Source organism: Magnolia sinica, chromosome 10, assembly GCF_029962835.1.
Source record: "Magnolia sinica isolate HGM2019 chromosome 10, MsV1, whole genome shotgun sequence".
Classification (NCBI taxonomy): Eukaryota; Viridiplantae; Streptophyta; class Magnoliopsida; order Magnoliales; family Magnoliaceae; genus Magnolia; species Magnolia sinica.
The window spans coordinates 4,392,721-4,536,899 of record NC_080582.1 but is presented as its reverse complement, the minus strand read 5'-3'; the positions used below and the strand labels follow the sequence as shown (position 1 = coordinate 4,536,899).

Genomic DNA, 144,179 nt, shown 5'->3' with positions numbered 1-144,179 from the left:
CAACACCGAGGAACTCTTTAATTCACGAAGAGCTACTCGATAAGAAAACAACTTGGCTAACGACGGGAAGTAAAAGGAAGAATGTGAGCCCTCTACCACTAACGCCAAAAGAAAGAAGGAAGACTAATGAAATCGAGACCAGAAAGTCACTTCCATTGGTACACCCTCTTAAACACTAACCGGAGCAGGTACTTAGGGAAGTTTGGCTGAGAAAGGAAACCTGATGACCGAGCTAAACCGGTTAACCAAGCTCAGTACTAAGGCTCATCGACCAACTCCAACCGCGACCTCAGGTACTGAGGGACTGTAAGTGCTATAGTTTATAGCCCTTTTTGTTGTCAAATTTGTGGTGCCAAAGACACTGTTATGAAGCTTGCATCTATGAAGAACAATGCTCTACTCAATATCAGTTTTGTCTGACAAGCACTGTTCACAAGTCAAGAATCTCAAGAAGCTTTCAAGTTTGAGCTCCATCAAGACTTCAAGCCTTGCTACTTTCAAAGGTCTCTTGTCTCCTATGTTTAATGTCTTTACTTCACTATTGAGGTATGACTGGCCTTAGGTTGACCTTTAGAGTAGGTCATTCTGGATACATAATTCATATATTTTATGTAAGTGAGTTTAGGCTATTCTAAGACAAGTCCTGGACTTTGTTCGACTAGTCCTAGCACTACTTCGACCTGTCTAAGAATTTCCTAGATCAGTCATAAGTTTGTTGCAAAATTCAAATATTTTCTGTTTGGCATCGACTAGTTTTAGGGTTTGTTCAACTAGTCGTATGAACAGCATCGACTGTTTCTTCGACCTGTCGTAGAGCTACGACTCAATGTACAGCGTTGAAAATTGGCTAGCTTCGACTAGTCGTGTAAAACCTACGACCAATCAAAGGGGACCTATGACTAGTCGTAAATCACCTACGACCAATCGTAAAACTGTCAGATCTTATCGCGCCCGAATTTTCAAATATTTGTTGGTTCTACAACCAGTCGAAGACGTGATTTGTTCACTTATAAATAGAGCACGAATCTCAGAATTAAATATTGAATTTCAAGCTAATTTAATTCGGCCTTCTGAGAGATAAGTCTGTGCTCCATTTTAAGCTAAGTGTGCATATTTAATATTCTCTTTCTTTAGCTTTCCTTATTTGATTTTGTTCATGCATTCCAATCTTATTTGAAAAGTGAAATTGTTGTATTCCGTCTTCTTGGAATCAAAATCAAATAGAGTTACGCCCAATTTGGTTTAATTTAAAATCTATTATAACCTAGAACCATTATAAAGTGAGTATTGGACATTGAACTTTGACATTCAAATCTCTACTCCGACTTAGTTCTTCTGGGCTGGTGCAACGAAGGAGAAATTTCAGGTATTTTACATTTGTGTAATTTACTTTCATTTGATTTTCTTTTGGGATTTGCCAGAAAAATCTCATTGTATTGGTTATCTGAGGAGAGCCAGGAAAACTCAGAAGAAGAGTTTTTTTTAATTGTGTAAGCCCACAGAGAAAAACACAATTGTGAAGGTTTTTGGTGAACCTGGAAAACCTATCTTTGATAGTGAACGCTGATATCCCCTGTGTGAGGATATTAGGAGTGGAGTACCGTTATGTGGCTGTTGTTGAACAGTTGGTGTACACACAGGTGAACCACTATAACTCTTTGTCTTGTGGTTTGAATGCTTGATTAAGTTTTATATCTCTTTTCATTCAGATTTGTGGAATATATGTGTGAATGTGAATGTTGTAAAATTTACATTTCAAGCACAGTGGGAATGTTGCAATAATTTTGTTTTAAATTCCTGCAATTTATTTTAATTCCTTACTATTTATATATTCCTCTCCGGTTAGAGTTTTTTATACAAAGGACGTTCTAGAAATAAGGTTATCCTGCCATAAACCCTTGGTTTTTATGGTGTAAGGTTATCCTTAGAACTGAATTCGTATCAACCTCTCAATTCTTGTTTAGAGAGGTTGCTTTTATTTCAACATTGTGATTTAATTTAGTTTATTTGGCTATCTATCTTTCTTTATTCCGTTGTTAAAGTTTTATTTTGGCATCGTCCTATTCACCCCCCTCTAGGACGTATAGCTAGGCCATTTTAAGTGGTATCAAAGCTTAATAGCTCGCTCTTATTACTTTTTATTTGGATTTATTTCCTGAGCTAACGATCTAAGCTATTTAAAAATATGTCAAATTTTGATAGCCTAGCAGTCACTAGGCCTCCACCCTTTGATGGCTCCAATTACGCCTATTGGAAAGCCAGGATGAGGATCTTCCTCAAATCAATGGATGAGAGTGTGTGGCAAGCCACAGTGACTGAATGGAACCCACCTACTACTGAAGTGACTGGTATCGATGGTTCAAAATCAATGAGAGTAACACCATATTTCTCATGGACCACCCTTCAGAAAAATGAAAGTAGTGCCAATGCAAAAGCACTAAATGCAATCACTTGCGCACTATCACTGGATGAGTTCAAAAGAATCATATCCTGTGATACTGCAAAGCAAGCCTGAGATATATTAGAAATGACATACGAGAGTACTACGATTGTCAAAAAATTTAAAGTCCAACTCCTCACAACCAAATTTGAAAAAATTCATATGGAAGAAAATGAAATGTTTATGGACTTTTACACTAAATTAAATGACATTGAAAACTCAATGTGGGGTCTTGGCGATAAAATCCCAAAAAGTAAAGTGTGTGCAAAGATACTACACTCACTTCCTAAATGGTTCAACTCTAAGGTAACCGCGATCCAGGAACTTCGTGATACGGATAATATGAGGGTAGAAGAACTAGTTGGTTCTTTACAAACCTATGAGTTAAACTTTAAAGCTCCTAAAAGTAAATCTATCGCTCTTAAATCTTCTAAAGAAAATTCTGGTTCTGAAGATGATATAGTTCTTTTAGCGAAAAAGTTTTATAAGATTTTCAAGAGTAAAAAGAGGGTTGATTTTCAAAAATCAAATGATAAGAAAATATCAAAACTCAAATCTAAAACTTAGAAGTCTTTGAAAGATAGTCAATGTTACAACTGCCAAGAATATAGGCATTTAGCAAATAAGTGTCCTAAAAAGGACAAACCTAAAAAGAAGGGTATGTTGGCTACTTGGGATAAATCATCTGATTCTGAAGCTTCTTCTGAATTAGAAGATTCTAAAACCGAGTCGGGCAGTGAAGTTAAAGCCTTTATGAATCTAGCCAAATTCACTTTTTCAGATTATGATGATTCAACTAGCAAAGAAAATCTGAATAGTGATTATGAAAATGAAGATGATCTTCAAGATACTTACAATGCCCTATACAAGGAAAGTTGTAAAGTTGCTGTCAAACTTAAACTTCAAAAAGAAAAGTTTTTTAAACTCAAAGAATGTTTTGAATCTCTTGTTTTAGAAAAATTCCAAATTTCAGATTGTTTTAAAAAATCAAAATGTGATTTAGAATTCAAAACCTCCCTGATTGAAAATCTGAAATCTGAAAATGAGAGACTTAAAAATGAAGTAGTTTCTCTTTTGAGTTTAAAGGATACATGTAGGTATGCCCAAGGAGATCTAAAGTTAGAAAAACTTTTATCTGGATCTAGAAAATGTGGCGACAGATCTGGGTTGGGCTATGATAAAAATGTTCCTCCTAAACAAAAGTATACTTCTCCTAAGTTTGTGAAAGGAGAGTCCTCTAACTCAAAAGGGAAAAATACTAGTCAAGGTTTTTCTAAAAATACAAAAGCTTTTCAAAAACCTAGGGCAGCTATGTCAACTTCAAAAATCAGAACAGAAACCCACTAGCTGAAAAGATAGTGAATTTACTAAAGGAGATCTTAAAATCTAACTCAGTAGGTCATTCTTATAACAACAGTCAGAAGAAGACCAACTATACTCCTAAACCCAAAACAGTTCTGAAATGGGTTCCTAAAGTTGCCTGCTTGGTTGCCTACACTGCTTTCAAAGAAATAAGTCATTCAAAGTGATACCAAGATAGTGGATGCTCCAGGCATATGACAGGCGACAAGGCCTTATTCACCGATCTTAAAGATATGACTGATGGGTAAGTTACTTTCGGTGATGGAAGCAATTGCAAGATTATGGCCAAGGTACAGTTCAACTCTATAACCTTCCTTTGTTTACAAATGTTCTGTATGCTAAAGGACTGAAACATAATCTTCTAAGAATATCACAAATTTTTGATGATAATCATAGTGTTCGGTTTTCTAATCAAAGCTGTGAGATTCTAAACAACAAGGGTTCAGTAATACTAACTGGACATAGAACGTCTGAAAACTACTATATTATTAGTGAATCCAGCTCATCTAATCAATCATGTTACATGGTCCATACAGACGAGACTTATCTGTGGAACAAACGTCTTGGACATTTACACTACCGAAATCTATATAGATTGAGCAAACAAGAACTTATAAGAGGTCTATCCAAACTATAAAAGTTAGATAAAATATGTGGTGAATGCCAGATTGGCAAACAAATGAGGAACTCACACAAAAAGGTGAATTTCAATATCATATCAAGACCACTCGAGCTTCTCCATATGGATCTTATAGGATCTACCAGGACGGAAAGTCGAGGTGGCAAAAGATATATCTTGGTAATAGTAGATGACTTTACCAGATATTCATGGGTTGTCTTCTTAAGGGACAAATCAGAAACCTTTGAAGAAGTGAAAAAGGTTCTTAAAAGGATTCAAACTGAAAAAGGTTCTCAAGTCAGTAAGATTCGTAGTGATCATGGATCTGAATTTGAGAATAGCGGTTTTGAGAAGTTCTGTAGCAACCAGGGAATATTACATGAATTCTCCACACCCAAAACTCCACAACAAAATAGAATAGTTGAAAGAAAAAATAGAGTACTTTAAGAAATGGCTAATGTCATGTTGAACAGTATGAAGCTCTCTAAGAATCTTTGGGTTGAAGCAGTCCTTACAGCTTGCTATATCATTAACCGGGTTTACACTAGTAAAGGTAATAATAAAACAGCTTACGAATTATGGTTCGATAAAAAGCTTACTGTCAAATACTTTCGAGTTTTTGACAGCAAGTGATATATTTTACGAGATCGTGAATATCTGGGAAAGCTTGATACGAAGAGTGATGAAGGGATCTTTTTAGGATACTCTTTAAACAATCGAGCTTATAAGGTTCTGAACAAAAGGACCGGTGTGATTCAAGAGTCTATCAATGTAGTCATTGATGATCACTTAAACACACCAGTCTCAAGTTCAAATAATGATGAAATACTAGTAATTGAAAAATCTAATACTTCACCTAATCAGACTGATTCTGAACTAAGGACTGTTAAAGATCATCCAACCACAGATTCTTGGAAACCCTCTCACTAGTGTTCGTACTTGTAGATAACTTGAGGATATATGTAATTACGTATGTTTTACATCTCATATAGAACCATCTAACATAAAAGAAGCTCTTGCTGATGAAAACTGGATTGTTGCGATGCAAGAAGAGCATAACCAATTTGTGAGAAATGATTTTGGTATCTCGTACCTAGACCTAAAGATAAACACATCATTGGAACCAAATGGATTTTTAAAAATAAGTCTGACGAGCTTGGCAATATTATTAGAAATAAGGCTAGGCTAGTGGTACAAGGTTACACTCAAATTGAAGGCATTGATTTTGATGAAACCTTCGCACCAGTAGCACGTCTTGAATCAATTAGACTCTTTATATCCATTGCATGTGTTAGAAAGTTTAAAATTTACCAAATAGATGTGAAAAGTGCTTTTTTTTTAATGGTGATCTGCATAAGGAAGTCTATGTTGAACAACCGATGGGTTTTGAAGATCCCAAAAATACTGATCATGTGTATCGCCTTAAAAAGGTACTTTACGGTTTAAAACAAGCTCCTAGGGCATGGTATGAGAAACTAACAAAGTTTCTATTAAGCCATATTTTTCAAATGGGATGTGTTGATAAGACTCTCACTACCAAAAAATCGAGCAAAGGCTACGGAGTATGGAAACTTTTAGCTACGGATATAAACCGTAGCTAGTTTACTACGGATTTAATCCATAGCTAAAACCTCCTTAATCTGTAGCTAAAACCTGCCTTCCACCCTGATCTTATTAGAGGTTGGTGGTATTTGAGGGGCTCCATAAGGCCCATTGGAATATATATATATGTTTTATCTAAGCCGTCCATAAATTGTGATATATAATTTCACTGGATGAGCCCAAAAATTAGGTAGATTTAAGGTCCAAGTGGACCACACCATAAGAAATAATAAAAAATAAATTTGTATCATTAATATTTTATGTGGTCCGCTTATAGCTTCGATCTAACTCATTTTTTGGATCAACCCTTAAAATGATCTTTTAAAATAAATGGATGGAGTAGATACATAACATACATCACGGTGGGCCCCACAAGACCTAAAGTTATGCATATACAAGTGTCGTTCGTCACTCGCCTCCCCCCAAAAGAGTCCCGTGCGCGCCCATCTCCCAACCCAAATCCCTCACATCTCCCTCACGCGCCTGCCCCTCTCCCAAAACCCAAACCGAGCATTCTCGCACCCGCGCCCCTCCTCTCTCTCTCCTCTCTCTCTCACGGCTGATTTCGGATCTCTCCAGCTGCAGCAACCTGATAACCCATCAGGTATCTAGATCTACTTTTGGATCTATTTCCTGCACTTTGCAAGGTTTTTTTACTCGTTATGGTAGGGATTTACTAGATCTAGAACTAGGGTTTGGATTTCAGAAGATGCAAGTGAGAAGATGCTTTTTCTTTTTCCATTTTTCATCTGTGGATTTCTTGTGTATTTTTCATGACTTTCCCCTCTTGTGAGCTGAGAGAGTAAAAAGACAGATCCGGATCTCATTCCACGCTCTTGTTAAAGCAGATGCTTCCTCCTCTCCTTGAAGTTCTCAACTCACTGTCCTTCTCCTCCCCTTGATTCCACAAGTAATTCTCGTTTCCCTTCTTTTATCTTCTTGTTATTTTTAAAAAAATTAAATTAGTCATTTGATTGAGATTTCCCTAAATTCTGTTAATTGAATTCTTGTGATTGTTTCTTACATTTGTTGGGACCAAACGATCAATCTCTCCACTTGATTTTCTCTCCTATGTTGCCGATGACAATTGACTGACTCTGATTTTAATTTTGCGTGTTCCGCCCATTCATGCTAACAGAGTCGAGGGTTTACTAATAGATTCTTTAGGTGGCTTTTTATGATGACATGATTTTACAATTTTTCCTGTTTGTAGGAAATTGCAAACGTGGACACCTGTTGCTTTTGTCATGTGTTGGTCGTGTGTTACTGTCAGTTTTGCTTCATAGCTCCATGCCAGTGTATTTCCAAGAGCAGGGGGTTTCATACTTTCCTTCTGCTTCCCCTGTTCTTTTGTTGGAGACCCTGGTTTTTTCATTGTGTCCTTACATTACATTGTATAGAGCATGTTCTACTATAGGTTCCTGTGCTCCCTAGCTTAAGTGTTTATTTCAGCTTTATAGATACAATGACAGGTGGTTTGTGCTCCCACTTTCTTTGAAAAAGCAAAAACATGAAGGAATTGTTAATGTGAAGCTTTCACTTGGTATCTGGGTTCAAGCCTAACTAATCCTTCTGGAGTGCCATCTGTTCGAGGAGCTATACTTATGGAAGGGAATGCTGTCATCCCAAATGTAATTTCTTAGTTTCCTTCTCCTGTGGAAATTTTCTTAACCATGAGGTCTTCTCCTTTGTCTTGGATTTGATTGAGATCATGCACTGTTGATGGTTCCACTCAATTCCTGGTGGAACTTTGTTCACTGGATTGATTTTTGGGCAAGCAGAACTTTTTATACTTTTTGTACCTTTCTAATACCAAAAGTAGAAAAAAGGTGCTTGCATTAAAAACATAGGGTGTAAATCCTTTCTATTTAAGAAAGTCTTTCTAATAATTAAGGAAGGTAAGTAGAAATTTGTGTAGGAAGGCTTTTTCTTTTTCTCATTTGTGGGACTCTTCTGCAATTCGAAATTATTTATATGCAAGAATAATTGTGAATATTTCAAAGTCTTGGTTGAGTTTGTGACTTGTAACTTTAGTTCTGATTAATAAGATATAAATTGGCTATCACTCTCAGTTGTTCAGGCAGTTTTGGTTGGGTTTGTGACTTTACTATGGTTCTGGTTAATAAGATATAAATTGGTTATCCCTCTCAGCAGTTCAGGCATTGATAGTTCCCAGTTTTATGAGCTTGTAAGAATTACAACCCAAGTGCAGTATGGCATGTAATGATGGATGTTGTTTCTTTATTGCAGGCCCCTTTTTACATGCTACCACATTCACGGACATGTTCGATAATAGCAAAAGGAGTGGGTAGTTCAATTGCAAGAAGAGAATCATTGCATGTCAGTTGCTTTCCATTTGTACAACTTCTCTCTATTTTTCGTTCTAACACAGAATCCATGTTTACCTCCATTTGTACAACTTTTCTCATCTTTTCTTTTTTCCTTTTTTATTTTCTTTTTCTTTGGTAATTTACCTTGACTGTTTTTTCTAATAATCTTGTAATTTGAGAATTTAGAACAGCTAAAAGCCTTTCAAAAGTTAAAATCAGAAAAGGCTTTGGAGGGAAAGGAAGTGTAAGTAATAGAAGCATTGATTAGACATTGTGTTTTTGTCATTCTCTGTTTGCATTGTCTTGATAAGTAGAGCCTCTGAATTCTAGCAGAGCTTCTGATGAAAACATACAACCAAGGGTGCCCCTAGAATCTTGCTTGGCAAGCTTTTCAGCTCCAGAGGAAGTTCATGGTTTTTACAGCAGTGCCTTGAAGTCCAAGACTACAACAATCAAGTAAGCTTGACGATATTCCTCACCTGTTCTGTGTTTGCATATGCATTTATGTGTCAAAATACTTATAAGATGGTAACTTGGATAGTTACATCACAACAAGTATTTGCATATCTATGTTTAGTTGTATTTGCATAAGAAAATTTCCTTGTTTATTTATTCTTGTACTTTTATCTCATGGTATTGTGAAAATTGTTTCTTTAGTTTTTTTAGTATGAGATTCGGTTTTCGAATGATAGCTTCATGAACATGGTAGATACAAATGTGGTACTTGCGGCCAGGGTTTGTTACTATCTAAATAGATTCGATGCATGAGCAATTTGGTCTGCATCTTTCTCAAATAACACCAGGGAGAAACAAGTTCACAACTAGCACTTCTTATTTGGGCGTTTGATTTCCTTCCAAATCCAAAGTGGGATAAATCAACCCTTGATTTGGGTTGAAAATCAAGACATGGACTGTGTTACTGTTGTGCACATTGACATTTAGTTGCCTTCCCCAAATCAATACTGAAGCAAATGCCTATCTGTTTTCACTTGCTATTTGGTATATCCATACAGTAGTTCTAGTTTTGATTATATCATTGCTAGCTTATGTTTTATGTGGCACTCTTAGGCAAGTTATGTAAATCTTTCTTAGATGGAAATCCTATTTGAACTTCTTTTCATGAGCAAGGGACAAGTTTTATGTATGGAGCAAGTAATGCTTGAGTTTCAAAATCCATGATTACAGAAACATGAGTTATTGTCAAATGAAACTGTTTATGGGCTGTTAATCAAATAAATAACAGTAATTTATACACCAGAGTGCATTGATGTATATAAGGTTTTAAACTTCTATTCTTCAGTTCTCTGTCTCTTGATAACAAAATTTACCTGGCAAGGGATCTTAGCAACACATACAATCCTAAATATGGACACTTAAGATGCTAATGTTGTGTTGAACCATATGTTTGTGCACACACATACATTCATTTGTATATGTGCCAATATGCATATGAAGAACTATGCATATTGAAAGAAGTAATTTTTTTTTTTAAATGGATAATCAGAATATAATATTAGAAAGCAAACATAATACAGAAACAGGTCCATAACACAGCTCCAGTTCCACAAAACTATCTAATTTGGTAGTACCAAACTACAGTAGGTAAGGGGACAGAATAGATGGTTCTATTTGGGGCTATTTATTTCCAGTCAGATCCAGTAGGTAAACTAAAATATCTGTTTTTTTTTTTATTGGTTACTAAAATATCCAGTTTATGGCAGAAACTAATCAAATGGTAGAAACTTGGCCTTAGAGTCTCAGTTCCAATGATCTTAACTCTTGGCCTTACTGGGATGTCATTCTCTAGTGAGTAAAGCTCATGATTTGATTGGCTCAAGGTGTTTCTATTTTATCGTCATTCTCCTTTTTTTAGGTAAATTATTTTGATGGATGTATTTTATACAGGTGCTGATGTTGGTGGATTTTTTGGCAACCTTGAGCCTGAATTGCTAGTTCACTGGTATCAGCTAGGTGCTAACTATCCTTTCTTTGGAGGCCATGCCCATCATGACACTAGAAGGAGAGAACCTTGGCTGTTTGGGTAATATATTTATTTAGTTTAAAAGAATGTTCAAAATGGAAATTTATATTTTGCACTTATATTACATTGTGCATATTAAATTGCTAACCTCTGTACTGGTTCCTCATAGCCTCTTTCTTGATTTTATTTTTTGGATGTCTCTCTTAATAAAAGTTGTTATCATATATTAAAACAAATAAACATAAATAAATCCATGGCAATATTTTTCTATCTAAGACACTAATTCTATCTCTATGGTTCCTTTTCTGTTTATATGCATTCTGTGTTATGCTAGCTTTAATGTGTAGATGTGCATTCAAATTTTAATACTTGATTCCTATTCAGACAAAGTAGAGATCTAATTCCTTCAAATTTGTATATGCACCATATAGGCTAGATGGGATGTACAAATATACCAAGGTTTGGTTGGTTCACCAAATGTAGCCAATCATTATGCAAAAGTATAGCTATACCAGGAGCGAACCTAGTAAGCAATTCATTCTAGATTAATAAACCCTCCATCTGTGGTGTAAACTGTTTACATCCTCAAATGAAGAAATGTCAGGGTTATTTGTATTTTCATACATATGTACATAGGCATGCACATCTATTCCCAAGTCTGCATGCTTGTAGTGTGTAGTGAGTGGCATAGGCTACATAGTGTGTAGGGTAACTTCTAGATTTTTAATTATAATAATAGGAAAAATAGGGCAAATATTAAAGATACTTCAGATTGTTTCTTGTGCAAGTCCTATTCATCAATACTTCAGACTGTAATTATTCTTCACTCTGCTTTCTGCTTTTTTCCTTTCCTTTTTTTGCTTTTTCTTTTTTCCTTTTTCTTTTCTTTTCTAGCTTACTGTATCTTGAAGAGAGTCTTTAGTTTCACTACCAGCTTCCACTCTTCAATAGACAAGTCATCCCGATAATTTGATTTAAGTGTGTCAATAGATTTCCTTGAGATGTGGCTAACAAGCTCATCATCAATCTCAAAATGCCTGCCATACATCTTTTGTTGTTCTTCGGCGTTGGTGCTAGCAATCTTTATGGCCACCTTTTGGCCTTTCTAATTTGCTATATCAACCTATTTGTGGTGAATCTCAATGGAAGCTATTCATCCAATATCGATAAAATCCCTTGAAGGAATACAGATTGGAGTGCCGACCTTTGCAATCCCTTCAAAGACATCAACACCCAAGACAATTGGATTTTTTTGCAATCCCTTTGCCCATTTTTCTGGTAGTGTAACCTATAACCTAACCTAAACCTAAACCTATAACCCGAACTCGATTTCCTAAACCTAAACCTTAACGTTTTCTCAAATCCCTAAACCTAAACCTAAACCTAAACCTAATCCTAATCTCAACTCCCTAACCTAAACCTAAACTTGAAAACCCAAACCTAAACCCGATCCTGAACCCGAACCCGATTTCCTAAACCTATACTTATAACCTTAACTTAAACCTATTCTCAAATCCCTAAACCTATAAGCTAAACCTAAACTTAAACCTTAACCTAAACCTAAACCTTAACCTATAACCTTAACCTATAACTTAAACTCAATTTCCTAAACCTTAACCTATAACCTAACCTAAACCTAAACCTATAACCCGAGCCCAATTTTCTAAACCTAAACCTTAACGTATTCTCAAATCCCTAAACGTAAACCTACACCTAATCCTAACCTAAACCTAAACCTAAACCTATAACTTAAACCTAAACCTATAACCTATAACCTAAACCCTATAGCCTTAACCTAAACCTATAACCTAAACCTAAACCTAAACCTAAACTTATAACCTAAACATATTCTCAAATCCCAAAACCTATAACCTAAACCTAAACCTTAACTTATAACCCAACCTAAACCTAAACTTATAACCTAAACCTTTTCTCAAATCCTAAAACTTATAACCTAAACCTAAACCTTAACCTATAACCCAACCTAAACCTATTCTCAAATCCCAAAACTTATAACAAACGTCTCTTGTCAAGAATGCACATGTGTAGTTCATCAAACAATATATTATGTGACATCGTGTGCATAATATCTATGTTGTAATTACAGTTATCTATAATAATAATAATTTGTTCATTATAGTGCATTCACAATAGTTATCATTGTAGTTACAATTATTCATTATGTGACAGGTTTTCAGGTGAGATGATCGAGTTTCAAAACAAAATAGTCTGCAGTTTTGAGAAGTGATTCCCAGGATGTATGTGTGTTTCAGGGGCCATCTGCACCTTGGAAGCATACAATGGAAGGTAAGGAAAACCCTCGAGTTCCCTTCTTTGAATCATGAAAAGGTATTTGTACTGAATCTCATGCATTGGCAATATTAGGCATGCGCATGAGCAGGACATGCATAATTCCGTAAAAATTGATGAAGTAGACCCGGATGTGCGTCTGAGCTATCCGGATATTGAGCGGGGGTCCCTGGAAGGTGGGAACCGCTATTATGACCATGATGAAGCTATCCATTTCCTATAGATAGCATTGGAGTGGCCTGGCCATTTGGACAAGCCGTGTTTATGTATTTGGTAGCCATTAATGTAGTAGACCCGGATGTGTGTCGGAGCTATCCGAATGAGCAGGGGTCCTTGGAAGATGGGAACCGCTGTTATGACCATAATGAACCTGTTCATTTCCTATGGACCGCATTGGAAGGGCCTGGCCAATTGGAGCAGGCCGTGTTTATATCTGTATTTACAGTGACCACACCCTTATCCTATAACCTAAACCTATTCTCAAATCCCAAAACCTATAACTACAACTAAACCTTAACCTAAACCTTTAACCTAAACTCAATTCCCTAAACTTTAACCTATAACCTAATCTAAACCTATACTTATAACCTAAACCTATTCTCAAATCCCAAAACCTTAACCTAAACCTATAACCTTAACCTAAACCAAAACTTATGACCTAAAACCTTAACCTATAAACTAAACCTCAACCTTAACCTAAACCTAAACCTAAACCTTAACCTTAACCTATTCTCAATTCCCTAAACCTATAGCTTATAACCTAAACCTAAACCTTAACCTATACCTATAACCTTAACCTAAACCAAAACCTATGACCTAAAACCTTAACCTATAACCTAAACCTAAACCTAAACCTAAACCTAAACCTTAACCTAAACCTATAACCTAAATGTATTCTCAAATCCCTAAACCTAAACCTACATCTAATCCTAATCTCAACTCTCTAACCTAAACCTAAACCTAAACTTGAAAACCCAAACCTAAACCCGATCTCGAACCCGAACCTGATTTCCTAAACCTAAACCTTAACCTATACCTATAACCTTAACCTAAACCAAAACCTATGACCTAAAACCTTAACCTATAACCTAAACCTAAACCTAAACCTAAACCTATAACCTTAACCTAAAACCTAAAACCTAAACCTAAACCTAAAACCTAAATGTATTCTCAAATCCCTAAACCTAAACCTACATCCAATCCTAATCTCAACTCTCTAACCTCAACCTAAACCTAAACTTGAAAACCAAAACATAAACCCAATCCTGAACCCGAACCTGATTTCCTAAACCTAAACCTTAACCTATTCTCAATTCCCTAAACCTATATCTTATAACCTAAACCTAAACCTAAACCTAAACCTAAACCTTAACCTAAACCTAAACCTAAACCTATAACCTTAACCTAAACTAAAACCTACGACCTGAAACCTTAACCTATAACCTTAACCTATAACCTATAACCTATAACCTAAACTTAAACCTAAAACCTAAATGTATTCTCAAATCCCTAAACCTAAACCTACACCTAATCCTAATCTCAACTCTCTAACCTAAACCCATACCTAAACTTGAAAATCCAAACATAAACCTGATCCCGAGCCCGAATCCGATTTCATAAACCTAAACCTTAACCTATTCTCAATTCCCTAAGCCTATATCTTATAACCTAAACCTAAACCTAAACCTAAACCAAAACCTATGACCTAAAACCTTAACCTATAACCTAAACCTCAACCTTAACCTAAACTTAAACCTAAACTTTAACCTAAACCTATAACCTTAACCTATAACCTAAAACCTAAACCTAAACTTAAAACCTAAATGTTTTCTCAAATCCCTAAACCTAAACCTACATCTAATCCTAATCTCAACTCTCTAACCTAAACCTAAACCTAAACTTGAAAACCCAAACCTAAACCCGATCTCGAACCCGAACCCGATTTTCTAAACCTAAACCTTAACCTATTCTCAATTCCCTGAACCTATAGCTTATAACCTAAACCTAAACCTTAACCTATACCTATAACCTTAACTTAAACCAAAACCTATGACCTAAAACCTTAACCTATAACCTAAACCTAAACCTAAACCTAAACCTTTACCTAAACCTATAACCTTAACCTAAAACCTAAAACCTAAACCTAAACCTAAAACTTAAATGTATTTTCAAATCCCTAAACCTAAACTTACACCTAATCCTAATCTCAATTCCCTAACCTAAACCCAAACCTAAACATGAAAACCCAAACATAAACCCGATTTCGAACCTGAACCCGATTTCCTAAACCTAAACCTTAACTTATTCTCAATTCCCTAAACCTAAACCTTAACCTAAACCTATAACCTTAACCTAAACCAAAACCTATGACCTAAAACCTTAACCAATAACCTAAACCTCAACCTCAACCTAAACCTAAACCTAAACCTCGACCTTAACCTTAACCTAAACCTATAACCTTAACCTATAACCTAAAACCTAAACCTAAACCTAAAACCTAAATGTATTCTCAAATCCCTAAACCTAAACCTACACCTAATCCTAATCTCAACTCCCTAACCTAAATATATACCTAAACTTGAAAACCCAAACATAAACCCGATCCCGAACCCGAACCCGATTTCCTAAACTTAAACCTTAACCTATTCTCAATTCCCTAAACCTATATCTTATAACCTAAACCTAAACCTTAACCTAAACCTAAACCTAAACCTATAACCTTAACCTAAACCAAAACCTATGACTTAAAACCTTAACCTATAACCTAAACCTCAACCTTAACCTAAACCTAAACCTAAACCTTAACCTAAACCTATAACCTTAACCTAAAACCTAAAACCTAAACTTAAACCTAAAACCTAAATGTATTCTCAAATCCCTAAACCTAAACCTACACCTAATCCTAATCTCAAGTCCCTAACCTAAACCTAAACCTAAACTTGGAAACCCAAATATAAACTCGATCCCGAACCCGAACCCGATTTCCTAAACCTAAACCTTAACTTATAGCCTAAACCTTAACCTATAACCTATAACCTAAACCTATGACCTATAACCTAAACTCAATTCCCTAAACCTAAACCTAAACCTAAACGTAAAACTTAAACCTAAACCTAAAACATAAAACCTAAACCTAAACCTAAAACGTAAATGTATTCTCAAATCCCTAAACCTACAACTGGAGTCGCAAACGCCAACAGGGAGAATCTTTCGGCGATTTCACAACCCGCCTAGTGAGTACCCAAGTTTGTATTTTGGTCATGTTATTTACAATATCTGAATTTCTTCCAGCCATACGTGCAACTTGAATTATTTCATGGGTTTTGGGATCTGAAATTTAGCAAATGTCTAACCATTTTTAAAAGAACACTACCACAGAAAATTTCTATATCAGCAATGTCTTAATGCTTGGTTTTGCCCCATTTTCATCTACATATCATTCCTGGAGCAACTAATAGAAAATTCGAACGGTTCTATACCGGCAAAGTAAGCATATATTAAGTTTCTTCATGTCCTATGCAGGGCTTTAACAAACTGCAAGAGACAGTTGAGAAGTGGGAGGGCATAACAAAGGCACCGGCACGATTTAATCTAAAGCTTTTTGCTAACAAAGACACGTATGAAGCCATGAATGAACTTACAAAGTTACAGAACAAGACTGCTCACCAGCTGATCATGGAAGTCATCCACAACTGAAATGAAAGTGTTTCTCTTACCTTGCTTCAATCTGAGGCAGCTCATATGAGGCCAGAGAATGGTTCTTGGTTCACCATTGCTGAATGGTCTTGTAACTCTTCACCATTAGTAATTACTTCAATCTGAGGCAGCTCATATGTGAATGTAATTGAATGAATGAATGATTATGCAGGTGATAATTGAATGAATGAAAGATTGTAATTGAATGAATGAATGATTATGCAGGTGGTAAATGAATAATTATGCAGGTGGTAATTGAATGAATGAATGAATGAATGATTATGCAGGTGGTAATTGAATGAATGAATGAATGATTATGCAAATGGTAATTGAATGAATGAATGATTGTAATTGAATGAATGAATAATTGTAATTGAATGAATGAATGATTATGAAGGTGGTAATTAAATGAATGAATGATTATGCAGGTGGTAATTGAATGAATGAATGAATGATTATAAAAAAAAAAATTAATGTAGGCTATAGCTACGGATATTAACCGTAGCTGTTATAAAATTCGGGATATTGCTACGAATCCAACACTACTTTTAGCTACTAATAATATCCGTAGCTGTAGGTGTTTTAGCTACAAAAAAATTTGCTACGGATTATATTCGTAGCTATTTTAACCTATTGCTACGGATTAAATCCGTAGCCATAGGTTTTAGACGTATTGTTTCGGGACCTATGACGACGGTCGTGCCACGGACGTGCTACGGATTTAATCCGTAGCTATAGGTCTATGGCTACGAATTAAATCCATAGCCTTTACCCATTCTTCTGGTAGTGTCTGTTTATCAAAAAACATGATGATCACATTTTAATAGTACAAATTTATGTTGATGATATCAGTTATGGATCTACCTGTACTAACATGACTATTGAGTTTGCAGATTTGATGAAATCTCAGTTTGAAATGAGCATCGTTGGGGAATTAAATTATTTCCTTGGGTTGTAAGTAAAGTAAAAACTTGACGGAATGTTTATTTCTCAATCTAAATATGCTATGAATTTGATTAAGAGATTTAGATTTGAGAATGGTAAGAAATTTGATACTCCTATGAGTACACTTTGAAACTCTCAAAAGATTCTAAAGGTAAAAATGTGGATCTAAAATTATATCGAAGTATGATTGGTAATTTACTGTATTTAACTACTAGTAGACCTGATATCACTCTAAGTGTTGGTATTTGCACTAGATATCAGTCTGATCCTAAAGAGTCACACTTGACTGCTGTCAAGCGGATTATACGATATGTCGTAAGTACTGTTAATCTCGGTTTCTAGTATCCTCATGAGACTAGTGTTCAATTAGCTAGGTACTCGGATGCTGACTGGGCTGGTAATTTTGATGATAGAAAATCAACCAGTGGTGGTTGTTTCTATATTAGAAACTATTTAGTTTCTTAGTTTAGCAAGAAACAAAGTTTTATATCACTTTCAATAGCTGAAGCTGAATATATCGCAGCTGGTAATGCGTGTACTCAGCTAGTTTGGATGAAACGTATGCTAAGTGATTATGGAATTAAACAGGATTCTATGTTATTATATTGTGATAATTCCAGTGCCATAAATATTTTAAAAATTCAATTCAGCATTCTCGTACTAAGCACATTAACATTAGGTTTCATTATATTTGAGAATTAGTAAAAGAAATGGTTATATCTTTGGAATATATCTCTACCGAGAATCAACATGCTGACATTTTCACTAAACCGCTCGACAAAAGCAGGTTTAACAAAATAAAATTTGATCTTGGCATGTGCATTTTAAAGTGATTATTTATGTCTATTTGTATCATAGTGTATATAATTACTTGATTTGTTTTTAAATTTTTGAATATAATGCTGGAAATCAGTTTTTTTCTGCCCGGTACTCGACCAGTCGTGAATCTACATGACCAGTCGTACTACGACCGGTTGTGTACATCCACGACTAGTCGTGAATCACGTGAATCTCTTATAATTTGGAGAAAATGCTTCTTCTTCTTCATTTCTTCTTCACTCTCCAACGGGCCGACGCACGACCAGTCGAACCCATCCTTCAAAATCTTCAAGGTTAGTGCTCCTTTTACATTTTTCTTGTAGATTTAAGTCTAGATTTCTTCTATTTGACTCTTTCAAATTTCGTTGAGATTTGGGGTTTTTCTTGGGTAAAATCTGATTTGAGAAAACCCACTTCTCAATCCTTTGCAACTCTCTATTTCCTTGAAATCCTTGTTGCAAATGGCATCTAAAGGTAAAAAAACAACATCCCATGGTCCTTCCTCTAGATTAGCCCCTATTACTAAGCATCATCTTCGGGCTCCCGAGAACGACCCATCCTATGTTCGGGACATCAGATTACGTAATGTTATTGTTGAACATCCTGTTGACATTAATCATGTTGCTCCATTTGAGATCCTTCCTATGCTCCAAGCCGTAGGTTGGAATAACTTATTACATTGGGGTGGGCCAGCATACCGATCCATTGCCCAGTTCATGTTTGCATGCATATGTGATTTTTCATTGAAAAATTTATCTTTTAAGATAGCCACTAGAGAAGGACCATTTGACGTTGATTGTCATTTGATTTCACCTCTTATGAAAATTCCTATAAATGATGAGGGCATTCTTATCCATAACTTATCCAAAAAATCCTCTGTATCTGAAAAATGTATGCTCACTAAAGATTTATACAATTTAAATGTTCAATGGACTCATAAAGGGAATGCGCTTCCTTCAAAATATCTGTTACCCAAATATAGAGTTCTTCATAAAATCTTTGTGTCTAACTTGTATCCTCAATCGGGTAATAAATCTGAATTGACTTCCTTCATGGTCCGTGTTCTTCATGCTGTTGCTAGCGGTGCTCATGTCTGTCTACCATCCTTGATTTGTCACTCCATTATTCAGTTTCGACTCCATCCTAGTCACAATGACATTCCTTTTAGTTATTTGATGACTGTGTTGGCTACGCATAAGTTAGTCGATATGTCGGTTGGAGAGGCCCCTATCCATCATTTGATATTTAACAATTCTAATATTAATAAGATGAAGCTTGACTTCCTTCCTGGTCAAGGTGTTGGTGGTGGCAATGCTTAAGCTGTACATGAGGAAGAAGCTAGTGATCTTCCTCCTGATGATATCAACATGGATGATATATTTGAAGAACTTGAATCTGATTCTGAAAATGATCCAGATTATGAGCCTTCCGAGTTTGATGCACGTCTGCATGCAATGAAAGATAAAGTTAAGAATATGAATGTTAAGATGGAAAACATGTCTGTTGCCCATGATTTACAATTCAAGTATATGCGCAAATATCTTAGGCGCTTAAACAAGGGCTTGCATCAACTTGATCCTTCCATCCCTGCTCCTTCATCTGGTTCAGATTAGTTATTTTAAGCTAGCTAGTTTGTTATAACTTTATTACTCTTGTGTTAGCTTAACTGGTTTTGAGACTGTAGCTATTTTTGACTTAGCTCTGTATATGAATTATGTGGGCTGTTTATGCTAGTTAATCATATCATGTCTTGTTTCCACTCATATATCTCTTTCCTTATTTCTCCTCAGCCATTTGTTTTATGCTTCCTTTGTCCTATTGTGACAAAAAGGGGGAGAATATATATGGATGTGATGTATGTCTAATGAATGATTATGTTATGAGGAGGGAGTAGCATTGTATGTTACTCAGGGGGAGTATGTGCAGAAGTGAACTGTATTGAATATTGAGTTACAGGTTTGCAGGATCATGTATGTTATGTTGAATATTGATTTATAGATTTACAGGATCATGTATGCCGGTTGATAACAACTGGTACATGATATAACAACTGGTGCATGATTCTTTAATCAGATATTCTGTGTTATGTAACATATCTTGGACATGTGTTTTGTCACTAATTTGACAAAGGGGGAGATTGAAAGTGCTATAATTTATAGCCCTTTTTGTTGTCAAATTTGTGGTGCCAAAGACACTATTATAAAGCTTACATCTGTGAAGAACAATGCTCTACTCAAGATCAGCTTTGTCTGACAAGCACTGTTCACAAGTCAAGAATCTCAAGAAGCTTTCAAGTTCAACCTCAAGATCTCAAGAAGCTTTCAAGTTTGAGCTTCATCAAGACTTCAAGCCTTGCTACTTTCAAAGGTCTCTTGTCTCATATGTTCAATGTCCTTACTTCACTATTGAGGTATGACTGGCCTTAGGTTGACCTTTAGAGTAGGTCATTCTGGATACATAATTCATATATTTTATATAAGTGAGTTTAGGTTGTTCTAAGACTAGTCTTGGACTTTGTTCGACTAGTCCGAGCACTGCTTCGACCTGTCTAAGAATTTCCTACATCAGTCGTAAGTTTGTTGCAAAATTCGAATATTTTTTATTTAGCTTTGACTAGTCTTAGGGTTTGTTCGACTAGTCGTATGAACAGTATCGACTGTTTTTTCAACCTGCCTTAGAGCTACAACTCAATCTACAGCGTTGAAGATTGGCTAGCTTCGACTAGTCATGTGAAACCTACGACCAGTCGAAGGGGACCTACGACCATTCGTAGATCACCTACGACCAGTCGTAAAACTGTCAAATCTTATCGCGTCCAAATTTTCAAATATCTGTTGGTTTTACGACCAGTCGTAGAGGTCTTTAGACCAGTCAAAGACGTGATTTGTTCACCTATAAATAGAGCACGAATCTCAGAATTAAATATTGAATTTCAAGCTAATTTAATTTGGCCTTCTGAGAGATAAGTCTGTGCTCCATTTTAAGCTAAGTGTGCATATTTAATATTCTCTTTCTTTAGCTTTCCTTATTTGATTTTGTTCCTGTATTCCAATCTTATTTGAAAAGTAGAATTGCTGTATTTCATCTTCTTGGAATCAAAATCAAATAGAGTTATGCCCAATTTAGTTTAATTTAAAATCTATTAGAACCTAGAACCATTATAAAGTGAGTATTGGACATTGAACTTTGACATTCAAATCTCTACTCCGACTTGGTTCTTCTGGGCTGGTGCAACGAAGGAGAAATTTCAGGTATTTTACATTTGTGTAATTTACTTTCATTTGGTTTTCTTTTGAGATTTACTAGAAAAATCACATTGTATTGGTTATCTGAGAAGAGCTAGGAAAACTCAGAAGAAGGGTTTTTTTAATTGTGTAAGCCCACAGAGAAAAACACAATTGTAAAGGTTTTTGGTGAACCTGGAAAACCTATCTTTGATAGTGAACACTGATATCCCCTGTGTGAGGATATTAAGAGTGGAGTACCACTGTGTGGCTATTGTTGAACAGTTGGTGTACACACAGGCGAACCACTATAACTCTTTGTCTTGTGGTTTGAATACTTGCTTAAGTTTTATATCTCTTTTCATTTAGATTTGTGGAATGTATGTGTGGATGTGAATGTTGTAAAATTTACATTTCAAGCACAGTGGGAATGTTGTAATAATTTAGTTTTAAATTCCTGCAATTTATTTCAATTCCTTATTATTTATATATTCCTCTCCGGTTTGAGTTTTTGATACAAAAGACGTTCTAAAAATAAGGTTGTCCTGCCATAAACCCTTGGTTTTTATGGTGTAAGGTTCCTTAGAACTGAATTCGTATCAACCTCTCAATTCTTGTATAGAGAGGTTGCTTTTATTTCAGCATTGTGATTTGATTTAGTTTATTTGGTTATCTATCTTTCTTTATTCCGCTGTTAAAGTTTTATTTTGGCATCGTCCTATTCACCCCCCCCCCCCCCTTCTAGGACGTATAGTTAGGCCATTTCAAGGATGTATCGACTAGAAGACATGAAGGTGTTATGGGGGATGTATCAACTAGAATACATAGAGGGTAAGATCTAATCGCACCCATGGAACACCGAGCATTTAAAGATCTACAACCCATGAGGAACTCCGATAGATGAAACGATTGTACTGGATTGATTGCTCTGTAGAAGCTACTCATACTCAATTATGAGAAACCTCCCTTAGTTAAAGGGAAGAAAGTTCTCCTCTTTATTTCTACTATTTTATCTACATGATCGACTGTGAATGACCTCCCTCAGTTAAAGGGATGAAGGTGCTCTTTCTCATTTATACAGTTTTTCCTACTATACTCGCGACTTACACTTTCAACCATGAGGAACCTCCCTCAGTTGAAGGGAAAAGGTTTCTCGTTCTTAATATTTTGTCTACAAGCTATGCAACCTACAACCTAAAAACCTACATGCTCAACTATTATATCTACTAAGTCATCATACATGACCGCCCACACATAAGGGCAAAACGATGCTCGCCACGCTGTGCACAGTCCTCATACGGAGATACTATCGTAATATCCTCCTTGATCACCGCAGCAGACACATCCCTTTCCAATTCCCACATTGGCTACTAGGCAACAAAATCGAGAAATATACATGGAACGAGCTGACATTCTTTAGTTAAAGAATCACGACTTATCGCTCATACATTAGTTCAAAAATTACTTCCAAAGCTTATTAAGTATAGAGCTCAGAAGTAGGGGGCCACTGTTATGGGTAAAATGAAGCTAAACAAATGTATGAGACAAATGAGCCAAGCAGCGAGACACGGTGACTTTATATATTGCTTGAGGGTCGGAAAATCACCCCAATCTTTGGCTTCGGCTGCGTTCTACCTCGACATCATTTGTTACTTTAGCCCCCGACCCGACCTCAGATACTGATCTGACCTTAGGTACCGACCTCGACCTCAGATACCGACTCAATCACACGAAAAATCATCATTAGCAGGGATGTCAAATTTGACGAAGGGTCTTTATTTAGCAAGAATGGGCACAATGAGCAAGAGGAAATAGAAAGACTGATCATGGACCTTCAGGTTGATACAAGTGATATTCAAGCTGAGACAAATGCGCAGAAAGCGGTACAGGAGCAGGTGAAGCACCCACCTGTGAAAAGGAATCCACCGCAAGATTGTATTTTACCAGCAAGATACGGGGATGACTCTAACATCATATATGCCCTCATTACGAATGAGAGGGATCCGTCTACTATTCAAGAAGCTCTTGATGAGCCAGATGCTAAAGAGTGGAAAGCTATGATGGATGATGAGATGGACTCCTTGTACAAAAACAAAATGTGGGAGTTGGTAGAGCTTCTCATCATCCAAAAAGCGATTGGGTGCAAGTGGATCTTCAAGAAGAAACAGGACGGATATAAGGCAAGGTTGGTAGCGAAGGGTTACGCTCATAGAAAATTAATCAATTTCACAGAGATATTTGTGTCGGTTTTAAAGAAGTATCTATCAAATTCGTGTTGACAGTAGTTGCCCAATATAATCTTAAGCTGGAACAAATGGATGTGAAGACTGCATTCCTGAATGGGGAATTGGATGAGAAGATCTATATGAAGCAACTAGAGGGCTATGAAGTACAAGAAACAGATAATAAAGTTTACAGGTTAAAGAGGTTGTTATACGGCCTAAAATAGTCATATAGGCAGTGGTACAAAAAGTTTGATTCTTCCATGTTAAGTAATAAATTTACTAGGAGTAAATATGATCATTATGTCTATTACAAGACACATTAAGTAGTGGCAAGTCCATCATCCTAGTATTGTATGTTGATGACATGTTGATCGCCAATCATAACATGTCTGAATCGATGTACTGAAGACTCAGTTATCATAGACATTCGATATGAAAGATCTGGGGGTTATAAAAGGAGTTCTTGACATAAATATTCATAGAGACGGGAAGATGAGCAAGCTTTGGTTATCCCAGGCAGGATACCTTGAGAATGTGTTAATCAAGTATGGGATGGACAAGGCAAAGCCGGTCAGCATTCCCCACGCAGCTCACTTCAAGCTTTCCTTAGAACAATATCGTAAAACAAATGAGAAAAAGCATGATATATCTTGTATGCCTTATTCGAATGTCGTTGGCAATTTAATGTATAACGTGGTCTATATAAGACCATATATTTCATAGGCAATTGGTGTTGTGAGCTGAAATATGTCTAACCCCGGAAAGCAACACTGAGAAGCGGTGAAATGACAACTTCGATACATTTGACGTATGAAATAATATATCTTAACTTTTGAGAAAACAAGTGCCGAGTTAGTTAGTTAGGTATGTAGATTCAGATTATGCGAGCAATGTGGAATCCAGAAAGGCGACTTTAGGTTACTCGTTTGTGCTAGTGGGTGGAATAATTAGTTAGATGTCAAAGCTTCAGTATATGGTGACTCTTTCCACAATCAAAGCTAATTATATAGCAATGACGGAAGCATTCAAGGAAAATATTTGGTTGAGGGGGATGATAAATCAGTTGGAGCTTTAGCAGGAGATCATACTGGTTAATTGTGACAACGAAAGCGCTATCAATTTGGCTAAGAATTATATTTATTACTCACGTATTAAACACATTAATGTTCATCACCATTTTATCCCTATAAGTGCTTGAGGAAGGAAGCATGACTTTAGACAAGATTCACACGAGCGTGAATCCGGCGGACATGCTCACAAGGTGGTTCCTATAGAAAAGTTTAAGTTTTGTGCAGCTTCTCTGGGCTTGGTGAAGCTGTAAAATGAGGATGGAGGATGCACAAGAAGCAATAGTGGATCTATGATGCAAAGCAAGATTAGAGAAAGAGGAAAAGAAGCTTTGAAGGATGGCAATTGAAGACATGGTGGAGATTGTTGCTAGATGTCTTAAATTTGTAAATTTTACAGTCTGTCGATGACATCGAGCAGGTTTCAATGTCATTGAAATTTTCGGAATAAATTGAATTGGTTGATGGACATTTTAGGTGCCCTTTTCGATGCCATCGAAGGCCTAGTCGATGTCATCAGTAAAATCTGAATTTTCATGTTTGGTCGCTGGAACATTCTGTTATTATTTCAATGACATTGAAGTGGGGTTCGATGTCATCGAAGTTTTAATTCGATGACATTGAAGTCCCATCGAATGTGTTATCGAGTGTATCGCAGAGTTAACGCAAATTTGCAAATTTGCTGGATTCATTTCTGATTTTGATTGGGGTTCTCCTAAATAATATATATAGGAGTATATAGGAGTATGCATCTATGAAAGTCCCATAATTGGGACTGTTTAATATGATTTAATTACAGTTTCAGGTAATTTATGAGGCCTGCGTATCATCCATCACACTGCCAGCGTATCAAATTAAGTTTTTCTCATTATTTATCGTCTTCTTCTTAATTTAGGCTGCGCCAAACAAAAATCCTTCTCAATTAGGCTAATTGGCTCTCTTTCCAAACTGCGCCTCCAGCCTGACAGGCAAATCGAGTGTTAGCCCATTTTGAGGGCCCTGGCTCTAAGTCTTGAGTCACGATGGTTGTGGATGATGATGATTCGAGCATGCCATAATAATATGCAGACATGCATCTTTAAATCCGGTGACATACAGCCATACATGATGCATGCCCCGTTCTTTAGCTTTTAACCTCTTCAAGACTCAGCTAATGGTTAGGATTTATGGTGGGCCCCACAACTTTCACAGGCAGGAATCAAGATTCAGCTGATACACACCGAACTCCTTAAGTGTTCTATCGGATACTCCACATTGATAATAGAGGAAAACTTCCCTGCTCTGGCAGTTTGGTGGTTGATACAACAGCACTAAGAAATTGTATCCGTGGCATGCAGATTACAAGTTATTGGATGGTTGATATGCAGTAATCTACAACTTACTGCAGATTACAAGTTGAGCCGTCCAAATTATGAATTCCCATAGATGGTTCATAAACTAAAGATTTCATTTGGATGGTTGATATGAAAAATAGCCAATGGTCTTAACTCTGTTTTCAGGCGTTGACAAATCAGAGCTTAAAATTGTTCAACTACTCTGATTCTGGATAACCACCTATCAAAAGTGGAGTCTGCAACTTGGGACCTTTTTCGCAATTTCCGTGTGACTGCTTATTGACTATCACATTCTTCCAGAGTATCAAATAACCAAGGTTTAAGGAATTGTCCAAAAGTAGTGCATGTTATCGTCCATGAGTGAAACGATTGTATTTGCAATGGAGGCCAGAAACAGCCCGATATAGTGAAACAGACACAGAGACGAAACAGGGCCATATCAGTGGTGAATGATACAGTACCAACGGTAGGATCAACCTGGTTTGTGGAACTTTGGGGTGCACCCATCGAGAATCAGGGCCATCATGTCATCAAAGGTCTCGATTACTAAACCATGTGCTAACAACACCATTCATGTCTCACCTCTTGGCATACGTTTCTGTTCTGTGATCCATTTCATATCAGGTACCATATAATGAAAGTCCACCTAAACATAGCTAGCATCAATCCAAGAGGTATGTTCTTGCACATCAAACATTACACAAATCATTATTCAATCTAAATCCAGTAACAATAAAACATCCCAAACATCAAAGACTCAAAAACTCTCAAACCACATTACTCACATCATTATTCAATCCAAATACATCACAATTAGACATACCAAACACAAAAGACAAGACCACATTATGAAAATCATTATTAATTCGAAATGCATCACAATAAAACATCCCAAACACAAACGATTGGGAACACTCACAAACCACATTACAGAAAATCATTATTCAATCCTAATACATCTCACAATACAACATCCCAAACACAGACACAAAGGAATGATGACATAAACTTCAATTTGCACAAATATGGAGTCAAAGCCTGCAGTCCAGTCACCTCGCGCCCATCTCCCATGTCATAAAATCCTACAAATCAAAAGTAGAGTTATAAGCTGATGTAAATCTAATTAAGGGGTTTTAAACATGTTGAGAAATGCTCAGTGTTCAGTGCTATCAGAGCACTGGAAGTTATTGTGCTCCTAGTTGCATTCGGGCACTTGGACTATCCAATCCATTGGTCTACTGTTTACTAGGTCCAACACACATTTCATGGGCAACCATGCAAGCATCATACAAATCTAACAAATATTAACCATTTGATCAAGGTCTTTAATATGGAAGTTCAAGATCAGTTACACAAAAATAGTTCTAGTCAATTTGTTAGTGACCATGCATCATGGATTGATTTTGATTCTAAAGAATCAATTTTGTTAGGCAGTCAGTCTTCCAAGAATCGCTTTTGGTGTTCAATCATTGCCATCCCATCAATGGCTTGGAAAGAGAATGGTAATAGAAAAATAAGGCTGAATTGATGACGGATTAATCATTGGATCAGTGTGATTTTTGCATGGTATCCTTAGAAATGTGTACTGTATTTGATAGACAGTTCAGATCAATCGGTTACACTGTCTAACAAAACAGATGCAACTAGGAACACTGGAGAATTTCTCAAACATATTTAGCTACAATGCCTGAATACTCAAGAAGATTGCCTAAGATTATCGTTAGTGATCATCATCTTAACACTCTTTGATGCAGTTTAGTAGGGAAACAAACCCATCCAATTCAAGATGCATGTGATTAAGCTAGAAAATATTGAAAATAAGCAGAATCCATAATAAATGTGCTAAAAGGAGAGTTTAGGATTGAGAATGTCAGAAAATTACACTAATCAGATCATCATACCCATCAACTAAGCAGTTATCCAATGGACGCTAAAAAGAAAATGATAGATCAAAAATCAGCAAAGGATATATACCATTTTTCAGTTCTGAAAAGTGGGGCCCATGGTTTGAGAATCAGGACCACTCGTCTGTTGTGTCTCAATGTGGATGCCACAATTGTGACCTTTCAGGAGAAGAAATACAGAGACAGTCTTAATGAGAAAAGATCCGATGACTAGTGGCTAATATATTTGATCAGTCCAAAATGTTTTGGGAGTTTGGCCCATCCATGTCAGGATGCAGCAGACCAATGGTCTAGATAACTAAACCATGGGTTCCAGCAGTCAAAACCGAGGACTAGCCCATCCTGGGCGAAAGCTGACAGCATATCATGTAATTCCTCTGCCCATGATATTGCAAACAAAGAAAATTCTAGCCATTCTCCAAAATGGTTAAGGTGTATTTGGTTGCCCCAAATATCGTGAAATTTCATGATTAATCAGTCTAATTTGCTACAAATATCATGAAATTTCAGGATTTTTGTGCAACCAAACACACCTAAATTAAAACAACAGCCAAACAAGCCATTCATCATTCATTCAAGTACCCTACATGAGCAGCATTCGATGTATAAATATATTTGATGTCTAATTCCTCGATATGTTTTGGATCTACCACTCCAAGAAATCTAGTAACTTGGAAGGAAACAATAGATCCTTCCTCATGGCATTGAGAATTCCAGAATGTCTGGATTCTAATGGAGGTCTAACAATTGAGAAGCAGAATCAGGTCAAGAAAGCAGACTCCGGAGCAGAATTAGGAAATTCTTATCTAAAGGGAGAATATATCTTTCTCAGGAAATCCTAAAGTGTGATAGCAATAACAAAAGAAATTCTAAAGCTTGTAATCAGACAGACAGAAGAATTTACTGTTAAAAGCTAAAATCTGAGATTTTTTTTTTTCTTTGAGAGAGAGAGAGAACAAGAGGGAAATGAGAAGAAAACTCACACCACACTTGGGATGTTCATTTCATTTGATGTCGAGCTGGGATATGTGTCGGATCTTGCGCCAGTCCTCCCCCTCGTCTTCTTGAAGCCTAGCTTTGAATTCATCGGGCATAAATGAAACCTCCAGCATTCTTAGGGTTGTCACGTGCTGCAATCCTTCTGGAAGCATCTTCAGTCGTCTGCAGGACTGAAAGACCAAATGGTTTAGGCGTGGCAGCGCTCCTTCCTCCACTCTCCACTCTTCCAAGTCGTTCAAAAAATCAAGTTTCAAGAAATCGAGCTTAGGAAAACCTTCCCTGGAGCAAACCATTTTCTTTCCGACAAACGAACCTCGGCCTAATATGAATGTCCGAAGGTTTTGGAGCCTCTCCATTGTAGGAAAGGGATCTTCCTCTAATAGAGACCATCTTAAAGACAGTTTCACCAGGTTTTGTGGAAGTTGATCCACCTGCGGGAGCTTCTCTAAGCGCATTGCCAAATGCAGCTTGACCAAATTGCGGGAAAGCGACGTCAGGTCCAGAATTGTATTCCCCAAACCGAATTCCACTCGCAGCGATCGGAGTTTGACTAAGCTGGATAGTGCCTTATTGCAGAAGCTTAAATCTCCAGATATTCCCAATTTCCTTAGGTTGGTCAGCTCACCCAAGCCCTCATGCATCCATGCATCGGCTTGCATCATTGGTAAGGTTTGGATGTTTATTAAAGATTCTACGATCTGCGAATTTACAATATACCTATTTGCATGCAGGTGTCGTAGCTCCTTCATCTCCCGGATAGCATCAGGTAATTTGTCGATGCTGGTGAATTTCACATCCAAGGTCAGCAGGTTCCGAAGGTTCCTTGCGGATCTCGGAATCCTTTTTAGCCTAGTCCCCCTCAACCCCAAGTACCTCAACTGAATGAGTTTTTCAATACCTTTGGGCCATTCAGTAATTAATGCACCCTCTAACTCAAGCACCCGTAGCAGTTTAAATTTCCTAAAGGGAAGCAGCTGGTTTTCCATCTGGAAGCACAACAAAGAGCGGAGGTGTGAAATAGAGGAGATTCCAGGGTTAGCAGCCAGGTTGGAGTGAAAATGGACAGCGAGTCGACGCAATCTAGTTACACGGCTGAGATTCTCGACAGAGATGCTGAGAAAATCTCCTTTCTCAGCCAATGACTTGGTGAGATCGTGCATTAAATCATGGATGCGAAAACTATTAATACCCCCACTTGAACTTCTTTTAGCAAGTTGAATCATATTTCGATGAAGCAACTCTTTTAGACAGTCTTCCCCCACCTCCTCTACTGTTTGACCCCATGTCTGATGCAGTAATCCTTCTGCGGCCCACAATTGAATCAGTTTCTTAGCACGGAATTCATAGTCTTCCGGAAAAATAGCCAAGTACAGAAAACATGGTTTCAAGTGATGGGGTAGATCTCTATAGCTCAAAGAAAATATGTAGGTGATAGGGCCTTCTCTGACAGAATTCCAGCTAATGCTTTTGTATACTTTTTCGTACTCCCATGGTTCTGGTTCTGTCCTCGATAGGAGCCCTCCGATGGCTATGATTGCAAGAGGTAGACCATGGCATTTTTGCACCATCTTTCTTCCCAACTCCTTCAAGTACTGAGGGCAATTGCCATCCTGTCCTGGGAATGCTTTCCTACAAAATAATCCCCAGCTCTCTTTATCGTTTAGTAATCCCAGTTCATGGGGCTGGTTTCGTGCATCTGCGTGTAAAGCTAGGTCTTTGTTGCGCGTGGTGAGCATGACCCTGCTTCCATTATTCATATCAGGGAAAGCATCCTTGAGAGCATCCCATGCTTCCACTGTCCATATATCATCTAATACCATCAGGTATTTCTTCTCTTTCAAGTGCTCTGAAATTATATGCCTCAGCTCATGGACGTTCTTCAACTCAAGCTCCTCTTTCGAGAACACCATACAGCGATTTATGATGTTCTGCAAAAGCTCGCTCACACTATACTCTTGTGATACAGTAATCCATGCATGAGCATCGAAATGTTTCTTAACAACACCAGTGTTATGAACTTTTTTAGCAAGAGTGGTCTTACCGAGACCACCCATTCCGACTATTGAAATAGCACATCGTCGTGTCTCTCCCTCTGTCAACCGCGCCACCAAAACCTTCAAATCATTCTCAAAACCAACAAAATCTGATTCTTGATCATAAGGAGAAGTGAGCCTTAGACCAGCAGATATCCCCCCTGCTCCCTGTCCTATATTTTCAATACCATAAACCGACCTTTTTTCGGAGATCTCACGGATTTTATTCTTTATCTGTTCGATCTTGAAGCCCACCTTACGGCGAACTATCAACTCATTGAAGATGAAAGCGTACCTTTGAATGGAGCCGCCCACAAATACTATTCGCCTCAAGGTTGCTATATTGAAGACAAAGGTGTCGATGAGGTCCTCAGCATCGCGTGCAACATCTTTCACGTCCTGCATCCTCTTCATAATTTCATCTCCTTCTTGTCTGGCATCAGCGTCTTCCAAGAAGGATGGGATCTGCCTAAATTCTTCCTTCAGCCGTTCAACTTGATCGCGAACCCCATGTAGCGAAATGGCTTCTTGACTAAAGGGGTCACCGATATTTTGGAGAAGGAGCTCGATAACGGACTCAGCAACGGCCATCTTTCCTCTCCTTTCTCTCACAATCACAAGAAAGAAATTCGGATTAAAGCCTTCTCTCTTGAGTTTATGTTTCGTGGTGTCTGGGATTTTGATATAAGTAGCCTGGTGGTATTCCCAAACGCCCCAAAAATTCGCCCGACTACTTTTGCTCAAAGAACGTGGAAGGGATTCTGACGCAGTAAACATGGTGAGGCCCATGTCCGTGGGAAATTCACACTTTTCGCATGTTTTGCCAAGTTATTTCATGGCATGAGCTCAAAAATGTGGTAGATCCAAAGCTCGAATGGGCCAAATAATAGAAAACAGTGAACATCATGCACCCACAGTTGAAACATTCACATGCTATCAGAAGCTTTGAATCAGGCTAATATTTTTATTATTTCAATTCAACTCATGGTAAGGACTTTATAAGCATTTGGGCCACTTCATGAACAGTTTGGATGGTACGTAAACAGCGGATCCTTAAAAAGTTTGAACAGTAGACAACCCTTTTCCACTATTTCTATTCCTATGGCTCACTTGAGTTCCGAATCTGTCTAATTTTTGGCGTTATATTTTAACACGATCTTCCAAAACGGATGGATGGAGTGGATTTCTTACAAATATTATGGTTGGCCTAACATAGCTTCCAGTGGTAGGAGCTCTCTGCATAACATTTTTGCTTGAAATGACATGAATTGGGTAGAGGACTAAAGGATAGATGGGTAGCAATACATTCTAAAATCCAAATTCTATTTCCTTCGATGTATTTCACGTGACAATAGCTGTATTTCACATGACAATTACAATCATTCATCTCAACTTTAAATTTCTTCAGGCAATTACTTCTCACAACAACAATCATGCCCGTCATTCTCCATTCACAATCAAAAGTGACTTTATTCTTCTTTTTTTTTTAATGTTATTATATAAATAAAATAAAATTAAAAGTATATTCAAAATATTCACTTACCAGTCACTTTTATCTCTAAGAAATGTTGAAGTAAAAAAGACACTCATTTTTAGAGATCTAGAAATTGTTGGTGGTGCCCATACATTGGAGAAATTGATTATAATGAATGTATGCTTAAAAATGCAATCAGAGTGAGTGATGGTGGTTCCCCTAGTCACATGCTTGAAAAGGAAGAAAAAAAAAAGTTTTATAAATACATCAAAAGAAAGAGAATAAGGCCCCCAAAATTATTATTATTATTTTAAGTGTCAGGGAGGTAGGTATAACATTTGTTTAAGCCTTCCAAAATTTGGAGCGTTACTTTCATGCCTCTCAGTTTGCGGAGGCAGACCTGGAAAACCAGTCGTCTCTCGTTGTCACGCAATGGTACACGTTTTTCGGTTGATGAATCTGGTGCCTTATCTCAGATTAAAAATACACGGTTACTCTATTCCAACTGTCTGCGGACGCGGATTGGACACTGACACTGTCAGTAGCTAGCTGGTAGCAACAGGATGGTGCTTTGTGGGCCCTACCATCATATATTTGTATTATCCACGCCAAGCCTAGCTTAAGCGCCTGTTTGGGAGCATGGATTTGGAACCCGGTGGATTCGGAATCCCCAGGATTGGAAACCTCCCGGATTGGCAATCCTCCTTGTGTGGTTGGTACTGAGCGTGAATCAACTTTAATTCAAAAATACCTATGCATGCATGGTATATTTAAAGGGGTTTGAATTTAATTACTAAATCAACTTTAATATCCCTAACTAGTGAGATATATAATTTTTAAAACTATAGTAGTGATAAGCCCGCTAAAATATATGCTTTGCCTGAAAATGATGAAATTCCAAGTCTCGGATGGATTGCAAGCACAAGATCATGTCTGAGTGACTAACCAACGATTTTTAATCGGTGATTAATGTAGACAATGTTTGGATGGTGCTAGACAATGTGTGGATGGTGCTGATTTACATGGACAATGTTTGGACGGTGCTGATCATCATTGATGGACCATGTGCCCAATAAAATGATAGTGAACAGTGACATACATGTTACACCTACAATTATTAAAATGATTTTAGGTGTAACTGAAGCTCTCACCGTGGATTGCAAACCCACTCAGAGAAGGGATTAGAAACCCCCTGGATTTGATACCCTGGGTACTTTATGTTGTCAAACAACCAAGGGATTTGAAACCCCCCTCCAATCTCCTCCAATTCCCTTCAATCCATGGTGCCAAACGACCCCTATAGTCATTAATAGCTCACCATCCAAAACTTCCTGGGGCCCACAAAAGTTTTAGATGAAGATGATACTTGTGTTTTCACTTCATCCACGTCAGTATGACCTAATCAACAGGTTAGATGACAAATAAACATTAGTGGCGATAGGAAGTTTTTAACCGTGGGCATTCAATCACCACTGTTTTCTTGGGGTGTGGTAGACTTGGATCTGTCGAATTTTTAGGCACATGCCCTTAAAATAATCTGGAAAAATAAATGAATGGCATGGATAAATTAGATATACGGTGCCGGGCTTACAGAGCACTGTAGCCTCAGAACAGAAGGATAAAATGAATTAAAAATCAGCCGTCCATGTGTACGTATGAAATTTGGCAGTATAAAATGCAGGCGTTGATTCAGCCAATGTCTTCAATGGTTGGTGTGCTAGAGCATAGGACGCGGATTAGGCATGGCCCCAACCATGGGCCCACATTGATATATCTGTTGTATATAAATTCATGCTATACTCTCCATCCGTTTTGCCATGGTACCAAAATGAAGCAGATCCAAATCTCAAGTGTACCGTATGGTATGATGGAATACCCACTACTAAAAACTTTTTAGGAGCTACAATAGTTTTAGATCAAGCAGATATTTGTATTTTCCTTTCATCAAAGTTTAAGTGACTTTATCAACAGGATAGCTGGCAATAAACTCTACCATGGGCCTTAGAAAGCATTAGTCTCATGTATCATGGTTCACATGAGATTTGGATGTGCTTAGTTTCTCTGACAATGCCTTAAAATGATTTAGTCCTACCGTCAGAACCGCACCCATTGGGGGTTCACACCCAATCAGCGGCCGAATTTCTTGGTGTTGCTAAGATTTTAAAATTTTCGTGCATGTGTGGGCTTAGAATTCTTGTGAATTTATACCATCCATATAGCAAATCCTATACTGGATGACACATTAGGGAAAAAAAAAAAACATGAAATGCACAGTCTCATCAGATTTTAGGATTGTTTAACTCATCTGATTTTGGGAGTCTTTGTTGACCACCAACTCAGTGAATCTTACCGTGTGAGAATCGAGTCAAGCCACTGAGTGAGTTCCTCAATGACTTGGCCGCCCGATTTCACAATATTAAGTCAATGTGAATCGGCTGAGTTTGCTCTACCTGGTTTTAGAACCGTTTGTCCATATATGGTGAGACCCACCTAATGAACGGTTCCAATCCTTGATGGTGGGCTCACATATAATGGTGGAAGTGGCTTAGATTAATCATTTCAGGAAATTAAACCCGTCTATCGAAATCAGTGGTTGCAAATACATTTCTACAGTGAAAGGAAAACAAGAAATAAAATGGTGGGCCATGTAGGTCCCATGCATCATATTACGAATAATATCAAGTGGGTCCAAGGTTTTTCGATCCAAACCATTAATATAATATGCGCCAGCATATAGATGAGAGACGGTGCCCAAATCTTATAGACTGGATGATACTGCCTCTCTAATAGTTGGCCTTAATCTTATACCATTAATTTTACCTGGACAAAGATCATGATGTAAAATGGAAGAAGAAAACGATAAACTAAAACCAAGGGGAAATAGAGAGTTAGACTGATACTCTACATCTTCATTGATAAGGAAATGACCATTATATAGGCTAAAAAAACAAACGGTTGCAAATACAAAAATAGGCACTACTAACATCATGCTAAACAACTCCTATAAACTAGGCAACAAACAGAAACAAACTACTGAACTCCTGAAGACTAGGACAACCCAAATCAACACATTCTAACGTGCTGCTACTAATTTATTCAACAATCTCTCCCTTAAACTGATGTTCCATACAAAACATCAGTTTAATAAGACTCAAACTTTGAAGCGCCATCTCTCATATAAAGTCCTTCGAACTGCAAACACCAAGTAGCTCCCTGAGCTTCTGAAATGCTGGAAATTTGAGAGGGTTTGTTAGAATATCAGCAATCTGGTCTTCACTTCTGCAGTAAACCAGATTAATAACTCCATCATTCGTGAGATCTCTCAAGAAATGATACTTCACATCTATATGCTTGCTTCGACCATGTGGAACAGGATTCTTTGAGAGCTTTATTGCTGAACTGTTGTCACAGTAAATGAGAGTAGGCCCATCTTCTTTGAACTACAGCTCTTCAAGAATCTTCTTTAGCCAAATAGCTTGACAAGCACAAGCTGTTGCTGTAACAAATTCAGCTTCAGTGGTTGACAATGTGAAGATTGGCTGCTTCTTTAATGACTATGAAACAGCTCCTGTTCCTAACATGAAAACATACCTAGATGTGCTTTTTCGATCATCAGAATCTGCTACATAATCACTATTTGTAAAGCCAAACAAATATGACTTTTCTCCCTTTTTGAAGAACAACCCAAACTCCTTAGTACCATGCAAGTACCTAAGAATTCTTTTTGCAGCCAAAAGATGAATTTCTGTTGGACACTCCATGTATCTACTAATGACACTTATAGCATGCATTATATCAGGCCTTGTTGCAATCAAATACATTAAGCAGCTCCTCACGATTTGCTTGTAAAGAGTACTGTTAACCTTCTTTCCTCCACCATCCTTGTTTAGCTTCAAACCAAACTCAGACGGTGTATTCACAGGATTATAATTCTTCATTTGAAACCTGTCCAAGATTTCTCTCACATACTTTTTTTGAGAAATAAGAGTGCCAGTAGAGGACTGCAACACTTCTATGCCAAGAAAATAATGCATCATGCCAAGATCAGACATTTCAAATTTAGCCATCATGGATTTTTTAAAGCTTTCAAACATGGCTGTATTACTTCCAGTATAGATTAGATTATCTACATATAAGCAAACAATGAGCATTTTCCCTCCATCCTCAACTTTTATGAAAAGTGTATATTCATAAGGACATTTATGAAATCCTTTCTTCAAAAAATAAGTTTCTATACGATTATACTAAGCCCGTGGGGCTTGTTTTAATCCATATAGAGCCTTCTTTAGTCTATACACTTTATGCTCATTTTCAGATTTCACATAACCAGGAGGTTGATCGATAAATACCAGTTCCTTCAAATCTCCATGGAGGAACGTCGTCTTCATGTCCAACTGGAAGATAAGTCATGAGTTCTGAGCTGCTAATGCAATCACCAATCTAATTGTATCATGCCTTGCAACTAGAGCAAAGACTTCTTTATAATCAACACCGAGCTCTTGCTTATAGCCCTTGGCCACCAAGCGTGCCGTGTACTTGTTGACTTCACCATTCTCCTTCAGCTTTGTTTTGTAAACCCACTTCACACCAATTGTTTTGTGCCCTTCTGGAAGATCAGATAACTCCCAAGTGTCATTCTTTTCGATGGTTGCAATTTCAGCATCCATAGCCTTCCGCCATTTTGATTCTTTGACAACACTTTCAAACATTGTAGGATCACAAACTGAAAATAGAGCAAAATGAGTGAGTGAGTCTTCAGATTGATCAATTCCGATTACCCCATAATCTGACATCCATGCTGGCCTCCTTCGAACACGAGGAGAACGTGATTCAGCTGTTGCTTCTGGTGCTGTTGGAGTGACTTCAGAGGTTACACGAGTTTCATTTTGAGGATTCTCAAATGCATCAGTTGCTGGAGCAAGGTGTTGCTGCGGCTGGTTTGCTTCATCACCATCTTCTCCATCAAAACTAGTTGGAATTGGCTCTCCAAACTATATTTTTGCTCCATTCCCAGATTTGATTTTCATAAAAAACAACGTCTCGACTGATAAGTATTTTCTTAGTGTTAGGATTGTAAAGCTTATAAGCTTTTGACTGATCACTAACACCAAGAAAAATACATTTTTCTCCCTTGTCATCCAGCTTCTTCCTCTTTTGATCTGGAATATGGGCATATGCAACACACCCAAAAATTCTGAAGTGATCAACAGCTGGTCTCCGTCTGCTCCATGCTTCCTCTGGTGTCATGTTTTGAACAGCAAGTGTGGGACTTCTATTCAATATATGAATGCTCCAGTTAACTGCTTCAGCCCAGAAGCTCTTTGGAATACAACTCCTTATTAAAAGACTTCGCACCATATTTAGAATAGTGCGATTTTTCCTTTCACAAACGCCATTCTATTGGGGTGTATAAGTTGTTGTAAGCTGCCTCTTAATTCCATGAGTCTCACAGAAACTTGCAAATTCATGTGAGTTATATTCTCCACCACGATCTGTGCGAAGAATTTTTATGGGACTACCAACTTCTTTCTCAACCAACGCTTTATAGCTTTTAAAGGCTAGAAAGCCTTTAGACTTCTCTTGTATAAACCCAGCTTTTGCGACTAAAATCATCAATGAAGGTAAGTATATATCTCTTACCTCCATTAGAGCATGGAGTTATTGGCCTGCAAATGTCAGAATGAACAAGCTCCAGTCCAACCTTCGCCCTCCATGATTTCCCTTGTGGGAATTGATTACGGTGTTGTTTGCTAACAACACATTCTTCACAAACTTCAGAAGGAGCTGTAATTTGAGGAAGACCAGTCACCATATTCTTTTGTTGTAAAGTCTTCAACTCGCTAAAGCTAAGATGCCCATAGTGAAAATGTCATAGCCATTCTTTCTCTCCCAATCTTGCAGAAAGACATGAGTGAGCGGTGTCATGGAGATACAATGGAAACATTCTGTTGGCTGTCATGTTGACTTGAGCTATCAAGCCCAACTTCTCATCTTCAATTTTGCAGACTCCATTTTTGATAGAGATTCCATATCCCTTTTCTTGTAACTGACCAACACTGAGTAAATTTTTTCTCAAATCTGGAACAAAGAGAACGTTAGAAATAGTTGGAATAGAATTTCTGTTGGTTTGAATTGCTACCTTTCCCTTTCCCATAACAGAGACTGTAGAGTCATCACCGAACTTCACAACATCATGAAAAGCTTCATCTAATTCAGAGAATATAGACTTCTCTCCACTCATATGGTTGCTGCAGCCAGTGTCTAAGTACCACAAGAATTTCTTGTGAGTTTCCTCCTTCACGTGACAAGTCATCAACAAAGACACTTCTTCTTCCTTCTCAGAAAAATTGGACTGCTTTCCACCATCTCTCCTTAGATTAGTACGACACTCTGACTTGTAGTGGCCCAACTTGTGACACCTATAGCATTCAACTCTTGACTTTGACTTGGAAGGCATTAAATGATTGTTGTTGTTGTCATGGCCTTTTCCTCTCCCTTGAGAATCAGAATCTTCAGATTTCTAATTTGAGTGTCTACCATCATTGCCGCCTCTGCCCCTACCTCTTCCTCGTCCTTGACCTCCTCCTTTTGATGCCGAGGCTTGTAACACTTGCTCATCCTTGTCTTGCCGATTCATTTTCTGCTCATGAACCAACAAAGAACTCTGCAATTCTTCAATGGACATACTGTCAGTGTCTTTAAATTCCTTAATTGAACAAACAACATAGTTGAATTTTGTTGTCATCGAACGAAGAATCTTCTCAATGATAGTGACATCTGTCATTTTGTCGCCATGGATTCTCATCTTATTGCGATTGCCATCGTCCTGGAGAAGTAATCTGACACCGATTCTCCAGACTTCGTGTTTAAAGTTTCGAAATCGTCTCGAAGTGCTTGAAGCTGTGCCCTCTTTGTTGTCCCCTCATACTTCTTCTTCATAGAGTCTCAGATCTGCTTGGAAGTTTCTTTACAAAGAATGGTTTCCAGGATGGAACGATCAATTGCCTGGAAGAGATAATTCTTTGCTTTGAGATCCTTCAACTTCTGCCCTTCAAGCTCCACCTTCTGTGCATCTGTCAGCATAACACTTGATGCTGGTTCTGCTACTCCAGAAACAACAACTGTCCAATATTCTTTGGACTTCAAAAAATTTTCCATGAGCATGCTCCAATGGTCATAGTGACCATCAAAGCGTGGAATGGTTGGCTGCACAAAAGTTTCAGAAGCCATTGTGGAACTCTAACCAAGCTCTGATACCACCGATGTAAAATGGAAGAAGAAAACGATAAACTAAAAACAAAGGGAAACAGAGTGTAACACCCCGTACCTTTGGTACACGAGTGTTACCACTAAGGACCTTGGGTATAGCGACTAGGGATGATTAAACAAGATAACTTAAACCTTACGCGTGTAGGTTGGGGCTCCCAGTTAATGATAAAAGCTGGCCACCCAGGACGAGAGATGCCAAGACAAACCCAATGCCAAACCAGAAGGTAAGACTCAGCAAACCCTTAGATTAGAACAGTTTATGAACAAGTAACAAGGTCACATTAGCACAATAACTCGTTAGTAACTCTTAAGGACTTATTTATGGCCAACCGGACAACTGGTGTACTCTAGAACCACGTTCAACCGTTAAAACCACCCACCAGACCAATCCGACCGTTGGATCACAATGAATGGGCCAAATTTCGCCTTGAAAGGCACAATACAGCCCACCTGGACCTCACATATGGCCCAAACTGAACCGGGACCCCTAAACATATGGTCGGTATAGATCCATCACAAGCATCACACCAGACCCCACACAAGGCGTGCGTGCACCTTGGACTGGTGCACGAGGTGCACTGGACAAAGTGAAGTGGTCAACTGACTGTTGACCGGCCCATTTGCAAAATGAAAACTCTCTCCCGCCATTTTAAAGCATTTGAAACTGGAGAATTTCAAACCCCTAAGTGAGCCACCCTGACCGTTTTTTGGGCAATCCAGACCGTCCATTTTTTCGGTGGGGCCCACCCCAACAAAGCCGTATAAGGAAGAGGCCCTCTGAAAACAAACGAAGGGAATCGATAATTGACCGTCCGTTTTATCATGAATAACGGAATCCGTAGAAGGCGATCAGACCGCTGGCGTGATGGGGAGAGCTACGTCGGTTTACCTGGAGGGTTGCCGGCATTCACACGCCAGCCAGGGATGTCTCTCTCCTTCAAACCAAAAACAACCAGACAATGGGGAATGTCCAGCCGAACTTTCCGTTTCGGGAAAGCAGAGTCTGCCACCGACGGCCATCGCTTAGGGATTTGCAGAACCAATCTCAATCACTGGACCTCTCCTCTCCTTGCCTATAGATAGGGAGGTTTAGCTCTCTCAGGTTCCACACAGAAAGAGAGGAAAAGAAAGGAGAGGAGGGAGAAAACAAAGAGAAAGAGTGGGCGTTTTGGGTGAGGTTGGCACGCACAGCCCCAACTCAGTCCGTGAGAAACGGACCGAGCCGAGTCAGTGTGAGACCACAGCAACACCACTTGAGTGAGAGAGAAAAAGGAAAGAGAGAGAAAAGAGAGAAAGAAGGAGAAGGAGGTAGGAAGCGTGGACGTCGGTCCAGCCGGGTAAGCAGCCCACAAATGCCGTTTCTCTTGTTCTTTCCTTCTTATCGACTCTCCTCCATTTCGTATAGCAATAGACCCTGATATGAACCAAGTTTGGGGCCAAAAATCCACCCAAAATAAAGCTTTGAAAGGGCTGAATACAGCCCCTATTTTATGGCTGAACGCACCTCTGTTTAAGGCCGAACATGGCCTGAGTTCAGGCCCTGTTTGGGGCTAAACTGTGACATGTAAATGGCCCCAGCTGGGAACTGAAACACAGTGTAGTAGCAGCCTACAGGCAAGCTCCGTTTGAACCACATCACTCCCCAAAAATCAGGCTGAAACCCAGTTCAGGAACAGCTCACAAACTAGCTCTGTTGAGCTACAACGCGGCTGATATCAGCCCGAAAATGGAGGTGAAAACAACCCTATTTCGGGCCATTTTTGGACGGTGAAAGTGGCAGCCACTGTGCCTCTGGTTGAGCACTGATGTGGGTCGAAAAACGGCCCGGAAAAAGAGTCCTGTTTGAGCTAAAAATTGGGGCCGGAAGTGGTTTTAAAACAGCCAGCAGCAGAGAGGCTGTACACGTTAACAACACTGGTGGGCTGCACTATGTTGGGCCTCACCAAATTGCAGGTGGGCCTCACCAAAAGGAAGGAACATCTAGCGGGCTGCACACTGGTGGGCTGTACCATCAGAAAATTGTGGTGGGCCACACCTAGATGTTGTGTTTTACATCCAGCCCGTCCATCAATGGACGTTCCCTCCTGGTCGTCCATCAATGGACGTGCAGTATTGGACGGCTGCTATATATGTTTAAAGAAAAAAAAAGGGGAAGAAAGGTATATATATATAATATTATAATAATAAGTGATACATACATAAAATGATACATGTAGTGGGACCCATGTGGGACCCACGTAGATGTAACTGCTTCTGCACCGTCCCCGTAGACAGTATTTGTGAAACCCACCTTGATGAGTTTATTCTAATCCAGGCGGTCCATCTGCCTGAAATCCAGACCGTCCCACCTGTTGTGATTGATGAAATGCCCCTCCAGTACATCTAAAGTATAATAAAATACTAATATATATAATATATATAATGTTATATGGAGGATCCTACATGGACCCACGTGTATGTGAACCCATACATGTGTTGAATCCAGACCGTCCAAGGTCTGGACGTGGCCCACCTTACTGCACATCCACTCTTATTTTGCCAGCGGGTGGGACCCACCCTAGTATACGTGCTATACATCCACTCCGTCCCTCAAAGGACCATTGATCCCTGGCCGTCCATCAGTGGACGTCTCCAAACCGTCCATCAGTGGACGTCCAGCGCTGGATCTGAACACCCAGATCCATAGCTCCACTGGCAGCCAGAGTGGAGATACCTCGTTTCAACACTGGAGGTCTTGGTGTCAACCCCTAGCAGGGTGGCTAACATGGAGTGTGTGTACTGACATGGGTGGCGTCAGTGCCATCTGAACCATTCGTTAGATGCGCCCCCGTGATTGGTCATGGATGGCCAAGGTACCAAAATACCTTGTGATCATTAAAACTTCTGTGGGCCTACATGTGAAATCCACCCTGATATACGTGTTTAATCCAAACTGTCCATCTGTGCAGTGGATCCCACCATAGTATAACTGTTTTATCTCCACCGTTTGTGCAGTGGATCCTGACCTAATGTAAGTGTTTATTTACATCGACCATGTGACGGTGGGCCCTACCTTTATTGTATCTGTTCTTCATCCACACCGTCCAGCCCTCTAGACAGGTGGGGCCCACCTCATGATGTGGTGCATATCCCCACCATCCATGGGGCTTCACTATGATATATTTGTTAATGCAAGCCGTGGAAATACCTGACAAATATAAACTGTAATTTTAGGGGATTCCTTGAGTGACCTTAAGCCGTAAGAAGACTTGGACCGAGTTCACAAACACAACCCTATGGGTGATGACTTTCCCCTTGGGCATTCCATTTCTAAGATAGCTAAACATAGTTGTACTAGATCTGCTACTATGAGTTTAAGGTCGTTGCAAATATCAAATCTGTGATACCATGTTCACACTGCATAGTAGACTCACTGCTAGCTAACCATTGAAATATGACTCCCATTCACATGTCTTGATTAACATCTCCTCGATAGTTCTTTTGTAATTTCCATGATGCCTCCTAGTATGTTGTATTGTCACGCATGTTATCATATGTTAATATGATTGCCTTCCATATATCTCATAGCGCTACACGTGGAGGATTTCATTATTGTACGCAAGTCACACTTGGGATGTAATTAGACAAAACTGTAGAAGAATAGGACCCTTGAACCAGTATCACTTCTTTTTATCAAGGGATCTTATTGAAAGATCCCAAGGTGGAAAACTTCATGAGCCGAGGATGATGGTCATGGGACACTATGCTCGAGCTGTCAGCCTACGCTGGGCCATGTGCTTCCCGTAGTGACCGTGAGTTTATTTAAATTGGCTGGTTGTAATTGGACTAATAACAGGTTGACTAATCATGCATGCATAGCACAGACTGGCATTACTGCTATCGTACGTGACATATGAATTTGCCTGCTTGGATGTTTTACTCGGGGCAAAGACCACCATCTATTGTTATCATACGTATTTGCCTGTCTGGATGTTTTACCCTGGTCGATGATTGCATGAGTGGCAAACCCAAAGTCTGACTGGATGAGCATCCCAAGGTCGATGTGCATTCATACATCCATGCATCTAATAAAACTGCATCTTATCTGTTTTGGATTATTGCCTTATTTTTCTTTAAACTATGTTTGCTAAGACGACGATGCGAAATCTTGAGGGGAATTCACACTGAGCTGGTTACTCATTCATCAACTATCCAACCGTATAGAGTATGCAGGGACGGATGTGGAGAATGACTGTGCTGGCCTTGATGGCGTAACCGTGGAGCCCGACGAAGGGCACTATGATGACGAGCCGCAACAAGAAACAACGGCGTATTTCGGGCTTAATAAGTAATTCAATATTTTAATTTCAGTGGTTTAGTATTTTGGAACTTATGGAATTTTGTAACTAAGACCCTTAGCTGGGTGGGTTAAATATTTGGGTTCATATGATTATCTATGCTTCATTTTGCTATCGCACTCTGAGTTTGTATTTCCGCTGGTTCTCTAATTTATAAACTCTCAGATTTCTGAAGTGAGTCTCATACTTGGGTTTTAGAAATCGGGGCGTTACATAGAGTTGAACTGAAACTCTACCTCTTCATTGATAAGGAAATGGCCATTATATAGGCTAAAAAAACAAACAGTTACAAACACAAAAATAGGCACTACTAGCATCATGCTAAACAACTCCTACAAACTGGGCAACAAACATAAGCAAACTACTGAACTCCTAAAGACTAGGATAACCCAAATCAACACATTCTAATCGTGCGGCTACTAATTTATTCAACAGATCAAAGGGTTAGAATACTCCAATCCAGGAGATTTCTACAGCATCAAGAATCTGTGTCGGAACCCAATCCGATCAACTGTCCAGATCATCTTGAACGACTCGAGCGCTAGCTAGTTGCAGCCATGGAGCTTGAACTTGCTTCTTCTTCATTTGTCATACGAACAGGAGCACTAGTTGCAGCCACGGAGCTTGAGCTTGCTCCTTCTTCATTTCTCATACGAACTGGAGCACTAGTTGCAGCCATGGAGCTTGAGCTTGCTTCTTCTTCATTTGTCATTGCAGCCATGGAGCTTGACTTTCTTCTTCATTTCTCATATGAACTGGAGCACTAGTTGCTGCCATGGAGCTTGAGCTTGCTTCTTCTTCATTTGCCATACGAACTGGAGCACTAGTTGCAGCCGTGGAGCTTAAGCTTGCTTCTTCTTCATTTGTCATACGAACCAGAGCACTAGTTGCAGCCATGGAGCTTGAACTTGCTTCTTCTTCATTTCTCATACGAACTGGAGCACTAGTTGCAGCCATGGAGCTAGAGCTTGCTTCTTCTTCATTTGTCATTGCAGCCATGGAGCTTGAACTTGCTTCTTCATTTGTCATACGAACTGGAGCACTAGTTGCAGCCATGGAGCTTGAGCTTGCTTCTTCTTCATTTCTCATACGAATTGGAGCACTAGTTGCAGCCATGGAGCTTGAGCTTGCTTCTTCATCATTTCTCATACGAACTGAAGCACAAGTTGCAGCCATGGAGCTTGAGCTTGCTTCTTCTTCATTTTTCATACGAACTGAAGCACTAGTTCTAGCCACGGAGCTTGAGCTTGCTTCTTTTTCATTCCTCACCCAAAATCCCATCTTGTCGAAGTCAGGAAGAGACGATCCGATCTCCGGACATTTGTAAATCTGCGCACATTGCAGCTGTGGAAGCTTCCCCTTCAAATACCCCCATTTCAACTTCAATTCTTCCAGAAATTTAAGACGCAGAATCTCCACATTCCATCCATCATTTTCAGTAACAGGGCTCACATTCCATCATTTAAGACTAAGGAAGGGTTGTATGAGTGGCTGGTCATGCCCTTCGGTCTTTCAAATGCACCAAGTACTTTTATGCGTTTAATGAATCAAGTTCTAAAACCGTTCACTGGTCGATTTGTAGTAATATATTTTGATGACATATTGATATATAGCCAAGATGAGGCGGAGCACAGGAAACATCTTAGACAGGTGCTGCAGGTCCTACAAATTAACAAGTTGTATCTTAACTTGAAGAAGTGTTGTTTTTTAACTGACAGCCTGTTGTTTCTAGGATTTGTTGCAACGTCCACAGGCATTTGTGTGGACGATGAAAAAGTGCGAGCTATTAGGGAATGGCCGATCCCGACAAACATTTATGAGGTGAGGAGTTTTCATGGGTTGATGACTTTCTATCGTCGATTTGTGCAAGATTTTAGCACCATAGTCGCGCCGATAACAGATTGCATGAAAAAAGGACCGTTCCAGTGGATCGATAAAGCTGACAAGAGCTTTCATGAGATCAAGCATCGCTTGTCTACAACACCGGTCTTGGTGCTTCCTAATTTCGACAAATTATTTGAGGTCGAGTGTGACGCTTCATACGTCAAAATTGGAGGAGTGTTATCACAGGAAGGCTGGCCAGTAGCCTTTTACAGCGAGAAGCTCAGCGAAGCCCGAAAGAAGTGGTCGACTTATGATCTTGAGTTGTATGCAGTTGTTCAGGCGCTGCGACATTGGCGGCATTATTTGATTCAAAGAGAGTTTGTTTTGTACACTGACCATCAAACATTAAAGTTTATTAATAGTCAGACTAACGTGAATCATGTGCATGCTAGATGAGTTGCGTTTTTACAGGAATTTACGTTCGTTCTGAAGCATAAGTCAATGCAGCAGAATAAAGTGACTGATGCACTTAGCCATTGTGCATCACTACTTGTTACGATGAGCAACGAGGTGGTTGGCTTTGACTGTCTCAAGGAGCTGTATGCCGAGGATGAGGACTTCAAAGATTCTTGGATGAAGTGCCAAGAAGGTCACCCCAGTGACCTTCATATACAAGACGATTTTCTATTCAAAGGGAATCGATTGTGCATCCCCCAAAGTTCTCTGAGGGAGCAAATTATTCAAGAGCTACATGGAGGTAGCTTCGGTGGACACCTTGCGCGAGACAAGATGCGAGCTCTTGTGGAAGAGCGGTATTATTGGCCGCAATTAGTACGTGATGTGGAAAAAGCTATACAACGTTGTCATGCTTGTCAGACCTCCAAGGGGCAATCTCAGAATACAGGCATTTACACCCCGTTACCTGTGCCGGATGGTCCTTGGGAAGATTTATCAATGGACTTCGTGCTTGGTCTCCCACGAACACAACGCGGCATGGATTTGGTGTTCATGGTGGTAGATCGTTTCTCTAAGATGGCGCACTTTATCCCATGCAAGAAAACCCTCGATGCAACACATGTGGCGAATCTATTCTTCAGGGAGGTCGTACGGCTACACGGGGTCCCCAAGACCATTACTTCTGATCATGACACGAAATTCATTGGCCACTTTTGGTGGACTTTGTGGAATCGATTTGATACACAACTTTAATTCAGCAGTGCTTACCACCTACAGACTGATGGGCAGGCCGAAGTTGTGAATTGCACGTTAGGAAACCTCATTCGCTGTATTTCAGGAAAAAAACCGAAGCAGTGGGATTCGGCCTTATCTCAAGCAGAGTTTGCATTCAACAACATGGTGAACCACTCGACAGGAAAATCACCGTTCCAGATTATCTACAGACGAGTGCCTCGCCACACACTTGACTTGGTCCCTCTGCCCAAGCACCCAAGCACAAGCATTGCAGCAGAGCATATGGCAGACAAGATCATGGACATCCATGCGGAAGTGCAGACTAAGCTACATGCCTCGAATAAGAAATACAAGGAACAAGCGGACAAATACCGGTGATAAAAGGTGTTCGAGGTGGGCGACCGCGTTATGGTCCATTTGCGTAAAGAGAGATTTCTGACCGGGATGTATAACAAGTTGAAAAATAAGAAGATCGGACCTGTTCCAATCATTCGAAAGATCAATGATAACGCTTATGTTGTTGATCTTTCAGATGATATGGCGATCTCACGGACTTTCAACGTCGCAGACCTGACCGAGTATCATGAACCAGCGCATGATGAGATCTCGAAGGCGAGTTCTTTTGAAGTGGAGGAGACTGATGTAGAGTAGGTCGCGGACAGTTACATGGCCAAGATGGATCAGAAAAGGCCCGGTCGATGACAAAAGTGATTTAGACGATTGGACCTTAAATCGGGCATATCTTGCAATCCGGAATGAGTTATTTGACGTAAAATATATGATTTTGGGGTAGAACGAGCTAATTTAGCCAACCAACCTGCTACGCCGGGTTGCACAGCTGGAATTGCAAAAAACCCCTGGATCGACAGTCGTTTCCCTGTTTTAATTTCGTTTTTACTATAAATAGTAAGTTTTAGTTTGATTATAATTCTTCATCCGTCGGGCTTTAGGAGTTACGCCCAACGTGAAAAGAGCTTAGAATAATTAGGAGAACGGTTTGGTGAAGCTAAATAGGACACTTATTATTTTTAGCCATAAACCTTGCGCACTAGTAGACATCACGACCGTCTATAAATAGTAAGTTTACTATTTATAGTAAGTCGCGAATTCTAGGAGTTTTAGTTGTAATTTGATTCTGATTTCTTTCCCATTGCTTGGTACCCCTATTTTAAGGGTTGTGAACTCGTTTTTATTCACTCATTAATCAATTTCGAATTTATTAGAATTTATTTCTATTTTCTTCTTTCTTTCCTCATGGATTCGAGAAGCCTCTGTGAGGAGTCCAGAGAAGCTCCATGAATTCGGAGTAGTTATCCTCATCATTCATCCCCGCGCCATTTTACAATAATAATCACAATCCCATTTAATACAAATCAATACGATTCAATTCCTCGAAACAGATATAAACAGATATGAGGTAGGCTCGAGTGGAACATATAATAGGGATTAAACTCTTACGGGTGAAAACTTCTTGGGGCCACATAAGTTTTGGATGGAGCCGATATTTGTGTTTTATTTTACTCCGTCCATGTAACTTGATGAATAGGTTGGATGGCAAATAAACATCACAGTGGACCTGGTAAAAGTTTCGATGGGGAGAATCATCTTCCCTGCTGCTTCCCGTGATGTGGTGCACTTGAGCTTTGGATCTTACTCATTTTCGGGCTTATTCTCTAAAATGATACAAAACGATGGATGGACGGTGTGGATAAGACCCATACATCACAGTGGCCACTCAAAGATGCTGCCGTTTCCAGCCGGAAACCGACGGGGTAGGACGGAATACACGTCCTCTCCTGACTCTCTCTCTCCGTGGAAATGATAAGGAATGGAGAAGATACTGATGCGTGACGATATGGTCCTGATGCGTGACTATATGGTCCCCCTCCCTATTCTCTACCCAGAGAAGAGAAAAAGCCTGATGCGTGACTATATGGTCCCCCTCCCTACTCTCTCTCCAGGGAAGATAAAAAGCGCAAGAATTCGGACGGAAGAGGACGAGTGGGTTGCCACGCGGGACAGGAATCCTCTGCAGCATTAAAGCTATCCGGGTCTATCAATTTTTGTGCTAACTCCACTCCATCGTTAGGTATGGTCTTAGATAGGCCAGTACTCCAAGGGTAACAATGGAGATGCAACTCCAACCATAGATTTGGATATAGGGCCACCATGGTGGAAACACCTGGAGCGGATTAGGTGAGACCCTTATGGCGTGTTTGGGCAGTGGGATGAGGTGTGATGGGATTTATCTGGTCCTGTGCCAATTCCACTCTATGTTTGGGAAGAATGGAAAAGCTTGGAATTAGATTAGATGGAATTGCATTAGGTCCCATGCCAATTTCACTCAATTTTAGCAAGTTGTGTAGGTCCCACCATGATGTGTGGGCTATATCCACACCGTCCACCCATTTTTCGAGATTATTTTAAAGCATGGACCAAAAAACCAGGTAAATCTAAAGTTCAAGTAGACCCCACCATAAAAAGCAATGGGGATTGAATACTTACCGTTGAAAACTTCTTTGGGGCCACATAAGTTTTGGATCTGCCTCATTTTTAGGCTCATGCCATAAAATGAGGTTACAAAACAAATGAACAGGTTAAATATAACATGTATGTTATTCTCAATAATTTCAAATGATGGTGGGTATATTCATTCAATATACCACCGTATTACTAACAAAGCATGGAATTAATCTTACCCCATGGTAACAGGGACAATCCTTGCCACGGGTAATAATTATGTTTTTTGAATTCCATTCCACCTGAAAACAATAAGAGATTTGATTGATTACATTAGCGAGGGCTTTGGAGCTCCCCGTTCTCTACTGCTTTCATAGACCAGAGAAGCAGTTGCTGAGACAGAGTCTTTGATGAGATATTAAGATAGTTGACCATGAGATCTCATGCAAATCATCTTGGGCCTCCGTATATATGTAGTCTTTCACAATTAGCTACGTATAAAAAAAATTTACTTTCACTGACTACATAATTGTAAATGCTATTCAAGCCATAAAGAATGCCTTCTCTAACATCTGAGACAGTTTTTTTTTTTTTTTTTTTTTTTTTTTTAAAGGCCTGGGCTTGCATTTCAATAAAAAAAAGGAAAGCAAATACAAGATCTGGATACGGGACATATCTAAGACGCTTTTGGGCTTCCCCGGGCAAAAAAAAAAAAAAACAAAAGACCCAGGGAGGCCTATCATAGAGGCAACAAGAAAAAGAAGAAAAAGAAAAAAAAAAAAACAAACCGAAGACTACACAACTGCTATACAAAAACGGAGCAAAAGGGGCGCCACGAGCTAAGCGCTAAAGACCATCATCCAAGGCGAGCCTAACAGCCCCCAGGCCCACTTTGTCGAGGAAGAGCAGACCGCGGACGAGGGAAGGAAGCTCTAAGGGGGGGAGAAAAAGGGAGAAGAGCTGAGACTCGCTGCCCAACCGGGCCATTCCATCCGCCGGGGCGTTGCCTTCCTTGATGATGTGAACGAATTTCACCTGCCCTCTAAGCTTGAGCCTATGAATTCTAGCCAACCAGGATTCCCATTTCTAGCCTGAAAAGCAACCTCGTTCAGGAAGGACACTATCAGGTGGGAATCCGATTTCACTACCACCTTAGAGAAGCCCGTCATAGATCGCCCGGATCTCAGCGCCAACGCTTGATCCGGTCTCGTACCCAGACGAGAATGTAAAAATAAACTCGCCAATATCCCCTCTACCAATCCCTCCACCGCCGGACACCCTTGGGTTCCCCCTAGCGGACCCATCAACGTTTACTTTGATCTAACCGTTCCTGGGCTTGGCCCATTTGATGATAGATGGGAGCTGAATAGGGGGGGAGGGGAGAACAATGTGCAGCTCAGACAACAGCTTGCTGCAGCCCAAAGACGAGGCCCTGGGAAGCCACTGGATGATAACTTTCAGCCACCAAGTGATGCTAACCTTCATTCTCTCAAAAGAAAAAAACTCTGCCATCGAATTTAGTAGAGTTCCTTGTCTTCCACATCTCCTAAATAATGATACTTGGGGCCAGCCTCTGAATAGTGGAGACCCTGCCATCCAATGACAGCATCGACCACTAACAGTTCAGCCTAGCCTCCACCGAAATAGCCGAGAGATCTGCCACTCCAAAAATTCTGCAAAATAGTTCCAGCAGGAGGACGCCAGGGTACTCGCGATGATGTAAGGATTCAGAAGAATGACCCTAGGGGGGAGGAGCGGCGCAGTAAACATACTTCGAGGCTAGATGGATCCCCCAACGCTGGACGGCTTCATCTAGCAGCACTACGTTAGACAACACTTTCCAAACAAGCAGCGAGATCTTCGGAGAAAGCTTGGAGTGACAAACCAACTTAGCCCAGCTTCTGCGGGGCTTGCTCGATCTGGATCTCTCCCACGTTGAACAAACAGAAAACTCACTAGAAGGGGTGAATGGCTAGAGGATTCTATCCGAGCCAACTAAAAGACAAAAACCAGCCTGAAAAATGCTATCTACCACAGAAGAAGGAAGGAGGTTGAGGACCGCTGAAGGGGGAAGCGGACTGTTTGTGTCACGCCCCAAACCCGGAAATCGGATTTACAGGAATCACGATCGCTGAGTCCGGTGCCGACAGCCTCCGTAGTACCCCATTCTCGGCTCCTAACCTCCATACGCCAGATTCCGATCTTGGGATCCTATAAGGAGGATTTTTTTTTTTTTGTACATTTAACTCATAATAAGCATAACCACGAGATTACCCAATTCACAAAGGCAACATCATCATCACATATCCACTAATATAATCATTTGAGTACAATGCTGAAAGGAAAATACATAAATCGAAATCAAAGCTCTAGAAGACAACTGCACGCTCCAAGCTCAACGTTGCTGCAACCTAATAACACCTGCACGCATCTATCGTGCATAAGCTTATAGAAAGCTTAGAGGGTGGTGAAAGTGTGTGCACAAGGTAAGTGCCAAGTAAAAAATATCAAAGTAATCAGAGTAAGTGGAAATACTGATAAACCCATAATGATACAATATCGGAAACACTAGCAAGATCATAAATCATACGAAATCAGAATAAGCAGAATTATATTGGTATGCCCCTGAGTCATACGATATCAGAGTACGCAATTTAGATCAGCCATATAAATGAGGAGTCAAAGAGAGCGAAATATCAGATACCGAGGATACAAAGCAAGATGTAAATCCTGCTAAGTCCGTTTAGGCCATATAAATGCAGAAACATAGTAACTCAAAATGCTAAGTACTGCGGATGCAATGTAATATACGGTGCGAATGTAATGACCATGCTAGAGTGTGAAGTCGGGATGATAGTACGTAGTATCGCAGACTACGGGGTCCACCACAAAGGACTCCTATCCAAACCAGTCCCATACCTAAATTTGGATAGTCAGACTCAATGTGGTAAACTCCTAATCTCAGGTTAGTCGCGCGCCCAACCGAAATCCTGGTCATACGAAGGTACACGTAATAAATAGTTACGCACCACCAGCCCGAGTGGATAGTGAAGGAATGAATGAATGAATGAATATGCAATTCCTGCTCAATAAGTCCACATATCAGTACGGTTACTCTCTGGGATCATCACCGGGGTCTATTACACTCCAAACCAAATTGCTGCCCCATCGCGCGCAATAAGGTGAGTGGAAGAGACCTCACTATCCGCCTGCCAATATCGGGCTCGGCTAGTCGATAGCAGACCCATTCCTCGAGCTGGTCAGACTCAGCCTAGCATTGCCCCCTCCTCTCGGGCAGGTAAGGCCGCACCCCCTTCCAACCGACCACGACATAGTGGGAGACGCGACCTAATGGTATACGGCCCTCATGCGCTCATGCATCCACTCGGTCTAGACGTTGGAGCAACCTCTGGAACCAAGAGGGTTTAGGGACTTTCACCCAGGGATATCTATAGCACCCCATGTAAAATAAATTTTCGGTGTCCCATCTGGCCATCCACGATATACCTGTGGAGGCTATGACCCTGATGTCGCTAGGGCGTACAGTAATCATAATGAAAGATGCATGAGTCATACAATCCAGTTATGCATCAATCTTGTGTATACCGTGCGCTCATGTGAGATAACCTCCGCCTATCAGGGAGTCTCATAACAACATGCTCAATGACATATACAAAGATTAACCACACCTCATAACAAACATGCAGATGATGCGTATGGGTAGATATCATGATGCTATGCTGTCACATACTCATAATTGGTATCAATAACCGGCATCGACAATCAACCTTGACAATGTGGACATTTAACCAACATTGCCCCCGAGGAGTGATGCTCATAGATCCTAACATATAGTGGACCCATGACCTCACACGAGGGTCAAATATACAACACCATGGGCCTCACTCAAGAGCTTAATACACATCACGATGGGCCTTTCACATGGGCCTAACATACATCACAATGGGCCTCAACTACGAGTCACATATTCACCATATAGGTCCCGATGATCGGCCTCGACAATCGGATCGATTGATAATCAAAGTCGATAAATCGGTCATGACAATCGGGATCGATAAATAATCAGAATCAGCAAATCGGTCATGACAATTAGAATCGATCGATAATTAGAATCGGCAAATCGGTCATGTCAATCGGAATCGATCGATAATTAGAATCGGCAAATCGGTCACGACAATCGGGATCGATCGATAATCAGAATCGACAAATCAGGATCGATCGATAATCAGAGTCAGCAAATCGGTCACGACAATCAGGATCGATAAATAATCAGAATCGGCAAATCAATCATGACAATCGGGATCGATCGATAATTAGAATCGTCAAATCGGTCGTGACAATCGAATCAATCGCTAATCAATAAACGGGATTAATCGATATTCAGAATCGGCAAATCGGTCACGACAATCGGATCAATCGATAATTAGAATCGAAAAATCGGTCACGACAATCGGGATCGATCGATAATCAGAATCGGCAAATCGGGATCGATCGATAATCAGAATCGGCAAATCGATCACGACAATCGGATCAATCGATAATTAGAATCGAGAAATCGGTCACGACAATCGGGACGATCAATAATCAGAATCGGCAAATCGGTTATGACAATCGGGATCGATCGATAATCAGAGTCAGCAAATCGGTCACGACAATCGGGATCGATAAATAATCAGAATCGGCAAATCGGTCATGACCATCAGAATCGATCGATAATCAGAATCGGCAAATCGGTCACGACAATCGGATTAATCGATAATTAGAATTGGGAAATCGATCACGACAATCGGATCAATCGATAATTAGAATTGGAAAATCGGTCACGACAATCGGGTCGATCAATAATCAGAATTGGCAAATCGGTTACGACAATTGGGATCGATCGATAATCAGAGTCGACAAATCGATCATGACAATCGGGATCAATAAATAATTAGAATCGGCAAATCGGTCATGACAATCAGAATTGATCGATAATTAGAATCGGCAAATCGGTCATGACAATCGAATCGATCGCTAATCAGCAAACGGCCCCAAGGTGAGGTTCATATATGGATGGCCGGTGATGGATCAAACAATATCAAAGGGGCCCAAGCGTTTAGGTGAACCCATTGGAGAACGATGAGAATGGACCTATCCAGGCCTAAGGGAAGGTCACGATGTGGACATTAAACCATCATTGCTCATCAATGTGCCCTTTTAACTAACATTGTTCCCAAAGAGTGGTCCACATAGAGCCAAACGTATAGTGGGCAAATGTCTTCACATAATGCCCTAATATACATCACAATGGGCCTCATACAAGAGCTATATATACATCAAGTGGATCGCATCCACAGGCTACACCAAGGGGCCTTATATATTAACTGGGCTGCATCAATGGGTCGTACTAATGGGCTTAATACATATCACAACGGGCCTTGCCCATAGGCTACGGATACATCATAATGGGCCTTGCCCATGGGCCTCAGATTCAAGCACGTGGGCCCCATCATATAAGCCTTATATACATCACATTGGGCATCACTCATGGGCCCAATATACATCACAATGGGCCTCTCTACCCAGGCCTCACGTACATCAAACTGAGCCACATAGCAGGTGAGCCTGTACCTCCTAAATGGGCCCACCAGATGAACAACATGGATGTATAACACATACATCAAGGTGGACCCCACCATAACGCTTATTTTCCATCCAATCTGTTCACAAGGTCACAAAGTCCTAGGTAAAGAGGAAAACAAATATCATAGTGGTCCAAAACTTCGGTAACCCAAAGGGTTCAAAGGTGGGCGTTCAATCTCCACTGGTCTTTGCGGTGTGGTCCACCTGATCAATGGTCGGACTCATCATAATGTGGCTTGCCATGGTGTATTTGAGATCCAACTTATTCATAAGTTAACATAGTGATAGATAAAAAGAAAACAAAAACATCAACTTGATCGAAAACTATTGTGGCCCTCAGAAGTTTTGAATGGTGGATATCACTGTCCCTACTATTTTTAATGGTGGGGTCCACGTCCCAAGGCAGTGGACAGTGCTGGTTACAGCACGTCAGCAGAGTGGGTACCACCATCCTACGAACGAACGGTATGGATGAAACACCCACATTACGTGGGCCATGGCTGTGTGAATGAAACACAAGCACCGTGGGGTCCCGCGTGCTGAGTACATCACGTCAGGCTCCACCTGAGCTTGGATCAGCCTCATGGCTGTAAGGTATATACATTCAAGTGGGGTCCACACGTCCACGTGGATGGTGTGGACCACAGCACTCTCAAGATCAGGCTGTCCCAGATGGACGGTCTAGATATAATACAAACCTTAGCAGATGGACGATCTGGGTGATGCAGTACAGCAGCCATTCAGCGAGTGAGGTACTCCAGCTAAGCTGCTACCAAGCGGGTGGGTCCCACGTGCTGAGTATATCACGTTATACTCCACCTTAATATAAAAATATATATATGCATTTGTTTTGAGTGTCTCTAGCGTCCAGACACTCATTGTCCTGGATTGGACGGAGAGGATACGTTGCAAACATTAAGGTGGGTCCCACTCCCACACGTGCCACACGTGTGGGATGGTCCACGTATCACAGCAGATGGACGGCTTAGATAAATCACATACCTCATGAGGGACCCAGGGCTGCTGACGCACTCCTGCCAGCCATGTTGCTGGAATGCGGTAGTCCAGCCAATCTATATCCACCGTCCAGCAGATCTAGACGGGGTGGATGCAACACATCCTATAAGGTGGGCCCCACACACTGCCATGTTGGGATCCACGTCCAATAGAAGGACAGTTAGGATGTAACGCACACATCAAATGGTGGGTACCCACCCTCCAACAGATCTGAACGGCTGGGATATATAATAGATACATTAGGGTGGAATCCACTCCACACACCACGTACGTCTGGATGATCAGACCCCAGGTACCCACGTCAACACATCAACTAGGAGGTGGGGTCCACATAGATGGACGGTGTGGATTAACGTTCATCATGGAGGGCCCCACAGTACTTGCTGACGGTAGTCAGCGGTAGGACCCAAAAAAGATGTACGGCAGGGAGGGATGAAATCATACATCAAGGTGGGTCCACACGTGTGGGACCCACCAGCTTTTAGATTAAGCTGATATTTATGCTTTCTCTTCATACGGTCCAGCAGCAGAGGCTGCTGGACGTCCCATGGCTGGATGGCAAGGATGTAATACATCCATCAAGGTGGCTTTCCACACGTGCCATCTAGGTAGGCTCCACTACTTGCTGGCGTGAACCTCAACACAGCAACTACATGGCTGCGTGAGATACCTCAGCCAATCCATGCCCACTGTCCATGGATCGGATGATGTGGATGCGATGCATCAATAAAAGATGGGCCCCACACGCTGCCATGGTGGGGTCCACAACACAAGGGAAAGAGAGAGAGAGAGAGAGAGAGAGAGAGAGAGAGAGAGGTAGTGAAGGGGCCCTGCCACTATGGCCCCTCATGCTTACAACATATACATCAAAATGGGACCCACTTACAAGTGGGCCCTCAAATGGAAATCGACGGGAGATCACCCACCGATGGCACTCCTTCTTGGCTCCTTGGGATCCATGTCTTCTTGGCTTCAACTTTAATGGTGGAAGATGGAAGATTTTTGGGTGGTAGGAAGTGGGCCACACCATAGCTTCTTTCTCTCATTGGAGGCCATGGACGGTTTGCTCCTCTCTTGGTGCTTGGGGAATGGATTAGAGAATGAGAGAGAGGTAGAGTGATGTAAGGAGAGGGATGGGTGTGATGGGTGAGAGTGATGTGTGTACTTGACTAGGTATGGGTTGTGTTGACTTGGGTGAGAGAGGGGTATGGGTTACTTGTACTTGACTTGATGGGATGGAGTACTTGACACTTGATGCGATTGATGGGACATTCTCTTGGGATTGCAACGCGCGGCGTTTCTCTTGAAATGAACATGGGCCCACATCTCCTGGCTCGGGTATCGTCTCGGCGCGTGAGATGCGACATCGGAACCGCGGTGACGGCGCGGTCGCAGGGGTACAAGTCTTGGGTTGAGTCGACTCGGGTTGACGGCATGTGACGCAGAGTCACGCGCAAATACTGGTTAAGGGTCGAAGGTTGCCGAAATTTGACCGAAAAAAATCACGGAAGTCTACGGAACGATACGGGTTAGGATACGGGTCTTACAGTTTGGACCCAGGAAATCTCTTGCCATCAGCACTCGTAGCTCGTCTGGAATGGGGGACACAGCTAACTACTCCAACGCCCCAAGCCCCGTCCAATTAGCGCGCCAGAGGCTGCAGCTTCCATCCACAATTTGCCAATGAGCGTCATTATCTAGCTGAGATAGCAACGACTTGATCCTCTCCCATAAAGGAGAAGCGAAGGAGGCCAGGTTGATCGGCCCACCCAAGGCGATGTCAGTAGCATACTTCGCCCGCATAAAGGGGCTCTAAATGCTTCCCTTTGGCTTAGATAAGAGGGCCCAGTCCATCTTCATCTTAAGAGCCTTCATTACCTCTGCAAGCTTCCTGAAACCCAGGCCACCTTTCCGTTTAGGCCACGCAATCTCTTTCCAACTTCGCCAATGCAATTTTCTTCTACCATCTGACTACCCCCATAGGAAGGTAGCAAACTTGCTTTCCAAATCAGCCAGAACTTGAGCAGGAACAAGATTAGCTCCTAACGAGTGGATTAGGATGCTGCTAAGGATGCGCTGCACAAGAATGGCCCTACTAGCCTAAGACAAGCATCTGGCCTACCATCCACGGATCCTTCCTTCCACTTTGTCAATCAAATGATGAAAGGCACGAGCTCTGAGCCTACCATTGGCGATAGGAACTCCCAGGTAAGTTAGGCCCAGCTGCCGCTCTAGGAATTCCAAGAGTTCTAACAATTGACCTGATCCTAGAGGAGGGAAGCTTATTCGAGCAATAGAGAGCACTCTTCTAGAGGTTGATCCTTTGGCTCGAGACCGCTTGAAAGGACTGAAGGAAAACCTTAGCAGCCCGAAGAGATCTCAGACCACCATTGAGGAACAGGAGGGTATCATCGGCGTATAGCAGAAAAGAGACTGTAAGGTAGCCCCTTCTGAGCTTAAATGGCATGTAAACGCCCTAAGACATCATATTTTGAAGCCCTAGGCTGAGGACTTCCGCTGCCAGAATGAAAAGACTTGGGGACAGAGGGTCGCCCTGATGCAACCCCCTAGAAGCTCTAAAGAAACCTGCTACGTCACCATTAATAGGCACCGAAAACTAAGAATTTCCCCAGTACTTTTCCACCAGCCCCACCCAAGGCTTAGAGAAACCAAACGGCCTTAACACGCTCTTGAGGAAAGACCAATCAACTCTATCACAACCTTCTCCAAGTCCAGCTTCAACACTACATTGTCGCCCTGGACCTTTCTATTGATTTCCCTGAACAACACTCCTGGGTGAGCGCTATGTTCTCAGCCATGGATCGGCCTTAAATGAAGGCCCCTTGCTCAGGGGAGACAAGGGAAGGCAGTAGTTCGTTCATCCTAGATGCGATAATCTTTGAAAATTTTTGGTAGAGGTAGTTACAGAGACTGATGGGCCGGTAGTCTGAAAATTTGTTAGGGGCATTTGACTTAGGAATCAGGCATATAAGGGAGGACGTGACTGCCCTTGGCGGATTTCCACCTTGGAAAAGAAACTCTGCTTCCTTGAGGAGGTCTTGAGTGACAAAATTCTAGTAAGACGAGAAGAAAACACCCGAGAAACCATCAGACCCAAGCGCACTATCCATGGGAATAGCTTTAACGGCTAGCTGAACCCCAAGGAGAGAAGGAGGGGCCATGAGACGGGCGTTGTCCTCATAGGAGACGAGCGCTAGAAGGACGTTAATCAGATCAAAACCGACCACTGTCATTTCAGTCTGGAAGAGGTCCTCAAAGTGAGAGATGGCCGCCGCCTTGATACCAGCTTGATCCTCCACATGTTGGCCAGATTCCAGTTCAATCCACCTGATAACAGCTTTCCTGCTCCTACAAAGGTAGAGGAATGGAAAAATTCAGTGTTCCTGTCCCCATCTTCCAACTAATTGTTCCTCGCCTTCTGCTTCCAGAAGATCTCCTCCATGAGTTCCAATTTTTTTAGGTTGTTCATGGTCAAGAGTAGCTCAGACTGGGTATCATTGGCTGGACTAGAAGACGACGCTGAATCTTGCATCCTGGCTTCGATCTCCATCAGGGATCGCTGAGCCTGAGAAATCTTATCGAAAATATTCCCGAAAACCTCCTTATTCTAGACCTTGAGGGCCTGCTTCACGTTTTTCAGCTTAATAAGGACATTGTACATTGGATGCGAAGAAGAAGAGGCTTCCCAAGCCGACCTTACAACCTGCAAAAAGGATTCATGCTGCAGCCACATACGTTGAAATCTAAACGACTTGTGGGCAGATAGATAAGGTTGAGGAAAAGACAAGCAATGGAGCGTGATCCGAATTGGTGCGGGGAAGGTGCTCCACTTGGAAAGTGGGGAAAGCCATGGACCATGAGGAGTTGATGAGAACCCTGCCTAGACGGGCTGTCACGCCCCAAACTCGAAAACCGGGCCCATAAAATTCTCAATCGCTGAATCTGGTGCCAACAACCTCCATAGTACCCCATTCTCGACTTCCAACGTCCATACACTAGATTCCGATCCTTGGATCCTACAAGGAGAATTTTTTTTTTACGTACGTTTGTCTCATTAGAAGCATAACCACAAGTATACCCAAATCACAAGAACAATATCATCACCACATATCCACTAATATAAACATTTGAATACAATGCTGAAAGAGAAATACATATATCAAAATCAAAGCTCCAGAAGACAGTTACATGCTCCAAGCTCAACGCTGCTGCAACCTAGCACCAATAGATACATAAGCTTATAGAAAGCTTAGAGGGTGGTGAAAGTGTGTGCACAATGAAATACTACAAGTCCATGAGTCAATCAATATCAGATTACGTAATACAGATCAACTATGCAAATGAGGAGTCATAAAGAGTCAAATATTAGATGCCGAGGATGCAATGCAATATGCAATTCCTGGTGAGTTCACGAATAGCGTCAGCCGTACCTAGACCATATAAATGCAAAAACACAGTGACCCAAAATGCCATATACCATAGATGTAATGCAATATGCGGTGCGAATGGAATGACCATGCTGGAGTGTGAAGTCAGAATACTAGTATGTAGTATCACAGGCTACGGGATCCATCACAAGGGACTTCTATCCAAACCAGTCCCATACCTAAATTTGGATAGTCAGACTCAATGTGATAAACTCCTGATCTCAGGTTAGTCGCGCGCCCCAACCGAAATCCTGGCCATTGCGAAGACACACATAACAAATAGTTGCGCACCACCAGCCCGAGTAGATAGTGAATGAATGAATGAATGTGTATGCACCTTCTGCCCAATAAGTCCATATATCAGTACTGTTCATCTCTAAGATCATCACTGGGGTCTAATACACTCTATATGCAAATCGTCGCCCACTGACGCGCGACCATGTAAATGGAAAAGACCCCACTATCCGCCTGACCAGTAGTCAGCCAATATCTACCCGGCACATCGATAACAGACCCATTCATGAGCTGGTCAAACTTAGCCTAGCTATGCCCCCTACTCTCGGGCGGGTAAGGCCACACCCCCTCCCAACCGACCATGACACAGTGGGAGACGCGGCCTCCTGGTATTTGGCACTCGGGCACTTATGTATCTACTCGGTCTCGACGTTGGGTCGTCTCCTGGCCTCGGAGGTTTAGGGACTTTCACCCACGGACATCTAAAGTACCCAGATGCTTAAACTAAACATTTTCGGTGTTCCATCTAGCCATCCATGACATGCTTGTAGAGGTCACAACCCTGATGTTGCTAAGGCGTACAGTAATCACAGCACACAATGCAAGATGCATGAATCATACAGTTCAGTCATACATCAATCCTGCACATACCATGCGCTCATGTGAGACAATCTCCGCCTATCAGGGAGTCTTATAGCTACCTGCCCAATGAAATAGTCAACCACATCTCACAATAAACATGTAATGATGCGTATGGGCATGTATCATGATGCTATGCTGTCACATACTCATAATCAGTATCAATAACCGGCATCAACAATCGGCCTTGACAATGTGGACATTTAACCAACATTGCCCCCAAGGAATGGCCCACATAGAGCCTAACATATAGTGGACCCATGGCCTCACACAAGGACCTAATATACAACACCATTGGTCTCACTCAAGAGCTTAATACACATCACGATGGGCCTCTCACATGGGTCTCATATACATCACAATGGACTCTATCGCCTGGCCCTCAAATGCATCACAATGGGCCTCATCACATAGACCTTATATTCATCACATTAGGCCTTAAACACGGGCTGCATATACATCACACAGGCTGAATACACACCACAATGGGCCTAAACTACGAGTCGCATATACATCATATAGGTCTCGACAATCGGCCTTGACAATCAAAATCGGCTTCGATAATCGTAATCGACACTCAGAATCGGCCTCGATACTTGGCCTCGACAATTGGAATCGGCCTATACAATCGGCCTCGACAATCGGAATCGGCTTATACAATCGGCTTTGACAATCGGAATTGACCTCGATACTCGGCCTCGACAATCAAAATTGGCCTCGACAATCGGAATCGGCCTATACAATCAGCCTCGACAATCAGAATCGGCCTCGATACTCGGCCTCAACAATTAGAATCGGCTTATACAATCGACCTCGATAATCGGAATCGGCCTCGATACTTGGCCTCGACAATCAGAATCGGCTTCGATACTCAGCCTCGACAATCGGAATCAGCTTATACAATTAGCCTCGACAAATCGGAATCGGCCTCGATACTCGGCCTCGACAATTGGAATTAGCCTATACAATCGGCCTCGACAAATCGGAATCAACCTCGATACTCAGCCTCGAAAATCGAAATCAACTTATACAATTGGCCTCGATAAATCAGAATTGGCCTCGATACTCAGCTTTGACAATCGGAATCGGCCTATATAATCGACCTTGACAAATTGGAATGGGCCCATACAATCGGCCTCGATAATCGGAATCGCCCTATACAATCAGCCTCGACAAATCGAAATTATCCTCGATACTTGGCCTGGACAATCAGAATCGGCCTATACAATCAGCCTCCACAAATTAGAATCGGCCTCGATACTTGGCCTCGACAATCGAAATCAACCTCGATACTCGGCCTCGATAATCAGAATCGGCCTCGACAAATCGGGAATCGGCTCGATACTTAGCCTCGTCATTCGGAATCGGCCTTGATACTTAGCCTTGTCAATCGGAATCAGCCTTGATACTCGGCCTCAACAATCGGAATCAGCCTATACAATTGGCCTCGACAAATCAGAATCGACCTATATAATCAGCCTCGACAAATCAGGAATCGGCCTCGATACTCGGCCTTGTCAATGGGAATCGGCCTTAATACTCTGCCTCGACAATCGGAATCAGCTTATACAATCGGCCTCGACAAATTGGAATCGGTTTATACAATCAGCCTCGACAAATTGAAATCGGCCTCGATACTCGACCTCGACAATTGGAATATAAATAAGGCAGGGTTCATAGATGGACAGCCGATCAACCATAATGTAAAGATCAGCCATCGGCTATGGTTGTATCAAATTTGATAGCACGAAACCATCCGTCTATGGCGAATGAAGCCCACTTATTTGGGTTAACCCACTAAGAGAATGATGAGAATGGGCCTAACAAAGACTAATGGAAGGTCACAATATGGACATTCAACCACCATTGCCCATTAATGTGGACATTTAACAACATCGCTCCCAAGGAGTGGTCCACATAGAGTGATACGTATAGTGGGCCCATGGCCCCAAACAAGGGCCTAACATACATCGCCATGGGCCTCACTCATGGGCCACATATGCATTACATTGGGTCACGCCCATGGGCCTTGAATACATCACAATGGGCCTCACCCATGGACCTTAAAAACGTCATATTGGGCCTCGTCCATGGGCCTCAGATACATCTTAATAGGCCTCGAATACACCACAATGGGCCGCACCAATGGGCCTTATATATATATTAATGGGCCGCACTAGTGGGCCTAATACACATTACAAAGGGGGGCCTAACATACATCAAGTGGGTCGCACCATCTACACCATTCATCTATTCTTAGGGATCATTTTAGAGCATAAAAAAAATCATATCGAAAGATTATCTGGACCACACTCCAAATAACAGTGGTGAAAATGATTTCCATAATTAAAATTCCCAAGGGCCACCATAATATTTACGTTCCATCCAATCTGATCACACGGTCATAAAGACCAAAATAGGAGGAAAAAAAATAAATTTCATATTGGTCCACAACTTCCGTGACCCAAAAAAAAGGGTTTCAACGGTGGACATTCACTCGACATTATTTTCTACTGTGGGTTCCACCTGATCATCAGATCTGTCTTGTTTTTAGTCTCAAGCCATAGACAAGCTACCAAATGGATGGACAGTTCAGATGTAACACATACATCAGTGGGTAGGACCCACCGTCCAGCCATCTGGCGATGCGGCTAAGACCCATACATCAGGGTGGTCCCCACGAAATTGGATGGACGAAGCAGAATGGGTCCAGCGGTCCGGATTGGATGGACGGTTCATATAAGGGGGTCCACTTAACGGCCATTATTTCTCAAAACGGGTGCGTCCCCATGTGGGGCCCACCATAGCATTTATAATATATATATATATATAATATTATATATATCTCAAAACAGGTGGGTCCCCACGTGAGACCCACCATATACTATATTATAATATAATATATATATATATATATCTCTCTCTGAAAACAGGTGGGTCCCCACTTGGGGCCCACCATATATTATATTATATTATATTATATTATATATCATATATATATATTATAGGTGTGTGTGTGTGAGAGGGTGGAAGAGAGGCCAGCGTCCAGACCCTCTGAACGCTTGATGGACGGCTGACACACGTACATCACGGTTGTTGGTTCCCACCGTGGATGGATGGTGCAGATATGAACTACATACATCATGGGTAGGGTCCACATCCCAGCTATTTGATGGCTTGGATGCCACACATGTGGGCCCTACGTCCCAAAGATGGGCGATGGAAATAACACATACCTCATTATCTGACCCAAGGCATTGCTGACATCACTACAGTTGTGGGTCCAACCTTCCCACAGTTGGTGTGAATAATATATATATATATATATATATATATATATATATATATAAAACTATGCTGGGTCCCTCGTCCAGTCCTATGGACGGTATGCACACCACACATCAAGGTGGGTCCACATCCGATATACGGATGTTGAGGGACAAATTGTAACAACCCGATCTTTTCAAAACCCGAGTATTGAAAGTCCTCGAGTGTTACCATGAAGTTTAACTTGATACATGCATGTGTACGACACCAACTTAGTTATCTTATACCTACATCCATTCCCCAACAAAAATTGAACCATTGGAAATGATCTTCTTTCATAGATCAAGCCATCTGACCGTAAACTTCAAGGTAAGACTCTCTGTCATGAGATCTAACGTACGTGTCTTCCCTTAAAGGAATTAACAAATAACTCCCTATCCATAACAATTTAGATATATGTTCTTTTGTAAGAATTTCTTAGTAACATACTTAGAACTATGTGGAGCCATTAGACTTCACAAAACTCTTAGATCAATAATAATTACGAAAATGCCATCGACCTATATCCTAAATTCCAACTCACAAGGTTTTCATGATCTGTTTCGTGTGAAACTTTATACCATGCCTAATTACCAAAAATTAACCGTACACGTCGAATTTCAGGCCTTAGATCACAGTAAATCAACTACTTGACCTCTACATCCGTTCGTACACTTATCAGATCAAGATTCTGATCCGTCTATCTTATTCATACCATATGAAAATGCTTAGCCCACCATTAGAATCAGAATCTGAGAAACTTTCATGTATAAGAAAGTCACTCGAATCTAACGTTATATAAGTCTTACCCCTAATCACTCTGGAAACCCACTTTGTGTTTACCTATTCACAAAACTGACCATACATCCACCCATATGCATGGTTAGAGTGCTAACCATAAAGCTTCCTTATTTTTAACAAGTCACCTGACCGTCCATCAGGTTTGGATCCGCCAAATGGACCATCCGAATATCAAGATGAATCGGTCATTGTGAAGATCTTCGGGTTTAAGTCCCAACTACCTGGTAACTTGTCAATCGGAGGTATATAAATGTCATTTTGAATTACGGAATGTATAGGCCACTAAAGAAGCATCTTAAACACCCTTGGGAGATCGGGGCCCAAACTAGACCAAGAGAAAGAGCACGAAAAATGAAGAATGCTTGCCAAAATTCAAGAAATTCGGGCGGCGCACTTCAACGTAATGGACGTCGGAAGCTGGTTAAGAAATGAATGGCAACATCGTAAATATTTTTCAATGCCATTATATAATCCGTTGAAGTTAAAACATACCGTGCAGCCCACCCGATCAACAAATCTGCCCCATTTTTGGACCTTAATCCTAGCAGGGCATGTTAAACATAATGAATAGAGTGGATCGTACAACTACAAGTAGTAAAGTGGACTTTTCGAAAAATATCAATTCATTCAAATTTTATACGTGCATGGGATTTCACGGTAAATACCATTTAATCCGTTATTAGATCATGCGTCCCACATAAAGTTTGGATCTATTTCAAATTTTGGACCATGGGTTAGCACGGTGTGCCAAAGATGGTGGACGGAGTGGATTTCTTAACAAGCATCACTGTGGGCCCCACTTGATTTTTTTCCTAGCCGTGCATGCAAGTACAGATTTTTCACGTAAATGAATTACTGGTTGAACGTGAACACAGTACGGCGGTGATTAAAGGGTGGCCCACCTGAGTCACAGATCGACCCCTATAACACACCCGAACACACCTTAGGATCATTAGAATCCTTTTGACCGTCGATGTTTAATTTCGAGGTGATCCAACCATCAAACTAACTGGAATTTTCAATTAGAGTTAAAAACAAATGAAAATTTGGTGTATAGCCCACCTAGACCTTAGATCAGTCTGATCAACGACCAAGGTCCGTTAGTGGAGCTTCTAGAACTCAATGGATGAAGTAGATTTGACAAGGAGTTGGTGGACCCTACCTCTAGATTTAGAGTGTGCACACAGCACGTGTGCACCAGCAGCACACCGAATGGCATGCGTGGTCAGACCAGACTCTGACCCGCCATTTCCCGAAAATGGGAATCCTCCCGCCCGCTGCGCTGCCATTTAAAACACGGTTCGTGGTGTTTTTCCCTCCCCCGTTTGATTAAGAAATGGCCCACCATGAGGGGCCATGTCAAATATCCAAACCGTCCATCGTGTTGGGCTGGACGTCCTGACCAAGACCATGTCATCTGTTCTCATTCAAGAACACACTCATGTCCACAGCAACACGAGCAAGGGTATGGCTTGCGGTGGATCTTTCTAAAAATGGAAATCCTATTTTCGTAGTGTCGAGCTGGCAACTCTCACAGCTGGCTTCTCTCAATCTCAGCCGTGAGATGCAACACATCGCAGCCATCCATTACTTAGGGTTTTCCTAGCAAACCAAAAGACAAACCGGTGGTTTTCTACCCACGGTTTCATAAGCGGTCTTGGCCAGGGAAAATCTGAACCACTTGTTGATGATCCGACGGCTTTGGGAGGCTAGGGCGAGCAAATAAAAGTGAGAGGGTTGAGCAGTGGTGAGATCCAAATGCATTCCTTGTAGCTGCACTCAAAAACGGCCGCCATCTTCCTCATCCGAACCCACCAGGAAAACCTTCTTGGAGCTTCGATTTGAGGCATCCACAAGCTCCAAAGGGATGATACAGACCCTCCAGCAGCACCGTTTCGAAGGGATGAAGCTCCATTTCCGATCTGCCATTAATGGCGATCGTCTCCCTCGGCAATCATCGGTCGCTGACTTGCTGCTAGACCGCGTTCTGAGCGCAGCAGGGAGGAAAGGAATGGAAGAAAGATGAATAAGGGAAAAAGAAAGAGAAGTAGGAATAAGAAGAGAGAGAAAAGAAAGAAATGAAGAAGAAAAGAGAGGGGAGAAAGGAAGAAAGAGAAGGTGCGTGTTGCACCAACTCGAATCGAGCCGAGTTTGACTCACTGAGGGGTTGGGTTCAAGTACAGGTCGAGCCAGCTGGGTTGAGTTGGTCTAGGTTTGCTCCAGACCTCGCTAGAGTCCATGTAGATGGAAGAGAATAGAAAGGAGGAGAAGAAGAAGAAGGAAAGTAAGGAGATAGAGTTGTAGTTGCTGCTGAGTAAACTCGGTTGAGTCGAGTTAGACCTGGTTTGGTCTGGGTTAGCCTAGGCAAGAAAAGAAAAGAAAAGAAAAAAAAATGAGGAAGGAGAAGAATGAAGAAAGCAAAGAGAAGGAAGGTAGAAGGGGCAATGGGACTTTGACTCGCTGAGTCAACTCGGCTGAGTCAAATCGTTAAGCCAGGTTATCGAATCGTAAGTTAATTCTCTATTCTCAAATCAGATTATTTTAAATTACCATTAGTTTCGTTTCCATAATTGTAGCAATTATTAAGCATGAATAGCCTTTAGTAAATTTTCCATACCAATGTTAATTAGTACATATAAAAGCTATTGTCATTAAATATTAGCATTTTTATTTTGTCAAGTATTAAATATTATTATTAAACCATACTATGTATTTTCATCACAATGAGTATTAGTATCGCATTAACTAATGTTAAATGTATTATTAAGATTGATGGTTGTTTTGAAACCATTATTATTATCGACCATACATCATTAGCCGTTATTGGATTACTATTTTTAATTAGTAACGTTATTAATATGGTTATTACATCTATTAGAAATTAAATCTAAAAATTTATCCTAGACCTAAACTCAAGAATAAAAATCCTAGATCTAGTAATCTAAACCCTAGGTCAATGCTTTAAACATAGATGGTGTGTTGGATTTGGATTTAGGTGTAGAATTTAATATCGATATATTTAGATATGAACCTATGAACTATCACTATTAACATATTAGCTAATATAAACATTAACGCTAATAGTTATCTTGTAATTATTAAGATTTAGTTTTAACTAATACACTAAGTAAAGCTCAAATCCTAGAATTTAAGTTTAAGACTAAACCCTAAGATGAAAGTCCTAATTTTTCACTAAAAATCCTAAGATAAATAATTCAAACCTTGGGCCATGATCTTAAACCCTAGGTAGTGTGTAGAACTTGGACCTAATTGTACAAGTTCATGATTTGTGGTAAGATACAATTCTAAAGGCGCAAGCACTGTGCGACACTGGTAGGTGATTCAAAGTGTAAGGTGATGATTCTTCCCCTTGAGCTTTCCATCTTCTCATTAGCTTAAGTCATAGTTTTTATTTAAATTTATATTTAATATCTCTCTCTTATAATCACATGTGTTAGTTGGTGGAAATTGAATTGCTATATTGCCTGCTTAACATTCATCTTGTATGATTGTTCATGGATTATTTATGGATTGCTTATGGAACTTGAATTGGTGCACCAGTGGGAAACCCCCACCTATATGTGTACACCCATACTTGGGATGTAACCCGACTGATTGTAATAGTAATGAACCGTCGGCTTAGTGGTTATTGAATGATGGTTTAAATTAACCAGTGATGTGGGCCTACCATCCAGGGTTGTTGTGTCCAACGATTTTCAAGGATGGTCTTTTATCGCATGATTTTGATACTCGCCTTATGTGGCTTATTTTGATATTTGTCTTGCTTTGATATCACCGTATCTGTCCTTGTCCTGGTATTTTTCCTATATGGGCTCGATGTTTTTATACTATGCAACCATGCGATGGCAAGCCTCATATATTATAATATGATTGACCACTAGTCGACGGTTTTCCATTAAACATCCTAAGGTGGTAGCCTCATGGGCCGGGGATGGTGGTAATGGGACACTATGCCCGAGCTGTCGGCCTACGCTGGGCCATGTGCTCCCCGTAGTGACCGTGAGCATATTTAAATTGGCTGATTGTAACTGGTCTAATAACGGTTTGGCTAATCATGCATCCATAGCATGTTGGCGATGACGGGTGGCTAATTCTGGATGCTGTAGCACGTGCCCTTAGGATCTTTGGGTTATCGTTTCGCTAGCTCCCAGACCACCGACTATCGACCCCTGTCCGACTGGATGATTTTCCCAGGTCGATGATTTGCATGGGTGACGAGCCCAAGTCCGGCTGGATGTGCATCCCCAGGCCGATGTGCATTCATGCATTCATACATTTAAAAAGATTGCATCTTGTATTGTTTTGATTGCCTTGTTGTTTTATAACTATGCTTACCTAATGCGGCGGTGTGTAATCTTGAGGGGAATTCACACTGAGCTGGCCACTCATCCATCAAATATACAACCGTACAGGTAGTGCAGGTGGCCCCGTATATTGGTGAGGAGCAGGCTATGGTTGACAAGGGTGCATGATTCTATTTGCTAAGAGTTGCTACATGATTTTACAGTTCAAGATTGTTGCAGTTTACCTTGTTTCACATGTAATATTATGTCAATTTTGTATTTGTAAAAATGGGGACATTGGTTTGTATAAGTCATTATGGGCAACCACTTGTATATTCTAAAGGAAAATTTAAACTTCCCTTTTAGCTTACTTGTCCATTCTACGCTTATCTGCTTACTCTGATAAAGAAAAGAAAAAAAAAATATACATGAATTTGACCATCCTTTAAGATTAACACTCGGGTTTTTGGGAAACGAGTCATATACTCGGGTCCTGAAAACACGGGGCGTTACACAAATATTGCATATTAGACCCCAGTTATTACCTGAATTACGAACATGATAATGTTTTAACAGGCTACTTTAACCGTGTTTGTGATGCAAAGAGAATTGACGAGCATGGATTGAAAAGGATGCTAAAGAGCATGGATTTGATGCTCAAGCATCACCAAGGCATTGGACGGGACTCCATGGGACCAAGATAGAGGATTTACATACTAGGGATCCGAGGAAATAAAGCCGTTCACGTTAAAGAGGCCCGAAACTGGCGCAGAATGCAAGATTACAAGGTTCCCAATATCCGTTCGGCTCGAAATCTCGTACATGGTCTGAGGGCCATAAATTAACCGTACATATCAAACTTCAGCCATCGGATCATTGTAAAAGTGGCCCAACGGACATATCAGCCCACACATCAATAATTTAAGGCCCACCTGATGTTTAGATCTGCTTCAAGTTTGGGGTCAATGCTTAAAATGAGATGGGTAAGCAGATGGTCGGTGTGGATTTTGTAGAAACATCAAGGGACACACTTTATGTGACTAGCGTGCACACAGAGCATTTTCACTTGTGTTACACCAGACCGATACCGCAGTCAAAACGGACGCTGACCGAGCCTGTTTCATAAATGGCAACTGCCGTATTTTCTGCATGCGAATAGAGGTTGCGGGTGATTCTTGTGGCCCACCACCGTGATGCAATGAACTGATCCGGACCGTCCATCAGAATTATACGGCCCAAATCACCACGACCTAGGTGACGGAATTGTAAAAAACAAGCAAGGATTGGTTCCTAACCATTCAAACGCAAGATGGACGACTGATTGGAAGGACTTTTTGGCCACGCCGAAATCATTCCAATTCCACCATCCCCCACTGATTTTCCATAAGAAATCCAATGAGCAGACTGGATTTATCTAAAAACACTAGGAAGTGGGCCCCACCAACGTCCAGCGTCAGTCCGAGGGCCCTGTTTCCGCACGACCGCGATTTTCGGATGTTCCGAAATCTTGTGGGCTACAAACTTTAATCAGATGGATGATCCAAACCGTCCATCGTGTAGATCATCCAAATATTCTCCAAGGGATGTTGTTGCTTTGAAAAGAAAGATTAGAAAGTGGGAGAATAGACGCCGTTTTCTTGGCTGCCGAAACAGGTTATGCGCATACTGCGAAAATCCTGAATTTCCTGGACTACTTGTTGCTGCGTAAGGAAACTTCAGCGGGAAGTTTCAGCACCTCCCAGCCGACCTCGGTTGCTTATAAGAAGGAGGGAGAAAGAAGTGAAGGAGGGTAGCCGTGGCTGGAAAGAAAGGAAGCTTGGACGATTGGAACGTGGGAGAGAGAAGGAGGCAGCCATGGGTTTTCTTCTTTTCCTTTATATTTCTTTTGCTTTGTTTTATTTGCTTTGTTAAAGGTTCAGCCCATTCATGTGTGGCTAAACCTCTTAGCTAGGGCTAAGAGGTGAAGCCTGTAGCGAGATGGGAGATACTATTTCATGCTTTTAATTTAAAATTCTGAACTGAATTTGATTTTACTTGATTATGGAAGGAATGTTTTTAGTCTTTAATGGTTTGTTGTGACTGAAATTACAATGGGTCTGCAATGGCTTTAAATATTTCCTTTTCTCTTTTTATGGTTATGACGTCAGGAAGCCCTGTTGTTCACCATCGTCTCCTGGGCATGGTAGGATGATGGTACCCTTCCTAACCTTCATAGCATATTGATTGGTTGGTGATTAGTTTAATTCTGTTGTTAACTTTGTCTCCTGGGAATGGTTTAGTGATGGAATCCATTCTAATTCATATACCTTTCATCTCATGAAGACTAAATCAAGTAAGTTCAGTTTGATTTCCATGATTCTTGATGCAGGCATAAGATCTCCCTGATCTTTACAAGTGGATCCTCTGAATCCCTAGTTTCCCTTTCCTGAATTGTTTAAGATAATTATTCCACAATTATTCCTTAAATTTTATTTGATTTAAATTACATCTTAGTCTAAGTTCTAGTTCTAGTTAGTTTCAGATCACGTACAAGTTTCAGTCCCTGTGGATTCGACCTCGGTCTTACCGAGTTTATTACTACATCACAACCCTATACTTGGGGAGTAAACAAGTTTTTGGCGCCGTTGCCGGGGACTGACGGTTGCGATTCTCTGAAATTAATTAGGTTTAGAATTAGTTTAATATTAGAATTTGACTAACTTTAGTTTTAGGTTTTTAATTGATTTCTAGAACTAACTTGTTTCCATGTTTTGTAGGATCCTGACATAAGTTCCTAAATTGGTAATTCCTTCCTAATTTCTCTACTTTTTCCACTTTTAAAATTAGGGTTTAAATTTTAGAAAACTTCTAATTCTAGTATTTTCCTATTTGTAGGAAATAGTTTATTTTTGGAAATTTTTCTCTTTTGTTTTTAGAAACTAGGTTAGTTATTTCCCTTTTTAGGAATTAACTTTCTATTTTTATTTTTAGTAACTTTCTAATTTTAACTCTTTTAGAATCTAACTTTGTTTCCTAATTTATTTTTAGAATTTTTGTTTAGAAACTAACCTTCCTATTTTGTAGGCCTTTAAGATAGAAATTTCTAATTCGGTAAGCTCCTTCCCTACTTTCTATTTTTCAGTTCTCTTTTAGTAATTTACTTTCTAGTTTAGGACTTTCCTAATTTATTTTAGAAATTTTCACTTTCTTTTAGGAATTCCTTCTTTTAGAAATCAGTTTACTGCTATCTTTCTTTTAAAGGATTGTTCTTCTCTCTTTAGAATCTAACTTATTTTGTTTTATTTTGCAGGTTTTTAACTTAGGGACTCCAATTTGGTAATTTCTTTCCAACTCTCTTTCTTTCTAGATTTTCTTTCCCTTTTTTTTAGGATTAGGTTTTGAATTTAATTGAGGGTTATGAGTGTTTCATGCCCAAGTGGGCCCGTGACAACACTCGACGTCTCTTGACTGAAGGAGGATTGGTTGAGGGGTTGACTATCCATCGCAAGACTAGACACCACTCGAAATTCCTGAGTTAATTGAAGTTATGGCTGAAGACCAACCTCCTCTACTTCCACCCAGGGTAGAGGATACCCAAGATGTGAACGAGGTGCATCAGGCACCCCCGCCTCGTACTTTACGAGATTATCTACAACCGGCGGGAGTGAGTACGCCCTCATGCATGATTTTCCCTGAAAACACAAGACAAATGGACATTAAGCCAAGAATTATCCAACTCCTTCCCAAATTCCATGGACTTGAATCAGAAAGTCCATATTTATATTTGAAAGAGTTCGATGAGATTATAGCTACATTATGTTTTCCTAATGTATCTGAGGATACAATCAGGCTGACACTCTTTCCTTTTTCCTTAAAAGAGAAGGCTAAGACGTGGTTACATTCACTGCGTCCTAGATCCATTGGCACATGGAACGACATGCAGAGGGAATTCATAAAAAAATTCTTCCCACATCATAAAATGATTACCCTCAGAAAAGCAATCATGAACTTTGCCGAAAAGGAAGATGAAACATTCTTCCAATGTTGGGAAAGGTTCAAAGATTTGGTCAGTTCTTGCCCACAACCCGGATTTGAAACATGGCGCATTACAAATTTCTTCTACAATGGACTGACATCTTCCATGCGCCAAATGGTCGAGACAATGTGTAATGGAGAGTTCATTAATTAAGATGTTGACGAGGTATGGGATTACCTCGATAGTCTTGCTGAAAAGACACAATCATGGGACTATTACCCAAAGTCGAACACCACGTCTAGGCCGACTCAATTAAAGGAGAAAGGTGGATTATATCTCTTGAAAGAAGAGGATGATCTCAAGTGTAAAGTGACTACGCTCATAAGAAAAGTTGAGGCCATGGAAGGAAAGAAGGATAAAGTTAATGAAATTGTTTGCGGCATCTGTGATTGCAACATTCATACAACTGAAAATTGTCCTACAATACCCGCCTTTCGAGGAGTGTTGAATGAACAAGCTAATGCCGTAAATAACTATCAAAGACCTTTTACTGGACCTAATTCCAATACATACAATCCTGGTTGGAAAAATCATCCAAACTTTAGTTGGAGGAATGGACAAACGGCTACCCCTCAAGGTTTCTTCAATCAAAATCCAAATCAAGTGAAACCTCAAGAGGAACCGGTTCAAAATTCCATACAAGAGCTGGCTCAGGCAATGCGGGGAATTACAGATTTTATGCAAAAGATAGATTCTCTTATGACGATTATAGAAAAGGGGATGCTTCCTGCACAACCTCTCCCCAATCCTAAACCGCAGTATGAGATTAATGATCCCAGCTCTTCAAATCAGATGGGGCACGCTAAATCCATCACCACTCTTAGGGGTGGAAAGATCATTGATAAAACTCTTCCGGTTAGGCCCGAAAAGCCTCAAGAACCAGAAGAGGACAACAATGATGAATCTAGTGATGCCCCACAAAAATTAGAACCGGAACTTCTAGAGAAGCCAGTTGCTCCGTTCCCCCAACGGTTGGTTTCACCAAAACCTCTCTCTAACTCTCAGGATATCCTAGAGGTGTTGAAACAAGTGAAAGTCAACATTCCTCTACTTGATGTCGTGAAACAGATACCTTCATATGCCAAATTCCTGAAAGACTTATGCACGACCAAACGACGGCAGAGTATTCAAAAGAAGATCTTCTTGACCGAGAAAGTGAGTATCATCCTAAAGCAAGACGTGCCACAGAAATTCAAGGATCCCGGTAGCCCAACCATATCATGTGTAATCAGGGACCATCGAATTGATCATGCACTTCTTGACTTAGGAGCGAGCGTCAATCTGATTCCCTACGCGGTATACAAACAGTTAGGTTTAGGTGAATTAAAACCCACCCTAACCACACTTCAACTTGCTGATCGCTCTGTTCGTGTACCAAGAGGGATAATTGAGGATGTGTTGGTCCAAGTTGATAGATTTTACTACCCTGTAGATTTCATCATCCTGGACACCGAACCCATCAATAACATAAGCACTCAGATCCCCATCATTCTTGGCCGCCCATTCCTTGCCACTTCAAATGCAATTATCAAATGCAGAAATGGTGTCATGACTATGTCTTTTAGGAATATGATATTGGAGTCAAACATCTTTTTCAATAACGGCAGAAACTTAGAGGAGGATGACGATTTCCACGACATTTACATGATTGACTCTTTAGTGGAAGATACGACACCTCTAACCTTATCCTCTGACTCTCTAGAGACGTGCCTGACCCACTCCCATGATTTCAATGATGACATGATCAGGGAGACGTGCGCCTTGCTTGATACTGCACCGGTACTTGAAGTTAACCGGTGGAGGCCACAATTTGAAGAATTGCCACAAACCGATGTAGTGCCTCTACCGTCTAACCTCAAGCCGCCGAAGCTTGACCTAAAGCCTTTGCCCTTTGATTTAAAATATGCCTATTTAGGTCAAGATGAGACATACCTGGTGGTGATCTCTGCCCACTTAGAGAAAGAACAGGAGAGTATGCTCATATCTACTCTCATTGAGCATAAAGGAGCCCTGGGATGGACGATAGCGGACCTCAAGGGAATCAATCCCTCGATTTGTACTCACTGCATATATCTTGAGGATAATGCAAAAACCGATCGGCAACCACAACGTAGACTAAATCCAAACATGAAGGAAGTGGTTAAGGCCGAGGTTCTTAAACTATTGGACGTGGGTATCATATACCCTATATCTGATAGTCAATGGGTGAATCCAACTCAAGTGGTCCCTAAGAAGTCCGGAATCACCATCGTAGCCAATGCTAATAATGAACTCATGCCAACTAGAGTCACTACTGGTTGGAGAATGTGCATTGACTATAGGAAGTTGAATACCGTCACGAGAAAAGACCACTTTCTTTTACCATTCATTGATCAGATCCTGGAAAGGTTAGCTGGTCATTCCTATTACAGTTTCCTTGACGGGTATTCGGGCTACAACCAGATAGAGATAGCCCCTGAAGACCAGAAAAAGACCACATTTACATGTCCCTACGGCACCTTTGCCTACCGAAGGATGCCATTCGGACTATGTAATGCCCCTGCCACCTTTCAGCGATGTATGCTTAGTATCTTTTCTGATATGGTGGGGTAATATCTAGAGGTCTTCATGGACGATTTCTTTGTTTACGGTCCATCTTTCAGCAAGTGCTTGGAAAGTCTTAAATGTGTGCTGAAAAGATGTGAAGAAAAGACCTTGGTACTTAATTGGGAGAAGTGCCATTTCATGGTTCAGAAGGGAATTGTCCTTGGGCATATCATCTCGTCCAAGGGAATCGAGGTAGATAAGGCAAAAATCGATCTTATCTCTAACCTACCTCCACCCAAGAACATCAGAGACTGCGATCCTTCTTAGGACACGCATTATTTTACAGGCGATTCATAAAGGACTTTAGTCTCCTCTCTCGTCCTTTATGTAATCTTCTTCAAAAGGATGCTCCGTATAAGTAGACTGAGCAATGCCAGGAAGCTTTCACCAAGCTTAAGGGCACGTTAACCACTACACCTATCATGCAGCTACCCGACTGGAGCCTTCCTTTTGAGCTTATGTGCGACGCTTCTGATTATGCTCTTGGAGCGGTTCTAGGCCAGAGAAAAGATAAGAGACCCTACGTCATCCATTACGCGAGTAGGACTTTAAATCCGGCCCAAGTGAACTACTCAACTACAGAAAAGGAACTCTTAGCCGTAGTGTTCACCTTGGATAAATTTAGGTCTTACTTGATCGGATCCAAGATCATTATCTACACAGATCATGCGGCACTTAAGTATCTTCTTTCTAAGAATGATTCTAAGCCCCGCCTGATACAATGGATCCTTCTACTCCAAGAATTTGATTTGAAAATTAAAGATAAAAAATGAGTAGAAAACGTAGTGGCCGACCATCTGTCTCGCCTTAATACCTCTGATTCCCTTGAGACGACCCATATCAACAACATGTTCCCTGATGAACAACTGTTCAGAGTATCCCATTCACCTTGGTTCGCTGATATTGCTAATTATCTTGCTACAGGTGCCATACCGACACAGTGGACTGCGCAAGATAAGAAGAAATTCTTCACCGAGGTGCGCAACTTTTTCTGGGATGATCCTTATTTATTTAAATATTGCCCAGACCAAATCCTAAGGAGATGTGTACCAGACGATGAGCATCAGAGCGTCATCTCCTTCTGTCACTCATAGGCCTGTGGTGGTCACTTTTCTGCTAAAAAGACCATGACCAAGATTCTGCAGTATGGCTTTTACTGGCCCACTATGTTTAGGGACACTCATGAATTTTGCAAAGCTTGTGAGCGCTGTCAGAAATTGGGAGCATTGTCCCATCGAAATATGATGCCTTTGAATTCCATCCTTATCATTGAAGCATTTGATTGTTGGGGCATCGATTTCATGGGACCATTCCCCCAATCGTTTGAAAATCTGTATATTTTGCTCGTCGTGGATTATGTCACTAAATGGGTCGAAACAATTCCGTGTCGAACTAATGACCATCGCACGGTCATTAAATTCTTAAAAGAAAATATCCTTTCTCGATTCGGAACGCCTCGAGCCATCATTAGTGATAGGGGCTCACACTTTTGTAATAAACCATTTGAGAGCTTAATGAAGAAATACGGTATCTCTCATAAGGTGAGCACCCCGTACCACCCACAAACAAGTGGGTAAGCTGAGATTTCTAATAGGAAAATTAAACACATTTTGGAGAAAACTGTTAACCCTGATCGTAAGGATTGGTCAATCCGATTGACCGATGCCTTATAGGCATACCGTACTGCCTTTAAAACTCCTATTGGAATGTCTCCCTTTAGACTTGTCTATGGGAAAGCTTGTCACTTGCCTGTGGAGCTGGAACATAAAGCGTACTGGGCGATCAAAAATCTTAATTTCAATCTGGGCAACGCTGGCTCGCTACGCAAACTTTAATTGAATGAACTTGAGGAAATCCAGAATGATGCGTACGATAATTCGAGAATTTACAAGAACAAGATGAAAGCATTTCATGACCAACACATTTTGCGAAAATCATTTATGCCTAGTCAGAAGGTCCTTTTGTACAATTCTCGATTACATCTCTTTCCGGGTAAGCTTCGATCTCGTTGGACTGGCCCTTACATTGTTGTTACTGTTTTTCCTCATGGGGCCGTTGAGATAAGAGATCCCGACAATGGCAAGGAGTTTAAAGTCAATGGACATCGATTGAAACTATTTGTTGAGAAATTTGATTCAGAGGACATGTCCATGACCTTGACTGCTCCTGTTTACCAGGATTGATCTCCTGGTCTGATGGAGGTATAGGTAGGTTTATTGCTTTCATAGGACTAGGGTAGTTGCTTTATTTGTCTGGCTGAAGACGGTAAACTTAGTGCTCCTGGGAGGCAGCCCAGCTCTTTATTTCATTTTGTTTTTATCATTAGTTAGTTCAATGTTTGTGGGTAACATTACTGCAAACCCTCACGAGACTACAACTCGTCCACTAGGGGCAACCTAGGGGTTTAAAGGCTTATTGCATATGCTAAATACAATCGAGAGCACCTGCAAAAGTGGTATAGGTAGGATTTTATTTTTATTTTTGTTGGTTCTCTCTCTTGTATTGACCCGCTCTTACGTAGATATCTATAGAAAGCCTCTTGATTCTTTCGTCCAGGTACTATCTTTCCATCACTCCTCTTATATTTTCGTTGTCCCATGTGCATTGCATGCTTATTTCTTTTACATTGAGGACAATGTAGATTTTAGGTTGGGGGTGGGAGATTAGGTTTCCTAATCAGTGTTTTCTTGGTCTTGAGCAAAAATTGTGAAAATTTTAAAGATTAGGTTTCCTAATCAGTGTTTTCTTGGTCTTAAGCAAAAATTGTGAAAATTTTAAAGATTAGGTTTCCTAATCAGTGTTTTCTTGGTCTTGAGCAAAAATTGTGAAAATTTTAAAGATTAGGTTTCCTAATCAGTGTTTTCTTGGTCTTGAGCAAAAATTGTGAAAATTTTAAAAATTTTCTGGAATTTCGTATGAATTCGAAGTGATTTTGACGGCTATCTTGGATTTAGAATTACAAGATAAGTGATGTTGGAATTTATGACTTTTGGATTCAACTATTTGTTAGATTTCACAGTTAAGTTCGAACTATTAATCCATGATTAGAGGTTTTAAATATTGATTGAGTCAGGATTTCACAAAACATGTCTCGCTTGCACATTAAGGGTTCAGTTCGATATTAAAGGATTAACTTGGTGATCACTAAGCTTGAAAGGAACCAACCTGAGAAATTAAAAGGATTGGGCGAATAGTCTACACCATAGGTTTGCTCCCTATAGGTGTATATTTAATTCCCCATGGATGATATGTGGAAAAAGTTGGGTGTACAGTCTTCATCATAGGTTTGCTTCCTGTAGGTGAGGATTTGATTCCCCTTCTTGGCGTTACTTTTACTAGAAAAATCAAAAGCAAAAAAATAAAAATAAAATGATGAAAAGATAATTTGTGAGGCAAGTTTTGGTAATTCTCGTGTTGGTTACCAATGATATCCTGAAATAGAGAAGTGAATTGTAATAATGTTAAGTTGAGATTACACTATACATTCATGAAACTCAATGTTTAGAATTGTTCTAATTGAGGGATTAATATTTGAACTTGATTTTGAAGTTTACCGTGCGCCTGAGCCTAAGAGAAAGTAATACCTAACATTCATGAATCTTAGAATTCTCATATCTGGATTATTCTGCAAAAATCACTTGAGTTTATAAAAATTGTTCTGTAATTCTCAACTTACTTTTCGCATACTTTGCTCGGGACTAGCAAAATGCTAGTTGGGGGTTGTGTTGAGGGTCAAATATTGCATATTAGACCCCAGTTATTACCTGAATTACGAACATGATAATGTTTTAACAGGCTACTTTAACCGTGTTTGTGATGCAAGGAGAATTGACGAGCATGGATTGAAAAGGATGCTAAAGAGCATGGATTTGATGCTCAAGCATCACCAAGGCATTGGACGGGACTCCATGGGACCAAGATAGAGGATTTACACACCAGGGATCCAAGGAAATAAAGCCGTTCACGTTAAAGGGGCCCGAAACTGGCGCAGAATGCAAGATTACAAGGTTTCCAATATTCGTTTGGCTCGAAATCTCATACATGGTCTGAGGGCTATAAATTAACCGTACATATCAAACTTCAGCCATCGGATCATTGTAGAAGTGGCCCAACGGACATATGAGCCCACCTGATGTTTGAATTGCTTCAAGTTTGGGGTCAACGCTTAAAATGAGATGGGTAAGTAGCTGGTCGGTGTGGATTTTGTAGAAACATCAAGGGACGCACTTTATGTGACTAGCGTGCACACAGAGCATTTTCACTTGCGTTACACCAGACCGATACCGCAGTCAAAACGGACGCTGACCGAGCCTGTTTCATAAACGGCAACTGCCGTATTTTCTGCATGCGAACAGAGGTTGCGGGTGATTCTTGTGGCCCACCACCGTGATGCAATGAACTGATCTGGACCGTCCATCAGAATTATACGGCCCAAATCACCACGACCTAAGTGATGGAATTGTAAAATACAAGCAAGGATTGGTTCCCAACCATTCAAACGCAAGATGGACGACTGATTGGAAGGACTTTTTGGCCACGCCGAAATCATTCCAATTCCACCATTCCCCACTGATTTTCCATAAGAAATCCAATGAGCGGACTGGATTTGTCTAGAAACACTAGGAAGTGGGCCCCACCAACGTCCAGCGTCAGTCCGAGGGCCCTGTTTCCGCACGACCGCGATTTTCGGATGTTCCGGAATCCTGTGGGCCACGAACTTTAATCAGATGGATGATCCAAACCGTCCATCGTGTAGATCATCCAAATATTCTCCAAGGGATGTTGTTGCTTTGAAAAGAAAGATTAGAAAGTGGGAGAATAGACGTCGTTTTCTTGGCTGCCAAAACAGGTTATGCGCATACTGCGAAAATCCTGAATTTCCTGGACTACTTGTTGCTGCGTAAGGAAACTTCAGCGGGAAGTTTCAGCACCTCCCAGCCGACCTTGGTTGCTTATAAGAAGGAGGGAGAAAGAAGTGAAGGAGGGTAGCCGTGGCTGGAAAGAAAGGAAGCTTGGACGATTGGAACGTGGGAGAGAGAAGGAGGCAGCCGTGGGTTTTCTTCTTTTCCTTTATATTTCTTTTGCTTTGTTTTATTTGCTTTGTTAAAGGTTCAGCCCATTCATGTGTGGCTAAACCTTTTAGCTAGGGCTAAGAGGTGAAGCCTGTAGCGAGATGGGAGATACTATTTCATGCTTTTAATTTAAATTTCTGAACTGAAATTTGATTTTACTTGATTATGGAAGGAATGTTTTTAGTCTTTAATGGTCTGTTGTGACTGAAATTACAATGGGTCTGCAATGGCTTTGAATATATCCTTTTCTCTTTTTATAGTTATGACGTCAGGAAGCCCTGTTGTTCACCATCGTCTCCTGAGCATGGTAGGATGATGGTACCCTTCCTAACCTTCATAGCATATTGATTGGTTGGTGATTAGTTTAATTCTGTTGTTAACTTTGTCTCCTGGGAATGGTTTGGTGATGGAATCCATTCTAATTCATATACCTTTCATCTCGTGAAGACTAAATCAAGTAAGTTCAGTTTGATTTCCATGATTCTTGATGCAGGCATAAGATCTCCCTGATCTCTACAAGTGGATCCTCTGAATCTCTAGTTTCCCTTCCCCGAATTGTTTAAGATAATTATTCCACAATTATTCCTTAAATTCTATTTGATTTAGATTACATCTTAGTCTAAGTTCGAGTTGTAGTTAGTTTCAGATCACGTACAAGTTTCAGTCCCTATGGATTCGACCTCGGTCTTACCGAGTTTATTACTACATCACAACTCTATACTTGGGGAGTGAACAGCGGACGGTGTGAATGAAGTATGCATGCCAATGTGGGTCCACGTGTGGGCCACACACCTCATCCTTACCATAAAAGATAGCAAGAGAGAGAAAAAGAGAGGGAGAAACGTGACGGAGATCGGAGTAGCGGAGGGACCCCGCCATTATGGGTCTCTCTTTGATACAACACGTACATCAAGATGGGTCCCACATATGTGGGCCTTCAAATCACAAATCAAATAATAAAATCACCCACCTTTCTTTCTTCTTCCTCCCTAGTGCTCCAAGACTCCTAAGAAGCTCCTTCAATGGTGGAGATGATGATCTAAGGGTAGGATGGTGAGGATTGAGGAGGGTAGGGTGTCGGCCACACCTAGCTCTCTCTTGGAAGGCTTGGACGTTAGAGTTGCTTGGGGAATGAGAGAAAGATATGAGAGAGAGGTGTAAGAGAGAGAGGGATGGGTAAGTGATGGGGTGTGATGGGTGAGTGAGTGATGGATGTGTAATTGTGTAAGAGAGAGTATTGACTTTTGGGGAGGGTGGTTATACTTGGGGATGGGATGGAGTGATGGGTTGTACTTTGATTGATTGATATGATGTGTCGTAAAGATTCTTTTGGAATTGCAACGCGCAGTGTTTTCCTTGAACCGAACGCGGGCCCACATCTCCCAGTCCGAGTATCGCCTTGGTGCGCGAGACGCGGCAACGACACGGTCGCAAGGTACAAGTCTCAGGTTGAGCCAACTCTGGAATGCGGGATATGACTTAGGATCGCGTGCAAATGTTGATAGCAGATCGTGGGTCGCTGGAATTCGACCGAGAGGACTGCGGAGGTATATGGAACGGTATGGGCTAGGATACGGGTCTTACACGGGCCCATGCACGAGCTGCCCCTCTCTGGTTGTTGCTCCAAGTAAATCTGCTACCCAAGAATCCTGTATCATGCAAACTAGAGTTGTTAATGGTATCACAAAAATCGAGGTAGCTGGCGATGTCAAGGTTCCTGCGACTTAATCTTTCAGCCGAAGCTGAGACAACATTAAAATCTCCCCCAATGGCCCAAGGGCCCTGCATCAATCTGGACATGTTGGCCATGTCCTCCCACAAGGATCTTCTGAGACTACGAACACAGCTGACATACACAAACGTGAAGGATATCGTGGGTTGAGAATTCTGGACGCTGGCTATCATAGACAAGGATTGGCTAGAAGAGCTTGAGACAGAGAATGAGAGGAAGTTTATGTAAATTAAAGACTCATAGTTTACCACCCTCCTCGCTGTTTGAGCAGGATAAATGGTACCCCAACTTAAGACCAATACCCACCTGTCTGGCGTCTCTTAGCATTGGCTCTAGAATTACTAAGATACACGGGTTATACTTACTAATGAGGTGCTTCAAGGTTTTGATAGTTCCCTGATTCCTTATTCCCCGGGCATTCCAAACAAGGATTTTATCCATCAGTGACACAACCTGAATTCATGGCCTTCCTCTTCAGTCTTCTGAGTCCAGATTCCCAGTCGCTCCTGGCTAAGAAATCATACACTTTCCTGAAATGGGTCTTCCCAGACACCTTGATTGCCTGGTTCTGATCTGAGGGGTTGGGAAGAGACTGAGTTTGGGTGTCAGATACGTTGATCTCTGTTGTCCTTAGATTGGGAGGCGCCTCTGTTTCAGAAGAGTCCTTGGCCATCTAATCATTGCAATAGTGTTGTAGGGCTCTAGCAGCTCGATCCAGCATCTCATCAGTTACTTGGCTGGCCTCCTCTTCATTAGTGTCTAATTCCCTGGAGAAATATGGTGATAAATTAACATGAAAGCCTGCCCTACATTCCCTAATCTCATGCTACAGTGTGGAGGAAGGGGGAACTCCTTCGAGGGCCGAATTGAATGGCGGATGCTGATGCAAATCTGAGGGAAACTGGGATGGAATTCTTCCCTCACTGCACCATTGGGGTTTCTCAGCTGAAGAGGCGAACATCCTACAGATTTGGATCTGTACAGGTGACATTCATTCCTCGTCAAAGCTGAAGCGGTTGGGACTGTCCGCTCGTGAAGACTTATCCTGAGACTACAAGGATGGCTTTCCCTGTTAGAGGCATGTTTGGGGAGAACGTCGCAGTTATCAGGAAGACGCATCACCCTCCCATGGTTTGATCTCTGATCCAACAATTCATTATTTGTTGAAAGAGTATCAGGCGACGGCAACTTGTGCGTCTGTTGACCTGATGTCTGGTCCCTGAATGTGTTCCCCTCTGGGTTGGGTTGGCGATGTTGGATGCTGGAGCCAAGGCAATTGCTAGTGAGGAGATATTAACTCGAGTTCTTGATTGGGATTTCGTAGGTAGATGAGGCTGAGCTTCCTCTACTCCCTGGGTTCCTACTGCATGCGAATCTACCGGTGGGTTAGGCTGGTGATCCTATTCAAAACAACCATGGGAGGGGTGTGTATGGAACTCGTCTACAGCTGGGTTCCCCACATAATGGTGTCTCAGTTGAAGTGGTCCTGATGTGTCTGGGTTCTCTGGGATCATATCACAAACATATTGTAGACACTTCTGGTTGGATGATCGTGGGGAAGGATGAAAGTGCCCTGGTTTGTTAATTAGCGTGAGTGTTGGGTCAGTCAGACTGCAGCGCCTCATAAGAAGATCAATTCAAAGCGTCTGCCTCAACCGGATGTGTGCAACCTCGCCACAGGTAAATCTAAGCCTCACATCCCATGTCCCAAAACACCAGGTATATTAAAACCGTTAAAACAAGTTAGAACATCATAGGGTTTTAAGTTAAGAAAACTTTTTCAAAAAAAGAAAATCTCCAACTTTTCTTGCTTTGTCGATTTTATCGATACACATCTCGATATGATCGACCTACACTGTCGATGTCCTCGATGACGAATCGATTCATCAGTATGAGGACAAAAAGTGTCCAACAACCACATATATATCTGGACGGAATTATCAATGCATCGATATACCTATCGATACCATCGATATTTGAATCTCGAGTCCATCGAAGGTGACCTGATAATATCGACAGACAGATTTTCGGTGCCCCTGCTTTTACTTAAGAATATCATATCACTGCCAAAAAAATGACCAAAGGCTACAGACTATTCTGGTTTTTAGCTACAGATATAAACCGTAGCTCACTTACTACGGCTTAAAACCGTAGCTAAAACTGTCCAAACCGTAGCTAAAAGCTAACTATGCTAGACGTACATACAACCTTGGATAGCCCCATAAGGGACTCTATGAGGCCCATTAAGATGTGTGTACTCCATTTAATATGTTTATCTATTTTTAAAGAGTATGTTAGGGCAAGAACCCAAAAAAGGAAGTAGATCGAAAGCTCAAGTGGACCACACGGTAGGAAAGAGTGGAGATTAATCCATTGATCGATGGTGTGGTGCAATTAGACCTTTGATTTGCCTAGATGTTATGAGCATTCCCTATAAAAAAAATTACAAAATTAATGGATAGAGTGGATATATCGATTGCATCAAGATGGACCCCACAAAGCCCTTGACAAGGCCATCCGTTTAGATCCCGTGAAATGTGCACTCGTGGAGGACTGGTTATGGATTGTATAATGGCTACGGTCATATTTTCTTTTAGCTACGGTTAAAAACCATAGCAGGACCATAGATGGTGAAAATACGAAAAATCGCACTGCCTTTTTCTTTTCCCCCTCTCACGAAAACTTCATTTCCCTCCACTCAACCCTATTCCCTCTCACGTCCGTCCTTCTCTCTCTCTCTCTCTCTCTCTCTCTCTCTCTCTCTCTCTCTCTCTCTCTCAATCTCATCCGCCTCGTTGGGCCCAACGTAAAAAACCTCGAGGAATCTGTCGCTATGGACCAATTTGATTTCGCATGCCTCGCTGACTCAATGGCCGAGTTCGTCGAGGCCAAGACCAAGCTCTTCGTGGGCTCCATTGAGCACCAGCCGATCGTGTCCAGGAACCGGCTACTCTTCCTTGCCGCCCTTTTGTAATATCGATTTTGTTCATGATTAAGAAGGTGATTGTCGGGGAAACCCTTCTCCACGATTCGAAAGTTTGGCTGGCATTCGCCATCTTCATCTACTTCTTCAGCGTCTCAGGGGCAATGCATAACATAATCCAGAAGATGCCCCTATTTATGACGGACCGGAATGATCCATCGAAAATAATTTTCTTCTATCAAGGGTCGGGGATGCAGCTTGGAGCAGAGGGATTTGCAGTTGGGTTCTTGTATACGGTGGTGGGGTTATTATTGGGGTTTATGACGCACTTCCTAGTGCAGTTCAGAATGGGACTGTCCAGTGGGCATTCATGTTTGTGGCAATCTTGGTTTTGTTTTGGGCAATGACGAAGGTGGTGTATTTGGATAATTGGAAGACAGGTTATGGGATCCATGGGTTCTGGCAATCCAGCTGGAAATGAGAGTAGGCTGCATTTGAATGCATATCTTGAAATTTTTGGATAAGGATTTTCTGGGTCGAAGTGGATTCAGTAGTTTTGTTATGAATTTTGTTGGATGGAATGATTTTGACCTTTTGATTATTATGTTTTGATGATAGTCTTACTTGGGATGTTATAAATCTTGAATAGATGTTAGAAAACTTGCTTTGATTAATGATTTTTTTAAAATAAAAAAAATCTCACGTTTCCCTTTTCTCTCTCTCTCAATCTCTCGCACCCCTTCTCTCTCTCTCTCTCTCTCTCTCTCTCTCTCTCTCTCCTGCGCCCCTTTTCTCTCTCACTCCAAAAGACATCTCGATAGCGAATTCAAAACTTGGTAAGCTTCGAATATGAGCTTTTTCCTTTTCAAATTTGTGTATGTGGATCTTTCTGATTACTTCCCTTGCATCCTTTTACTTCCCCTGAAAACTTAGAATGCAGGGGAAGCCGAAATGTGGAGTTCCGATTGCCGGTGGTCTAGCACTTCACATTGAAAGAACTATATTCTGCCTCACATGAAAGAACGGCATTATTGTCTAGGTCATTAGTCTTGCCAGTCCCAAGCCCAGGTAAAGGATGAGGGAGAAGGGCTTCAAGGTGAGCTTAAGCCCTTTTTTATTATTTTCCCTTGACGTTAGTAATTCCGTTCGATATTTACTTCTGTTCATGTTGTGGGCTTTGCAGCAAAACTTGGAAAGCTTAAAAATCATCTTAGACAACTGGAGGATGAATTTGTCAAGTCTTTAGCAAGTATGAATTTGTTAATTCTGGATGATGTTGAAACAGAACAAGTGTTTCAGTACCAATTAGATGGTGCAATGCCTTCATCTCTTAGGAAACATTTTGAAATAGACTTTTGTAGCCATGCACTGAATGATGTTGGTAAATTTTGTTTTGCAATCAATGGATCAAATGAAGATCGGGGCTGGCCAATGCATGTCAAACCTTTGCTGACCATGGTTGACCTATGGTTATTCATCATGGCAAAAAAAGTTTCAGAGATATTTTGGAGGGATATTTGGATCATAGAGTACATGAAAGGTGTAATTAAGTTGTATTGGATAATTGTATAGTTCTTTATGTACTTGTCAAGGTATTTTCTTCATTTGAAGGTATAGGAAGCCTATGAACTCATTTTTCAACTATATTCAGGCCTATTTTGGAGATCAAAACACAAGATTTGATATATTTAAATGAGATCAAAACTCATTTTCAAGGTATATTTAATACTCAATTCTACAGTTAACTCCAATAGTTGCATTGTCAATCCACTATTGAAAGCCTCCCTAGCCTCTAAACTACTTCCATGCTCCCTTTTTTTGGGTTCATTTTTGCTAGATATTAACTACATTCCTCTTTCCTTTTGTGAAGATTACACTCAATACTATGGAAAGCAGGATACAGCCTCATCTTTTCTTTGCTGGAGAGGTGGTGTTTTCTGTCCTGCTTTATTTTAGAAAGCTTTTAAGTCCGTCCATCATGGCCCACTCATGATGTCCAAAAGTTGATTTCTTTACAGGTGTTGAATATGGATGGCATAATTGGTGGGTTCAACTTTTAGGTAATATTTGTTTTTTGAGGAAGTACATGATCCTTGGGCACACTCTTCACTGGGTCCTCTTCCTTTTGATGGGCAGCTTGGTATCTTGAATGCTACTCAGTCCCAAGTACATACAACATACTTGGCCCATCTATGAGCAATCCTCCACGAATCTGACTATGCGACCAAGCTAAAGCAAGTCCCAATTGCGATGTCTAGGTAGCTGAACTGTCTAGGCAGGCCCCAATTGCAACCAAGCTAAAGCAGGCCCCAGTAGCTCTCAAACTATAGTTAACCTGTCATTTATTCTCTAGTTTGTGATTGTTGTAGATGATGAAAATGGTGATGAAGAAGGAGATCTTATCATGGAAGCATCTCTTACCAGTTTGAAGTCATTTTCTTAAGGGTGATGTTGTCTGTTGAAAATGACTAGTATTTTTATGTTGTTGAGATCCATCCACCTTTAAACTTGCATATGTGCCATGTGTGTGGTGGAATAATTGTCCCAACTTATTGAGTTGTGGCAATACAAGTTGTTATCTACCCCTTTTCTCAAAGGTTTTTGCTAAGACCATGCATGGGTGCCCATGATGCATAAGGTACTCATTCCCCAGCTTCTGGAAATGAATCATCATCATCATCAACATCTATAATCAATTTTTAGCAATTGGTTTAGGTTTTTGAAGCTACGCATAAAGTTTGAGAAATGGATGATTTTGACTTTTCTGCTTTGCTGAAAAACATTTTTCATGTAGTACAGCTACTAGGAATCCTAGTTTCTGAAAATCTCTAGTGCAGACCTTGAGTTTTACTATTGTTGTCAATGTTGTAGCTGCCTAGACTTACCAATAGGACCAAGTAAATTTGCCCTGCCAGGATGTAACATCTCGAAAAAATCCATATAAAGACCCGAGGACCACCTCAGGCAGAAATCACTAAGGACCAAATCCTTTAGAAATTTAACGAAGATTAATTAAGTGCTAAACTAAATCACCTATCGAATTAACTTGGATAGCTTTCAATACGAATTGTAAGACCCAAAACTAGTAGAACCGCTAATGCTACATTGCCTAAAAACATAGGATCCATCTTAAAACCCAGTTGCTCTCAGGAGCATCACGAAACTCTATATCGGACCTGGACCGCGCGTCGAAAGTCCGATTACCGCAAAACTATACGGTTATGACCGCCTTATTGGACTTGACTACCATCTCAGAAACCAAGTCCTAATAGTATCTACTAATGCACAACTTGAGCCCGGAGCGGAGTGTGTGAGGAACGTGATATCTTTAGGAAATGAACCGAAACTTAAGTGAATTGAGTCGTTCACTTGTAGGCCAAATCTAAGGCTACAGACCGTCAGATTCTGACCCAACTACACCCTTGGATCAGGAAAATTTCCCAACACAGGTCGATGTACTTGTGACCCTGATCAAGTGTCGATGACCGTTGAACTGAAACTGTCCTTCGCGGTCAATCTATAAATCTGATCGGACTGAAAACTTAACCTAGCGTAGATCCATCGTCAGGGGACTTACTCCCGATCGTATGCAGAAAAGGGGCCTCCAGATGCGCTTCGTTGGACCGAAACAGCCAACTTTTGGCTATAACCTAAGTATACCATGGCCCTAGGGCCAATCTCATCAGTTTTAGGCCTATATAAGGGCCTTAACTCACCCCTCTCTCATTCCATACGAATTCCAAACCCTAGGAGAGAGAAGAGGGCAAAGAGAGAAGGAAAGAGAAAGAAAGTGAGAGAGAAAGTAGGAGACAGTCCCTGGGATTCAATCTCACCACCCCACGTGCTGAATCAGCCTTTCTATATCGCTATTTCGACGATTTTGACTCCGTTCTTGGGTAAAAAATCCTAACCTTAACCTGTTTTAGAGATTCTAATAGAGAAAGTGATGAAATATCTAACTTATTTCATGCAATAGGTTGCCGTTGTGTCATAGACAAAGGCTTAGTGTTTAAACTGAGTTCGTTACGAGTCTACAGGCGAAAGGTGCGGCTATAAACGTTTAGGTTATGGTTTTCAAGGCTTTTAATGTCAATAATGATTTATGTCTAACTTGATTGCTATCACGTATGCTTAGATACGATGTTTTCTACATATCACACACACACACACACACACACATATATATACTATGTTGATTATAATGCAATTCATGTGTTTGTTGAAATGTTTGAATGAATATGAAATTTGAATTTATACTTGCTATGATTATTAATTGTAAGTATATGATTGTTGTGGGTGTGACAACTCCTTTGAGAAAGGACTTGCCAAAATATATGTTTTAACCAATATATTACATGTATATTGATATGTGTAGTTTAAGTGTTTGATAAAATGCTTGAATGAGAACATGCTTGTTGAAATGTATTTGACGAGGGTGTTGAGATGGGATTCTCAATTCCCTTATCTATAGTTACAGTTTCCTTTATGTAACCTATCATACTATTATGTGATTTGTGGATGAAATGCCTATGTATGTTACATGTACACTATGTGTTAGTAAAACGCTCAAATGAGATTTATATTTGGATTTGTTGTCACATGTTGTCTTTGACTATCATATGTGAATGCTATTGTTTTGAAGTGTGATTGGGGCTACGATGAAGTCCAAGCGATCAGCAATGGTTTACGATCAGAGGCTGAACTGTTCTAGCCGTGTTGGACACGTTCCGATGAATCCAAGTGGTACGGTGATTATTGACAGTGGTTAGGCCAATGCGGAGTGCTTACGCGCTCCATGTCGATTAACTCAACATACGCTCGTACTAGTCGAGCTTGTCAAGTAACCCGAATGGCCTAATGTGTGTTCACCATGTATGGACGCTACTGCTTGAACCTAAGGTATCAACTTACCAATGTGAGCCCGTTTAACCTTGGTACCTCGATCCGCTAAGACTCATGAGTCGGACATGGTGGTATGGGATACTGTGGTCGAGCCGTCGGCATACGCTAGGGCGACGAGCCTCCCCGTAGTGACCAGTGAGCAAACTAAACTTGTGAGCTGAATACGGTGGTATGAGACACTATATTCGAGCTGTCAGCCTACGATCAGGTGAAGAACCCATAGTGAGCTCGAGTATACACTAGGACTACGTTAAGGTGACGAGCCTTTTCGTAGTAACCTCGAGTATAAACCAGGCCTACATCGAGGTGACGAACCGCTCCGCAGCTACCTGGAACTATTCTTCGTATGTGACTAACTAGGACTGACGACCCTAGATGGATCAATGTTTGGGGTAATGTTATAAAGGGAGGTACCTTAGATTTCCAATCCTGTTGTATGAATATGCTTATCTAAGAACTTGGCTAATCACGCACACGCACCGCATTGCATGTGCCTTTGGCGTTGGAGTTGAGCACAGGGGGAGTGTTGCATGCCATGACCATGAGATAATGTCGCTGAGGGAGTGCAAGCAAGGGCATACATCATTATCGCATTTCATACTTGCATTAACAAGAGTACTTAGGACATGATTGTTGTACTGCTTTATCATTACTGCTTGACTAAATTGATAACATGTTAACCTTTGCTTTATAGCTCCACTGAGTTGATCACTCACTCCCACATTCTGGGACGGTGCTTTGAACACCAACCAGACCCTATTGTAGTTGCAGATGATGGTGATGCTTATGTATCGGAGCCGGACTTTTATGATGACGAGGAGGAGTTCTCCTACATGCAACTCTCTGGCGGGTCTATATAGACCTGGAGTTGCGCATTGGGGCTATAGGGATATAGATAGATGATATCACATTTTATCATTTTGTTATTTTTGGAATTATACATGTAAATGCTTAACCTAGTGACTTTCATACTCTGGGGACGTACAATTACTTATACATTTTATATACTTATCATAGTCTTCCGCTTACGTAATTTAACTGTCTCTGGAGTATCATATGTTGATTTGGTATAATCCCACTCACGTTTAATGCACTAATACGGACAACATTTAATCATCATTATTTATGTTGCATAAGTGATGTGTTGGAACTCGGGAGTTGGGCTCCTTCTCAACCCCCGATTTCAAGGCGTTACATAAGATGTGCCCAAACTCACTTGTTCTACATGTGCTTGTAATCTAGGCTCTATTCTACATTACTAATTCTACTACATCTTATGGATTGTGTTCATGCACAACATAATTTCGTTCCTATTCAGTGATTGATTTTTGTTTAAAATGTGCAATCTCACTAAGGTTCAGAAATTGTAGCTCAGTTCTACTCATGGATTTGAATATTCGTATCAGATTGGCCAATATGTTTACATTTGATCCATATCAATGGGTTCCCATACACATACGAGTTTTCAAATGGCTTGGCCCAAATTTTGATATGGCACACTGTATTGTTGTGAGATGATACATCTATAAATACCCCTTCTTTGATTTTATTAGTCAAAGGGGCAAACCATTACTTTTTATATCCGTTTTCCTTCTTCTTTTGTTGTATTGTGATGTAGTCTCTCTAACCCGTCAAATCATACTTGATTTGTGTTTTTTAGGGCCTATTCAGTTGATTTTCCAAAAATTTCACATTTTAACAGTTTTTGCTGATTTTTGAACAATAACGTTCACGCATATTGAACAGATAAATTGCTTTTTTATAATAAAGTAAAATATTATCTACAATATGCTTTTGGGGACGACCCTGTTTGTTGTGGTCTTGGGTCAAGTTGGGTTACATGCATATGGTCATCATCTAAGCCTCATCTCAAGTAAGTGGGTTACATGCATATCATTACTATAATAGTGAGAAAGCTGTGAAGGAATTTGGTACTTGTTTGAAGATGTTTTAATTATGTTTGCATATAATTAGATGTAGTTCTTAATTGTGAAAAGAGGTGATAGACAATGCTAGACCAAATTAAATGTGTGAAAAGAGGTGAGAGACAATGCTAGACCAAATTAGATGTAGTCCATGAAACTAACCCAAAATGGCAGGTGAGCTTGTTTCTTCTAATAGAAGAAATCAACACAATGGCCATTTGGGAAAATGGCCATTCCACTCATTGAGAATTCAAAAGTTGAAATGCAGCTCCATTCACTGATATATTGTTAATGTCACTGCTTTCTCATATCATATGATTCATATCTAGCGATTAGAAGTGTGATGATGGAGCATTCAATGCAAGTGATACTAAGTGATGGTGACCTTTCAAGTTTAGCAAACTTAAAACATAATTTGGAGCTGAATCAATTGAGGACAGGAACTGAGGCATCAGAAAGTGTGATGATGGAGCATTCAATGAAACAATTATCAGTCCGTCCATAATTTGGAGCTTTTAAGTCCATCCATAAGGCCCACTCATGATTTTTTTCTTGAACAGTTTCGGTATTGTTCATCTAATTTTCTTTCTGGAACATTTTCGATAAGTATGCTATTCATCTAATTTTTTTCTGGAATAGTTTCAGTAAGTTTGTTGTTCATCTTATTTTTTTTCATGGTAACCTTAATCGAGAAACTTATTTTGGCTTTGCTTGTGGACTGCAGAAACAAGCTTTATAAGGTTTGTTCTTTGTTTAGTTTTAACCCTGTTTGGTAGATTGTTTGCTTAGGGTTCATCTCTTTTTATTAGCATTTGAAAAAAGAAAAGGAAAATTAGAACACCTAATCATAATTTCCTTGGGGCTTGTTTCACAAGTAGGAATCCGTGGGAGAAGAAAGGAATTCTTTATCATTATTTCCCAATGTACCAGTTCCGGGTTAGCAAGCTGCTACACCTCATGGAATGGGATTTGGCATGCAATGGTAATTCATATGCCAAGAAAATCACTATTGTTTCTATCACTATTGCAGCGCATGTGTTTTGCATTTGGTCACTCATGGTACCTAACAATAATGGAAAATATGGATTTTTCTTGCAGTCAATGCCTGCATTTCCTCAGATATCAAAAACTACCAACCCATTTGATCTTGGCATTGAACCAACTCCAATTCATGCCCCAATGGTGAGTATTTTTTTTTTATTTACTTTTAGCTTGTTTTTGCTTGAGTTACTACTTTAGATTTTTCTTGCATTATGTTCTACCAGTATACTAGGGGAACTAGTAATGATTTTTCAAGTGGGCTTGGATCATTCCCTTGGAAGCACAATCAAGACTGTTTAGCGCCATTGGCAACATTCATATTGATGTGTGGTACAAATTGGGGTGGTATGGATTCAAATCTCTATTTGCACTTTGAGGGCCTGTTTGGAAGGATTGCCAAGTTGGAATTGGCATGCTACTCGAGCGGAACCCATCTGCTTTACATTAATTGGGTTGGTACAGGAAAATGCAAACTGTGTTAAGTCAGATTTCTTTTATGCTCTATTGCTGCCCCAAATTGCAATTGGGTTTGCACATTGCCCATTCTCTATTCCAAAAGCAAAGCTTCCAAATGCACCCTGACATTTAAACACCTTTCAAGCTCTTTTTAGAACTTTTCATATTATTGCTAAAGTAATTTGTGAGGGGAAAAAAAATGTGAATCACAACATGTGTATACCCATGCCACATGAGCCAACTCAATCATCCGACGAGTCATGCTTGTGCTAGGAAAATGGACAAAAAACCACCAACTACAGCATGTTTGGCATAGGAAAATTAATGGACAGAAAACCACCAACTACAGCATGTTTGGCATAGAATAATGGACAGAAAACCATCAACTACAGCATGTTTGGCATAGGAAAATCTCTTAGTTTGGAACATCCTAGTCACCTTTCGTACATGTGACCCAAGTTGAAACTTAGTTGTGTACATGATTCCCATCCACCACAAATGGATGGTTGGATATCTAGGAACAGTCTCATTTAGAAACGAGAATGCATAAATCTTGCTATAGAATTATTTTAACTGCTCCAATTTTATCTTTGTTAATTAAAGTTTCTGCTGCAGGTTGTGAAATGTGAGTTGCCGATTGTCCCTGCAAGGGAATTACCATCTGAGGAATGTCCAACCTAGCTCTCTAGTTCCCAATCAAGTAAATTTAGAACCACCTGCTTTCTAATTCCCAGTCAGGGTGAAAGAAAAACATCGCTACCTACCGGAGTATACTATGTATTGGACTTTGGCTCCTAGTCTTGCTTCCTACCTATTTCTTTTTCTTTTTTGCCTGCTATGTAAGTACCTAAATTTCCTTCTATGCAGCTATATTTTAATCCTGCTATTGTGAAAATGTTGAGCAACCTGAAGGTATATATTATTGACATATGGATTGTCTTTGACATTTTGCATTTTGCATTTTAGCATAACTGTTGCACACTTGCTGTATGTTGATGAAGTTTGGTTTTGCAATATGAAAGCAATGCTCAGTTCGTGAGGTGGTCAACCATGTGCAGTAAGCTTTCAGATCAAAGCGAAGCTGAGAATAAGGTGTTAGTTGATGGAAAATTGATAACCAGTAAAGGCACATCCATGGAGTTGTCGCTTGCGATTGTTGAGAAGCTATTTGGCTGCGAGAAGGCATTGGATCTTGCTGTCAATGAGAACTTTAAATAGACATATAACTATTATATTAGTATTGTACTTTTGTCAATGGATTAAAATGAATGAGTGTATTTGATTGAATGAATGAATGATTGCATTTAATTGAATGAATAAATGATTTAGCCATGAAGTATTTATCTATATTAGCTTATATGAGTTGATCTATCAGGTCATGTACTACAATGGTAAGAGATGCCATTATTATATTTTCTTTAATTATTTTTTAAAAAAATAGGCAGTAGCTACGACTATTAACTGTAGCCCTTTATCTGGAAACCGTAGATGTTTCTAATTTCAGCCTATTGCTACGGTTCTTACTCTACTTTTAGCTACAGATATAATCCGTAGCTGTATATACTTTAGAGCTACGGAAAGTATTGCTACAACTTTAATCCGTAGCTATTGCCTTTATGGCTACAGATTAAAACCGTAGCCATAGCTTTAAGACCTACGATTATGACACCAATGGCTACAGTTGTGCTACGGACTATAACCGTAGCCATAGGCCTTTAGCTACGGCTTTTATCCATAGCCTTTACCTAGTTTTTTGGTAGTGTATATGCTTCGATATATCGAAGCCCTCTTTAATACCATCGAAGTTCAAATCTCGATGACATCAGAAGACTCTCGATGATATCAGTCATGGGCACGAAGATTTCCAGCAAAATATTTCAGGATAGTTTATCTATGATCGAGGGTCACTCGATATAATCGATATTCAAATATCGATGATATCAGTACAGTCTCGATGGCAGCAAACTGGGACAAACTGTCCAGCAAGCTTAAACAAAAATTCTTTGAAATTTTCGATGCCTCGACACAGCTATCGATATCATCGACATTCAAATTCTAATGATATCGAAGGTCCCTCGATCATTCTTATAAACCTGAAATATTTCATAGCAAGTCTCTCTCATTTTCAAATGTCGATGAATCGAACCGCGCATCAATGAAATCAGAGTTCGAAATCTGATGACATCGACACGTGTTTCAATTCCATCGACCAGCTGGCAAAAGGTTTCAAAAGCGAATGGCATTTGAGTTTGTGTCATCAAGCGAAATGTCGATGCAATCGAGAGTATACGATCGATGATATCGAACTCTGTCATAAATGTGACCGTTTTATATCCGTTAGAACCTTTTGCCTATATAAAGAGGACTTGTCTATTATTGCTGGCAGAGAAAGAAGAGAGTGCTTTTGAGTGTTTAACTTTAGATCATTTACCCAAAGCCCTTTCTCTCAAGGGAGTTCATCCTCCAATCCACCCTCATCATTGATATTCAATAAAGTGGATTGGGGAATGAACTTCCACATTCAAGGATCCTCCAGCTATTACCTTAATGGCAAATCATTAAGCTGGGATGCCTTGAATGCATAAATGACTGGAATCACTCTATCTCCCTTATAGGAAAATATTTAATAGAGTAGAATTCTGTCTTAACCTTGACCTAACCCGACGCCGTATATTGGTACATCATCTGTGTTGCGGATCAAGGAAGCAGAAGACTCTTCATCAACAAAGGAGGAGATCTTCGACAATGTGCTGAATGGGACTCATCCTCTTATCTGTAAGTATCTAGAGTCCAGAGGACCCTTTGATCATTTCTTTGTAGGATTGGGTCTAAGGTGTTTCTCACCCTTGCAAGTCCTCTAGGAGGCCTCCGGTAGGAGTGTATGTAGTGGGTGTGTTATTGTTGAGGGTCAAATATTACATATCAGACCCCAGTTATTGCCTGATTTTACGTTCATGATAATGCTTAATGTCATAATTTAATTGTGTTTTTATTGCAGGATGTAATCAGGAGCGTGGACTGAAAAATAGTATCAAAAGCATGGATTTGACACTCCGAAGTCACCAGAGCAAGGGACACACTCCAGAGAACCAAGACTGAAGAATTTACATGCTAGGGATCTGAGAAAATCAAGCCATTCACGTTAAAGAGGCCCAAAATTGGTGAAGAATACAAAATCACATAGTTCCCGCCATCTGATTGGCTCAAAAATTCATACATGGCCTGGGAGATATAAATAAACCATACATATTAAATTTCAACCACTGGAGATCTTGGGAAATGGGCCAACGAACAAATCAGTCCATTAATCTCCAATTTGGGGCCCATCTAACATCTGGATATACTTCATGTTTGGTCTCAATCCCTTAACTGAGATGGGACAACAGATGGATGGATCAGATTTCACATATACATCAATAAGGGGCCCACTTTACATGCCAGGAGTGCACATTCGACTGTGCACGCGCTATGCACTGAACTAACACGAGCGGTCAAAAGCCGTTTGACCGCAACTTGCTGCTCACAACAGAGAAGGCTCTGTTTCAAGGAACGAGCAGCTGTGATCTTGTAGTGGGCCACCATCTGAGGTCTTCAGGCTAATCTGGACCGTTCAGTAGACTCCAACAGCCCAGATAATGCGGACCTAGAAGAGATAATTTGAAGAGAGCAGCATGATTGATTTTTCACCGTGCAAATACAATTCAGATGGTTTACTGAAAACTCGGTGGGTCACACTGAATCCAATACAAAAACGCCCATGGTCGAACGGTTTTTCGACATGAGTCTATTGGACGGAGTGGATCTCTTCTCTAGAGATGATCAGGGGACCGTCCGAGCATCCCAGCGTAACTCCTTACGCACGTATGTGCGTAACGGATGACCGATCACCGTGGGCCATACGACCTTCGTGATCGTGATCGGACGGCCAATCCGGACTGTCCATTGTATCCAGACAAGAATTCTAACCAAAACCCCTACCTTTCTTGCAATCATGCATACAGATAAGATCGCTACTGCTGGAGCTTTCACCAGACGTTGATTCACGTAGGGGCCCACCGAAAGGTCAGATCCTCTTCAAAATCGGAATTATGTGCTTAATCAACCCCACAGAGCCAAAGGCCGACTCTGATGAGGTGTGAAGTCGCTGAGTGGACCCCATCGTCCTCAGCCACGAAAATGAAAATTTCTGTTTTCTGCGGCTCTGTTCGCGGAAACCGAAAGCTGTCCGCGTTTTGCGGGCGACTGTGGGCCACCATGATGAGCCACCTCTCCGATCCGCACCATCCATCAGGAAGCCCAGACAAAATCGTCTTAGACCCGACCTGTTGAATGAAGAGACGAACTCCAAGGTGGACGAGCTCTTCATCTGAAAGAAGCCCTGTTGTGATACGCAAGACGTTGCTGCGTACATCGTTACGCACATGCACCGTCCTTCTCAGCTATAAAACAGGGAATTGAATTCCAGGGCAGGGGGAGACGGGAGACGTGAAGCAACAGGAGGGGAGGCTGGGAATGTGTGGCAATTTTCTTTACGGAGTAATTTTTTTCCTTTTGCTTTAATTGTATGTTTTCTTTTTTTTAGAGATTTACTAATCATGTCCATGGTTGGCTAAACCTCTTAGCTAGGGCTAAGAGGTGAAGCTTGTAGAGTGATGGGAAATTTTATGCGTGTGCCTTTTGTTTAGATTGAAGGGATTTTTTTATTTAATTTTATGGAAATATTTTTAGTTTTTAATGGCCTGTTGTGACTGAAATTACAATGGGTTTGTAATGGCTTTGAGTATTTTCTTTCCTTATTTTGATTATGACGTCAGGAAGCCCTGTTGTTCGCCATTGTCTCCTGGGCATGCTTGGATGGCGGTATCTTTCCTAACATTCATAATCATCTGATTGGTTGGTAATTAGTTTAATTCTGTTGTTGACTTTGTCTCCTGGGCATGGTTTGGTGATGGTATCCATTCTAATTCATATACTTTTCATCTCTTTAAAATTATATCAAAGGAAGTTCGGTTCGATTTCCGTGATTCTTGATGCAGGCATAAGATCTCCCTGATCTCTACAAGTGGATCCTCTGAATCCCTAGTTTCCTTCTTCTGAATTTTTTAAGTTTTAGATAATTATTCCATCATTATTCCTCAAATCACATTCGATTTAGACTTCATCTTAATCTAGTTCTCGTTCTAGTTAGCTTCAGATAACGTACAGGTATCAGTCCCTTGGGATTCGACCTCGGTCTCACCGAGTTTATTACTACATCACAACCCTATACTTGGGGAGTGAACAATTATGTTGACCCTTATTCTGTAGAGAGCATAAACAGTTAGGGTCTTGTGGAAGATCCTTAGCTAGTGTGCCTAAAAGTGGGTGCATTGTGTTGACCCTTACTCGTGAGAGCATAAACAGTGAGGTTCCTTGTGTGGATCCTTGACCAGTGTGCCTAAAATCGGGTGCTATGTATTGACCCTTGCTCAGGGAGCATAAACAATCAGCCTAGGTATAAGTTGTAAATTTTGAAGGTGAACCTGATTTAAAACCTTAAGTTTGAGGTGAACCTCTGTGAAACCTCCTTAGTGGAATCCGGTACACTCAAGGTTGAGTGCGGTTACCGGGAGTGGAGTGGACAAGTAGTCGAACCATTATAAAAATGACTGTGTTTGAGATTGTTATTCGTTTGCTTGTGTGATTTCCTTTAATATTTTCATTCCTAATTATCTAAGATCACACCTCATACACACACAGAGTCATATCCATCATAAACTAATTTGCATATTGTTCATCTCTCAAATAGTTTGTGATTGGATCCTCTACCGGGCTTGGAAGCCAATAGAGTTACTCTTGAGTAATCCTAATATATGCTTATTGTTAGGATTAGTGTAATAGGATTTTAAATAAACCATAAAAACTTTAAAAAGTCCTATTCACCCCCCTCTAGGACATATTGGCATATTCCTACTTTAACTAAAGTGGTCTTCACCATTATTTCAAAGCATCTTTCGACACATTCCCTGGTGCTTACTGGATCTGTAGGGGTGAAACCGGAATACTCTGGGGTAGATTGTTCACTCCCCAAGTATAGGGTTGTGATGTAGTAATAAACTCGGTGAGACCGAGGTCGAATCTCAAGGGACTGATACCTGTACGTAATCTGAAACTAGGTAGAAATAAAACTAGCCTTAGATGAAATCTAAATCAAATATAAATTGATGAACACTGGTGAGAGATTAATGTAAAACTTAAGAGAAATCAGAGATAAGAAACTAGGGATTCAGAGGATCCACTTGTAGAGATCAGGGAGATCTTATGCCTGCTTCAAAAATCATGGAAATTAAACTGAACTTCCTCTGATAAAATTTTAAAGAGATGAAAAGTATACGAATTAGAATGGATTCCATCACCAAACCATGCCCAGGAGATAAAGCAAACAACAGAATTAAACTAATTACCAACCAATCAACATGCTATGAAGGTTAGGAAGGGTACCGTCATCCTACCATGCCCAGGAGACGATGGTGAACAACAAGGCTTCCTGACGCCATAAACATAAAAGGAAGGAACATGCTCAAAGCCATTGTAGATCCATTGTAATTTTAGTCACAACAGACCATTAAAAACTAAAAACACTCCCTTAAATAAACTATAATCAGTATCAGTTCAGTATGAATACAAAACACAAGGGAAAGAGTCCCCCATCACGCTACAAGCTTCACCTCTTAGCCCTAGCTAAGAGGTTTAGCCCCTCATGGATGGACTAATAACCTTAGGAGTCATAAGAGAAAAAAAGAAAAAGAAAAAAACAACAGCAAAGAAAATAAGGAAAAGATTAAAAAAAGACTTCTCCTTTCTCTCCCTGTCTTCATGTTAAAACTTCGATCCCTCAGCTCTCTTCTCTCTCTTTCTTTTATAATTGCTAGAGGTCGGCTGGGAGTGTGACTAGAGTCGGCGAACCGACTCTCTTTGTGATTCCCGTTTGCAGCGGGACCCCACGTCAGCCTTTGTTTCTGTGCAAGAAAACACAAAGACAAATTGCCGTTTGGAATGAATTTGAGAGGAGGAAACTTCACATCCTTGAAATATGCCAATGTGGTGAGGGTAAGAACCCCTTGCCTGATCAAATGGATGGTTTGGATCAATGATCCGGCCATGATCACAGGAAATTCTCCTGAAGTTCTCAACGTATTTTTCGCAAACTTTGCTCGGGACTAGGAAAATGCTGGTTGGGAGTTGTGTTGAGAGTCGAATATTGCATATTAAACCCCAATTATTACCTGAATTTATGAACACGATGCTGTTTAATGACCTATTTTAATCGTGTTTATGCTACAGGGTGAATTTAGGAGCCTAGACTGAAAAAGGATGTTAAAAGCATGGATTTAATGCTCATGAGTCATCAAGGCAAGGGACGGATCCCAAGGGCCCAAGATCGATAGATTTACACGCCAGAGATCCAAGGAAATCGAGAAACTAAAGCTCAAGTAGTCCGAAATTGGTCCAGAATACAAGATCACAAGGTTCCAACCATCCGTTTGACTCGAAACTTTATATATGGCCTGAAGACCATAAATTAACCGTACACATCAAATTTGAGCCATTGGATCCTTGTGAAAGCGGCCCAATGGACAGATAAGCCCATAAAAACCGGATTCTGGACCCACCTGATCTCTGGATATGCTTTAATTTTTTTTCTCAATGTGTTAAATAAGCTGAAAAAGCAGATGGACGGAGCAGATGTCACATATACATTACAGTGGGCCCCATGTACAAGGCGAGAGTGCACCGCACGGTGCACTCCCACGTTGCACCGAACGCCAGACTGGTTTTACCAGAGCCATTGCGTGCTATCCGTCCGGTTTTGGGTTGTGGGGCCCATCCAGGGTTCAAAAGAAAGATCTGGACCATCCATTAGATCCCCATGGTCCGTCTTACCAAGACTTAGGTGATGAAATTTCAAAAGGAAGCGAGTATGAGTTCTCAGCTATTCAAACGTAGGTTGGATGACGGAGTAAAATATTCTGTGGGCCACACTGAATCCAACTTGAAACTGGCCATTTCTTACTGGTTTTTCGACATGATTGCAATGGACGGTGTTGATTTTGTAGATACCGAAGGCAGTGGGCCCCACTGACAGCCAGCACAAGAAGCGCTGGCTCTGTTCGCAGTTCGGAAAAACCGGATGCAACGTGCCGATGTGCGCTGGTTGCTTGATTTCTATAAACTCAAGTGATTTTTGAAAAACAATTCAAGTACTAGAATTTTAAGATTCATGAATGATAGGCATTACTTTCTCCTAGGCTTGAGCGTACGGTAGACTTCATAATCAAGTTCAAAATATTAATCCATTAATTAGAAAAATTCTAAACATTAAGATCCAAGGGTGTATAGTGTAATCTCTGCTTATCAACATTAAGAATTGCTTCTCTATTTCATGATATCATTGGTAACTATCAAGAGAATTCATGACAACCAAAAACCTAAACCAAAACTTGCCTCACAGATCATTCTTTCGTTCTTCCAGTTTTTGATTTTCTTTTAAATTAAAAGTAACGCCAATGAGGGGAATCAAATCTTCACTTATAGGGAGCAAACCTATGGTGAAAACCAGTCGCCCATCCCTTTCCGATTGTTAACCTTGGGGAACCGAACCTTCACCTATAGGGAGCAAACCTATGGTGAAAACCATTCACCTAACCCTTTCAATTTTCTCAGGTTGGTTCCTTTCATGCTTAGGGATTACCAGGTTATTCCTTCAATATCGAACTGAAACTTCAATGTGTAAGCAAGATGTGACATGTGAAATCATGACTCAATTAATGTTTAAAGCCTCTAATCATGGATTGATAATTCAAACTCAACCGTGGAATCTATCAGACAGCTAAATCCAAGAGACGTAAATCCAAAACACCCATATCTTATAATTCTAAATCAATGATGATCGTCAAAATCACATCGAATTCACAAGAATTTTTAGAAAAATTTTAAAAAAATTTCACAATTTGCTCAAGATCGAGAAAATAGTGATTAAGTGACCAAATCTCCCACCCCCAACCAAAAATCTACATTGTCCTCAATGTAAAAGAATAAGTATGCAATGCACATGGGACAACAAAAGTAAATGAGAAGTGATGGGAAGATAATACCTGAACGAAAGAATCAAGAGGCTTTCCATAGATATCTATATAAGAGCGGGTCAACACAAGAGAGAAACCAACAAAAATAAAAATAAAATCCTACCTATACCACTTTCGCAGGCGCTCTCGATTGCATTTAGCATATGCAACAAGCCTTTAAACCCTTAGGTTGCCCCTAGTGGACGAGTTGTAGTTTCGTGAGGGTTTGCAGCAATGTTACCCACAAACATTGAACTAAAAAAATAAAATGAAATGAAAAGCTAGGTTGCCTGCCAGGAGTGCTAAGTTCACCATCTATCCAAAAGCAGTATAAAACAAATAAACAACCCTAGTCCTATGAAAGCAGGAAACCTACATATACCTCCATCAGACTAGGAGATCAATCCTGGTAAACAGGATCAGTCAGAGGTATGGACATGTCCTCTGAATCAACTTTCTCGACAAATGGCTTTAAGCGATGTCCATTTACTTTAAACACTTTGCCATTATCCGGATCTCTTATCTCAACGGCCCCATGAGGATACGCAGTGACCACAATGTAAGGGCCAGTCCAACGAGATCGAAGCTTACTTGGAAAGAGATGTAATTGAGAATTATACAAAAGGACTTTCTGACCAGGTGTGAATGATTTCCGTAGAATACGTTGGTCATGAAACACCTTTATTCTATCCTTGTAAATTCTCGAGTTCTCGTATGCGTCGTTCCGGATTTCTTCGAGTTCATTCAACTGAAGTTTGCGTAGCGAGCCAGCGTTGTCCAGATTGAAATTGAATTTTTTGATTGCCCAGTAGGCTCTATGTTCCAACTCCACAGGCAAGTGGCAAGCCTTCCCATAGACAAGTCTAAAGGGAGACATTCCAATAGGGGTTTTAAACGCAGTACGGTATGCCCATAAGGCATCGGTCAATCGGGTTAACCAATCCTTACGATCGGGGTTAACCGTTTTCTCTAGGATATGTTTGATCTCCCTATTAAAAATCTCAGCTTGTCCGCTTGTTTATGGATGATATAGGGTGCTCAGTTGTGAGAGATACCGTATTTCTTCATTAAGCTTTTGAATGGTCTATTACAAAAGTGTGAGCCCCCATCACTAATAATAGCTCGAGGCATTCCGAATCAGGAAAAGATGTTCTCTTTTAGGAATTTAATGACCGTACGATGGTCATTATTCTGACACGGAATCACTTCAACCCATTTAGTGACATAGTCTACAGCGAGCAAAATATATAGATTTCTAAAAGATTGGAGGAATGGTCCCATAAAATCAATGCCCCAGCAATCAAATGCCTCGATGATAAGAATGGGATTCAAGGGCATCATATTTCGACGAGACAATGCTCCCAATTTCTGACAACACTCACAAGCCTTGCAAAACTTATGAGTGTCCCTGAACATAGTGGGCCAATAAAAGCCATACTGCAAAATCTTAGCCATGGTCTTTTTAGCAGAAAAGTGACCACCACAGGCCTGTGAGTGACAGAAGGAGATGACACTCTGATGTTCATCGTCTGGCACACATCTCCTTAGGATCTGGTCTGGGCAATATTTAAATAAATATAGATCGTCCCAGAAAAAGTTGCGCACTTCGGTAAAGAATTTCTTCTTATCTTGTGTAGTCCACTGTGTCGATATGGAACCTGTGGCAAGATAATTAGTAATATCAGCGAACCAAGGTGAATGAGAGACTCTAAACAGTTGTTCATCAGGGAACATGTCATTGATATGGGTCACCTCAAGGGAATCAGAGGTATTAAGGTGAGAAAGGTGGTCAGCCACTACGTTCTCTACTCCCTTTTTATCTTTAATCTCTAAATCAAACTCTTGGAGTAGAAGGATCCATCGTATCAGGCGGGGCTTAGAATCATTCTTAGAAAAAAGATACCTAAGTGTCGCATGATCTGTGTGGATAATGATCTTGGATCTGATCAAGTAGGACCTAAATTTGTCGAAGGCGAACACTACGGCTAAGAGTTCCTTTTCCGCAGTTGAGTAGTTCACTTGAGCAAGATTTAAAGTCCTACTCGCGTAATGAATGACATAGGGCCTCTTATCTTTCCTCTGACCTAGAACCGCTCCAAGAGCATAATCAGAAGCGTAGCACATAAGTTCAAAAGGAATGCTCCAGTCGGGTGGTTGTATGATGGGTGCACTAGTCAACGTGCCATTGAGCTTAGTGAAAGCTTCCTGACATGGCTCAGTCCACTCGTATGGTGCATCCTTTTGAAGTAGATTACATAAAGGGTAAGAGATAAGACTAAAGTCCTTTATGAATCTTTTGTAAAACCCAGCGTGTCCTAAAAAGGATCGCACGTCTCTAATGTTCTTGGGTGGAGGTAGGTTAGCGATAAGATCGATTTTTGCCTGGACGAGATAATATGTCCAAGGACAATTCCCTTATGAACCATGAAATGGTACTTCTCTCAATTAAGTATCAAGTTCTTTTCTTTACATCTTTTCAGCACACATTTAAGACTCTCTAAGCACTCGCTAAAAGATGAACTGAAAACAGAGAAATTGTCCATGAAGACCTCTAGATATTTTCCCACCATGTCAGAAAAGATACTCATCATACATCGCTAAAAGGTGACAAGGGCATTACATAATCCGAATGACATCCTTCTATAGGCAAAGGTGACGTAAGGACATGTAAATGTGGTCTTTTCCTGGTCTTCAGGGGCGATTTCAATCTGATTGTAGCCCGAATACCCGTCAAGAAAACAGTAATAGGAATGACCAGCTAGCCTTTCCAAGATTTGATCAATGAAGGGCAAAGGAAAGTGGTCTTTCCTCGTGATGGTATTCAGCTTCCTGTAGTCAATGCGCATTCTCCAACCAGTAGTAACTCTAGTTGGCACAAGTTCATTATTGGCATTGGCTACGATGGTGATCCCGGACTTCTTAGGAACCACCTACGTTGGACTCACCCATTGACTATCGGATATGAGGTATATGATACCCACATCTAATAGTTTAAGAACCTCGGCCTTAACCACTTCCCTCATGTTTGGATTTAGCCTACATTGTGATTGCCGACCGGTCTTCGCATTATCCTCAAGATATATGCGGTGAGTACAAATCGAGGGGTCGATTCCTTTGAGGTCCGCTATCGTCCATCCAAGGGCTCCCTTATGCTTAATGAGAGTAGATATGAGCATACTCTTCTGTTCTTTCTCCAGGTGGGCAGAAATCACCACCGGGTATGTCTCATCTTGACCTAAATAGATATATTTAAAATCAGAGGGCAAAGATTTTAGGTCAAGCTTCGACGGCTTGAGGTTAGACGGTAGAGGCACTACATCAGTTTGGGGCAACTCTTCAAATTGTGGCCTCCACCGGTTAACTTCAAGTACCAGTACAGTATCAAGCAAGGCACACGTCTCCCTAATCATGTCATCATTAAAATCATGGGAGTGGGCCAGGCACATCTCTAGAGGGTCAGAGGATAAGGTTAGAGGTGTCGTATCTTCCACTAAAGAGTCAATCATGTTTATGTCGTGGAAATCATCATCATCCTCTAAGTTTTTGCCGTTATTGAAAAAGATGTTTGACTCCAATGTCATATTCCCAAAAGAAATAGTCATGACACAATTCCTGCAATTGATAATTACATTTGAAGTGGCAAGGAATGGGCAACCAAGAATGACAGGAATCTGAGTGTTCATGTTATTGATGGGTTCGGTGTCCAGGATGATAAAATCTACAAGGTAGTAAAATCTATCAACTTGGACCAACACATCCTCAATCATCCCTCTTCATACACGAACAGAGCGATCAGCAAGTTGTAGTGTGGTTAGGGTGGGTTTTAATTCACACAAACCTAACTGTTTGTATACCGAGTAGGGAATCAGATTGACGCTCGCTCCTAAGTCAAGAAGTGCATGATCAATTCAGTGGTCCCCGATTACACATGATATGGTTGGGTTACCGGGATCTTTGAATTTCTATGGCACGTCTTGCTTTAGGATGGCCCTCACTTTCTCGGTCAAGAAGATCTTCTTTTGAATACTCTGCCGTCGTTTGGTCGTGCATAAGTCTTTCAGGAATTTGCCATATGAAGGTATCTGTTTTACGTCATCAAGTAGAGGAATGTTGACTTTCACTTGTTTCAACACCTCTAGGATATCCTAAGAGTTAGAGAAAGGTTTTGGTGAGACCAACCGTTGGGGAAATGGAGCAACTGGCTTTTCTAGAAGTTCCGGTTCTAATTTTTGTGGAGCCTCACTAGATCCATCATTGTTGTCCTCTTCTAGTTCTTGAGGCTTGTCGGGCCTAATCGAAAGGGTTTTATCAATGATCTTCCCACTCCTAAGAGTGGTAATGGATTTAGCGTGCCCCATTTGATTTGAAGAACTGGGATCACTTATCTCGTAATGCGGTTTAAGATTAGGGAGCGGTTGTGCATGAAGCATCCCATTTTCTATAACCGTCATACGTGAATCCATCTTTTGCATAAAATCTCGCATTGCCTGGGTCAGGTCTTGCATGGAATTTTGAACCGGTTCTTCTTGAGGTTTCCCCTGATTTGGATTTTGATTGAAGAAACATTGAGGGGTAGCAGTTTGTCCATTTCTCCAACTAAAGTTTGGATGATTTTTCCAACCAGGATTGTACGTATTAGAGGTTGGTCCATTGAAAGGTCTTTGATAATTATTTACGGCATTGGATTGTTCATTCAACACTTCTCGAAAGGCAGGTATTGTAGGACAATTTTCAGTTGTATGAATGTTGCAATCACAGATGCCGCAAACACTTTCATTAACCTTATCCTTCTTTCCTTCCATGGCCTCAACTTTCCTTATGAGTATAGTCACTTTATACTTGAGATCATCCTCTTCTTTCAAGAGATACAATCCACCTTTCTCCTTAAATTGAGTCGGCCTAGATGTGGTGTTCAATTTTGGGGAATAATCCCATGATTGTATTTTTTCAGCAAGACTATCGAGGTCATCTCATACCTCGTCGACATTTTTATTAATGAATTCTCCATTACACATTGTCTCGACCATTTGGCGCATGGAAGATGTCAATCCATCGTAGAAAAAATTTGTAATGCGCCATGTTTCAAAGCCGTGTTGTGGGCATGAACTGACCAAATCCTTGAACCTTTCCCAACATTGGTAAAATGTTTCATCCTCCTTTTGGGTGAAGTTCATGATTACTTTTCTAAAGGTAATTGTTTTATGATGTGGAAAAAATTTCTTTATAAATTCCCTCTACATATCATTCCATGTGCCAATAGATCTAGGACGCAGTGAATGTAACCACGTCTTAGCCTTCTCCTTTAAGGAAAAAGGAAAGAGTCTCAGCCTGACTGTGTCCTCAGACACATTTTGAAAATATAAAGTGGCTATGATCTCATCAAACTCTTTCAAATGTAGATATGGTTCTTCAGATTCAAGCCCATGGAACTTAGGAAGGAGTTGGATAACCCCTGGCTTGATGTCTATATGTCCTGTATTTTTAGGAAAAATTATGCATGAGGGCGTACTCACCCCCATTGGTTGTAAATAATCCCGTAAAGTACGAAGCGGGGGTGCTTGATGCACCTCGTTCTCATCCTGAATGTCCTCCACCCTGGGTTGAGGTAGAAGAGGTTGGTTCTCAGCCATTACTTCAATTAACTCGGGGGATTTAGAGTGGTGCTTAGTCCTGCGATGGATAGTTAACCCCTTAACCAATCCTCCTTCAGTCAAGAGACGTTGAGTGTTGTCACGGGCCCACTTGGGCATGAAACACTCGCAGCCCTCAATCAAATTCGAAACCTAATCCTAAGAAAGGAAAAGAAAATCTAAAAAGAAAGAGAGGGTTGGAAAGAAGTTACCAAATTGGAGTCCCTATGTTAAAAACCTGCAAAAGAAAACAAAACAAGTCAGTTTCTAAAGAGAATGTCTAAAATTAGAAAATCCTTAAAAAGAAAGATAGAAGTAAACTAGTTTCTAAAAGAAGAAATTCCTAAAGGAAAGTGGAAATTTCTAAAATAAATTAGGAAAGTCCTAAACTAGAAAATAAGTTACTAAAAGAGATCTGAAAAATAGAAAGTAGAGAAAGAGCTTACCGAATTAGGAATTTCTATCTTAAAAGCCTACAAAATAGGAAGGTTAGTTTCTAAAAACAAAAGAGGAAAGTTTCTAAAAATAAACTATTTCCTAAAAATAGAAAATTACTAGAATCAGAAAATTTCTAAAACTCAAACCCTAATTCTAAAAATAGAAAAAGTAGAGAAATTAAGAAAGAAATTACCAATTTAGAAGTTTATGTCAGGATCCTACAAAACAGGAAACAAGTTAGTTCTAGAAATCAAATAGAAATAAAAATCTAAAACTAAAGCTAGAAAAATCCTAATCTCAAACTCATTCTAAAACTAATTAATTTCAAAGAATCGTAACCGTCAATCCCCGGCAACGGTGCCAAAAACTTGTTCACTCCCCAAGTATAAGGTTGTGATGTACTAATAAACTCGGTGAGACCGAGGTCGAATCCCAAGGGACTGATACCTGTACGTAATCTGAAACTAGGTAGAAATAGAACTAGCCTAAGATGAAATCTAAATCAAATATAAATTGATGAATAATGGTGAGAGATTATTGTAAAACTTAAGAGAAATCAAAGATAAGAAACTAGGGATTAAGAGGATCCACTTGTAAAGATCAGGGAGATCTTATGCCTGCTTCAAAAATCATGGAAATTAAACTGAACTTCCTATGATAAAATTTTAAAGAGATAAAAAGTATATGAATTAGAATGGATTCCATCACCAAACCATTTCCAGGAGATAAAGCAAACAACAGAATTAAACTAATTACCAACCAATCAATATGATATGAAGGTTAGGAAGGGTACCGTCATCCTACCATGCCCAGGAGACGATGGTGAACAACAGGGCTTCCTGACGTCATAAACATAAAAGGAAGGAACATGCTCAAAGCCATTACAGATCCATTATAATTTTAGTCACAACAGACATTAAAAACTAAAAACACTCCCTTAAATAAACTATAATCAGTATCAGTTCAGTATGAATACAAAACACAAGGGAAAGAGTCCCCCATCACGCTACAAGCTTCACCTCTTAGCCCTAGCTAAGAGGTTTAGCCCCTCATGGATGGACTAATAACCTTAGGAGTCATAAGAGAAAAAAAGAAAAAGAAAAAAACAACAGCAAAGAAAATAAGGAAAAGAAAAAAAAAAGACTTCTCCTTTCTCTCCCTGTCTTCATGTTAAAACTTCGATCCCTTAGCTCTCTTCTCTCTCTTTCTTTTATAATTGCTGGAGGTCGGCTGGGAGTGTGACTAGAGTCGGTGAACCGACTCTCTTTGTGATTCCCGTTTGCAGCGGGACCCCACGTCAGCCTCTATTTCTGTGCAAGAAAACGTAGAGACAGATTGCCGTTTGGAATGAATTTGAAGGAGGAAACTTCACATCCTTGAAATATGCCAACGTGGTGAGGGTAAGAACCCCTTGCCTAATCAAATGGACGGTTTAGATCAATGATCTGGCCATGATCACAGTCAAGCAACCAGCCCACATCGGCATGTTGCATCCGGTTTTTTCGGACTACGAACAGAGCCAGCACTTGCGCTGGCTGTCGGTGGGGCCCACTGCTTCGGTGTCTGCAAAATCAACTCCATCCATTGCAATCACGTCGAAAAACCAGTAAGAATTGGCTGGTTTCAAGTTAGATTCGGTGTGGCCCATAGAATATTTTACTCCACCGTCCAACCTGCGTTTGAACAGCTGAGAACCCATACTCGCTTCCTTTTGAAATTCTGTCACCTAGGTCTTGGTAAGACGGACCATGGGGATCTAATGGACGGTCCAGATCTTTCTTTTGAACCTTGGATGGGCCCCACAACCCAAAACTGGACGGACGCTGTCCGTCCGCTGTTTCAACGCGCAATGTCTCGGGTAAAACCAGTTTGGCGTTCGGTGCAGCGTGGGAGTGCACCGTGTGGTGCACTCTCGCCTTGTACATGGGGTCCACTGTAATGTATATGTGACATCTGCTCCGTCCATCCACTTTTTCAGCTTATTTAACAAATTGAGAAAAAAATTGAAGCATATCTAGAGATCAGGTGGGTCCAGAATCCAGTTTTTATGGGCTTATCTGTTCGTTGGGCCGCTTTCACAAGGATCCAATGGCTCAAATTTGATGTGTACGGTTAATTTATGGTTTTCAGGCCATATATAAAGTTTCGAGTCGAACGGATGGTTGGAACCTTGTGATCTTGCATTCTGGACCAATTTCGGACTACTTGAGCTTCAATTTCTCGATTTTCTTGGATCTCTAGCATGTAAATATGTCGATCTTGGGCCCCTGGGGTCTGTCCCTTGCCTTGATGACTCATGAGCATTAAATCCATGCTTTTAACATCCTTTTTTAGTCCAAGCTCCTAAATTCACCCTGCAGCATAAACACGATTAAAACAGGTCGTTAAACAGCATCATGTTCATAAATTCAGGTAATAATTGGGGTTTAATATGCAATATTCGACCCTCAACATGGATTAGCATGGAGAACAGTTCCAATTCTGTGTAAATTGGATATGTTCTACTTGAGACTTTGAGCTTGAGGACTCACTTCAGATCTACCCGTGGTCGAAGCGTGACCTTGATGTGGGACCTGGAATATGCCAAGTATGGTATTAGAATCGATCTGCAGCACTTTCTCGATGAAGTTGCCCAAGTCCAGGATGACCATCTCCATCCAGGCATGGGTTGGGATACTGAACAAGTGGATCTAGGTTCCCTCCCCACCTAGGACCGCATCAGGAGACCATGGATATACTGATTGAAGGCCCATCTTGGTGTGGAGAGAGGAGTCGCCAAGGAACTCGGAGTATTCCGATTCGGTTTTAATGGTGATAAGGAAATAGATCGGGGATAACCTGGCCACATCGATAGAGTATGCGACAAATCTGGAGGCCCTGATGGCATCTATCAAGCAGAGGATCGAAATGTCGGGTCCCGAAGAAACGCCTACTAGCCCCATTTTCAGCTCCTCAAGCTTCCTATCCACTGCTCTCTGGTCAGCCTCAGTTGTAAAATCTGCCTATACATCTGAAGGATTAGCTTATCCTTGACCATCTGAAGTAACTGCAGCCGCATAAGAGAAGTAGCTCTTAGAGGGGTTTTCTTGCAAGGGGGCTGCTCTTTGAGCTGGTCGAGGAATTGGGGGGAGGTTTGGATTTCGCTGGCCTAATCCACACTTCCCTGCCGTCTATTCTTCGACCATTTAGGATATCCATGGCCGATTTAGCATCTTGTTTGTACAAGAAACGGATGAACGCATAACCCCTAGGTTTGATGGAATCCGAGAATAATGGAATATAAACATCAATAACATTGCCATATCTGCTGAAAATGCCTAACAAATCCTCCCTGGAACAATCAAAGGGGATATTGCCCATGAAAATACTGAATCCTCCTCTTCCTTGTGGGGTATTTGAACGTCTAGGGCAGCTGGATCTTTTATGCGATCGGCCTCTTCTGGCAGATCTACTCCTAGCAGGGGACCGGGGCTCCGACTTTCGAGATGGAGCTCTCCCCCTTCTTGCGTACGCTCTCATCGTTCCCCTTGCATAAGATCCTCTCTCTGTAGCTCATGGCATTGTTGAGGGTCAAATATTGCATATCAGACCCCAGTTAATGCCTGGATTTATGAATATGGTACTGTTTAACGGCCCAATTTAACTGTGTTTATGCTGTAAGGTGTGTTTAGGAGCTTGAACTGAAACAGGGTGCTAAAAGCATGGAATTAACGCTCAAAATGCACCAAGGCAAGGGACGGACCCCAGGGGACCAAGATCGATGGATATACACGCCAGAGATCCAAGAAAACCAAGAAATTAAAGCTTAAGTGGCCTGAAAGACATCCAGAATACAAGATCATAGGGTTCACACCATCCATTTGGCTTAAAAATTCATGCATGGCCTGATGACCATAAATTAACCGTACAAGTCAAATTTCAGCCATTGGATCCCTGAAGAAGTGGCCCAACAGATAAATCAGCCCCTAAATTGATGATTTCAGGCCCACCTGATCTCTGGATATGCCTCAATTTTATACTGTACGCCTTAAATGAGATGATGAGACAGATGGACGAAGAGGATTTCACACACATACATCATAGTGGACCCCACGTGTGACGTGCGTGTACACAGCACGTCCGCACGCGAGCCGCACCGGACCACCCAAGTCGGTCAAACTCGGTTTAACCGAGCTCTCCTTCTTGAAAACGGAATTTCCATTTTCGTTCTAACGTTCGCACGCTGCCCATGTGGGGTGCTGATGTGGGCCACCAAGAGTGTTTATTCGAGAAATCTGAACCATCCATTCGACGCCCAAGGGCCATATGACCCATACCTAGAAGAGGGAATTAAAAGAGGACAGCTTGATCGGTTTTCAACCGTTCAAACACGGAACGAACGGCAGCAAGAAAAGTTTTGTGGACCACACCGAAACTAAGCAGAAGTCATCCATACCCGACTGGTTTTTCGAGGGGAGTCCAGTGGACAGAATGGATTTTCCAGGCATCACAGATCATGGACCCCACCATCATCACAGCGTAAACATCTTATGCAAGGCCCTGTTTCAGCGTCTGAAACTGACACGTTTTGAGGATCTTGTGCGATCACGGTCATGATCAGATGGAAGATCTGATCCGTTCATCATGAAAACCACCCCAAAACGTCATCGTAAAAAGGGACTGAACCTTGTACATAATCTGAAAATAACTAGAACTATAACTAGAAAAGATGAAATCTAAATCAGGTGGATTTGAGGAATAATGATGAAATAGTAAACTAAAATATGTAGAATTCAAAGGTAGGAAACTAGGGATTCAGAGGATCCACTTGTAGAGATCAAGGAGATCTTATGCCTGCATCAAAAACTCATTTGAACTTGGAGTCTATCTTCATGTAGTTGAAGGGTATAACCATAAAAATCAAGACTGAACTTCCTTTGATATAGTTTTTAAGAGATGAAAGGTGTATGAATTAGAATGGATTCCATCACCAAACTATACCCAGGAGACAAGGAAAACAACAAAATTGAACTAATTAACAACCAATCATAAGATGTATAAAGGTTAGGAAGGGTACTGTCATCCAACCATGCCCAGGAGACGATAGTGAACAATAGGGCTTCCTGACATCATAAACATAAAAAGGAGAGGAACATGCTGAAAGTTATCGCAGACCCATTGTAATTTTAGTCACAACAGCCCATTAAAAACTAAAAATATTCCCTTAATTAAACCAAAATCAACATCACTTCAGTCTAAACAAAAGGCACAAGCAACAAGTCTCCCATCACGCTACAAGCTTCACCTCTTAGCCCTAGCTAAGAGGTTTAGCCTAGAAAAGACATGATTAGGCTAAACATCTTAAAAGAAAGAAACAGTAGAAATAAATAAAATAAATCTTACTCTCCACTCTCTCTCTGATCCACATCCCCTTGAAATTGAATGATCCTTTCTCTCTCTTCACGTTCCCTTTTATAGACAAAAGGAAGCTAAGCTAGTGGAATGGACGTCGGTTGTTAAGGAATTACGTAGCAAAGACGGTGTAGAGAACACTTGCAGAATGCGGAGTGAAAGACGCAGCCGACTTGCGTTTTTCCCATTGTTTCGGCCGATGGTTGTTTCACATGTATGATCTGAGCTATTCAGGCTCCTTAGGGGTGATTGGCTGACCTATATGAAAAGTTTGGACGGTCAGGATCGTCGAAACGATCCTGGCCACGAGTGCAAATCATGGCCCGGATTAGTCGGGTCTCGGACTCTGTTTACGCAACCATCGCAAGTCATCTTGCACTGATGCTTGGTGGGGCCATGATTGACGGTGACAGAGAAATCCACGCTGTCCATTAGAATCACAACGAAAAAAAGGTCAGATATGGCTGGTTTTGGATCAGGTTCGGTGTGGCCCACATGGTTTTTTTTTGCTCTGCCGTCTGTCTTGCGTTTGGACGATTGAAAACCAATCCTTTCTGATTCTCAGAAAATTTCCACCTAAACCTTGGATAGTGGGCCTATAAGACTCTGATGGACGGTCTGGATCAGACCTTCGAAACGTGATGGTGGCCCACAAGAGAGGACCGCAACTCTCTGTTCTCGTGGCAACGGCAATTGCCGTTTTTGAATTCTCACTCGGGTCAAAGTCGGTTTGACCAGACTTTGGTTGCAGTGCACGTCACGTGCACTTGTTACATGGTGCACACGCCACTCAGGTGGGGTCTACTGTAATGTTCATGAGGAATCCGCTCCGTTCATCCGCCTTCCCATCTCGCTCAAAGGGTTGAGACCAAAATCAAAGCATATCCTGATGTCATGTGGGCCTCAAATTAGAGATTCATGGGCTGATCTGTCCATTGGCCCACTTCCACCAAGGTCCAATGGCTGATTTTTGACATGTACGATTAATTTATGGTCCCCAGGCCATGTATGAATTTTCGAGCCGAACAGATGGTGAGAACCCTGTGATCTTGCAATCTGGACGATTTTCAGGCCCGTTTAATGTGAATGGCTTTATTTTATCAGATCTCTGGCATGTAAATTCTTCGATCTCGGTCCCCTGTAGTCCTTCCCTTGCCTTGGTGATTTATGAGCATCAAATCCACACTTTTAGTACCATTTTTCATTCCAGGCTCCTAAATTCACCTTGTAGCACAAACACGATTAAAATAGACTGTTAAACAGTATCATGTTCATAAATGCAGGTAATAACTAGGGTCTAATATGCAATATTTGACCCTGAACACAATCCCCAACTAGCATTTTGCTAGTCCCGAGCAAAGTATGCGAAAAATAAGTTGAGAACTTTATGAGAATTTCTATAAACTCGAGTGATTTTTGAAGAACTATCCAGATCCCAGAATTCTAAGGTTCATGAATGTTGGGCATTACTTTCTCCAGGACTCAAGCACACGGTAAACTTCATAATTATGTTCAATGTATTAACCCATTAATTAGAAAAAAATTTAAACATTGAGTTCCATGAGTGTATAGTGTAATCTCGGCTTACCATCATTAAAATTCACTTCTCTATTTCAGGATATCATTGGTAACCAACAATAGAATTCATGATAGCCAAGACTTAAACCAAAACTTGCCTCACAGATCATCTTTTCATTCTTCCAGCTTTTGATTTTTCCATTAAAAGTAATGCCAAGAAGGGAAATCAAATCCTCACCTATAGGGAGCAAACCTATGGTGAAGACTGTACGCCCAACCCTTTTCATATATCATCCATGGGGAATTAAATCTATACCTATAGGGAGCAAACCTATGGTGAAGATTATGACGGGCAAATTTTCCAGGTTCCAAGCCGGTTCTTTAGATGCTCAATGATTACCAAGTTATAATTCAATATTGAACTGAAACCTTAATGTGAAAGCGAGATGTGACATGTGAACTCATGACTCAATCAATGTTTACATTTTCTAATTCTGGATTAAAAATTTAAACTTAACTGTGAAATCTAACAGATATTGAATCCAAGAGTCCTAAATTATCAACATCACATATCTTAATTCTGAATCAAAGATGGCAAAAACAAAAACACTTCGAGTTTAAAAAAAATTTCACATATTTTGCTCAAGACCACGAAAACACTGATTAGGCAACCTAATCTCCAACCCCCAACCTAAAATCTACATTGTCCTCAATGTAAGAGAAATAAGCATGCTATGCACATGGGACAGTGAAAGTAAAAGAGGAGTGTTGGAAAGATAGTACCTGGATGAAAGAGTCATGAGGCTTTCAAAAGATATCAGATCAGGTTAGCACAAGAGAGAAACCAACAAAAGTAAACTATTCTAAAACAATGTATAAAGCAAACTATCCTAGTCCTATGAAAGCGATAAACCTACCTATACCTCCATCAGACTAGGAGATCAATCCTGGTAAACAGAATCAGTCAGAGCTATGGACATGTCCTATGAATCAAATTTATCGACAAATGGCTTTAAGCGATGTCTATTTACTTTAAACTCCTTGCCACTGTCAGGATCTCTTATCTCAACGGCCCCATGAGGATACGTAGTGACCACAATGTAAGGGCCAGTTCAACGAGATCGAAGCTTACTTGAAAAGAGATGTAATCGAGAATTATACAAAAAGACTTTCTGACCAAGTGTGAATGATTTCTGTAGAATACGTTGGTCATGAAACGCCTTCATTCTGTCCTTATAAATTCTCGAGTTCTCGTATGCATCGTTCCGGATTTCTTTGAGTTTATTCAACTGAAGTTTGCGTAGCGAGCCAGCGTTGTCCAGATTGAAATTCAAATTTTTTATTGCTCAGTAAGCTCTATGTTCTAACTCCACAGGCAAGTGGCGAGCCTTCCCATAGACAAGTCTAAATGGAGACATTCCAATAGGGGTTTTAAACGCAGTACGGTGAGCCCATAAGGCATCAGTCAATCGGATTGACCAATCCTTACGATCAGGATTAACCGTTTTCTCCAAAATGTGTTTGATCTCCCTATTGGAAATCTCAATTTGCCCACTTGTCTGTGGGTGATATGGGGTGCTCACCGTATGAGAGATATCGTATTTCTTCATTAAACTCTCAAATGGCCTATTACAAAAGTGTGAGCCCCCATCACTAATGATAGCTCGAGGCGTTCCGAATCGGGAAAGGATATTCTCTTTTAGGAATTTAATGACCGTGCGATGGTCATTATTCTGACACGAAATCGCTTCAACCCATTTAGTGACATAGTCTACAGCGAGCAAAATATATAGATTTCCAAAAGATTGGGGGAATGGTCCTATGAAATTAATGCCCCAGCAATCAAATGCCTCGATGATAAGAATGGGATTCAAGGGCATCATATTTCGATGAGACAACGCTATCAATTTCTGACAATGCTCATAAGCTTTGCAAAACGCATGAGTGTTCCTGAACATAGTGGGCCAGTAAAAGCCACACTGCAAAATCTTGATTGTGGTCTTTTTGGCAGAAAAGTGACCACCACAGGCCTGTGAATGACAGAAAGAGATGACACTCTGATGCTCAACGTCTGGCACACATCTCCTTAAGATTTGGTCTGGGCAATATTTAAATAAATATGGATCATCTCAGAAAAAGTTGCGCACCTCGGTGAAAATTTTCTTCTTATCTTGCGCAGTCCAATATGTCGGTATGGAACCTGTGGTAAGATAATTAGCAATATCAGCGAACCAAGGTGAATGGGAGACTCTGAACAATTGTTCATCAAGGAACATGTCATTGATATATGTCGTTTCAAGGGAATCAGAGGGATTAAGGTGAGAAAGATGGTCAGCCACTACGTTCTCTACTCCCTTTTTATCTTTTATTTCTAGGACAAATTCCTGAAGTAGGAGGATCCATTGTATCAGGCGGGGCTTAGCATCATTCTTAGACAGAAGATACTTGAGCGCCGCGTGATCAATGTAAATAATGATCTTGGATCCAATCAAATAGGACCGAAATTTATCCAAAGCGAACACTACGGCCAAGAGTTCCTTTTCCGTAGTCGAGTAGTTCACTTGGGCAGGATTTAGAGTCCTACTCGCATAATGAATAATGTAGGGCTTCTTATCTTTTCGCTGGCCTAGAACCGCCCCAAGAGCATAATTAGACGCGTCGCACATAAGTTCAAAAGGAATGCCCTAGTCGGGTGGTTGTATGATGGATGCACTAGTCAACATGCCCTTAAGCTTAGTGAAAGCTTCCTGACATGGCTCAGTCCACTCATAAGGTGCATCCTTTTGAAGTAGATGACATAAAGGACGAGAGATGAGACTAAAGTCCTTTATGAATCTTTTGTAAAACCCAGCGTGTCATAAGAAGGATCGCACGTCTCGTATGTTATTGGGTAGAGGTAGGTTAGAGATAAGATCAATTTTTGCCTTATCCACCTCAATTCCTTTAGATGAGATAATATGTCTAAGAACAATTCCCTTATGAACCATGAAATGACACTTCTCCCAATTAAGTACCAAGTTCTTTTCTTCACATTTTTTCAGCACACATTTAAGACTCTCTACGCACTCGCTGAAAGATGAACTGAAAACAGAGAAATCGTCCATGAAGACCTCTAAATATTTTCCCACCATGTCAGAAAAGATACTCATCATACATCGCTGAAAGGTAGAAGGGGCATTACATAATCCGAATGGCATCCTTCTGTAGGCAAAGGTGCCGTAGGGACATGTAAATGTGATCTTTTCCTGGTCCGCAGGGGCGATTTCAATCTGATTGTAGCCCGAATACCCGTCAAGGAAATAGTAATAGGAATGACCCACTAGCCTTTCCAAGATTTGATCAATGAAGGGCAAAGGAAAGTGGTCCTTCCTCGTGACGGTATTCAGCTTCCTGTAGTCAATGCACATTCTCTAACCAGTAGTAACTCTTATTGGCACAAGTTCATTATTGGCATTGGCTACGATGGTGATCCCAGACTTCTTAGGAACCACCTGAGTTGGACTCACCCATTGACTATCGGATATGAGGTATATGATACCTACATCCAATAGTTTAAGAACCTCGGCCTTAACCACTTACTTCATATTTGTATTTGGTCTATATTGTGATTGCCGAGCGGTCTTCACATTATCCTCAAGATATATGCGGTGAGTACAAATCGAGGGGTCAATTCCCTTGAGGTCCGCTATCATCCATCCCAAGGCTCCTTTATGCTCAATAAGAGTAGAAATGAGTATACTCTCCTATTCTTTCTCTAGGTGGGCAGATATCACCACTAGGTATGTCTCATCTTGACCTAAATATGCGTATTTCAAATCAGAGGGCAAAAGTTTTAGGTCAAGTTTCGGTGGCTTGAGGTTAGACGGTAGAGGCACTACATCGGTTTGTGGCAATTCTTCAAATTGTTGCCTCCACCGGTTAACTTCAAGTACTGGTGCAGTATCAAGCAAGGCACACGTCTCCCTAATCATGTCATCATCAAAATTATGAGAGTGTGCCAGGTACATCTTTAGAGGGTCAGAGGATAAGGTCAGAGGTGTCGTATCTTCCACTAAAGAGTCAATCATGTTAATGTCGTGGAAATCGTCATCATCCTCTAAGTTTCTGCCGTTATTGAAAAAGATGTTTGATTCTAATGTCATATTCCCAAAAGACATAGTTATGACACCATTCCTGCAATTGATAATTGCGTTTGAAGTGGCAAGGAATGGGCGACCAAGAATGATGGGAATCTGAGTGCTCATGTTATTGATGGGGTCGGTGTCCAGGATGATAAAATCTACAGGGTAGTAAAATCTATCAACTTGGACCAACACATCCTCAATTATCCCTCTTAGTACACGAACAGAGCGATCAGCAGGTTGTAGTGTGGTTAGGGTGGGTTTTAGTTCCCCCAAACCTAACTATCTGTGTACCGAGTAGGGAATCAGATTGACGCTCGCTCCTAAGTCAAGAAGTGCATGATCAATTCAATGGTCCCCGATTACACATGATATGGTTGGGCTACCGGGATCTTTGAATTTCTGTGGCACGTCTTGCTTTAGGATGGCACTCACTTTTTAGGTCAAGAAGATCTTCTTTTGAATATTCTGTCGTTGTTTGGTCATGCATAAGTCTTTCAGAAATTTGGCATATGAAGGTATCTGTTTTACGACATCAAGTAGAAGAATGTTGACCTTCACTTGTTTCAACACCTCTAGGATATCCTCAGAGTTAGAGAAAGGTTTTGGTGAAACGAACTGTTGGGAAAATGGAGCAACTGGATTTTCTAGAAGTTCCGGTTCTAATTTTTGTGGGGCATCACTAGGTCCATCATTATTGTCCTCTTCTGGTTCTTGAGGCTTTTCGGGCCTAACCGGAAGGGTTTTATCAATGATCTTCCCACTCCTAAGAGTGGTGATGGATTTAACGTGCTCCATTTGATTTGAAGAGCTAGGGTCACTTATTTCATATTGCGGTTTGGGATTAGGGAGAGGTTGAGCAGGAAGCATCCCCTTCCCTCCACTTGTTAATTGTGACTCTATCCTTTGAATAGACGACGCAAGCGTTCCTAATGCTGTGTGGACATCATGAAACGCTTGTGCCGAATTTTGATTAAGTAGCTCTTGTTCTCAAATATGTTTTTAAACTGGATCCTCTTGAGGTTTCTCTTGATTTGGATTTTGATTGAAGAAACCTTGAGAGGTCGCAGTTTTTCCATTTCTCCAACTAAAGTTTGGATGATTTTTCCAACCAGGATTGTACGTATTAGAGGTCGGTCCATTGAAAGGTCTTTGATAAGTATTTACGGCATTGGATTGTTCATTCAACACTTCTCGAAAGACAGGTATTGTAGGACAATTTTCAGTTGTGTGATGTTACAATCACAGATGCCGCAAACATTTTCTTTAACCTTATCCTTCTTTCCTTCCATGGCCTCAAATTTTCGTATGAGCGTAGTCACTTTATACTTGAGATCATCCTCTTCTTTCAAGAGATACAATCCACCTTTCTCCTTAAATTGAGTCGGCCTAGACGTGGTGTTCGATTTTGGGTAATAATCCCATGATTGTGTTTTTTCAACGAGACTATCGAGGTAATCTCATACCTCATCGACATTTTTATTAATGAATTCTCCATTACATATTGTCTCGACCATTTGGCGCATGGAAGATGTCAGTCTATCGTAGAAAAAATTTGTAATGCGCCACGTTTCAAGGCTGTGTTGTGGGCATGAACTGACCAAATCCTTGAACCTTTCCCAACATTGGTAAAATGTTTCATCCTCCTTTTGGGTGAAGTTCATGATTGCTTTTCTAAGGGTAATCGTTTTATGATGTGGAAAAAATTTCTTTATAAATTCCCTCTGCATATCATTCCATGTGCCAATGGATCTAGGACGCAGTGAATGTAACCACGTCTTAGCCTTCTCCTTCAAGGAAAAAGGAAAGAGTTTCAGCCTGACTGTGTCCTCAGACACATTTTGAAAATATAAAGTAACTATTATCTCATCAAACTCTTTCAAACGTAGATATGATTCTTCAGATTCAAGTCCATGGAACTTAGGAAGGAATTGGATAACCCCTGGCTTGATGTCCATATGTCCTGTATTTTCAGGAAAAATCATGCATGAGGGTGTCCTCACCCCCGCTGGTTGTAAATAATCTCATAAAGTACGACGCGAGGGTGATTGATGCACCTCATTCTCATCCTGAATGTCCTCCACCCAAGGTTGGGGTATAAGAGGTTGGTTTTTAGCCATTACTTCAATTAACTCGGGGGGTTTCGAGAGGTGTCTAGTCCTGTGATGGATAGTCAACCCCTCAACCAATCCTCCTTCAGTCAAGAGACGTCGAGTGTTGTCACGAGCCCACTTGGGCATGAAACACTCGCAGCCCTCAATCAAATTTGAAACCTAATCCTAAGAAAGGAAAAGAAAATCTAGAAAGAAAAAGAGGGTTGGAAAGAAGCTACCAAATTGGAGTCTCTAGGTTAAAAACCTGCAAAAGAAAACAAACAAGTCAGTTTCTAAAGAAAAGGTCTAAAATTAGAAAATCCTTAAAAAGAAAGATAGAAGTAAACTAGTTTCTAAAAGAAGAAATTCTTAAAAGAAAGTGGAAATTTTTAAAATAAATTAGGAAAGTCCTAAACCAAAAAGTAAGTTACTAAAAGAGATCTGAAAAATAGAAAGTAGAGAAAGAGCTTACCCAATTAGAAATTTCTATCTTAAAAGCCTAAAAAATAGGAAGGTTAGTTTCTAAAAAAGTCTACAAGTCAAAATTTTCTAAAAATAAATTAGGAAACAAAGTTAGATTCTAAAAGAGTTAGAATTAGAAAGAATTTCTAAAAAGGGAAATAACTAACCTAGTTTCTAAAATTAAAAGTGAAAAGTTTTTAAAAATAAACTATTTCCTAAAAATAGAAAATTACTAGAATTAGAAAATTTCTAAAACTCAGACCCTAATTCTAAAAATAGAAAAAGTAGAGGAATTAGAAAGGGATTACCAATTTAGAAGTTTATGTCAGGATCCTACAAAACAGGAAAACAGGTTAGTTTCTAGAAATCAGAAAGTTCTAAACCTAAAGTGAGAAAAATCCTAATCTTAAACTAATCCTAAAACTAGTTAATTTCAGAAAAACGTAACTGTCAATCCCCGGCAACGGCGCCAAGAACTTGTTCACTCCCCAAGTATAGGGTTGTGATGTAGTAATAAACTCGGTAAGACCGAGGTCGAATCCCAAGGGACTGAACCTTGTACGTAATCTGAAAATAACTAGAACTAGAACTAGAAAAGATGAAATCTAAACCAAGTAGATTTGAGGAATAATGATGAAATAGTAAACTAAAATATGTAGAATTCAAAGGTAGGAAACTAGGGATTCAGAGGATCCACTTGTAGAGATCAGGGAGATCTTATGCCTGCATCAAAAGCTCATCTGAACTTGGAGTCTATCTTCATGTAGTTGAAGGGTGTAACCATAAAAATCAAGACTGAACTTCCTTTGATATAGTTTTCAAGAGATGAAAGGTATATGAATTAGAATAGATTCCATCACCAAACCATGCCCAGGAGACAAGGAAAATAACAGAATTAAACTAATTAACAACCAATCATAAGATGTATAAAGGTTAGGAAGGGTACCGTCATCCAATCATGCCCAGGAGATGATGGTGAACAATAGGGCTTCCTGACGTCATAAACATAAAAAGGAGAGGAACATGCTCAAAGCTATCTTAGACCCATTGTAATTTTAGTCACAACAGCCCATTAAAAACTAAAAATATTCTCTTAATTAAACCAAAATCAACATCACTTCAGTCTAAACAAAAGGCACAAGCAACAAGTCTCCCATCACGCTACAAGCTTAACCTCTTAGCCCTAGCTAAGAGGTTTAGCCTAGAAAAGACATGATTAGGCTAAACATCTTAAAAGAAATAAACAGTAGAAATAAACAAAATAAATCTTACTTTCCACTCTCTCTCTCTCCACGTCCCCATAAAATTGAATGATCCTTTCTCTCTCTTCACGTTCCCTTTTATAGACAAAAGGAAGCTAGGCCAGTGGAATGGACGTCAGTTGTTAAGGAATTACGTAGCAAAGACGGTTTAGAGAACACTTGTGGAATGCAGAGCGAAAGACACAGCCGACTTGTGTTTTTCCCATTGTTTCGGCCGATGGTCATTTCACATGCATGATCTGAGCTATTCAGACTCCTTAGGGGTGATCGGCTGACCTATATGAAAAGTTTGGACGGTCAGAATCGTCGGAACGATCCTGGCCACGAGTGCAAATCATGGCCCGGATTAGTCGGGTCTCGGACTCTGTTTACGCAGCCATCGCAAGTCAGCTAGCGATGATGCTTGGTGGGGCCATGATCGACGGTGACAGAGAAATCCACGCCGTCCATTAGAATCACAACGAAAAAAAGGTCAAATATGGCTAGTTTTGGATCAGGTTCGATGTGGCCCACGTGGTTTTTGTTGCTCTACCGTCCATCTTACGTTTGGACGGTTGAAAACCGATCCTTTCTGATTCTCAGAAAATTTCCACCTAAACCTTGGATAGTGGGCCTGTAAGACTCTGATGGACGGTCCGGATTGGACCTTCGAAACATGATGGTGGCCCACAAGAGAGGACCGCAACTCTCTGTTCTCATGGCAACGGCAATTTCCATTTTTTGAATTCTCACTCGGGTCAAAGTCGGTTTGACCAGACTTTGGTTGCAGTGCACGTCGCGTGCACTTGTTACATGGTGCACACGCCACTCAGGTGGGGTCTACTGTAATGTTCATAAGGAATCCGCTCTGTTCATTCGCCTTCCCATCTCGCTCAAAGGGTTGAGACCAAAATCGAAGCATATCCTGATGTCATGTGGGCCTCAAATTTGAGATTCATGGGCTGATCTGTCCATTGGCCCACTTCCACCAAGGTCCAATGGCTGATTTTTGACATGTACGGTTAATTTATGGTCCCCAGGCCATGTATGAATTTTCGAGCTGAACAGATGGTGAGAACCGTGTGATCTTGCAGTCTGGACGATTTTCAGGCCCATTTAACGTGAGTGGCTTGATTTTATCGGATCTCTGGCATGCAAATTCTTCGATCTCGGTCCCCTGGAGTCCTTCCCTTGCCTTGGTGATTTATGAGCATCAAATCCACACTTTTAGTACCATTTTTCATTCCAGGCTCCTAAATTCACCTTGCAGCACAAACACGATTAAAATAGGCTGTTAAATAGTATCATGTTCATAAATGCAGGTAATAACTAGGGTCTAATATGCAATATTTAACCCTAAATAGTGTGCTGGACACACTGTGACGTGTGTTCCACATCCACATGTCCATCCATTTTGTCTAGGCCACGGCCCACCTGATCCTGACCGTCCAGGCTCAGGCATCCAGCAGCAACGCTGCTGTACTATATGAAAGGGAAAAACAAATATCAGCTGATCTGGTGGGTCCCACACGTGTGGACCCACCTCATTACTTGTGGTTTACCCGACCGTCCATTTGTCGTGGGTCATACGCAACAGCAGCTGCTGCTGCATTGTCATCGTGCAAGTTCTGTGGGCTGACACAAGGCATGTGTTAGATCCAACACCCTCCATCCCTTTTTCCTGGGGCGTCGGACCCACCCACACATGTCGTACATGTGGGATGGGCCCACCTTAATGCATAAATTCTATATTCCCACCATCCAGAGACCTCTAGACGGTGTCATGGGACTCAACTGTGATGTATTTATTCCATCCTCACCGTCCACTAGATTGGGACGGTGGGATGCCAGATTGATGTATGTGTTTTATCTACTGTCATCCTTCTGTTTTGAAGGCATGAGGCCCACCCCACACGTGTGGCACGTGGACCCACCTTGATGTTTGCATTGTATCTCCACACTATATCTGGACTCTGAAAGCAGTTTAAAAAAAATAAATAATATAATATAATATTATATATACATATGATATACAAATATATGTGGTGGGCCCCACGTGGGACCCACCTTCCATGTAAGTTGATTGGCTGGTCTACCACACACCAGCAATATGCTACTGTGGTGGCGTCACCGAGATGTATGTGGTCCCACACCGTCTGTCTGTTTTGGTAGATGTGGGACCCATGGCTGATGTTTGTGCTACATCCAAACCGTCCATCACCTGGACATGGACCCCACCTGCCGTATGATGTCAGCAGCGTGTGGGTCTGATCATGGAAGTATGTGTATATCCACACCGTCTGTCCATTTTGATGGACATGTGGGATCCACCGTGATGTAAGTGTTTTATCCACGTTGCCTAGCAGCTATGGCCCCACACGTAGGAACCACCATGAGGTATGTATTATATGTAAACCCTCCATCAATGACGGTGGGGACCACTTTAATGTATGTGTTTCATTCACCGTCCATCTGTGGAGGCTGCTGGACGTCCATGTGGTATGTGTTATCTCCACACCATCTGTCCACGAGGGACATGTGGACCCCACCAGGATGTATGTCTCATCCTACCGTCCATCACCTGGACGATAGTAGCAATATAGTACCAGCTGTACAGCTAGTGGGCCACCATGATTTATGTATTTTATCAGCTCCGTCCATCTGTTAGACTGCTGGGCAGCAGCCCAGCAGCAATTTAGTTGTTGTGAGGGTCGCCGTGATGCATGTGTTTCATGCAGGCGTTCACCTGCAGCGTGCAGGGCCCACCTTGATATATTCATTTCATCCACACTGTCATGGATTAGGACGGTGGGACTCACCTCAGATGTATGTGTCCTATACAAGTTGTCCATCTGTTTTGCCAGCATGGATACCCACCTTGAGCTGTGTTTTGATCCATGCCGTTCATCTATTTTGGCAACAGGTGGGTCCCACCTTAATGTATTTACTCTATGTCCACTCCGTCCATCTATCCAGATCAGTGGGACCCACCATGATTTTTGAATTCATCAATGTCATCCACCTATTTTGCATCCATGCTGGCCATCTGCAAGAGTCGCCGTGATTTATGTATTGTACATCTATGCCGTCCATCCAGTTTTCCATGAAATTTTAAGGACTGGCTCACCTTGATTGTACGTATTCTATAGCCACGCCGTCTGTCCATTTTGATGGATGTATGGCCCACCTTGATGCACGTGTTTTAGCCACGCTGTCCAGTCCAACTAGGATGCGGACCCCACCATGATTTTTGAATTCAGCAATGCCATCCACCTATTTTGCATCCATGCCGGCCATCTGCAAGAGTCGCCGTGATTTATGTATTGTACATCTATGTCGTCCATCCAGTTTTTCATAAAATTTTAAGGACTGGCTCACCTTGATTGTAAGTATTCTATAGCCACGCCGTCTGTCCATTTTGATGGACGTATGGCCCACCTTGATGCACGTGTTTTAGCCACGCCGTCCATTCCAACTAGGACGTGGACCCCACCATAATGTATGTGTATTACACACACTGTCCATTTATTTTTCGGCCATAGACCTCATTACCTTGAGAGGCTCACTTGATGTGTATGAGGCCCATTGGTGTGGCCTACTTGTTGTATCTGAGGCTCATGGGTCGTGGCCCGACCTAAGATGTATGAGGCCCATGTGCAGGGCCCACCTGTTGTGTATTTATGGCCCTTTTTTTTAACGTGGTCCATTGTGATGTATTCGAGGCTCATGGGCGAGGCCCACTGTGATGTATTCGAGGCCCATGGGCAAGGCTTGATGTGATGTATTTTCAGCCCATGTGATGAGGCCCATCGCGATATATTTTTGACCCATGGATGAGGCCCAATGTATTCAATATGAGGCCCATGCATGTGGCCCATTGAGATTGTATGTAGCCCACTATATTGTGTATAGGGCCCTTATATGAGACCATGGGCCCACTATATGTTTGGCCCTATGAGGACCGCTCCTTGAGAGCAATGATGGTTTAATGTCCACATTGTGACCTTCTCTTAGGCCTTGTTCAGCCGATTATCAAGGCCGATTATCATAACCGGTTGCCGATTCTGATTATCGATCGATTCCGATTATCATAACCGATAGCCGATTCTGATTGTCGTGGCTGATTGTCAATTATCGATCGAGGTCAATTATCATGACCGATTGCCAATTTCAATTGACGTGATCGATTTACCGATTCTGATTATCGATCGATTTCGATTATCATGACTGATTGCCGATTCTGATTGTCATGGCACATTGACTGATTAACAATCGAGGCCGATTATCGTGACCGATTGCCGATTCTGATTATCGATCGAGGCCAATTATCATGGCCGATTGTCGATTCCGATTGTCGAGGCCTAATGTGATGTATATGCAGCCCGTTGTAATGTATATTCAGCCCGTGTTTAAGGCCCAATGTGATGTATATGAACTTATGTGATGAGGCCCATTGTGTTGCATTTGAGGGCCAGGCGATGAAGCCCATTATGATGTATGTTAGGCCCATGTGAAAGGCCCATCGTGATGTGTATTAAGCTCTTGAGTGAGGCCCATGGTATTGTATATTTGGCCCTTGTGTGAGGCTATGGGTCCACTATATGTTAGGCTCTATATGAGCCATTTCTTGAGGGCAATGTTGGTTAAATGTCTACATTGTCGAAGTCGATTGTCGATGCTAGTTGTAAGACCTATGTCCTAGTCCGCACCGCTCCGTTAGCTTCCACGGTCCTTCCGGTCGAATTTCGGCAACCTTGACACCGTATCCGACATTTGCGGGCAATCCTAAGCCGGGTCTCACATACCGAAGTCGGTTCGAAACGAAACTTGTATCATAGCGACCGCGCCGTCGCCACGGTTCCAACGCCGTGACTTGCGCACCGAACCGATACCCAGGCAAGGAGATGTGGACCTGCATTCATTCCAAAGAAACGCCGCGCGTCGCGATTATTGAGGGAATCTCTATGATTTGTCCCATCAATCAATGTCAAGTACAAGCCATACCTCAAGTACAACAACCCATCCCTACTTTTTTCAAAAGTCCACTCTCTCTCCACCTCACCATTCCCCTTTACACAATTTCAACCACAACCATACACCCTTTTACAAATTTTCAACCCAACCCATACCCTTCCTTACATCACCCCATCCATATTATTCCCATCACCTCACTCCCTCTCTCTCATTTCTCAAATCTCTCAGGCAACCCAAAATTCCAATGTCCAAACACTCTCTCTCAACTCCAAGTGTAACCCACCCTCTCATCTCCCATCTTAACCATTCATCTTTCATCAACCTCCATTAAAAGTGAAGGTAAGGAGCTAAGGAGTCTAAGGGAGCAAGGAGAAGGCCAATAAGGTGGGTGATCCACTGTTAATTTCAAATTTTAGGGTCCACTTGTTGTGGGACCCACTTGATGTATGTGTTGTATCAATGGAGGGCCCATAGTGGCGGGGTCCCTCCTCTCCATCACTGTCCCTCTTGTTTCTCTCTCTCTCTCTCTCTCTCTCTCTCTCTCTCTCTCTCTCCATTGTGATGGTGTGGATCCCACCAAAATGTGTTATATCTACCCCGTCCATCAACATCAGACGGTATGACCCACCCTATTGCAGGTGATGATCCACACCATCCATTATTTAGATGGACCCAATACACCATTATTTCTATATATTATATTTTATATAATATATATATATAATATATAATATAATATATATATATTATATATATAATATAAAATATTATATATATATATATATGTATATACATGCAGGTGGGCCACGTGTATGTGGGACCCACCATGATGCTGTAGCCGTCCAGCGTCTCTGGACGCTGGGCAAGGGTGGCTAACACGGATTGCGTGTACTGACAGGGTGTGTACTTTCAAGCTAACAAAAAAAGGGGGCTTTTTGGGTGGGCTACTTAGGTAGGCCCCACCTTGGTGTATGTATACAATCCAAGCCATCCATCCTTTTCCTCAGATCATTTTAGGCATTGAACCGAAAAATGAGGTTGATCTGGTTTCCTGGCGGGCCATGGTATAGGAAACAATGTTCCTACCTTTGATATACTCCTTGATGCTCCTGTACATCAAAAACCACCCAATATTGGACTTGTTGAGATTGTATCGAGCCACAAGGACCAATGGCTGGGATAGATTCGTCTGAGGTGGGCCCCACCTATCAAAAACCATCAGATTAATGGTTTTCAAAAAAAACACAAAAGAAAAGGGGCAGCAGCACCTGCTGCTGCCGCTATCAGTGGGCGGGCGGACGGCCTGGTAGGCCCTCATGGCCCCAGTTGTGGGCCCCATTGTGATGCGTTTTGAACATCCACACCATGCATTTGATGGGTCCCCTCGAACCAGGAGGCTACTCCAAAAATCAGCTGTATACGGAACTCAGGTGGGCCACACCATTTAAAATCATGTGAAGACATGCCTAAACATATAAAAACACTTGGTGGCGCCTATCTGAAATTTGGATGTAGCTGAAACTTTGTCTGAACCCTCAGTTAAGTGGGACACACATAATGGGTGGACTGGATTGGCGAACCACATTACAGTGGACCCCTGACCGTGACCCTATGAACAGTTTAGGTGGCAAATAAACATCCCAGTGGGCCCCCGTTTTCCCAGGTCCACGTGACCTTTTAAACAGGTTGGATGTCAGATAAATATCATGGTGGGCCCCATGTATACGTTGGATGGCAATACATATCACGGTGGGCCCAAGTCCACGTGACCATATGAACAGATTTGATGGAAAATAAACATTACAGTGGGCCCATTTTGGATGGAAAATAAACACTATAGTGGGCCCAGGTTGGGTGGAAAATAAACATTATAGTGGGCCCAGGCTAGGTGGAAAATAAACGTTAAGGTGGGCCCCACATGGGACCCACTGATGTATGTGTTATAATCCACACCTTCCATAGTGTGGGCCCCACCATGAGGTACGTACCTCATCTTTGCCGTCCATCCTTCCCATATGGAATCCGCCGTGATACATGTGTTGCATTCAAATTCTCCAATCATTTTTAAAGGATCATCTTTAAGACTTGAGACAAAAATAAGATAGATCTATTTCTCATGTGGACCACGAAGCATGGTGAGGATTGAACGACTACCATTAAAATCCCTTGGGACCTTATGATCATATTGAATGGGAAATAAATGTTATGGCAAGCCTAGGGAATTTTAATGGTGGGAATCATTATCACCACTTAGATTTGGGTTGGCCCATTTACCATGTTTATGGCCAAGTTATGAGGCCCATTGTGACGCATGCAAGGCCCATGGGTTATGGCCATTGCAGTTTGTGTAAGGCCCAATTGGCGCGGCCTATTCGATATACATATATAAGGCCCATTGAGGCCCACATTGATATAGATATGGGGCTCATGCTATGTAGCCCATTTGATGTATTTGGGTCCTTGGGTCGAGGCCCAATAGGATGTACAAAAGGCCCATTGCAATGTGTGATTCATGGCAGGTCGTGCCTTGGGAGTAATGTTGGTTTGATGTCCACATTGTAAGGAGAATGTTGGTTAAATATCCGCATTACGACTCTCCCTAAGGCCCATTAATAGGCCCATACCTGTAGCATATAGGCCGTCTAGGCCCATCTTCGTTTTGATCAAAGCCCAACACCACATAACATGTATAGCATAGATCCATGATTCATGATCATACGCATCATATGTATGCCTGATATCAGAAGTGACTGATCATAGCATATGCCTTCGGGCAGATCGTTTATGGGCTCCCTGATAGGCAGAGTCGTCCCACATGAGCGCTCGGTACGCGCAGGATTGTTGCATGTTTGGTAGGGTGATTCATGCACTTGCATTTGTGTGATCATGATTATTGTATACCCTAGCAACATCAGGGCCATAGCCTCCACAGACACATCGTGGGTGGCTGGGTTGGATACCGAAATGTTTGGTTCTAACATACGGGGGCCATAGATGTCCCTGAGTGAAAATCCCTAAACCCGATGGTACCAGAGGATGACTCCAACGTCGAGACCGAGTGGATATATGAGCGCATGAGGGCCGAATACCAGGAGGTCGCATCTCCCACTGTGTCGTGGTCGGTTGGAAAGGGGTGTGGCCTTACTCGCCCGAGGGTAAGGGGCAATACTAGGCTGAGTTTGACCAGCTCGTGAATGGGTCCGCTATCGACGTGATGGATAGGTATTAGCAGACTATTGGCTCGGCGGATAGTGAGGTTTCTTACGCTCACTTGGACTGTGCGGCTTGGAGAGCGGTTGTTTACTCCCCAAGTATAGGGTTGTGATGTAGTAATAAACTCGATAAGATTGAGGTCGAATCCTAAGGGACTGATACCTGTACGTTATCTGAAACTAAGTAGAACGAGAACTAGATTAAGATGAAATCTAAATCGAATGATTTTTGAGGAATAATAGTGAAATACTAATCTAAAACTTAAGGAATTCAGAGGAAGGAAACTAGGGATTCAGAGGATCCACTTGTAGAGATCAGGGAGATCTTATGCATCAAGAATCTTGAAAATTAAACTGAACTTACTTGATCTAGTTTTCACGAGATGAAAGGTATATGAATTAGAATGGATTCCATCACCAAACCATGCCCAGGAGACAAAGCAAACAACAGAATTAAACTAATTACCAACCAATCAACAATGCATGAAGGTTAAGAAGGGTACCGTCATCCAACCATGCCCATGAGACGATGGTGAACAGCAGGGCTTCCTGACGTCATAAACATCAAAAGGAGGAAGAAATACTCAAAGCCATCGCAGATTTATTGTAATTTCAGTCACAACAAACCATTAAAAAAACTGAAAGTATTCCTTTTAATTGAACTAAAATCAACATCAGTCAGTCTAGCATAAATCAAAGGCATAGAGTCAGTCCCATCACGCCACAACCTTCACCTCTTAGCCCCAGCTAAGAGGTTTAGCCCGCCATAATGCGGCTAACCCTTAAATTAAAAAGATAAAAATACAAACAGACAATACAAACTGAGAAAAGGAAAACTCTCTTAGTCTCTTCCACGGTTGGCGTCCATAGCAACTCCTTCCAAGACTTGGATCCCTTTCCCTCATGCGTTCTCTCTCTTTATAACCAAAGAGAGTTGGTGACGTGCATAGTAAAGGCGGTAGAAACCAGTCGACTGCAGAACAGCTTGCGCACGCGCAGGAGAGAAACGCAAACGATCTTGCGTTAGGATCTTGTTCTTGCTCAAAAGGAGTATAAAGAATCAAACTTTTCTCCATGGATAGGGTAAAGACCGCTAGTTACATCGTCTGAACGGTTCAGATCATCCAACCGATCAAGGATGATGGGCCACAATCGCCCAAAATTTTCAAATTTCCCAGACGTGCGTTACCTGCACAAATCTTGCGCTGACGTGTTCAGTGAGCCTCATAGTAGTGTTTTCTATGAAATCCACCCCGTTCATTGGATTCCTGGAGAAATTTCATCAGAAAGGAGTAGTTTTTGTGAAGTTTTGGTGCGGTCCACTGTATAAAATCAACTAGCCGTTAATCTTGCATTTTTTATGATCCACGTGCGTTCACGTGTCTGGGCTGAAAAGGAAAGCTAGGAAAGGGTTTTACCCCATCTATGGAGTAAATGGACGGCTCTGATCATGCAATGGGGTGAAGAATGGGCCCCACTACTCAAAGTCGGTGAAACAGCATCTGCACGCTGTTTCCTTTGTGAAGAAGGTCGAGTCAACCAACTTGACCAAGGAACCTCATCTGGTGCGCAGTGAGTGCACTTGCACCTTATGTACATTCAATGTAAATATGGGATCCATGGTGATATATGTGAAAGATCTACGCTATCCATCTGTTTCGTAGCCTCATTTAAGTCGATGAGTCCAAAATTAAAGCGTATCCAGAGATCAGGGGGGCCCCACTTAAGGATTTAAGGGGCTGATCTGCCCGTTGGGCCACTTCTACAGGGATCCGATGGCTCAAATTTGATGTGTACGGTTAATTTATGGTCCTCAGGCCATATATGAAGTTTCAAGCCAAGCAGATGGTGGAAACCCTGTGATCTTGCATTCTGGACCAATTTCGGGCCACTTGAGCTTCAGTTTCTCGATTTTCTCGGATCTTTAGCGTGTAAATTCTTCAATCTTGGTCCTCTGGAGTCCCTCCCTTGCCTTTAGTGTCATCAGAGCGTTAAATCCATGCTTTAAGCTCCCTTTTCAGTCCATGCTCGTAAATACACTCTGCATCACAAACATGATTAAAGCAGGCCATTAAACGGTATCATGTTCATAAATCCAAGCAATAACTAGGGTCTAATATGCAATATTTGACCCTCAACAGCGGCAGTGCCTCTTGGAGTGTACTAAACCCCGGTGGTTATCCAGAATGAGAACTGTACTGATATATGATGAGGATTGGCATGCTTGAGTTGCATCTCGCATCGCATGGCCATGTTATGGCCGATAGCATTCATATCTTGCACCACATAGCCTTGGTATAGCTGATTACATTCATGTACTCATCACCATGATTCTGCATTACTCTGACCTTGTATTCTGAGCATGCTTATATTGCGCACACCTTACACCACCCTCTAAGCTTTCTATAAGCTTATGCACGATTGATGCGTGCAGGTGACGCCAGGACACAGTCGCAGCCATAGTCTCGCTGCAGTTGGAGCGTGCGGTCGAGCTTCTGGAGTTTTATTACTTTCATTATATTGTATTTCCCTTTCATACGCACTGTATTCAAAAGTTTTTGATAATAGTGGATTTTGTGATGGTGTTCTTGTGGTTATTGTTCGTGGGTTATGCTTATGGTTATGGTCATTACAATTAAACTGATGATTTGAAATCCTCCTTTTAACATCCCAGGATCGAAACCTGGTGTATGGGTGCCAGGAGCCGAGAATGGGGTACTACGAAGGCTGTCGGCGCCAGATTCCGCGATCGAAAATTTTGTGAGCCCGGTTTTCAAGTTTGGGGCATGACAAAAGTTGGTATCAGAGCATAACTTGGGAATAACTGATAACAACATCACATATTTGTTATGAGTTTAGGACGATTAAGTTCTAAGTGCAAAACCTACCGTTTGAGTTCCCTAACATGCGACTCTCAAGGGTGATTGGCGTCATTGTTCTTTCCTATAGGACATGCCGCCCAGGAGAGCAACCTGAGCGCACCCCGCTCCACCACCTGAGGCTCCAGCTTTACCACCTGCGCCTCCTGTTCCACCACCAGAGATCCCTGCTCCCCTGCCTGAGGATGACGTTTCTCCACCCGATGCCGGTGCGGATCCGACCGTGCCTGTGAGTGCCTCGTAGTTATAGCAGATGTTGCAGGCTGTGACTGCTACACTTCAGGGCCAGGGCAGGCGTCCAGTTGTTTCTCCAGCCCAGGCCGAGCAGGAGCGCGTGAGTGCCCTTCTTTGTGAGTTCAGACAGCTTGATCCTCCACGTTTTCAAGGCGAGCCAGATCCGACAACAGCTGAGAGATGGCGCTCCGATGTGGAGAAGATTTTTGATACCATGTCATGTACGACTGAGCAGTGAGTCCGGTTGGCAGTATTTCTTTTCCAAGGCGAGGCAGAGCACTAGTGGACCTCTGTTACCCGTGTTGCAGGACCTGACTATGTCTAGACATGGGAGGACTTTATCGACCGATTCGAGGAGCAGTACTTCCCTGACCACATACGACGTTAAAGAGCACTGGAGTTTGAGACTCTGGTGCAGAGGGACATGACCGTGGCATAGTACGTGGCCCATTTTATGGCGCTATCAAGGTTCACGCCATATATGGTTGATGATGAGGGGTGGAAGGCCCGCCGTTTTGAGAATAGCTTACATTACGGTCTTCGAGGCCATGTGATTGGGCATGAACTTCCGACCTTTCAGGCAGTAGTGAGGAGGGCTCAGATCTACGAGACTTAGTGGGCCGGCTCGCAGAGCGACCGAGATCAGAGGAGGGGTCAGAATCGAAAGAGGCAGGCCCCCTCTAGTAGTTCCCAGCAGCATCGATGGCCACGGAGGTATAGGAGCCACCCACCTGCTAGAGCACCAGCAGCCCCAGCAGCACCTCCAGCGCCACCCCAGCAGCCATTTACAAGGACTTGTTTTGGATGCGGTGGGACAGGGCACCCCCTGTCTGAGTGCTCTCGCCCTCATCTATAGCCGCCGAGAGCACCACAGCAACCTTCAGCACGACAGCGACCTCAGCAGCAGCCTCCAGCACAGCAACAACGCCATCAGCAGCGACCACAGCCACCTCAGCCGCCGAGGCCCTAGCAGCAACAAAAACAGCAGTACAGGCCACCGCAGAGGCAGCAGCAATACCAGGGACCTCAAAGGGGACAGGCACCTCCCCAGCTAGCTCAGGCTAGGTTTTACGCGGCTCAGCAGGATTCGTAATCATCCGAAGAAGTTGTCGAGGGTATACTTTCAGTCTCTTCATGCATCACTCGAGTATTATTTGATTCTGGTGCATCACATTCATTCATGTCCAAGGATTTTTGTCATCCGACTGGATTGCCAACAGAGTCTGCTCGTGAGGGGTTGACCATGTCGTCGCCCTTGGGGAAGACTACAGTGTTGGGCTGTTTTTGTACATCATGCTCTGTTCTGGTCGGTGACATCTTTTTATCCGCTGATTTATTTGTGCTGTCAATGTCTGATTTCAACGTTATCTTGGGCATAGATTGGCTTGCCGAGTACCACGCCATCTTGAACTGTTCCGCGAGGACAGTCACGTTCTGCATACCAGGCTTGCCGCAGTTTCAGTTTGTCGCCGAGCCTAGAGGAGAGTCGTTATCTTGTTTGATGTCCTGCGCAGTCGAGGTGCCTGTTGCCATTTGTATTCATCAGTGGCCGGTTGTTTGTGATTTTCCCGACGTGTTCCAGGAGATTTCGGAATTACCACCGCGCCGTCATATTGAGTTTTAAATAGACCTTATGCCTGGTACCGCGCTTATCTCGAAGGCCCCATACCATATGGCACCGATAGAGTTGCATGAGCTGCAGCGACAGTTGGACGAGTTACGTGAGTTAGGATTCATTCGTCCGAGCAGTTCTCCATGGGGAGCGCTGGTACTCTTCGTCAGGAAGAAGGATGGCTCGTTGAGGCTCTGTGTGGATTACCGCGAGCTCAACCGGGTCACGATCAAGAACAAGTACCCGCTCCCAAGGATAGATGATTTGTTTGATCAGCTGCAGGGTGCACAGTTCTTTTCGAAGATTGACCTGCGTTCCAGTTATCATCAGATTCGAGTCCGAGAGGAGGACATCCCGAAGACGGCTTTTAGGATGCGTTATGATCATTTTGAGTTTCAGGTCATGTCCTTTGGACTAACCAATGCACCCGCGGTCTTTATGCAGTTGATGAACGAGGTCTTCCGTCCGTATCTCGATCAGTTTGTTGTGATATTCATCGATGACATTCTGATCTATTCAAGGACCCGTGAGGAGCATGAGCAGCATCTGGAGATCGCTTTACAGACCCTCCATGCCCACCAGTTATATACGAAGCTGGAGAAGTGCGAGTTCTGGCAGGAGGAGGTGAGATTCCTCGATCACGTGGTGACGAGGGAGGGTGTCGCAGTGGACCCCTCGAAGGTTGAGGCAATGCGTCAGTGGGGTCAGCCCACAACTGCGTCCGAGATCCGCAATGTCCTTGGTTTAGGGGGATACTATCGACGTTTCATTGAGGGTTTTTCCCGTATCGCAGCCCCGTTGACTAGGTTGACTCGAAAGGGCACAGAGTTTATTTGGAGTGACGCCTATGAGCGAGCATTTGTGGAGCTGAAGGACCGTCTGACGTCCGCTCCTGTCCTCAGTCTTCCCTCTGGGAGTGATGGATTTGTTGTATTTACCGATGCCTCACGTATTAGTTTAGGAGTTGTCCTGATACAGCACGGCAGGCCTATAGCCTTCGCGTCTCGTCAGCTCAAGGTCCATGAGCTGAACTACCCCACGCATGACTTAGAGCTGTCAGCAGTTGTCATCGCATTGAAGGTGTGGAGGCACTATCTCTATGGGGTCAGGTTCAAGCTCTTCTCTGACCACAAGAGCTTAAAGTATTTATTCTCTCAGTCCGAGCTGAACATGAGGCAGAGACGCTGGATAGAGCTCCTGAAGGATTATGATTTCGACCTCCAGTACCACCCAGGCAAGGCAAACGAGGTGGCGGATGCCCTCAGCCGTCAGTCACGAGGCCTAGTGGCACATATGATGATTCAGGAGTGGAGGATGCTCGAGGATATAGCAGAGTATGACTTCGATTTTGGTCTGCAGTCTTCTATCGTTCAGCTATCGAGCCTATCGATTCAACCCTCTCTTGTCACAAGGGTGATCGAGGCTCAGCAGATAGATGAGTCGTTACAGGATTACCGAGCAAAGGCAGCATCTGAGAGTCAGACAGATTAGCAGATGGGTGCTGATGGTGGACTTCGCTTTATAGGCCGATTGTGTGTCCCGGATATTCCTGAGTTGCACAGAGATCTTATGACCGAGGCACATCGATCGCGGTTTTCTATCCACCCTAGCTCGATGAAGATGTACTGTGATATGAAGAGACGGTGTTTTTGGGCAGGGATGAAGCGCCAGATTGCCAGTTTTGTGGCCGAGTGTGACACGTGCCAGCATGTCAAGGCCGATCACCAGAGACCCCCTGGTCTATTGCAGCCGTTGAACGTCCCGACGTGGAAGTGGAAGCAGTATCTATAGATTTCACGATGGGTTTGCTGAGGACTTAGCGCAGTCATGACACCATCTGGGTTGTCGTGGACCGTCTGACGAAGTCGGCACATTTCCTTTCGATTCATGCAACTTGGCCTTTGGACCGGCTTGCGAGAATATTCATCGAGGAGATTGTGAGACTGCACGGCGTTCCAGTCTCGATCGTTTCTGACCGAGACCCGAGGTTCACGTCTCAGTTTTGGAGGAGCTTTTAGAGAGCGATGGGCACTGATTTACAGCTCAGTACCGCGTATCATCCGCAGACCGATGACCAGACCGAGAGGGTGTTCACTCCCCATGTGCAGGGTTGTGATGTAGTAATAAACTCAGTAAGACCGAGGTCGAATCCCAAGGGAATGAAACCTATACGTTATCTGAAACTAGGTAGAAATGGAACTAGCCTAAGATGAAATCTAAATCAAATATAAATTGATGAATAATGGTGAGAGATTAATGTAAAACTTAAGAGAAATCAGAGATAAGAAACTAGGAATTTAGAGGATCCACTTGTAGAGATCAAGAAGATCTTATGCCTACTTAAAAAGTCATGAAAATTAAACTGAACTTCCTCTGATATAATTTTAAAGAGCTGAAATGTATATGAATTAGAATAGATTCCATCACCAAATCATGCCCAGGAGACAAAGCAAACAACAGAATTAAACTAATTATCAACCAATCAACATGCTATGAAGGTTAGGAAGGGTAACGTCATCCGACCATGCCCAGGGGATGATGGTAAACAATAGGGCTTCCTGACGTCATAAACATAAAAAGGAAAGGAACATGCTCCAAGCCATCGCAAACCCATTGTAATTTTAGTCACAACAGACCATTAAAAACTAAAAACATTCCCTTAATTAACCAAAATCAACATCAGTTCAATCTAAACAAAAGGCATAGCAAAAAGTTCCCCATCACGCTACAAGCTTCACCTCTTAGCCCTAGCTAAGAGGTTTAGCCCAACATGAATGGGCTAGACCCCTTAAACAAAACAAATGAAAAGAAAAAGAAAGAAACAAACAAACTTTACTATCTCCCTGTCTCTCTGCTCCAGGTCCAAACCTCTGGCCCCCATCTCTCTCTATTTCTCTCTTACTTATAGGCAGCAACGAGAAGAGCCAGGTCGGTGGAGAGATTGGCAGAACTGACCTGTTTCCGCAGTCCAAACCTCAAGAAGAACCGGACTCTGCTTTGCGTAGCCTTGCGTATAACCAGCTACGTTTGGGATTAGTTAGGACGCTGATCGTCCCTGCTTTTGAATCTGTCTTCATGGCTAGGGTCAACCCTGGCCTGGGCTTCACTTGGATGGTTCGGATCACTGATCCGATCACAGACAGTGGCCCACAATCGCCCGGAAGTTCTGAATTTCCCAGACGCGAAACAGAGTGCGTAACCGTTACGTTGTGATGATGGTGGGGTCCACAATCAGTTTCAAATGAGAAATCCAAGCCGTCCACCGAATTTCTCTTGAAATTTTAGTCGGGAAAGAGTGGTTTTTTTTTTGCCGTCCGTTGATGCGGCCCACAGAATTATCACCAGACCGTTTGTTCTGCGTCCGAACGGTTTAAATCTGCTCCATGCTTCTTCTAGGAAAACTTTCACCTAGGTGAGGGTCACGCCCTCCCTCTGGACTCAATGGACGGTTCAAATGGATGATTTGGATGAAAGGTGGGCCCCACTACTTAAGTCACAGCGTCCGGTTCTCACGGACGCTGCTGCGTAACGAGCGGAGTCTAGTCAGCCACGGGACCTCGGTCCAGTGCAGCGCGGGAGTGCACCGCCTGTGCACTCGCACGATCCCAGGTGGGGTCCACTGTGATGTTCATAAAGAATCCGCTCCATCTATTCGTTTTGCCACCTCATTTAAGAGGTTGAACCCAAAATTGCAGAGTATCCCGATATCAGGTGGGTCTCAATTCACTGATTTATGGGTTAATCTGTCCGTTGGGCCACTTCCCGAGATATCTAATGGTTGAAATTTTACATGTACGATTAATTTATGGCCCCAAGGCCATGTATGAAGTTTCAGACCGAATGGATGGTTGGAACCATGTGATCTTGCATTCTGGACCAATTTCGGGCCTCTTTAATGTGAAAGACTTGATTTCCTCAGATCCTTGGCATATAAATTCTTCAATGTCAGTCCTCTGAAGTCCGTACTTTGCTTTGGTGACTTCGAAGTATCAAATCCACCCTTTTAGTACTCTTCTTCAGTCAACGCTCCTGGTTACATCCTGCAACAAAACACGATTAAAATCTTTCATTAAACACTGTCATGTTCGTAAATCCATGTAATAACTGGGGTATAATATGCAATATTTGACACTTAACATAACCCCCAACCAGCATCTTGCTAGTCCCGAGCAAAGTATGTGAAAAATAAGTTGAGAATTACCGTTCAATTGCTATGAAACCGGCAACGACGCCGATCCAGATACGAGAAATCTAAGACTCATGAATGTTGAGCATTAATCTCTCTTAGACTTAAGCGCACGGTAACTTCATAGTCATGTTCAAAGTATCAATCCATTAATTAGAAAGAATTCTAAACATCAAGTTTCATGGGTGTATTGTGTAATCTCGGCTTATCATTATTAAAATTCACTTCTCTATTTCGGGATATCATTGGTAATCAATAAGAGAATTCATGATAACCAAGACTTAAACCAAACCTACCTCTCAGATTATTTTTTTTTCATTCTTCCAGTCTTTTGATTTTTCCATTAACAGTAATGCTAAGAAGGGGAATCAAATCCTCACCTATAGGGAGCAAACCTATGGTGAAGATTATTCGCCAACCTTTTCCAAAGGTATCTGTTTTTTTTTTAGGTATTTTCTTTTTCTTCAATTGATTATGACGGGCAACTTTTCCAAGCTGGTTCCTTGCATGCTTAGTGATCACCAAGTTAATCCTTTAATATCGAACTGAAACCACAATATGTGAGCGAGATGTGACATGTGAAATCATGATTCAATCAATGTTTAAAACCTCTAATCATGGACTAACAATTTAAATTTAACTATGAAATCTAATCGATAATTGAATCCAAGAGTCATAAATCACCAACATGGCCGTCAAAAATCACTCCGAATTCACAAGAGATTCCCAGAAAAATTTAAAAATTTTCACAATTTTTTCTCAAGACCAAGAAAACACTGATTAGGAAACCTAATCTTCCACCCCCAACCTAAAATCTACATTGTCCTCAATGTAAAAGAAATAAGCATGCAATGCACATAGGACAATGAAAATATAAGAGGAGTGATGGAAAGATAGTACCTGGACGAAAGAATCAAGAGGCTCTCTCAAAAATATCAACGTAAAAGTGAGTTAGCACAAGAGAGAAATTAACAAAAACAAAAGAACAAAAATAGAATCATAAAAAAAAAAAAAAAAAATCCTACCTACACCACTTTCACAGGTACTCTCAATTGCATTTAGCGCATGCAACAAGCCTTTAAACCCCTAGGTTGCCCCTAGTGGACGAGTTGTAGTCTCATGAGGGTTTACAGCAATGTTACCCACAAACATTAAACTAACTAACTAGGAAAATGAAATGGAATGAAGAGTTGGGTTGCCTCCCAGGAGCACTAAGTTTAACATCTATCTTAAAGCAGTATAAAACAAACTACCCTAGTCCTATGAAAGCAGGAAACCTATCTATACCTCCATCAGACTAGGAAATCAATCCTGGTAAATAGGATCAGTCAGAGGTATGGACATGTCCTCTGAATCAAATTTCTCGACAAATGGCTTTAAGCGATGTCCATTTACTTTAAACTCCTTGCCATTGTCAGGATCTCTTATCTCAACGGCCCCATGAGGATACGCAGTGACCACAATGTAAGGGTCAGTCCAACGAGATCGAAGCTTACCTGGAAAGAGATGTAATCGAGAATTATACAAAAGGACTTTCTGACCATGTGTGAATGATTTTCGTAGAATACGTTGGTCATGAAACGCCTTCATTATATCCCTGTAAATTCTCGAGTTCTCGTATGCGTCATTCCGAATTTCTTCGAGTTCATTCAACTAAAGTTTGCGTAGCGAGCTAGCGTTGTCCAGATTGAAATTCAATTTTTTGATTGCCTAGTAGGCTCTATGTTCTAACTCCACAGGCAAGTGGCAAGCCTTCCCATAGACAAGTCTAAAGGGAGACATTCCAATAGGGGTTTTAAACGCAGTACGGTAAGCCCATAAGGCATCGGTCAATCGGATTGACCAATCCTTACGGTCAGGGTTAACCGTTTTCTCCAAAATGTGTTTGATCTCCCTATTAGAAATATCAACTTGCCTACTTGTCTGTGGGTGATATGGGGTGCTCACCTTATGAGAGATATCGTATTTCTTCATTAAACTCTCGAATGGCCTATTACAAAAGTATGAACCCCCATCACTAATGATAGCTCGAGGTGTTCCGAATCGGGAGAGGATGTTTTCTTTTAGGAATTTAATGACCGTGCGATGGTCATTATTCTGACACGGAATCGCTTCAACCCATTTAGTGACATAGTCTACAGCGAGCAAAATATATGAATTTCTAAAAGATTGGGGGAATGGTCTCATGAAATCAATGGCCCAGCAATCAAATGCTTCTATGATAAGGATGGGATTCAAAGGTATCATATTTCGACGGGACAATGCTCCCAATTTCTGACAACGTTCACAAGCCTTGCAAAACTCATGAGTGTCCCTGAACATAGTGGGCCAATAAAAGCCACACTGTAAAATCTTGGTCGTGGTCTTTTTAGCAAAAAAGTGACCACCACAGGCCTGTGAGTGACAGAAGGAGATGACACTCTGATGCTCATCGTCTGGCACACATCTCCTTAGGATCTGGTCTGGGCAATATTTAAACAAATATGGATCGTCCCAGAAAAAGTTACGCACCTTGGCAAAGAATTTCTTCTTATCTTGTGCAGTCTACTGTATCGGTATAGAACCTGTGGCAAGATAATTAGCAATATCAGT

At 41.4% G+C, this 144,179-nt stretch overlaps 3 protein-coding genes, 2 long non-coding RNA genes, 3 other non-coding genes and 1 pseudogene across 8 annotated transcripts; 5 read left to right on the top strand and 4 right to left on the bottom strand.

Moving 5' to 3' along the window:
- Positions 1 to 26,802: 26,802 nt before the first annotated feature.
- On the bottom strand, positions 26,803 to 30,308 carry LOC131257813 (disease susceptibility protein LOV1-like). Its single transcript, XM_058258724.1, has 2 exons — positions 28,842 to 30,308; positions 26,803 to 27,036 (listed from the first exon to the last, which is right to left on the bottom strand). The coding sequence occupies exon 1, from the start codon at positions 30,078 to 30,080 to the stop codon at positions 28,863 to 28,865; it is 1,218 nt and encodes a 405-aa protein (XP_058114707.1). The 5' UTR covers positions 30,081 to 30,308; the 3' UTR covers positions 26,803 to 27,036; positions 28,842 to 28,862.
- On the bottom strand, positions 30,179 to 31,679 carry LOC131257628 (disease resistance protein RPP13-like). Its single transcript, XM_058258407.1, has 2 exons — positions 30,306 to 31,679; positions 30,179 to 30,205 (listed from the first exon to the last, which is right to left on the bottom strand). Exons 1-2 carry the CDS (start codon positions 31,677 to 31,679, stop codon positions 30,179 to 30,181), a joined length of 1,401 nt encoding a protein of 466 aa, XP_058114390.1.
- Positions 31,680 to 44,409: 12,730 nt separating this feature from the next.
- LOC131257627 (putative GPI-anchored protein pfl2) lies at positions 44,410 to 58,075 on the bottom strand. Its single transcript, XM_058258406.1, has 4 exons — positions 57,987 to 58,075; positions 44,981 to 45,417; positions 44,702 to 44,941; positions 44,410 to 44,663 (listed from the first exon to the last, which is right to left on the bottom strand). Exons 1-4 carry the CDS (start codon positions 58,073 to 58,075, stop codon positions 44,512 to 44,514), a joined length of 918 nt encoding a protein of 305 aa, XP_058114389.1. The 3' UTR covers positions 44,410 to 44,511.
- A 1,844-nt stretch (positions 58,076 to 59,919) lies between these two features.
- LOC131257626 (probable dolichyl-diphosphooligosaccharide--protein glycosyltransferase subunit 3B) lies at positions 59,920 to 86,842 on the top strand (annotated as a pseudogene).
- Positions 73,805 to 73,911, bottom strand: LOC131217918 (small nucleolar RNA R71). The gene has a single exon (XR_009157502.1). It is a non-coding gene; the product is annotated as a small nucleolar RNA R71 (small nucleolar RNA).
- Positions 86,843 to 88,008: 1,166 nt separating the features above from the next.
- Positions 88,009 to 88,767, top strand: LOC131257325 (uncharacterized). The gene is made up of 2 exons (XR_009177315.1): positions 88,009 to 88,095; positions 88,229 to 88,767. It is a non-coding gene; the product is annotated as an uncharacterized LOC131257325 (long non-coding RNA).
- A 5,112-nt stretch (positions 88,768 to 93,879) lies between these two features.
- On the top strand, positions 93,880 to 95,822 carry LOC131257324 (uncharacterized). The gene is made up of 4 exons (XR_009177314.1): positions 93,880 to 93,977; positions 94,094 to 94,177; positions 95,108 to 95,192; positions 95,360 to 95,822. It is a non-coding gene; the product is annotated as an uncharacterized LOC131257324 (long non-coding RNA).
- Positions 95,823 to 108,681: 12,859 nt separating this feature from the next.
- Positions 108,682 to 108,788, top strand: LOC131217923 (small nucleolar RNA R71). Its single transcript, XR_009157507.1, has one exon. It is a non-coding gene; the product is annotated as a small nucleolar RNA R71 (small nucleolar RNA).
- A 13,481-nt stretch (positions 108,789 to 122,269) lies between these two features.
- On the top strand, positions 122,270 to 122,376 carry LOC131217843 (small nucleolar RNA R71). The gene has a single exon (XR_009157431.1). It is a non-coding gene; the product is annotated as a small nucleolar RNA R71 (small nucleolar RNA).
- The last annotated feature ends 21,803 nt before the right edge of the window (positions 122,377 to 144,179 follow it).

Excerpts from the sequence above, each read along its gene's own strand:
- LOC131257813 (XM_058258724.1), bottom strand. The coding sequence starts at position 30,080 with ATGATTCAACTTGCTAAAAGAAGTTCAAGTGGGGGTATTAATAGTTTT.
- LOC131257628 (XM_058258407.1), bottom strand. The coding sequence starts at position 31,679 with ATGGGCCTCACCATGTTTACTGCGTCAGAATCCCTTCCACGTTCTTTG. Across the intron at positions 30,206-30,305 it reads AAAGCATTAGCTGGAATTCT|ACTATGAATTCCGTGCTAAG; the intron begins GTCAGAGAAGGC and ends TTTTTCCGGAAG.
- LOC131257627 (XM_058258406.1), bottom strand. The coding sequence starts at position 58,075 with ATGGTAGAAGAAAATTGCATTGGCGAAGTTGGAAAGAGATTGCGTGGC. Across the intron at positions 44,942-44,980 it reads TATGACAAATGAAGAAGCAA|CAAGCTCTAGCTCCATGGCT; the intron begins GTTCAAGCTCCA and ends ATGAAGAAGAAG. Across the intron at positions 44,664-44,701 it reads TATGAGAAATGAAGAAGAAA|CAAGCTCAAGCTCCATGGCT; the intron begins GTCAAGCTCCAT and ends ATGAAGAAGAAG.